This window comes from Gambusia affinis, linkage group LG16, assembly GCF_019740435.1.
Source record: "Gambusia affinis linkage group LG16, SWU_Gaff_1.0, whole genome shotgun sequence".
Classification (NCBI taxonomy): domain Eukaryota; kingdom Metazoa; phylum Chordata; class Actinopteri; order Cyprinodontiformes; family Poeciliidae; genus Gambusia; species Gambusia affinis.
Window position 1 is genome coordinate 21,734,373 of NC_057883.1, and position 142,469 is coordinate 21,876,841.

Here is a 142,469-nt window from a genome sequence, read left to right on the forward strand (position 1 = left end):
CACAGATGGAGCTCTCCGGCAATATGCAGAATAATGTCCCAGGCCATCTTTGGTCAAGCTTCCCCTGAAAGCGACGACGGCTCTCAAAGTAAGTGTTTTTCCTTGGAAAACCATAATGGAGGGAAATTCACTCAAGGCAAATTCAGTTGGATTTGGAAGGTCAGTGTCAATCCATGCTATTTCTTCAACGCTGTAGCTGATGCAACTTGTTCCTCTTCTTTTTTTTGCTTTTGCAGAGCAAATCCGCATATTTCCTTTGATGAAGGAAAGATGCAGAGAAATTAAGCAATCGACTCGCATGGGTAAGTTCTCGTGTTTGAACAGGCTGTGTTTCACATTTTTGAATTCAGAAATTAATATCTGCTTGCTTTGTGGTTACATAGCTCACAGATCCAGCGCAGGCCACAGTCATCAATTTAGGTGAAGTCAGTTGTAATATCTCATAAGGGAAAGTTGCATAAACGAAGCACAAACGAAGGACTAACGAAGGACTAACGAAGTAGCCCACTTTGGTTTGTTTGGGAAGGTGAACTCTGGATGACCTAAAAAATTATTTTTAATATTTCAGAAACCACTAACCACTCAGACTATTTACTGAATTTGTTGGCATGGGTGACAGGTGTCCTGGTCTTCTGCTTATTTTCTTCTTTCATTCCTTTCTCATTCATCTTTTCTTTGCAAGCTAGTTTACTCAGAAGAGTGAGAGTATCCTGTTGAAAGTGTTTTTTGTTCGTTTCTTGTTGTTCTATGAAGTTTATGGCCTCTTGGTTGCTTAAGGTTTGCGAAAGTCTGTATATTTTGGCTTCTCAGAAGTTGTTCATACTAGCTGGAGGAGTCCCGTTTTAAAAAGCCATTTTACTGGCTCCCCACCTGGCTTTTTTCTTTCACTCCGCCTGTTTTTCTCTCTTTTTAGGTCTCGACTATTGGTTTTTTACTTTTCTCCGTCTCGTCCGGCTGTATCTCTTGCAATGAATTACTATGCTTCTTTTTATTTTTGCTTTGTCTGGGTAACCGCTCTCAAGCGTCCTCACTCTGATCCAATGTTTAACGGTTGGCGCTTTCCGGAATTTCCCCCGCCGCTCATCGCTGGCAATTTAATCAACAATCACCAAATTAGCATCCGACACTTCGTTCAAACCAGAATCCTGCCGTCTCTTATTGTCCTGGCCAAACATCCTACTCAGAAACGACTTATTTTAACAGTTAAGTTGTTCTTTTCCTCGCAGTGAGGGGAGACCGTTAGCAGCCAACGGTTCCCAACCGCCAACGGCTCTGTGATCTCGGTTTTCTTAGCTTGATGGTCGATCATTTTATCTTTTTTCCTTTTTCTCCTAATGGATGATGTTGAATGTTTCTCCAGCAGCAACAGTCAGACGGTCTCTGATGAATTTTCTCTAACAGTGAACAGAAGAATCACTGCAAACGCTGTAATATTCAGCAGAAACCCGTCTCGCTTCTTCTTCTTCTTTTTTATGGCGGTTGGCAAATGACTTTTAGGTGCATTACCGCCACCTTCTAGACTGGAGTACGGATCAGATGTTAATTCACTAAAACCTTCACATAATACCTGTTCTCCTTAGAAAACTAAAAATACTATTAAAAACTACATCCTCAGGCGACCTTTGAAGCAAAATTCTAATATCTAATTTATTTTTATTCCTACTTAAATCTCTAATTAACTTCTCCCTTTCCTGAACATACTTACTACATTCTAAAAAAATATGTTGTATTGTTTCTAATTTCCCACAATAACTACAAAAATCTGAACTATGTTTATTAATTACTTTAAGAGTACTGTTTAAACCTGTATGTCCAAACCTTAATCTACTTACAGCATCCTCTTCTTTTTTATTCCTGCCACATTTCCTAAATTCTCCAACTTTTTTTTTTTTTTTTTTTTTTTTTTTTTTGATGGTATAATAAAATCTGGCATTGCTTCCTTTATCCCACTGTTCCTGCCATTTTTTCTTAATATACAAACCCGTCTTTCTGCCTTTCCTCCAAAACCGGAAGTCCGAGCGTCGGTTGAGTTTACCTGGAGAACGGGAGTTAACTCAGACCTTTTTTGGTCAAAAGCAGCACAACAAAACTTAATACGCCATTATTAAATGTGTTTTATTTTCGTAATTATTGTTACACTAAATGTTTATATGTGTGCGATAGGCGTTACTGTCGGACATACAGAAATACGGGACAAATTTCGTCCCTATGGAGTGATTCCGTATTTTAGACAAGGATCCTATTGTGCTCTTCTCCCATTAAAATGGTAGACACTATATCATGTACAAATAATGACACCGATTTTTTTTTTCATGTACAAATAATGACGTTGATTTTCTTTTTTTTTTAGGTTAAAAATATATTCTGAATTTATTCTAACACTGAAAAAGTAAGCACTAATATACAACATTCAAAATACAGAGGCATTTTTCATTCAAATCCTGATGGCACATATTTACTTCCATGATAATAACGTTTATAACATTTAATTTGCGCAGATTTTTGTTAAAGCCCCAATTCACCCTTTAATCCACAAGGTGGCGGTGATTCGCTTGATAGCTGTTTGCCAACCCCCATAGAGGAAGAAAATAAACGGAGAAGCTTTGAATCATGTCTAAGTTCAGCACAATAATTTGGCCTAAAGTCGTTTTATTTGGTGACTCCATCACACAGGTTGGTTTTATGCGGTGAAGATACGAAGCGTCATTCTGGTTGTTGTCTGCTCAACCTCAACTCCAAAATTCCTGTAACATTTCTGTTTGTGACCGTTTCAGTTTTCCTTTCAACCCAATGGATGGGGAGCAGAAACTGCAAATAAACTTGCAAGGTAAGGAGATGACAGATTCAGTGATTTCTTCATTTGTCTCCAGAATCAGTGATTTGTTCTGTATAAAAACAGTTTGTCACAACAGAATGCGAATAATGATAAACCAGGAAGCTTGATTCTGTTTAACTTGTCAACCAATTAACCTCTTTTAATTGTACCATACCTTTCCTTTATAAAATCTTCAGATGCATATTTTATACATGTAAATGTTTACACTTTGGTGAGAAGTTTGCTGTTTTTACTCACCATTTCTGTTCGTAAATTGCGCTTCTACACGGTATTTTACGGTGACATCTACAACCCTGTGGCGCGTTCAAGTACACCTCGTACATTACATTATCAATGTATACATTTGGCTGTCAGTCAAATTTAAAATGACTGATTTACGATAAAATATCCCCAAGGTTGTGTTGTACTTTTAAGGTATCCATATCCATATTCAGCTTCACTGTTTATTTTTTTGTTATAATAAATTGTGAAATATGTTTAAATAAAGGTACTCTTTAATTATATTTTACATATAATGAAGTCAATCATACTTTAAACATGTAAATGTTCAAATTTGGGTGATGAGTTCGCATTTTTCCCCCACCATTTCTGTTTCTTTGGACATTGCGCCTTTACACAGTGTTTTACAGCCACGGTGCATTCAGGTGCACCTCGTAAACTAGAAAACAGGTGTTAAAATACGTTTGACTTGATTTACCGTCAGATGTTATTTAGAACCTCTTAAATAAATCTCGTACATTTTTCAAGTAGCTTTGCTGTTTTCTTGTTTTAATAAATTGTGAAATATGTTTAAAGTGCATACTTAAAAAACTGTCACAAAATGTCAACATAATATTTCCAAATGTTTATATGTGCATTAGTTTTAATATTTGAACTGTTCTGCCTTTGCTTATTGAAATGATCTTTAATTAGGAACGAGGTCAAGTTAACCAATGAGCAGCTACCGAGATATAATAAATAACTTACACTTTCCCAAGTTATATCACTGTCAATAATAATAACAATAATAATAATAATATTGTCACTTGACATGATTGCATTATGTAGCTCAAATGGGCTTAAAACACTGTCATAAATCTCTTAATTTTTAAGAAATAAATTTTAACAAATCTTGTTCGTTATATATTTGATGGATCTGTGAATCAGAATCATTCTGTTTTTAGGAAATGTGATGTTGTGAACAGAGGATTGTCCGGCTATAACTCCAGATGGGCAAAGATCGTCCTTCCTCGCCTCATCAGCAGCCAGAATCCAGCAGAAAATAACATAGCAGCTGTTACCGTATTCTTTGGAGCGAACGATGCTTCGCTGGAAGGTACAGCCAACTCCCATTTTAGTTGAAGAAGTCCAGAGTTTTATCTACTTTCTTCAGGTTTACTACAGAAGTTTTCTGTGTCCTTTAGATAAGAACCTACAGCAGCACGTCCCCTTAAAGGAGTATTCAGAGAACCTGACGGAGATCAGCAGGTTTCTGACCTCAGCTGGTGTTCCAGCAGACAAAGTAATCTTCATCACTCCTCCTCCGATTCATGAGCCGGCCTGGGAGAAGGAGTGCCTCCTCAAAGGTAACCTCCGGGCCTCTGGTTTGTTCTCTTCCTGGCTTCCTGTGTTGACCCTGACTGCTTCCTGTTGTGTCTCCACCAGGATGTCCTCTCAATCGGCACAACTCGGTGGCAGGACAGTACGCTCAGGCGTGTGTTCAGGCGGCCGGTCAGTGTGGGTCGGACGTCCTGGACCTCTGGACGCTCATGCAGAAAGACGGACAAGTGAGTGCAATCTTGGACGTAATTGACATGCAGTACATATTTCCACATTCTCTCATGAGAGTCATAAACGATTAATGGTTTATTGGATTAAAATAAGCTGCAATTGATTATCTAATATCCTCAGCATAGACCTTCTTTTAGTGTTTTAGTTTGGCCGCCACCCAGCAGAGGGCAGCACTGGTCATCCCTAAGAGGAGCCAGTTGTTACAGAAACAAAGATGGCGGGGCCATACCACAATGGGAAAGAGAAACTGATTTGAAATGTAAACACTGGACTAACTCCTTAAGATTTATTACAACTTTTGTTTTTCTATTCAGCAACCTAAGAAATTATCCTGTCCTAAGTTTAATGAGAGAAAACCACAATTTTCTGTTTATTCAGTTATTTCTATTTTTTTAATTCAGCGTATTATGAAAAATTAGCCCTTTATGTTATGGAAAGATGGTTGGCCCTGTGGATACAAAATAAAACTAAAAGTTTTTAAGAAAATGGCAGATTTTCAATCAATCAATCAAGTTTAGATTAACTCATTAACCGACAAATTGCATCCCTAATCTTAACCATTCCATTGTAGGTCTGGCTGTACATTAACGGTTGTTATCATTTATTTTAGAGCACTAAAGTGGGTTGAATACAAGTACACGTCAGTCAAAGAAAATGCTGAAAATTATGTATTTTTCTTTAATTTTACTGCTATTTGAGACTCTCTTGGTCTATTGTATAAAATCCCAATAAAAAACTAAATGTGGAAAAATCTTTCAAGGTACCATCAAGACACTTAAAAATGTTAATTTATAAACTGCATACTCGGAATCAGACCTTCTGTGTTCATATAAAGTATTTTTCTGAAAACAAAACCTCTGTAAGACGACGTTTTAGTTAAACATGCAGGTATTTTTAACTGCAGTTTTCTGATACTTTAAAGGTTTATCCACACGTTCCACCGCTTCCTGGGAGTTTGTTCAACAGCTTAATGGATGAAAATGAAAGATTCAGTTTGATTGGCTGTCTTGAAATGACTAAATAAATGACTGAATTATTTAAATGTTGTCCAGGACTTCACCGCCTACCTGTCTGACGGGCTGCACCTGTCAGAGAAGGGAAACCAGTTTGTGGCGCAGCATCTCTGGAGCTTACTGGAGAGCCGTGTGGCCAGTCTGCCCTTCATTCTGCCTTACTGGGGAGACGTGGAGACCAGTAGCCCAGAGAGCAGCCTCCTCTGGAACTCATGAAGCAGAGAAATCTGGAAAAGCTTAAAAACAAGCAGCGGACTTTAGATTTATCAAAGTATTAGCTGATTTTTTTGGAGTTGCAGCAAGTGGAGTCAAAACTCGACTGTGAAGTATCAGCACCACTGTAGATAGAAGAGGGGGGGAGGACTCGGAAAGTTTTAGATTAATCTCAGAAATTTTATAGAAAAAAACAAAAACATTTTTGAGTTGCAAATTTGTTTAGGAAAAAAAAATCAGAAACTGAGAATCGCAAATTTTCTAGAAAATAGCTTTAAAATTTCAGAGTTTTTAAAAGTTTGAAAATGTGGTAGAAAATTTTTTTTTTAAACATATCAAGTTTTATAGAATTTTTTTAAATTGAGTTGCAAATTTACTAGAAAGTTCAGAAATTGAGGATCTCAAATTTTCTACAAAAAATATAGAAATTTTTGAGTTTGAACATTTTGTAGAAAAAAACCTGGACATGTAAGATGCCAATTTTTTTCTATCAACTGTATTTGACTTTTAAATTACAAATGTCCTTTTTTTGTTTTTCCTTAGAAAATGTAATACTTAATTAAATATAAATTAGTTTTTCTAAAATAAAATTACAAAACAAAAGTTCCTGAAAATTCCTGGGATTAATCTAAAAATGTCTGAATTCTTCTGGTGAAAAATTACTCTTATCTACTGTTGTAAAATTCAATGTTTAACATGTACAATAAAGAGTTTTTTCTTACTAAGATGCCATTCATACAAGCAAAATCACTCAAATGTAGAAGAGAGACTACACCCAATATTTAATGCAAAATGTTTTATTTATTTTTACATACGATAAAATGTTGTACAGCATTACGATGCGACGCAGCAGGTAACTGTAACGAGTCTGCACCAAACAGACAAATGTGCAGATCTCACATTGGCACCAGTTTATAAAACCAAACTGAGAAGATCTGAGCACAAGCAGCGCTCAGCAGGAAACTCGTGAAGGAATGAGAAAAAAAGGTTCTTTATTTTTACCAACTTAAAGCAAAAACGCTACGAGATCAGGGAAATACTTGCTGCTGATGATTTACACGTAAAAGGCTCAAATACACAACCTCAGAAAAACGACAGTGTGCAAAACTTAAATTCTCCAGTGTTTAAAAAGTGCTTTTATTAAAAAACAAACCTCAGTAAGACCAACAATCACGTCCCCCATTCACAGAGTGACTGATATGTAACATGATACACCGTAGGAGCGCACAAATACAAAGAAAAGTTTTTTGTTCTATTTTTGGAGATGTTTAATTGCATCTTTATGCATAAATATACGTTGGGAAGATTAGGTGAGGGTTTGCAACCAAACGTTAAAAGTATTACCTAAATTTAGTTTAATGCAAAAGAAAAAAAAATCCCATTTTGTAATGTTACAACTACAAACTTTAGTGTATTTTATTGGGATTTTATGGAATCGACAAGTTTTATAAATCTGAAAAGTGTGGCATGCATTTATATTCAGAAACACGCCCACCAGCATTTCCCATCGGGGAGGAGCACTTTCTGCCTGTTCTTTGGAAAGTAGCTAAAGATCAGTGACAGTCTATTATAAAGACTTTTTTTTTTACTAAACTGCTTTAGTAACTGCTATACTTTTTGTGAAGCACTTTCACTGCAAAAATAAAATCTTACCAAGTATTTTTAGTCTGGTGAAAACATCTTAGTACTCTTGAAATGTGACGTTTCCAGAACATCTAGCAGCTTGTTTTAGGTCGACTCTGTTTCACAGTTATCACATGTTCTACTTTCCTTGGTTAAAAGTGGCTGAACACAAATGGATACCACACTTTTTCTATTATTCAAATTATTTTTATAAATCTTCACAATGATGCATCCTTTAGTGTTGATTTGTCATATAAAAACCCAGTAAAACACATTAAAGCTTGTGGTTTGGATGGGATGAAATGTTAGAAACGTTTAGAGACAGGCTGTCCAAACTCTGGTCCTTAATCTACGGAAAAGGAAAAGGGCCACTGAAAAAACAAAAGGAGAATTCTGACTTTTCACCTCACAATTCCAACTTTTTACAGTAGAATTCTGATTTCTCATTATTCTGGCGTTTTTTTTACGTAATTCTGACTTTCAATCTCACATTAAAGTCAGAGTTCCTTTTATTTGTCCGTAATCCTCTTCCGTTTTAATCCCTCAAAGTACACCAGGTCTTAAAAAGGCACAGAAAAGGAACCACAGCATCAAAGAAGTGGTTCCGTTCAACAAATCTAACCTACATGATTACACGTGTTTTTTGAGGTTTTCTAAATCAAGATGGCGGCGTCGGCGTCATTCTCTCAGCACTCTGTCTCCTTAGTGTCGAGGCGCTCCTGCCTCTGGAGGCGCCGCCGCTCCTTCGCTGATGGGTTCTGCACGGTCAGATCCTCGTAGGAGGATTTCGTAGCCGACGAGGAGACTCCTGCGGTTGTGCAATCGGCCAGCCGCGCCTCCTCGGCCAGGTGAGAGTCGTTGCTGGTGTCCTCCGGGATGGTGGCCATCCGGAGCTCCACGGCGCTGTCCTGGCTGGCGCCGCAGCTCGGGCCGGGGTCCTGGGTACTGCTGGCCGCGGCCGGCGCCGGCGGCCGGACCTGGGTCGGCGGCTGTGGGGGCTGGAAGAAGGGCGCGGTCCGGCCGGCGGAGGAGGAGGGAGGCTGATGATGCTTGACGATGCGCACAGACGTTGACTCGAGGTTGTTCAGCATGTCTTGAGTCTGCAGAGCGAAAACAAAAAGGTGAGGATAAAAGTTCACCTGGAGTCTCTGCTGCAGACTGAGGTGGGGTTCATTCCTTGTTTACTCCATTCTGTTCAGATAACAAACTCCAAACTTTATGGCAAATGTGAGTTTATGATCATCATCCTTATGCTTTAACCTCATATTAAGGCTGGAATGAGTAAAGCAAACCTTTCAGCTTGCAGACATTTTGAGTTGACAAACATACAGTGATGTGGAAAGTATTTGCTCCATGCACACTATTTCTGTTTTAACCGTTTGTCACACTTAAAATTTTCAATCTATTTTCAATTAAAAATGTATTTCTCTCTCTTCTTAGGGTGTTTTCACCTATGGACTCGGTTCGATTTGGTACAAAAGTTGCAACATTTGTTACATTTTTAGCTGCTGCCCTTTCACACTGAACTGCATCAAATGATCTAAACCAGGGGGGCCCAAAGTCCGTCCTGGATGCCCAAAGTCGGTCCTGGATGCCCAAAGTCCGTCCTGGAGGCCCAGCATCCTGCATGTTTTAGTTCTCTCCCTGGTTTAACGCACCTGGACTAAATGATGGCTCGTTAGAAGCCTAAGAAGAACATTGACATGGTTGTTGGTGCCACCAGGAAGAGAACTAAAACGTGCAGGATGCCGGCCCTCCAGGACCGACTTTGGGGACCCCTGATCTAAACTAATTAGAAAGCTTTTCCCCTCCTCGCCTGTAGGGGTGCTACACAATGAACTATATAAAGAAACGACTCAAAAACCTTCGAAGACGGCACTTCCTTCTTGAGATGTAAACAAAAATGAAGTGTAGTCAGATTTTAGCTGTTGTAGGATTTCTCTTTTGTCTTAAAAAAAAAACAACACGTTACTCCCGCTACTGGCTGTATTTACCCAGAATGCTCTGTGTTGTAGTCCACTTCCTGCTTTTGGAGCGGTGCACTTTAAATGCATTTTAACAATGAGGAAAGTTTTGAAACCGCAAAAAAACCCAACATGAACTCAATGCCAAAAACAATCTGGGTGTTTTTAGAGTTTTTAGACCCAAATGGAAGATTAAAATCAAACAAAAAGTAAATTTTTCATAATAGGTCCCCATTAAAAGCTAATTGAGAGGCCATGGCGTTCCCTAAAACATCAAAGCATCCAACATGGTGGAATTAAAATCATCCTGCAAAGACGCTCAACCAGATTTTTAATTAGGTTCAGTTTGGGTTGTGTTGCATTTTTCAACATTAGTAAATATATATATATATAAAAAAAATCATTAAAAACTACATTTGTCTTATTTTCTTTGTTATTAAATCTAAAACATGTAAGTGTGACAGAAAAGTAAAATCAGAAGAAATCTACAAGGGAGCAAATACTTTGTGTTGCTGTGGGTTCTTTTGGGCATTTGGATCCAGAAAACACCAGAACCAAATAGAGTCACTATAAACATCATCAAGCTGTGCTTATTGTGAAGTGGTGGGTCAAAATGTCAACAAAAAGAAAGGCTACACAGGAATGTTGCCTCAGTCTTAACACTGATCTAATCAAGCCTAAAATCAGACAACAAATCCATAAAAATAAAGTTTCATAAAAAAAAAAAAACTGTATTTTTTTCTTGCAGCTTTAACAGAACCAGATGCAAACTTAAAATGGTGACACACTCCACCTGATACCACAAAAAGACGACATGTTTCAGACTTCTCTGCTCCCAGAATACTCCTAAAATCCAGTCTTGCTTCCTTGAAGTAATTCCTGATCAGATCAGCCTTTGTCTCCGTGTCGGTCGAGTGTGGTTCGATCCGTCGGATCAGTGATTACGTCAAAGAGAGCGTGAGTCCAGGAGTATCCCGAACCGGGGCCACTGACCATGCACTCAATGGCAACACATGGCAACACCAGGCAGTGGCACAGAGTCACTCACCTGCAGCAGGAGCTTTATTACAAACCTCCACCATCTGCTGCAGCGGCGGGGCAGAGAGCGATGGACAGGTCATTCATTCAGCCCGGCATTATCTGACCCAGGTTCAACTACCTCAGCCACTCTCTTTTTAGACACATTTCCAACGTTTTGACACTTTTAGTGAGCAATAACAAAATAAAAATCTATATTTTTTTAATTATCTAAGCTGTTTACCCGTTTCCTAGCCGGTTACTTTGGATTTCTAGTGACAAAAAGCAACATTATTAAGTATTTAGGCTGACTTTACACCAGATTAAAACCTTCTTCTTTTGATTTTATTTATTTTTCTGTCATTTTTAACATTTCCGTTAAGTCAAAGAAAAAACACATTTTTTAAATTCCCATCAATTTTAAGGTCACAAAGTTTAAACTAAAAGAAAAATATTATAAGTTAAACCATCCTTAAAAATCAAATCAGATTTTTTTTCACACCAGATTTATTTAATTTATTTTAATTGGAAATTAATTTTAACCCTGCGTTCTGTACAACACACATGAGAATTTCTATTTAATTACAACATCGGCAGAATAAAAACACAATTTTACCATAAAAATGTCTTGAAATTGTGAGAAAAATGTTTAATTATAATACCATCATAAAGTGTAAATGATGCAGTGAAACCAGTTATTTAGATAATTGCCCTAATCATTTTTATTTATTGTTTTTTATTTTGGGTTGTTGACTGGGTTTTTTTTGTTTTTTTGTTTTCATTTTCTCTTTTTGGTACCAGTACATAATTTTTTTCTTATACAGTAATCTGTTAGATAAACTTTATACTCTTGTGTATGATTTCTGTACGTTCTACTTTGTAAAAACTTAATAAACATAAATTTTTTCAAAACCTGCCCAGGAAGTAGAGATAAAATTAGCCTTTGTGGCTGAATCTGGCATATTTACATTGTTGTTTTAATGTATTCATGTTTATTAATATGCACTGTCCCTTTAAATATATTCAAATTCAGAATCCCAATCATAATAATAAACCACAATAATCTGCCTACATGCAAGAATTGTACAAAAACACTGTCAAAAAACTGTGAAGAGAATCGTAATTTAGTGTTAATCTGGTGTGAAAGGGGCCCAACTATTAAAAACTCACAAAATCCACTCTTATTTTTAAGCTTCTTCACTTTTGGACAGACAGTTTCGTCCAAAAAATGAAATAAATATAACAGATTTAATAAACGAATTAAAAGCAAAACTTTAAAGAACTGATTTGTCAACAGGCGCATGCACTCTTAGTAAAGAAGTCGGGGTTTGAAAAGGCATTTTTCACTTTGATTAGTTTGGTTAGTGTGGCAACAAGGCGAGTGCACAAGAATGCAAACAATCATTAAAAAGATAAGGAGCTTACGCTGGGAGCAAAGTAAATCTTTGCGTTTTCTTCATACTGCTGATCAAGCCGTTTGTCCTTCAGAGAGAAACAAACAACAAGGTGAGATAAACGGTGATTTCAGTGGCTGGAACAGAGGATTCACATTTAATTCAGATTAAAAGTTTCTTACCACACAGTGAACCAGGATGCTGAGAGGAATCCAGAAAACCAGGGAAAACACGATGACTGACCCCACGATGTTATCAGCCAAGAACTTCCCTGATCGTACGAATAAAAACAAAAAGATAGTTAAAATACTCAACGATGTAAAACCTAATTAACTCGCCAGTGGAAATACTGTCTTATGATCTTATGACCGGCTTACCAAATGTGTTGATGTCCAGCTTGTCAATGAAATCCCACAACCTCTCTATTACATCCTGCACCTGCTTCATGCATTTGCCCTGTTTTATCAAAGAATGAAATCAGTTAAATAAAGATAAAGCTAATCTGATATTAAAATCATTTTTTCTTTAGGACATGTTGGAAAAACTAAAATATAAATAAATAAATAAGATAAAGAGATTTTCAACAAAATCAGTAGGACTAAAACGATTAATCTGATTAATCGTGATTAATCGTGACAGCTGTATGGACATAATTAATCACAATTAATCAATTATAGAAATAATCGTCAACTAATTTAGTAATAATTTAATCATGCTTAATTGCAATTTATCATGATTAATCACAATTAAACTATTACTAAATTAGTTGATGAATATTTAAATAAGTGATTAACATAATCAATTATTTTGATTAATCAATAATTGTTTAATTATGCCTGATTATGCAAAAAGAGACTAATTAATTAATCAATTATTGAAATAATCATCAACTAATTTAGTAATAGTTTAATCACATTAAAGTGTGATTAGTCACAATTAATTGTGTGCGATTATGCAAAAACAATTAATTAAATAATTTTTTGCTTCGGGATATGTTAGAAAAATTAAACAAAAAGTTAATTGATTAATCAATTATTGAAGTAATCGTCAACTAATACAGTAATGGTTTAATCGTTAATTGGAGCGTACAGACTACAAAAAAGTATTAGCTGAAAGAACATCGCCAGAGCAGTTCTGCACAAAACATAAATACATTTTGCATTTGAGATTTTAAAAAACTTATTTATCTGTAAATATTTTGTATCCAGAATTCCTCAAGCAGCAGTTTCAGTTTCACCTGGTTCAAATTCTGTAAAAAAAAAATCTCCTTTTGCTATTCAATTTTTAAATGTTTAACTCAAAAAACAATCAATACATCAGCACTACACAGCTGTTAGGAGTATTTTATTTCTGCTGTAAATAAATCTTTGCTGAAAACTATCAAGAAATGCAACATTACTGCATATTGTGCAAAAAAATATATATTTTCTTATTTAGAAAGGAATTTCATTATTTGTTTATTTGCTTTTTTCTAATATTGTATAAAAATATTAGCACCTAACAATCTTTTTTTATCTGATTAATCGTCAGAATAATCAATATATTAATTTATTACTAAAATAACAGTTAGTTGCAGCCCTACAGGTGAGCGTAAGACGTGTCCATGCAGCTAACAAACGTGCAGATTTCCCCACTCACGTTTCCGTCACAGAAGCCCACTGTGCAGGGTTTGCCTTTGCGGAGGAAAAGGAAAGTCCCATTCTTCTGCGTGAACGGCGAGCAGATCCCGTCTTTCTTGCAGCACACCTTGCATGAATCACTCGTCTCTGCAAGAGAAAAAACATCCAAAAAAGAGAATTTAAACTTTCTCAGCACAACAGACACAACAAGGACGCTGCCAAAGACAATCACAGCGAAGAGTTTAGCCTCAGCAAAGCCTAAAAACTACAGAGGAGAGACAAATAATTTATATAAACAAGTAAATTAATAAATAACAAGCAAGGAGATGCAAAAATGTTAATCTAAATATAATCTATAAATGAGAGCAAAGAAAATTAGATTTAAGCTACTCAGATAATGACTATTATTAGTAATAATGGTACAGTAACATTTAACTCACATTTTTAGCCACCGTGTTTTCACTGAACTCTAATCAGACATTTACCGTTGCAGGCGCATGACTGTAGTTTCTGCTCGGCCTCACAAAACGGGTTGCACTCTCCGTTGCGACAGCGGCCTTTGTCCACACACACCGTGTTGTCAGGAGCATGTTCAGGCGGCGGACAATCGCTGCTGTTCCCTGTGAAAAGAAGGAAATGCTTAATAAACATAATTTTACACAAAATATTGTACCACAACTGGGATGCGAGTGCCGCAGTTCCACAGTGAGACCAGCAGGAGGCGATCACCTGTGCAGAAAGACATCCCTTTGCAGGTGGCACTGATGGGCTCCTGGCACTTTGTTCTTGCTGCCTCATACCGGCAGTTCCTGCAGCAGGGGCTGTTTCTGTCGCTGTGGAGACACAAAGTTTATCCCACTGCCACAGGCTCTTCTGAAGAAGTTCACTTTTCTGATAACTTACCTGCAAATAGCACCAGGTTGGAACTTGCAATCTGGAGTGCAACAGCTGTCATTGGCGAGATGTAGGAGCCCAGGATCACAGTCTTCACCTTCCTCCACTCTGGAGTTCCCACAGACTTTACTGTTCCTCTCCTTGAAGCATTTCGAAGCCTTCAGACTCAACGTCTTTGCCACCGAGTCTCTGCTGCATCTGGAGAAATGCTTAGGGGAAGGGAGAGACAACAAGTCAAATTTAAAGCTACGATTTAATGTTTTATTTGTGCGAATATAGTAAAGCGGTTATTAAACTGACAAAAACAATTTATGTTTAAACAATTTTCTGGCATTCCCCTGTAATTTTGCAACATTTCCTGTTGATGTTTATGCTCAGGGAAAACAGTAGGTCTAAACCTAAAGCTGCAGTATGTAACTTTTACAAAAATATGTTTTTTTCATATTTATTAAAATTGCCACCATGTTGTGACAGACTGGTATGAAGCAAATAATCTGTGAAAAAAATTACAAATAAATCAAGCTCCTCCACCTCTTCCTGGAGCTACTATTACAGTCTGAAAAAATGCACAGCTCCCGGTCAAAAACAACCAACCAGAGCCAGGAGGCGGGGCTTAGCGCTCTCAATCAACATCCTGTACATCTTTGTGAACTAATAATAAAATTTGTTAAATCACATTTATTTTTGTTGCTCTCTATTAGCATTTTTTTAAATTATTGTTGTTAATTAGTGAGTGGCTCAGATTGTCAAATGCCACAGACTCAACTTATAGAAGAATCCTTATCTCCACCCACGGCTCGAACTCTGCTTTGAGTTTGGTTCAAAAAGAGGCAGACCCCACAAAACAGGAAACACAGAAGCCGCTCTTAAACTAACAAAAATAGAGAAGGTTGCTCTCGTTCGTCATCATTTTTGCTTCTTTCACCAAAAATCAGCCCAGACGTTTAATTAAAACCTCTGAAAAATGTGCCACCCTGCTAAAACGTTTGATAATTTCTATTACTGTTTCCGTCCGTCCATTAACGTCTCTGCAACGGTTCAGGCACGTCCTGACTTGAAACTGATACATCAGAGTCTCCACAGGCTAATCCAGTCTTACGTCTTTCTTGAAATGTTCCAGAAAAAAAACCACGGAAGAATAACCCTCAGCTTGTGCAGGGTGATCAGAAAGCAGGCGAGCGTAAGGAAACGTGATTCTGCCTGCTAAGTGCTGAGGAGGCCAACAGTGGAGGAGGATGTTCTCATTTCTATGTGTCATGTTTCACAGGAACAAAAGCGACTCAGCAGTCTAGCTTTTTGAAACGTTTTGAAAGAAATTTAAACCAGTGAAATGGACTCGGACACACAGTGGCTAGCAGAAGTGTTTATACTCCTACAACTTCTTCACAACACAACAGGATTTAAAATAAAAGTGGAGCACAGTTATTTGGATGCAGATGCATTCAGTCTGGTGGGATTACAGAGCTGTGATGTACCTTGTTGTTGCCATGATCTCCGCTGACAGCGATGGGGTACATGACGAACTTGCCGCCTTTCTCGTCTCTGGGAGCGCAGTCGTTGTTGTCGGGGTCGTGTTCTGCTCCGAAGTTATGGCCCAGCTCATGAGTGGTCACCAGGTCCGCTTCCTGCAGAGTAACCAGGCCATCAGTGGAGGGAAACATGTGGCTAAAAATTAAATAAATGAAAATGCTGCTTATATTTAATCATTTGAAAATCTAAGCACATTATCTTGCTGTGTATTTTTGCTTGGTTTTTAGAGCAAACATCTTAATACACCTGAAATAAGACAAAACTAACTTACAAGTAACTTTTTAGTAAGAGCTGGGAGCTTGTTTTACTTCAACAGTTACTTAATACGGAGGAAATGAAAATATTTCTACTGGCAGATTTTCACCTGAAGTCAGGAATGTGACTGAAATGAAAATGCGGCTTCTTTTTGTTAATTAGAAAATTTACACTGAAAAAACACATCATCTTACCAAGTATTTTCTTTAGCTTTAGTGCCAATATATTAGTACACCTGAAATAAGAGAAAACTAACTTACAAGTAACTTTTTAGCAAGAGAAAAGAGTTTACTCTAAATAAATAATTCCTTAATTCGGATGAAAAAATAATAGTTTTCCTGGTAGATTATTTGACTTGTTACACTATATTTTTTCTATGTTATAAGTAAAAAAGTACTTTTTCTATCAATGTTAAAGAATTACTGACTGAAAACAAGCTCTTATATTTTGCTGAAGTTAGTTTTGCCTTATTTCAGGTGCACTAAGATATTTGAAACCCAAAAAAATTTTTAAATTCAAATTATAGAGGTGTAAAAGAATAAAAAAGTCAGCAGAAAAGCATGACAGACCTTTGTGAGAATAGTTTTTCCATAGTTCTTGGTGCTGGTCAGGCCTGTGTTGAGGTAACTGGGCTTCCTGGTGGCTTGAGATGGGTAGTAAGCTAAAAGCGTCATAAAAACCAAAGAAATGTCTCAATACCAACTTTGTCACTCAAGATGTAAAAGTGAAACAGAACCGACTTGCCTTCTGAGCAGACGCCCCCGAGGGGATGAGCCCTGGGCGGGGCGACGTAGGCCAGGCCCAGCGTCCCCTTGTCGAAGTCCTGGTAGGTGAACAGGTGAGCCAGACACACTTTGGAGGCGGCATCAGCGATATCTGAGCTGAATTGCTGTTGGATGCGAAGGCAGTGAATCATAAGATGATTATAAGTTTTATAATCATTTTTTGAAATGTCCCTCAATGGTCAATTGTTTTCTATCAATTATACCGATGGATAATCAATTAACTGGATCAATAAAAATTGCCACAGTCTGCAGACTTTTTATTTAGCTACAGCTTATTTCATACAATTTTAGAAATACACAAAAAATGCAAATAAATTATTGAATTTCTTTTTTTAAAATATTAAAAGGAGCATTTTGCTGCCTTGCATTCCTCTACTGTTTGCTTGATCATTTGCAGCAAAGGATACATCTGCAGCTAAAAGATACTTCCAACTGAAAATTTAAGCTCTTTCTGCTCGATTTATTGATACAGCAAATAGTTAATCTGCAGATAGTTGTTCTGATTTACAAAAACAATTTTAAAAAATGAGATTTTCTATCTCAAAATGAAATTTTTTGTACAGTTTTGGATTAATTTCTACTCCGACTTTGTTGTTATTTTAGCAAATAACCTTTTCTGAGTCTGTTTAGTTCAGTTAATGATTAATCAGTTACTAAATTAGTTGACGTTTATTTCAATAATCAATTAATCTGATTAATCATTTCAGGTCTACTCTCAGTAATTCTTTGGCTTTAATAATTGCACAGCAACATTTAAGCCACATTTAGCCTCTGTGTTTTTACTGAACTCGAATCATTCTGCAAGTCAAATATTTACCAAGATTAGTTGAAAATTATTTAAATAATTGATTAATCACGATTAATTTGATAAACAGTTTCAGTTGTAACCTGCTACTTCAATAATGTTTTATATTTCACATTTTAAATGCGATCAGGTTTGGTTCCCACCTCCAGAAGCTTCTTCACGTCCCAGACATCCTGGTCCTTCACAGGGCTGTTCTCCATGTTGTAATGGACCCATCCAGAACCGGCGTTGGGGGGCGGCCGCGTTGGAGATCGATTAATGATGATCTGGCAACACAAACCAAACAAGTAAGAACAGCTCAGAAAATGTAGCGCACAGTTATATTCAGTTAATCTTACTGAAATGTTGTTTCAGTCACAAACATTTTGTGTTTTTTTGTCTTTTATGCCTTTATTTCTGTTCATTTGGAAGATTTTCTTCTTTCAGCAGAGGAAAACAAACATTTACCATTAGAATATAACATCAGATGCCAAAATAAACACTGTTCTACATTTCTAAATTAATTAATTGATTAAATTAAATTAACTAATTGGCTTTAAGGTCTACTGTAATTGACCATTTTTAAATTTTAAATATAACTGGCTGACAAACATTATTTTTGTTGCATATTAAATTTCTTTTATCAGGCTTTCGATAGTTAAATTCTCGATTATATTTCTGTTTGTTTTGACTAAGTGTAATTAATTTTGATTGGTGCTAAATACCATCCTGGCTTCATTAAATGTGTAATGAAACTTTAATAAGGAGAAAATAATTTGTGAATCAGAGCGATCTTTAAAAGATTAGACTTTTAATGAGGACAGATGCAGTTAAAGCCACCAGACGCATAATTCAGGATTATTAAACAGAACTGAGGCCATAAATCCTTCTCTCTAAAATGTTTCTTCCATCACATCATCCAGTGGATTCCCAGAAATAACCTACCAGAGAACTATGGCAACACAGAAAACAGGATTAAAACGGACAAAGAATCCATTCACTCAGTGACATATTCTGGGTTAGACTGCGGTTCCGTCGGACAGAACGCAAATTCTTCACATCTACGCATCAGAATACAAAAAAGATAATTCTACTCTGAGAAAGCGCCAGACTTACAGTAACAAAACAGAGTTTCTATTCATTCCCAGAGCGAATTAATCTGCCCCTCAGGGGTGCATAAAAAGCTCAGAGCTCCTCCTGAAAACGCTGTTCACACACTAAACAGCCTTTTAATTCTGAGCCGGGTTTCCGGGAGTGACGCTACGTAAAACAGAGATATTATGGAGCTGAGACAACAAGCGTTTAAAGTAGAAGTGCCGCAAAACATGGCAGAGTGGAAAAAAAACAACAACTGAGCTGCATACCTGCTGGATCTGGACTCCGTAGCCTGTAAACTCCTTATTCCAGGTTGTGTTTCTATAAATGTCATCAACTCGGTCCATCAGCTCAATCTGGGACAGAAAACAAAACAAAACACACTGATCAGGACATAAATCATCCCCTCCAGGATGTTAAAACGTTTTTTTTGTTTTGGGGATTATTGCCACCTAAAATTATAGATTTTTTTTTTTTAAATCTTGCAAAAAAGTCACAATTGCTGCACATACTGTTCCCAAAAAAAGATATTTCAAGTAGAAATTAGTGTCATGAATTGATTAAAAAAAGTAAATCAGATTAATCACGATTAATGCCTCACTTTGTTAGCTTGAAATATAAAAAAGAACAAAGTTCTGCAGGATCTTGCCTTGAGAAACTCCGTCCTTCTGCTGCACTTCAACGAATTAAAATGCAAGGAATTATCAGATTTTTATTTTTTTTGTAGCAGAAAGCAGGTCATTGGAATAACTAAGGGAAAAATAATCCACTGTGCATGCTTACAAATAGAAGCAAATTTGTTCAGGATACAACTACAATAAAATCTATATTTTATTTTCTAGTTCTTGGCTGCCCCTCCCCCCTTTCTGATGTCACCCTGGGCAACTGCCCACCTCAAAATCCGCCACTATAAAATGCACGCCTTCAAAAAATGCTTTACTGTCTCAAACCAAACACGTTGGAAGATGATCAGTTTTCCAGGAAGCCATTTTGTTTTAAAACGTTAATTTAAGTTAATAGAAATAGAAATTACAAAAAAAGAAAAAAGAAAATTGAGATTGTAGCTTCCTGGAGGGACTGATAAGTACCAAATGTAATGTTTTCCTGCAGATTAGGGGAAATAAAAAGCAGAATAACTGAGGCTGTCCCACCAGGTAGTTGACGGTGGTGCTTTCTTGGCCGCGGCCCATGTGTTCGTAGAATCTGTAATCTGCGACCAGCAGCAGCGGGCAGGTGTTCTTCCTGTGGTCGAGAGCTTCTCGTTTCACTCTGTGCTGGTGCTCTGCAAGAAAAAGCAGGGAGGACAGATCAGGTCAGCTTCAGTCAGAAGCTTCCATCGGAGCCGCTGTGATACAGACTGCTACAGCAAAACTTTCCAGCCAAAAGCCATCAGCATGTACAACAAAGAAGAAGAAAAACTATGATGAACTGTGATAAATGAAGTATTTTTAATGCAAAACACAAAATATTACCAAATATTTTCCGTAAAGTTTCTAGTGCAGATATTTTAGTTCACTTGAAATAAGAGAAAAATACCTTAAAAGTAACTTTTGAGTAAATTTAAAGCCTTGTTTTAAGTAATTAATTCCTCAGTATTGATGAAAAAGTAGATAAATTCACTTATATTACATAAAAAATGTCTCGTTATAAATTAAATTGAACAAGTTCTAATTCAATTCAAATTAAAAAATAATTTATTGATCCCAAAGAAAAATTAAACAACAAGTAGGTCTTTATCAATATTAGGGAATTATTTACCTAAATCAAGCCTCTATATCCTGTTAAAAAGTTATTTGTAAGTTCATTTTATTTTATTTCAAGTGCACTAAGATATTTTTACTAGAAACTAGACCAAAATTACTTAGTAAGATATTGTGTTTTTGCAGTGTATGATGTGAATAAATAGGCTCACATAACAATAAAATAGTGTTACACAGAAAAAACAAACACTTCTTGTGTGTAAAGCTCATAAACACAAACCGTCACATTATCAACAACCAACAGATTTATTATAACCATCAGATAAAATAACAACTTTGTCACATTTAGCCAACCTTATTCTGCATTGAAGCTTTTGTTTTAAATATAAAAATGCTTTGAGGCGCAACGAAAGCTCCTTGAACAGCAGAGGAACAAAAGGACTCCATTCTGAGCGTTACATCACACACCTGCCTCCACATTATTCAGACGAGTGGGAGCGACCAGCTCCGGCCTCCGCAGCAAGCTGTGGGAGACCAGAGCTGACTCACTGCGCCGGGCTGCAGCGTCCTTATGAATCTTAATGCTTCCTCCACACGAACCCTCACCTCAGCTCAGCTCAGCTCAGCTCAGCTCCTCTGTGGGCGATTTTTCTACCAGATTACAGTGGATTGGTTTACATCCCCTCTGATACATAAACACACCGTCAAGTGATTCTTACATAACAAATACTCCTCTGAAGCAGAAGCTTACTGCTTCTTGCTGGAACCTATAAACAAAACGTGAATATTTTGTTGGACCGCCTTTAGCTTTGATTACAGCATTTCTTTTCAGTCAGCTTCTGCAATGTAACAAGATTTATTTCCATCGTCTGTTGCATTAATTTTTCACAAAGATCTTTAGGGATGATGGTGGCTCATATCAAGACATTATTCCATGTTATAAGTGGCACTTTTTATTTTTATTCAAGAATTATTGACTCAAAACAAGCTGCATACCAAGAAATGTTGCAAGACTATAAGCTACAGCAATAAATTATAATATTGTTGCTTTGCGACTATTTTTAAGTAATACATTGGTAATGAAATAATAATGCAAGAAAACATTCTCAAAGATCAATAAACTTTAAATTAGGGATGCACTGATTTACTTTTTCACTTCCAATACTGACACCGATATCTAAGATTTATTATCGGCCGATGCGATCCGATACAGAAAAACATTGCTGAATTGACTTAAAACACTTTTTTTGTAAACACAGACATAAATGTACTGAATTACAAATTTATCAGATAACTCTGCACCAGGACATCGCGCTTAAATCCACCAATAACTTCACAAGCTTGATCAAACATATAAAGTGCGATTAGGAGTAAAACAGCCAATGAAAAACAAATAATGAAGAAACTGAAACTGACAAGATGAAACATGTAAAATAAACTGAAACTTCTTTCAAATGGTTCAGAAAGTGTAATTATGAAATCTAAATATAACGTAAAATAAATAATGAAGGACTCAGAAAACAACGTATAGAACTAGACTGAGTAGATCTGCCTTTATGGATTAGTCACGTTGTCACTGATACCCGATCCAAAATTTTTATCAATATCAGGACCGACAGAGATATTAATATTTGATCTCTATGTTAAATTCTAATAAACATTTAACACAGGAACTGGAAGGAACGTAAATATAAAATATAGACAGAAACAACAAATAAAATTAATTATAAAATCTCTGCAAAAAAATTTGTTCTTATAAAGGATTGAATTGACACCAAAGCGCCAGAGAAAAGAGAGAAAACGATAAATCATGCAAATAGAAATTATTAATTTCATTTTATTTTATCATGTAATTAATTTATTTGTTGCATATTGTGACAGGCCTGATCTTGATGAAAAAATTACCTGTAAGTTACACTTGAAATAAGGCTAAACTAAGATATTTGCACAATAAACTAGTCAAAAATATTTGGTAAGATTTGGTGTTTTTGCAGTGAATTAATTCTTCAATTTGATTTTACTGAAACTCTAGATGATTCCTGAAGAAGATGGTTCCCCAGTTTCAATTAAAGTTTTCCATTACTGGTTGGACAATTCTTAAAAGTTAATTTTATTTATTTATTTGAAATGTTTTTATTCATAAAATGTCATCTTCCAGAAACAGAAGAACTTTTTAGAGAATTAGTAAATAGACAGTTTAATAAATTTAATTTTAATAATTAATCTCTGAATCCCTGATTGCTTAGTACTTCAGAATTCTGCTAAATGAATCTTAATCTGATAAATATACAGTAATCTACTTCCACTTAGAGCAGGAATTAAATCATTTCTTCCTTTAGAAAGATTTTAAACAGATTATTAGGCTGATTTATTTATGGATGTTCTCATAGTTTATCGCATTTCATCTCTTTTCACTGATGAGCAGCTTTAATCCATAATCTGAGCAAACTGGACAGCAGAACTCACCATTGTCCAGAACCACACGTTTGTGTTCTTCCTGTCTCCTGGCAGAAGGAGGTAAAAGGTCGTCAGCCTCTGCGTGCATGTAGCCACAAACTTCAGGAGAAGCAATCCGGCTCAGGTTCTTGATGTCCTGCGATCGGTAGACCAGTGATCTGCCATCATCTGGGGAATTTGTGAACCTCCAAAGAGGCTGCAAAGGAGAAAAAAGGAAAATAATTAGAGATGTTCCCACTGCTAAAAGAAAAAGTAAATATACCAAATTTCCATCTTGTATCTTCAAATAAACGTCAACAAATGACTGCAGACTTGAAATAATCAACATATTTATCTAAAAATGTCATTTATAGCTACTAAGACTATACTGCACAACATGTATCAAATGTAAAGATACTGTTCAGACTTATTGCCTTACAGATTTTAAATCATTTTACCTTTAAATAATCTCACCTAAAATATATATTAAAAAAATGCTTCTGAAGTTAATGTTTGTAACCAATTTTTAGAAATAGCACAAGCCTTTGTTTCTTCATTTCATTTCATAAGGTTGGACCAGACAGAGAAACATTCATGTTTCAAATGAACATTTTTGAATTAAGAAATATTTTAAATATTTGTTTTCATGGGTGTGACTTGCTATTTTGTACTACTATTAATCATTTCCTGTAAATTATATGTTGCTACTTGTTTTTCTTTATTCACCATCAACCTGGCTACAGATGAAAATCAAAAGTTGAAACATTTCATACCTCTACGTTGTATTCTGCTTCATCCGTCAGGATATGAGCAGAAAACTCATCTCCATCAATGTGTGCCTGCACACGTGAGTTTTCCTCTCCTGGAAAGCAAATCGGGAATCTGAAAAACTTCGTGGACTATTTTAGTTTTAAATTAACAGTCGGGAATTAATCTGGGTAATTCTGCACGCAGGGAAAGTACGTTTTAATTAAAAGCGTCTCCATCAACTCACCAACAACATGCCCAGTGAAATAGTTCTGAAGAGAGACGTCGTATTTCTGCTCCTCCCCGTTTTTATCAACGAACACGGCTTTGAAGTCATCAGTAAAGAGGTCAGTGTTTGTGGTCAAATAAAGTTTGAAATTTCTGAAGATAATAATAAAAAAGACAAATAAAACTGTAGTGAGTTTAACGTGTGTGAGATTAAAGATACAGTCTCAAAATACTGTCCTGAAAACTTAAAAACCTGAAGAGTTTTTCTTTTGTCATAATGAAAGAGAAATACAACAAAATAAATATAAAATGCCTCAAATGTTTATTCAAATGCACCATGACTTATGTGACATGTTATCTATTGTTAAGTTTCCCCTCAAATCTACATAACTTCCTTTAGAAACTGACAAAGTTTCTTCAGGTGGATGAAAGGACACAAAGAAAGTAATCGCAATTTAGTACGGTTTTATAAAAAAATATATACAGTATATATATTTTTCTTTGCTTTGCAGAACAAATTCAGCAGTTGCAAAAATCCCAGACAGTCAGAATCACAAAAGGAGTGCCACCCATCACTTCTATTAAAACTGTAACTTTGAAATTAAATATTTAAAAGAACATTTAATAATGAATATCTATTCATTATAGTTGATGAAACTATAATTATTTTTGTGCAACTCTGGTGGTACAGGCCATTTCCTAAAAGAACAACACATTCAGAGCAGTAGTTAAGCCAGAACTGTATAAAATATGAAAATATTTTGCATTTAAGATTTAAAAAAAAACATTTGTCTGTAAATATGTTCAACCCCAAACCCCTCAAGTTGCAGATTTACCTTCACATAGTTCAAAACTTGATAAAAAAAATCTCTTATTAAGCATCCATTAATCCAAAAAATAACCAACAGATTATAAAATAGTATTTGTTTTTGCTGCAGATGCATCCTTTGCTACAAATACTCAAGTGTTCACTGAAGTAATGTCATGTTATTGCATTTTAGGCAATATAACGTTTAGTAAGTGGTTAAATAAAAAAGCTACAGAATGTGCCAGTTTTTTTAGGTGTTTTTTTTAACTGACATCCAACTGATGTCAGAATAACTAATTACTAAAATAATCTTTAGCTGTAAATCTCAATCAAACTGAGGGACTTAAATCACCCAAAATTTACCACTTTTTAAACCATTTACTGGAGATGCATCCTTTGCTACAAATAATCAAGCGTTTTCAGAAATTAGTTTGGGTTTATTTGGAAATCCTTTTAATGCTTCTTCGTGTGGAATAGTTAAACCCTTAAAAACTAAAGGCACCGATTACAAATAAGACTGAAATATTTCTGATGATCTGAAAGAGGACAGGTGTTGGTGTGAGGGAGTCAATCCTGTACCTCTGCAGGGCTCTGAAGCTAACCAGGCGCTCCAGGTTGGACTGGGTGTGGACGTCCCTCTTTCTCACAGAGTGCAGCCGGAAGCCTGACACAGACAGTACCTCGTAGTCCGACAGCATGGAGTCCAGAGTTTCTGGAACGTGTGAACAGAAAACAGCTGTTATGAAATAAATAGGGTAGCAGCGACAGTATCACAGAGCTCCCGGGTCTGATCACAAAAAGATTGATTTAATATTTAAAACACATCTCAGAAGTCGGCATTAAAAATAGTAAAACTATGTTTTATCTGTGTTTGATAACTGACAAACAAAGATACCATTAAAACCGTGGTTTGAAATTAGCTAACGGTAGCTAAAGCCACTGCTATCTTTACCAAACTCCCGCTCATTTTCTTGATTATCCTCCGAGGTAATCCTTGATGTTATTACACCGTTCACCCAAAAACAAGCAAAAAAGACTACTAATACAACGTTCATCATATTGAAACAGCTATGTCACATTTACAAGTCGAAAATGGTGCTGTTTGAGTGTGAGGATAGCAGAGGAGCTATCCGGAAGTGCTCTCAGTGGAAAACATCCGCCCGAAAGAAATGGGTTCGCTCGTTCACGGTTCGCCGGACAGTGAGATCCCGCCGCTTCACTGTTTGTTCACGGAAATACGATTGACTATTGAGGTTGATGGGTGATGAAAACTAAAAAAGAGAGAGAGAATAAACTCTTGTACCATGTTATGTAATTCGGTTTTCTACTAATTTTTTTTTAAAACTGAGCTACTTTGAATAACGGTTAAACTATATCCGTATTTATGGAGATACACCTGACATGAACTCAAATTGTCTTTAAATAGTTCTAAAACCAAAATAATATAAAAACATTCAGACACTCGTGGATAACGGCTTTTGGATACCTTCTAATATTGAAACATCAACAGCCACTAAAGCAAGTTCAGATATTTTTCTTTTTTACAAAATACAGGAATATTGGCTCCTTCAACCGCCTCTTAAATATCAGTCTGACTGGATGGTTAGAAAGCTGCACAGAGACACCTGTGTCAGGGATTTGATCCATTCCCATTATAATTAATGGAAGAAATGGTTTGAATTTCCTCCCTTATTTCTACTCTGTGCTTCAGCTCTGCAGCCATGAAGCATATTTTTCCAACTCCTTGTTGCTATGGTGACACATCATGACAACCGTCCAAAAAACAAAGAAAGAGCAGAAATATCTTCAGCCGCACAGCATATAAAACCAAATGGGAATATTCGACCAAAAAACGCAATGAACAAAAGTCTACAAAAGCTTCATATATATACATCAAATCAAAATCAAATACAATTTTATTTGTATAGCACATTTCAGCAGCAAGGCATTTCAAAGTGCTTTACATCAAATCCAACACAGAAACACAATGCAACATAGAATCAATAATCAAAACACAACATTAAGTCAGGTTCTGTCAATAAATTTGCAATTGATTACATTTCAAATCCAACTCTAAACAAGTGGGTTTTTAGTTGAGGTTTAAAGAAAGTCAGTGTTTCAGCTGTTTTACAGTTTTCTGGAAGTTTGTTCCAGATTTGTGGTGCATAGATTCTAAATGCTGCTTCTCTTCGTTTGGTTCTGGTTCTGGGGATGCAGAGCAGAACCAGAACCGGAAGACCTGAGAGGTCTGGAAGGTTGATACAACAACAGCAGATTTATAAAGTATTGTGGTGCTCAACCATTCAATGATTTATAAACTAACAACAGTATTTTAAAGTTTATTCTTTGAGCTACAGGGAGCCAGTGTAGGGACTTTAAAACTGGTGTTATGTGCTCTATCTTCCTGGTTTTAGTGAGAACTCCAGCAGCAGCATTCTGGATTAGCTGCAGCTGTTTGATTGATTTGTTGGACAGACCTGTGAAGACGCTTTTGCAATAATCAATACGACTGAAGATTAACACATGGGTGAGTTTCTCTAGATCTAGCTGAGACATTAGTCCTTTAATCCTGGAAATGTTCTTCAGGTGATAGAAGGCCGTCTTTGTGACTGTCTTTATGTGGCTCTGAAGGTTCAGGTCAGAGTCCATCACTACTCCCAGCTTTCGGTCTGATCGCTGGTTTATAGTTGTAATAACTGAAGCTGTGCACTGACTCTAGATCTATAGCTCTAGATCGTTCCTCTTTAGGTCCAAAAATAATAACTTCAGTTTTGTTTCTGTTCCGCTGGAGGAAGTTTTGGCACATCCACACATTTATCTGTTCAGTGATTGGATGGGTTCTGAGTCACCTGGTGACATCGGAATGTAGAGCTGTGTGTCATCTGCATTGTGGGAGCATATAAATATTGAATAAAATATATATTTATATAAAGAGTTAAAGTTGCAATATGACTATTTTTGTAATTTTATTTCTTAAATGTTAGCGTAGCCCTAGTATTCTGTCATACTGTGCAGTTTATTTAGGACATAAAAACAAAACGACTTCCATCTTAAAAGTCCTTTAACGCTGCAATAAATTATGAAAAAGAATAAATTAAAACAAATAAAGCTCTGATGTTTTGTGCTTTTAAATAAAAGACAAATCCTAAATCCAAAAGTATAAATGAAGAATGAACATTGACGTGGCTTATAAAATGTTTTATTCATGTTAACATAGTGGATGCATCAGGATTCAACAGTTCCACGAGGCGTTTAAGGACTACCAACTGAATTCATTAGAAAACAAAAAAGTGGTCCAAATCTCAACAGAAAAAAACCAAAACAAAACATGGTACATCACCAAACAGACCAACAAATTTCCCTTCTGTAGAGTGGCTAAAAATAAATTTGTTCCCATTCCAGTGTAATATTTCAAGAGAAGTGCAGGAGCAGGAATGGCTTCTCTCCACTGACAAACTAATTGGCATCAGTAAGTTCACCCTAAACAGACGTCAGTGAATGCATCACTGGGATCAGAACTGGCAGGGAGTGAACGTTCAAACCACTGGGCAGTACTCGGCTGTGTTCAAACATCTTCAGCCAGCAAGTGAAAGTGCACCGGCTTTTCCCTGAAGAATAAAAAAATTACTTTTAGTTCAAATTAAACCCAGAGCAAAAGTAACAGTACCACGTGATCTGGTAGAAAAACTGCAAAACGATGCAATGAGATGATCAGGTTTTCAACTTTCCAGGGATCGGGGTCTCATAAATCAGATTCCTATTTACTTTTCTACAGCTGAACCTGCACAAGATGGGAAGGCCGAGAGAAAAACTACAGGAATGGAAGGAAGTCTCCAAATCTGATCTGTAGAAAGACTTTATTTTGGTTGTTTAAGATCATTTTTCAGCAATGGAATGTAGCAGTGGAGTGTTATGGAGCATATAATGAGGAAAGTTGATTTATTCGTAAAATTTTTTTTTAAAATCACTTCTGTCGTTTTCCCAACAGTTGGGGCATGCATGCTCTAGTTCTCCGTCTCGCCGGCTTCTCCTTCTCCAGCGTTGCCCTCCTCAGGAGCGTTATCCGATGTCCATAGCTGTGGAGACACAAAATATCTTAACTAAACAGGAGAACAGAAAGAGCTTCATTTTTTAATTTTCAAATGCAATCTTGTGTCTTCAGGATTTCAGGGGTTGTTGAACTGCAAAAACACAAAATCTTACCAGGTATATTAGGTCTAGTTGAGAACATTTACTTATTTGAAATAGGAAAACTAGCTTACAAGTAACTTTTCAGCTTCTTCAGAGCTTGTTTTCAGCTAATAGTTTCTTAATATTGATGTAAAGGTACAAATTCCAATCTGCCAGTGGATCTATTACTTTAAAAAAATCAATATTAAGGAAATATTGACTTAAAACAAGCTCGTATATTTTGCTAAAAAGTTATATGTTAGTAACAAAAGTTAGTTTTGTTGAAACAAGTCAAGTTTTGTTTTAGTATCTAGAGAAAATATAAGTCCAGTAGAAACTAGACCAAAAATAGTTTGTAAGATTTGGTGGTTTTGCAGTGTGTTGCTATAGAAACCCCACCAAAGGTTTTCCAGTGAACAGTTTTCCAGCCAGTGACGACTAGCAGATAACAGTGAATTAAAGCACGAGGAAATAAAAAGATGGAAGTGAAACCGGAAGGAAAACCTCACATGACTTTAATACAAAGCAGATACTGCTGTATGTTACTTATTTAACCAATAAGTACCAAATAACTCAAAATAAATTGGAATATCATTGAAAAGTTAATGTCAGTTCAAAAGGTAAAACTCCTAATTTAGATTCACTTATCTTTATTCATTTTTATAATGATGGACACAAAAAGGTAATTGTTATATATATTTCTGTATCCAATCCTATTGATGGAAGGTTTAGTGGAAGGAAAAAAAATCTAGCACACACAGACATATCCAGGATATAATGCACATCTATTTCTTGAGTTGAGTAATTCTTATTATTTTTAGAAATCAATGTCCCAAAGTTTGGGAAGGCTCATAACACAAGTCACTTCTGGTGCAGTGTGAAGTTTTCACAATCAGAAAAAAAAAGTCAGACATTTTTATTTATTTATTTTTTCTGTGGAATAATCCTCTTCCGTAGGTTTATCTTGAGATGTATCCAAATGAACACTTGGAACTTGGCTCTCTAAAATATTATTTTCCATTTTTACAGAGATGCCCCCGTTTAAAACACTTGTGTCGGCATATTAGGGTCACTGTGCATAGTTGAATTTGGCTTTTCAAAAACACTGAAATTTCTGTGATTTCTACAATTTATTTATTTTTTTTTTTAGATTAATCTCAAAATTACTAATTTTCCACAAGAAAATTTTCTATTTTTCAAACTCAGAAACTTTCTTGTCTTTTTCTAAAAATTCTTTACAATCGATCTCAAAATTTCTAAGTTTCAACTAGCAAATTTTAAACTTTTCAAACTGAGAAATTTCTGCATTTTTTCTAGAATATTTTTTAAAACTAATCTCAAAATGTTTTTGTTTCTACCAGCAAAAGTTCAACTTTCCAAACTCAGAAATTTCCATGATTTTTCCAGAAATGTTTTTGAGATTAATCTCAAAATTACTAAGTTTCCACAAGCAAATTTTCAACTTTTCAAACTCAGAATTTTTCTTGTTTTTTCTAGAAATTTCGTGGATTAATCTCTAAATTTCAGTATTTTTTGGCCGTTCTAGACACCTCATTGTGATTAAACGGCAGCAGAGCAGTTGCTTTGAAAGCAGAGCTTACTGTCAGGTTGTCTCTGAGCAGCTGCATAATGAGGGTGCTGTCCTTGTAGGACTCTTCATGAAGCTGGTCCAGCTCTGCAATAGCGTCATCAAACGCCTGGAAAAGAAAAGACGCACGTTCAAGAGTTTCCATCTGACGTAGCGGAGAGACGGAGGCGGCGTTCGGGAAGCGTGCCGACCTTCTTGGCCAGCTCGCAGGCCTTATCTGGGGAGTTCAGGATCTCGTAGAAGAAGACTGAGAAGTTGAGGGCCAGTCCCAGGCGGATGGGGTGTGTGGGCTCCATCTCAGTCTTGCTGATGTCAAACGCAGACTGGTACGCTTGCTGTGAGTTTTCAATAGTTTCTAAAACAAATCAAAACGATTAAAAACGTTACCTGTTATGTCACTTGGTAAATAACTTTTTTAGCAGCAGATTAAAATAAAAGGGATTATTGAAATTAAAGAAATGTTGTGGTCTTACTTGATTTGTTGTCTCCAGAGGCAACTTCTGCCAGGTATCTGTAGTAATCTCCCTTCATCTTTAGGTAGAAGACTTTGCTCTCTGGGTTTTTGGAGTTGGTGATTAAATAATTATCCAGCAGTTTCTGCAAGAAAGATAGAAAGATTTAGCTGTAATGCTGGGAGCAAACTAATTTTAATAAAATTATACAAAAGCTCTAGATTAGCATCACTTAATCATGATGTTTTTGCACATCATTACCAAAATAGATGACAAAAATGAAGTTATGATGTGGAAGATCAAACACAAAGCTTTGCAGTAAAGATTAAACCACTGGCTTGATCAGACTTATATGCTTTATATCCTTTAGAAGACAAAAGGAGGGAAAAAAGGCAAGAAAAATAAAAAATGTTTTACTAATTTAAACCTACAAAATGATAAAATTCAATAATATTTCAGACTGCGTAGGAATCCAGAGCAAGTTTTAGAAAACTGTCAAATTGAAAGTATTTGTGGGAATATTTTATTCAATTCTTACCGGCTCAACAATAAATTAAACACACAACATTTCAACAAAACAAGCAATAAGTAAATAATTATAGATGCAAAACATAAAAAATGGTCTTGCAGGTTTGAAAAAAAAAAAAAAAAAACTGAATAAAATGTCCTAAATGTTGATCATCTTTGCAAATGGCTTCATTTGCATTTTCAGCAACAAGACCAGGTTTTGGTTCATTTTTTATTTATTTAGTTTAACATACCGTTGAACCCAACTGTGTTTTTAAAATTAAAATTTGCATCATGTTACATGTTTTTGTGTGTGTGTGTCTAATCTGTCAAATCAAATTCATGTCAATTTGGTTTGTGAAACTGTTGAATTGTGAAACTCGAACTCTAAACTTGACAGGAAAATCCCATGATTGGGTACTACAGAAAAAATGCTGAATCTGCAAAAACAAAAACCGTACCGCAGCTTTAAGAGACGCCTCGACAGCAGCTAATGTAAATCTAAAGGCTTTAAATAGTAAAACATGCTGTTTTGGTACAAAATCACATGAGGACTAAATCACTTCCTGAAATGACATCATTTATGCAAGCGCTTCCTTGAACATGCAGGATCAGCTGATCAGTGAAACTGTATCCAACACAGAAGTTAAATAACTTCAACAAAAGAGAAAAATCAGTCGAGATACAAAATATGACAACACGGAGTAAATTTCATCATTTTATTTAGTTTTAGAAATGTGAAATTATTTAAAAAATGATTTTCAAGCATTTATGGGAACAAAGGGATGCAATTACTTTAAGTAGAATTTATATAAGACAAGAACATTTCAGTTGAACTATGCAGTTACTAAAACCTTTTTCAACACCAACTTAACAGTGCATTAGTTATTAGGACAGCTGGCATGAGCATGACATGCAACACCAGACATATAACTCATGCTAATGTCCTGGTATGTTTGGTATGCAGCTGTACATGTGAAGAAAGCGAGGCTGCATTGTGGAGCAGTTTGACGCTGTCGCTTCACATCAGGAAGGTCTTTGGTTCAAATCCCAGTCAGAGTGTTTCTGACAGTTTAGCTGTCACGATCAGTCAAGTGTAGGGAATCTCCAGGTTTCACAATAATCCAAATTCCCCTCAAACTCTGTGAATTGGCCACTGTGTTGTTTTCCAAACTATCTACATCTCTACACGGTTCCACCCTGAACGTTTGGTCCCTTTACTGGATGCCATGGTTCAATTTTAGAAAGGTTAGGGTCAAATAATACAAAAATAGAAACGCAACATGCTGGGTTTTTTTATAACATAGTTCTAACAGGTTAAAGTCTTTCCAGAAAAATGCAAGACAGCATTTAAGTGTGAACATAATTGCCAGTTGCTTGCTTTTGAAAGTACAAAACTAAATAGTGCTGCCAAGAAATGAATATAAAGGCCATGCATTTAAATTTTGATGAACTTAAGACTTTTTAAGGATGAGTGGAAACCCTGATTTATCACACAATCATAAATCTTAATTTTTGTAAGCATCTTTAACTGAATTAAGGATTTTAAACAGGAGATCTTTACATAAAAACAGAATTACTGACACTCGCCTTTATTTTTTCATTCTCCAAATATATCAAAATACTGAATAAATCAGTTAGAAAATACAACTGTAATAATCAATAGGCTGCATTATGTTGCGCATTTCTTCTGGATCCAGGTGACTTCACAATGACTAGGTTTGAATGTTTACGCTTTATAACATCACTGATTTATTCATCAAAACTTTTTATAGAAATTAAATTTGAAGCTGATGCAGATAATTCCATAATTAGAGATCAAGTTATAATTACCTAAAACTAATGAAAACCGAAACAGAGAAAACATTTTTGTTTACTAACTGGAACTATATTGTGAGTTTATAAAAGTAAAGAAAACAGAGAGAAAGTTGGGAGAAAATATCAGTCAGTTGGTTGGTTTTCGAAAACAGTATTATTAAATCGACACGTATAATCAAAATACTGTGACATTTTTGAATTATCCACCTAAAAATGAACCAAAAAAATCCTAAAAGTACTGCTATAACTAATAAAAACTAAACAATACTAAACAAATACATAAAAACCAGCAAACACACTGAAAACTAAATCTAACTGAATTAGTTACAAAAGAAATCAATAAAACTACATTGTAATGAAAAACAAAATGATCATAACCCTGCTAGAGACCAAAGCACCTCTGCAACATCTGGCTGCAGAAAATCAACACAGACGGGGAGAACCAGCAGTTTCTCCAACTGAGGGTGAAAAGCCTCTGAGAACCGACACACCCTCTTCTTCTCAACACACTCACGCGCGCGCACACACACACACACACACACACACACACACACACACACACGCACACGCACACGCACACGCACACACACAGGACGAGCTGAGTCACAGGCAGCTAAGACAACATTCTCAGGTGTTGCTGGACCAAACAGCTTTTCTGGGTTTTCCCAAAATCCAGATTATCCTCATCATACAGAAACGTTTCCACACAGATTTACTCAGACTGAGACTCAACAGCCAGAGGTGGGTAAAGTACGAACTCAAAACTTGTTCTCCAGAGCAGCACTACTGCAACATATTTTTACTCCGGTAAAAGTAAAAAGTAGCCATCCAAGAAATTACTCAAGGTAAAAAAAAGTATTTGGTAAAAAGTCTACTCATGTGCTGAGTAACTGACCAAATGATCAATCATTTCATATTTAAAAATTATATTATCAGACAGACCAAAATATAAACTCTTGGTATTTTAAGGATCAAGCATGCAAGTAAAACAATGTTTCCAAATCAGTTTTCAACGGAAAACTTAGAAAAATTTAACCAAAATTGCAGGTGTGTGTCTGTCTGTCTGGTGAATGTTTCTGGTTAAAACATGTTTATTTTTTATTCAGAGGGAAGAAAATCCAGAAATTTTAATCAAGTAAAATGTAGCCAATAGCCACTCAAAGGAAGAATATAAAAGTATTTGGTAAAATATCTAATCAAGCACTGAGTAACTGATCAAATTACCAATAATTTCCTATTTAAAAATAACCTAATCAGATTAACCAAAATATAACATTAAGTGGAAATTTTGGCATTTTAAGGACCAAAATGATAAATCATATCAGTAACAAATAAGAATAAAAAATTCTTTAAAAAATATTAATTTATGAAATGTAACAAAAACTTCATAATAAAATCACTCAAATGAAATTAAAAAGTACAGCGTAGTAAAAATACTCCTAAAAGTTTTTTTGTTTTTATTTTTCCCCTAAAAAGTTACTTACTAGAGTAACCCAACTCTGACAGCAGGAATAATATAAAGTCTGGGCTTTTTAAACGCATCATCTGGTGATCCTTTACAGCTAAATGAGGTTTCAGGAGGGCGTTGCGTTGGTGCGACGTATGAAACTGCACCGACTCATTTCGAGATGTGAATTCTTGCAATGGGGCAACCACAAGAGGCTTCTGTCTGCTAGATGGGGCCCTGAGTGTCTTACACTTCCTGTGTGTGTGTGTGTGTGTGTGTGTGTGTGTGTGTGTGTGCTCAATGCACTCTCAGTCTATACAGACACACCTTGCTGATTCAGTACCACAACCTATTGTCAGTTCACACCCAAAAAAAAAAAAGGTTCATTGTTCTAAATCCAGATTCCCAACAGGCAGGAACGGGAGAGGGGGGGGGGGGGACTCTGTAGTGCTTCCTTATCCTGTCCGGATTCACACACTTTATTTATACAACAGGGGAAAGGTCACAGGAAACAAACTCAATACTATTTAACTTTAAAAACAGGACTTCATTACTAGGATGGTAATTGTTTATGGTTTTCAGAAGGACACAAGAAATGAGCTACAGGTTAATTGATATAGGTTGTATGTTTAACCCAACAAAAATAAAGAAATTACAAGATTATGTTTTAAAGCAAATGCTTTTCTAGAACCGAGTGTCAGAACGTTGAACTTTCATTCAGATTTGTTTCTTTTTCAAAACTTTCTGGGGGAAAAACTGCTATTTTTTTTTATTATGCGTAACTATAGCAACACGGTGGTTTATAACAGAGAGCAGCTGATTAAGATTGGAGAATTGATTTAATTTTACTTTGGGATAAATAAAAGTATTTTTTGAATTTGAATCTCTAAATGGTTTTTAATAAACTAAAAAAAAAGTGGATTAGTTTTGGTTACTGCCTCTTTAAACTGAAAACTTTGGGAGTTTTTAGCAATTAGTCAAATTTCAGCCAATAATTTTACATCCTATGATACAAAGAAGAGTCATATTTTACTGTAAGAATAAGGGAAGTAGATAAACCAGCCTTTTCTGATTCATCTTCATCTGATGAACCTCTGTTTTAAATACGTATAATATTACATATCTGATGACTCTTACAGCTCTCACACGCTTAGTGTACTGATTAGGTTCAGCATTTGTTCAGTAAAGATTTACATTTATAAAAGTATATTCTTCTCCTCTTTACCATTTTATTCAATCATGTACCCAGGGGTATCTATAATAAACTGTATAGAGTACAAGCTGATCTCAGTTGATTTTAATATAATCAATAGGTTATTTAAAAAATTCAAAGAACGTTAAACTCTGATATACATATATATTTTGTGTTTCAAGCCTATGTATGCTGATTTAGTCTTATAAAAACCCAAAATACAATTTCTAAAAGTTTTGAATACTCTATAAATCTAGATTTATATAAGCTCCAGATGTCTGCTATCTTCTCCATGCTGGTGCAAACAATATCATTCAATTCAAATTCAAAAATGGTTTATTAATCTCAAAGGGAAATTGGGTGGTGAAAGTCATTTTATCCTATTTTTTTTTTTTTTTAAATGGTGATGCTGATAACTGTATTCAAGAAGGATCTCCTGTAGCAGTCAGTATTACAGTGAATCTGAAGAAGCCTCTGACTGAAGAAACTCTGTTATTGCCCAGAAAATAATATGGAGAATCACATTTCTTTTTCCATTAGTATTATTTAAAATTTCTGAGATACTTAAAGCTGCAGAATGTAACATTTATTCGTTTATTTATTTTAACATATTTATTAAAACTGTCACCATTTTGTGATAGTTTGAGACAGATAATCTGTGAAAAGATTTATTTCCTCCACCTCCTTCCTGCACTGTTATTGCCATCTGGAGAAATGCACCACTCCCAATCAAAAACAACCAATCACAGCCAGGAGGAGGGTCTTAGCGCTGTCAATCAACTTTAATGTACTAGCTGTTCAATATACTGTTTGAAGTTTTGAGCATTTCTCTATGTTTAATGAAAATCTTATCCGCTTTCATTGGTGGCCATGCTAACTATCCTAGCATTCACAGCAGGCTCTCCTTTCAGGAAGAAATGAGGAAGTGCACATGAGGTTGATTAACAGCACTAAGACCCGCCTCCTAGCTCTGACAGGTTTGTTTCTAGTGAGCACTTAGGAGCACTGGGAGAAGGCAGAGGAGCTCGATTTTTTCACAGATCATCTGTCACATACCAGACTGTCAAGACATAGTGACAGTTTCTATAAATATGCAAAAAAAACAACAACAACAACATATATATTTATTTAAAGTTATACTGTAGCTTTAATGTTAGGCTTCCATTAGCAGAAACTGTAAAATATAAAGGTTTTAGACATATCTGTGTGTTTAAAGAAAATACAGATTTTATTCCCCTTACTAAATGACTAATATAAATGTCCTTTTGAAATCTAGCAAGACCCTATATAAAGGACTTTCAAGACAGGTGGGTTTTCGGGTAAGCAGCACTCACCAAAACATTGTTGCAAATGTCTTCCAGCTCCTTCTCCACCTTTTCCCGGTACTCCTTCACCATCTGCTGCTTCTTCTCGCTGCCATCGGTCTTCAGGCCGATGCTGGACATCACCCTCCAGGCGGACCGCCGCGCCCCGACCACGTTTTTGTAAGCGACAGAGAGCAGGTTCCTTTCTTCGTTTGACAGCTCCCCTCCCATCTCCGTCACCTCCCTCATGCAGTCTGCCATGTCGTCATAGCGCTCAGCCTGCTCCGCCAGCTTGGCCTTCTGGATCAGATCCGTCCTGTCCATTATTGTGTGTTCAGGGGGTTTCTCTAAGATGAAGAAATCCCGGTGTCGCTGACAGTCAGTGGGGGTGGACGAGGAATTGTTCTACACAAGCTGTAAATGAAATTTAATCATCTTAAAGAGTGATCTTTTTTTTTTCTAAAAGAATGATGTTATGTAAAATTAAAACGCATATATATTATGTAAAGGGCAAAAATCAATGATAAATAAACAAATCCATTTGATTTAGCTTCAGTTTAATCATAATCACCACAATAAAATATTAAACTATTAATCTGTATATAAAGCGATGTGCTAGCTGACACTATCAGATCTATAAGCAGCAGCTAAATCTGTCTGCGGCGGCTAACGTTAGCTCCATCAGCCACTCCTTTCCTTTTTCAATTTCATGTCAGCTGCTCGTTAATTAAATCTCTGAACAGACCAACACTTTATTAACTCTACGGTAAGCTAATAAATGTGAATAAAACATATAAAACGCGTTGTTTCTCACCGAATCGACTCCAAATTCGCTCCCCGAACTGATCCGAGCTGAGGGATTGGTCAAACAAGCACAAAACCGTAGTAGCCGAAAAAAAACCCCCGAAGTGATTGTGCTAAAAAAGAAGGAGGCTCATCTGGAATCTAATCCTCCAATTAGAAAGCGGGGTTTGGTTTGATCGACAGAACCAGTTGTTGATTTGAGCCAATCGTGCTTTAGCGCGGGGGAAGTAGGCGGGTCTTGGTTTGTAGGCGGAATCATGAGCTGAGCATAGATATTGAAGACCAGACAGTGCTTTGGCTTCGTTGCCCCGTAGGAATTATGTGCCACCTGATTACTCTTATTGTAGGAACAAGCGAAGTATGCTGATTAAGTTCAGGACATGTTATTTCCCAGTAAAGATTGGGCTTTATGAAGCAAATTGTCCTCTATACCATTAGGCCCATCTATGAAGGTGAGGGACTGAGACAAATTGAAAAGATGCAAATAATAAGACTTCAAACATAAAACCGTGTGTTTAGAGTGAATTTAAATGACCTTTAATAACATTTAAACACTTAACTAAATTCAGTTACAGTTGGTAATTTGTCAAGGTAAATAAAATAAAATATAATAATAAAAATATCAGCGATTAGACTATGAGTTCTGATGGGCATTGCTTATTAGATCAAAATTACTTTTTGAAATCAACCTTTATAACTACAAGTTTTTTATTGCTCTAATGTAATATCCTAATTTTGCACGTATTTTATTAGCTGTGAGCACAAAAATCATAATTATTTGAAATACAGGCTTGAAAATATCAACATGTATAAAATCAATGTATAGAAAATGTTTAAGTAGTGAATTGCATTACTGTAATAGATCAACTTTCCAAGCAATGTTCTTTCTAATGTACTGAATATGGCTCCATACTGACGATCATGCGGCGTCCTTTACTGCGGCGTCTATTTTTCAAATGTCTATGAACCTCAATTCTGCAGAGAACGAGGACCGCGGGGTTTCCTCCAATCAGAGCGACGTATGGAGACGTCATGCCATGGTGAGTCTCTACTCTTCCCTGCTCAACCACGCTGCAAGAAATGGATATCAGAGAAAAAACGACACGTCAACGCCTCCTCCATATTAAGAGTGGAATGTTGAAAAACCTGTGCCAGAAATCAAGACATAAAAGAAACGCTGACGTTACGTACAAAACATTTCAAGCAGCTTAGATGTTTGTTTGTTTGTTTGTTTGTTTTTTTCCAACACACACAAAAACGTTTATAACGCAACTGTACTTAAAATGATTGCTGCAGATGTCTCTAGATCTTCCAGTGGTACTGGTAACTTTGGCTAAACATGATGAACAACCAACTGTTTTTAAAAATAGATATTACAAATATCTATTTTTACAAATAGTTTAGCTATTCCACAAAAAAATGGCATGACAAATACCAATAATACTTGTTTGTATCTATTTTTCTTGTAATTATGTTCAAAAATATTATTTTTCTACATCATTTCCCACTTATTGTAGTAAAACGCATCAAACCCCTTTTGAAATAGAAATATTATGGTGCTTCAGTTGAAAATAACACATTTCCTAATACTACAGTTGATATTTTAAATATATGATATACGTTGTCTTTTTCTTTTTATGTCAAATTGACTTTTATTTAGCTGAACTAAGAACAAAAATGACTCTTTTGATTATAAAGTTTGCAGACCCCTGAGTTAGAACTAGATAGAATAAAACAAAACAAAAATTTCATTGAAACACATAACTATAAAGAGTAAAATCAGAGAAAGTCTTAACCACTGAACATCCTCCTCCAGTATTGTATGCTTTGTTTTGTCAGCATATCTGCCAGCTCTGAGTGTCTTGTTGTCAGACATTAAATTTGTATAAATATGTGTACAATATGACCTGAATACATGACATAGTACAGCAGAAGTTTTCCCCTTTGTTATTTTGTTCTTTTTCTTCTCCTCTTATGCAATGCGATGTAACACTGTGATTTACAATTCTTTATTCTTTTGGTGGTTAAACTAATAAAACTGTGTTTTAAAAACATCTGAGAAACTGACATTTGGTTTTATATTGGTGTATATTAAAATATTGGAGTTTGTTGGTAACAAACCTAAAAGTTCTTGTGTTTACACTGGAACACAACACCTCTGAAGGTAACTGATTGAACTCTGTTTTGTCTTGGGGTTATCAGAGTAAATGGACTTAATTCAAAACCACACCACACTTTTCAGATCTTAATTTGTAAAACAAATTTGGAAAGCCAAGTGTTTGCGATGCCTCTCTGCCTCCCTCCTGCGGCGTTCCTGTGTAACGCGCCTATCCTACGTACTGAACGAGCCTCTCTGACGTCACTTCCCTCGCGCGGGATTATGCTAAAACTGCTGCTATCCAGCTGACAGGCGAGAACAATCCCGAACCCCAAAGCAGCTTTTCGGTGCCAGCAGGGAATTTGGAGCAGTTCGGGAGTTTCTGATCGATCTTCTCACAGATATAGCGGGTCTCCATTGCTCCTCGATGAAGGAGGCAGCTAGCTGTTGACATCTCAGCAGATCGGATGTTTGTTGTCAGCAGAGTCCGCGGCTAGACATTTACTACTTTTTGTTTATTTTATTTTATTTTTTTTGTTGTCTTTTATTTTTTTTGGCGGAAGTTTTCGTCTGGTATGCGCCTAACCCTCCATGCTCGGCCCGCCCTCTGCCTTCAGGAGCCATGAAGCTGCAGTGCGATGTGGAGGTGGTGAACCGGATGCTCCCGTCGTTCGGGATGAAAAGTAGGGGAAAGGGCGTGAGAGCGGTGGTCTCCATCGGGAAGCATTTGGACAAGTCAAGTCAGCGCAGTAACATCTACATGATGATCTGCACGGCCAAAGACAGAACTGGGTCAAAATATAAGGTCAGTGAGTTGGAGTTGTTCCTTTCGCAGGGTACAGATTGTTCTGACAGTCCTCTGATTCCAATTACTAAAACTTTCCAGCATTTTTGTATCGCTAGCATAATGGAAAATTTCAAATATTCTTCAGTTGAAATCAGGTTGTGTTTATCACAACCTGAAATGACAAAAGCTTTCCTGTTTTAAGTCAGTCAGTGAAAGACATATCTGTATGTACGTGTTTGTATATTTACCGTATCGTTTATTATCGATAAATTTCTTATAAAAATTGTGATTTATTATTGTCAGGATAAATTCCAAATGAGGTTCAAAATCCCCCAAAGCTGTTGCCCAGATTATTACATTTACTGTGTTCTCCACTGTTTGTTCAACGAGAGTATCAATAAATATAAATAAATGTGCAGTTACTGTTTTAAAAGTCACACTTCTTTTTGCCAAAGTCTGCCAGTTACTTCAACTTTAAAGCTTTTTGTATCCATTGGAAGGTTATTTTCTCTCCTAATTGAAAATGCTGCATATTCTGTGATTGAAATCAAATATTTGCATACCTTGCATTTAAAAAAAAGAGTTTATTCACCCCAATCTGAAGATAAATAAGACAAAACATTTCCTATTTTAAGTCAGGTAAGACTATCAGACCTATTTGTATATAGTTGTGGGCAGTTGTGGTTTATTACTGTTATCTATTTCGTTGGATACATTTTTACTGTTCTTGACATGTGCTTCGGGTGCAGATCAAAATAATTTCAAGATGATTGAAATGGGCGAAATATGTCTTAGTTTGTTTGTTGACGCAAGTTCAACACCTGCATGGTCACAAGGAGTGATTCACTGTTGATGTAATTATGATGCTTTGTGCTTCTGTCTGTCATACGGATGTTTTGCAATTTCTCTTTTAGCTGAGAGACAACATAGAGAAGTTCTTCACTTGGTTTGTGGAGGAGGGCAAAGCAACTGTGAGGCTAAAGGAGCCAGCTGTTGACGTTTGTCTGAGTAAGGTATGACACTAACAGTTTGAGGAAGAAAGTGTTTCTTGTGGCAATCTCTTTTTTTTTTTTTACCTTGGAATAAGGCTTTTCTATCTTTTATGCATCATAACGACTGTCCAAAAGTAAAAAAGAAAGGGCAAAACTTCTTCCTATGTGCACAGCATCCAAAACCAGAGAGAATAATTGTCCAAACATGCAACGCCTCAACCCCCAAAAAATTATGAACAAAAGTGTCCAGCATAAGAAATTTGTGTTTTTTCTCACAAAATATAAAGGTTACATTTCAAACTCAGAAATTTCCTTGCTTTTTCCTAGAAAATTTCTGAGATTAATCTAAAAATATCTGAGAATGTTTGGTGGAAATTTAGTCTTTTTTTTTCTATCTACAGTCACCATCATACTTTACTCAGTAAAAATGTTAAGAATAATCTTCTGCCATATGTTCCCAGCATCATGGAGCTAATACGGTTAATTTTAACAGAACTGTGTCAGGATATAACTGTCCAACAAAATCAGGCCACTTATTTTAAGGAATTCGGTCAAACACAACGACATCACAAGAATACATCTGTCTGCTTTATGTGTCATCTGGCCCGTATCCTGACACGCCTGTATCTCGTTCATATTTTATTTCAGGCTGATGCAAACAGTTTGAAGAACTTCCTGTCAGCAGCGCGTTTGGCTGACCGAGGGAGCAACACAAGCAGCCTTCCTCTGTCCACGCTTACTCCGGTTCGAGCCAGAGATGTGGAGCAGCCGAAGAAAAAGCTCTCAGTCATGTCCAAGAAGGATTACCCGCTCACCTCCAACTTCCCATATTCTCTGGAGCAGCTGCAGGTGTCCTACTGCAAACTGTCCCGGGTGGACATGCGCATGCTGTCCCTCAAAGGTGCATCTGTCATTTGTTACCTGAAGCTCATTTTTGTTTTAAATCATTTTCATTGCAGGCCACACCAAGATCACGAACACCCACTAACTTACTGGTTGTGGACGAATTTCTAACTAACTATTAAACCTTTAGTACTATTTCTCTGTATTCAGTGAATATGTCTTAAAATTAAAAAATATTCAGCATCTTGTCATGTAGATGTTCAATATTATACAAATACCTAAATTCGGAAAGCATTAATTATAGTTGAAACCAGATATTAAAAGATACTAAAAAGACACATAAATAATTTTTTTCTCACTATCTGAAGTTAAATCAGATCAAACTTTTGGCTTTAGGTCAGTTAGAATCACTGAAATTAATACTATTTATTAAATGACAGAAAACTTTGCAAGAACATTTTTTGTTTAATTTTTTTAATATCTATTAAACCAAATGGCAAAATAACTTATTGATCTGTGTATTGAAATGAAGGTAAACTTACTTTGAATTTTAATGAAATAATTATTTTTTGTTAAATTAGTGTTTTGTTCTCACATTAGTCATCTGCATAGGGTGTGTTAGAGACTTTTCAACACATAAAATTTAGTTATATTTTAGTTTTTCTTGCTGTTGAATGTAGAATACTACCACAAGATGTTACCAATAACACTAGAAAATGATGCTGTATAAGAGTGAATTAAAATTGTAATTTTTTAGTATCATCCTAATATCATATCATCCTCCGGTTTGTGAGTACAAAACACAAAATTGAACTGCTAAAAGATGTAAAAAAAACTAATGGGAACAAATGTGTTTGTGAATGAACACCTCACAAAGAAGAATGCAGAGATTGCTTACCAAGCTAGGATATTGAAGAAGGAGAAAAAAATACAGGCAACATGGACTAGGAATTGTAAGACACTGATAAAACTTAATGGTTCTCCTGAGCAAGCTAAGGTTCTAACTATTAAAAATGTTGTGGAGCTGGAGAAATATAGGTGAACAGAACAGTATTGACTTGGTACTGCTGGGGCTACAGTTTTCTATGTTTTTTTTGCTTTTCTGGTTTTGAACAGATTGATTGAAGTGAAGAATATATTATTTAGTCATGAGTCAAAGAATGGAATTTAAGTGTTTTGATCCTACAGAACATAAATTTTATGATATAGAAACTGATATAGACCCAGAATCCAACTTCAGTTATAATACTAAACAGCATTGTGAATATTACTCTGAAGACGGTATAAATGTGGGGCTAGGGGGCTTTTCAATAATTCATTTTAACAGTAGGAGTATGTATAGCAATTTCTCTCAGATAAAAAGCTACCTTGAAAAATTTGATGATAAATTTAGTGTGGTAGCAATCTCAGAAACCTGGATTACTGAGGAAAAAAGTCTGCTGGATGGTTTAGATGGATATCAAATGTTTAGTCAGAATAGGTTAAACAAGAGGGGAGGTGGTGTTGCACTGTTTGTAAGGTCTGGATTGACATGTACGGTTATTGCTAAAATGACATTTTCAGTTGATAACTTGATGGAATGTTTATCTGTCAAAATTGAGGGTAATAGACCTGGCCATATGTTAATTAGTTGTGTTTATCGAACTCCTGGCTCATCTATAGATGAGTTTAGTAAGAAAATATTAGAGACGTATGAAAGGCTCAATGAAAAATTTACTTTTATTTGTGGAGATTTTAACATTGATTTGTTGAAATATAATGAGCATACTAATACGACAGAATTTATAAATACAATGTTTGGTTTAGGTTTCTATCCGTTGATCCTAAGACCTACACGAATAACTAAAGATAGTTCGTCATTGATTGATAACATTTTTATAAATAAGTTCAATGTGAAAACAAAAAGTGGATTGTTAGTCACTGACATAACTGATCATTTGCCTGTGTTCACTATGCTTGATATTAGTAATCAGTTCAATTTAAATATGACAAAGCAAATTAATTTAGTTAGAGTAAAATCACCTGAAGCTGTGGAAGAAATGAAAGTAGAATTTTTAAATTATAACTGGCAAAATGTTTATGTTGATGATGTTAATGAGTCATATAATATGTTTTTGGAAATATTTATGAAAATTTACAATCATTATTGTCCCCTTAAAGAATATAAACAAACATCCAAAAATAGATTGACTCCTTGGATGACAAAGAGTTTGGAGAAGGCATGGAAAAAGAAAAACAAGTTATATAAGGATTTCATTAAGTGCCCAACTCATGAAAAAGAAGGAAAATATAAAGTATATAAAAATAAGTTAACATCAGTGCTGAGAAAGCAAAAGCAGGATTATTATGATAGGTTGCTGCAAAAATACTGCAATGATATTAAGGGTACATGGAATACAATTAATAGTATTATTAAAAACAATAAAGATAGAGATTTCTCAATAAGTATTAAACACAACAACACAATAGTGGAAAAAAAGGAGGATATTGTTGAAGTCTTTAATAAGTTCTTTGTTAATATCGGTCCTAATTTAGTAAACAAATTGCCAAAGGGTAGAGATGAAAAACATAACTATAAATTTAACAATATTAATACAATGTTCCTGGGAGAAGTGAGTGAAAGTGAGGTAATAGATGTAGTTAAAAAAATTAAAAATAAGAAATCCAAAGATTGTAATGATATTGACATGGCTATTGTGAAAGAGGTAATTTATAGTATTATTAAACCTCTCACCTACATTTGTAATAAATCATTCTTAACTGGAACCTTTCCTGACAAAATGAAGATAGCAAAGGTTTTTCCAGTTCATAAAAGTGGAGACAAGCAAATATTAACAAATTACAGGCCGATATCATTGCTACCACAATTTTCAAAAATTTTGGAAAAATTATTTATGAAAAGACTAGATTCCTTTCTCAATAAAAATAATATATTGAACGAGCACCAGTACGGCTTCAGGAACAACTGCTCCACAACTTTAGCTGTGATGGAGTTTGTGGAGCACATTGCAGCAGCAGTTGATCAGAAGCTTAATACCGTAGGTGTGTTTATTGACCTATGCAAGGCTTTTGATACTATTGACCACGCAAGACTATTGGGTAAATGTGAACTGTATGGCTTACGGGGAGTTGCATATCAGTGGTTAAAGAGTTACTTGGGTAATAGATTACAATATGTACAAATTAACAACACTAAGTCACAGACAGACATGGTAAAATGTGGTCTTCCTCAAGGCTCAGTCCTAGGACCTAAATTATTTATACTTTATTTAAACGATATTTTTGCAGTATCCAGTCTGTTAAAGTTTATAATGTTTGCAGACGATACAAATTTCTTTTTTTCAGGAAAAAATATGGATGAAATAATAAAAACAGTAGAAAAAGAGTTAGCTGAGTTGAAAACATGGTTTGATTACAATAAGTTATCGTTAAATGAAGGAAAGACTAAATTCATGGTTTTCTCTGGTAATCGGAACTATAATAATGTAAAGTTATGCATAAATGGAGTTGAAATTGAAAGAGTTTATGAGACAAAATTTTTAGGGATTATCATAGATAATAAACTTAGTTGGAAGCCTCACATAGGATATATTAGAAATAAAGTTGCAAAAACTATTGGAATACTGTTTAAAATAAAAGATTTAATAAATGTTAAAGGCTTGCATGTTATATATTCCTCTTTGGTTATGCCTTATTTGTCTTATTGCTCAGAAATCTGGGGAAATGCAAGTAAAACAACTATTGATATACTAGTTAAGTTGCAAAAAAAAGCTATAAGGGTTATAAATAAGGTGGGATACCGTGAACCAACTGATAAACTCTTTATTCAAAGTAAAATATTAAAATTTAAAGATATTGTTTATACAAAAATACTGGAAATAATGTATAAAGCATTGAATAAAAGTCTTCCTTCCGGTATTCAGAAATTATTTAAGTTAAGAGAAAATAAATATAATTTGCGAGGTTTGTTTATATTTGAATGTGCAAAAGAGAAAAGTCAGATAAAGTCTAGATGTGTTTCAGTTATTGGTGTGAAACTGTGGAATGAATTGAATGATGAATTTAAGTTATGTCCTTTCTTGGTGAACTTCAAAAGAGCTTTAAAATGTAAAATTATAAAATCTTACGCTGTTATGTAGATCTATATATGTACTATGTACTTGAATCTGAATTTGAAGAAATCCTGGTAGGTTGTAAAGTAAAAAAAATAGGATAGGCAAGAATAAGCTTTGCTTCGGCCTATTCCTTTTTTGGTAAACTGTGGGTTTGTTTATTGTTTTCTTTTTTCTTTTGTTTCATGTGTTTAATGTGGACAATTTACCAAAATAAAGTGATTGATTGATTGATTGATTGATTAGTACTTTTGAATAGTTTTTTTTAAATCTTCAAGCAGTGGTGTTAGAAAAATTACTGTGAAAATACTTGAAAAGAGCATCAACTTTACTGTATGGTCTTAATGAAAAGCATATTGAATACCTGCTTAAATGTTGTTTTTGAAAAGTACTTTTAATCTGACAAACAGGCTTCATCTGAGCCCATATTCTAATTTACTGAATATGACTTTAGCTCTCCGCAGGCTGGATCTGAGCAACAACCACATCAAGAAGCTCCCCGCCACCATCGGCGACCTCGGCTGCCTCTCTGAACTCATCCTCCACAACAACCACCTGGAGGCCTTTAGCGAAGCCCTGTGCTTGTCCACGCTGCAGCAGACCCTCCAGGTGCTGGACCTCAGCCAGAACCGGCTGCAGTCCCTCCCCTCCCGGTTCTGTCAGCTCAGAGAACTGATGAACCTCAAGCTGGACGACAATAAACTCGCGGGTTTGCCGCTCCAAATCGGCCGGCTCTCGAAGCTGAAGTTCCTGTCCGCTGCTCACAACCAGCTGACGGTTCTGCCTGCAGACTTCTTTAAGCTGAGTCTGGAGAACTTGGATCTATTTGGGAATCCGTTTGTCCAGCCCAACCCTTTGGACCACACCATGCAACTCGCCTTCCCCCTTCCACTACAGGAGATCGCATCCAGAGCTGTAGTTGATCTCAGGTTAGGTTATAACTCTGTTACTTTGTTAGATCTTCCATCTCTGTTGTTCCTAAGTTGTTGGACCTAAGTGGAGCATTTAACACAGTTGACCATGATATACCATGGTGTTCACGCATCCTTAAAAAATCTTTAATTCATGTATCTAAACTTAATGGGGATCCATTATACAAAATTCACATTTTTATACTTACGCTTGGGTCGCATCTGCTTCTAAAAACAGCCCAAAAAAAGACATCCAGCTGTTATTTTGGCAATAACTTTGTTTTTTAGTATCTAGTAAATTAGCCATTTAAAAAAAAAGGAAATTAATGTCACAAATGAGCAGTCACTGCCCATCACCCAGCAACCCTGGCAGAGCCCGGCTCGTTACCTAGCAACCCAAACCGAACTCCAACACGTTTGGTCTTTTGATTTTACCGCCGTTTGCGCTCATTGCAGCAGCTACTTCTCAGCGCAATGCTGGTAAAAATGTTGTGAGAGGGTTACTAGAGGAGCCAAGTTGTGATGGCTTCATGAAGTTGGAGTTTTAGAAAGAGCAGGAGTTTTTAAAGAGACAGAGTTCCAATTTAAAGACATTAAATTTCTTTTAAGTCAAATTTTACATTTATAGCATTTTTAAACTAACTGAAGGCAATGTAGTTACTTTATATCACTTTAAAATGATACTATGTGGCTGGAAATCACATAATACCATCCCTTAAAATCATGGCTTAAATTATTGCTCATCATTATTGTATTATATTTTTATGGTGTAAAGCACTTTAAACTGCCTTGTTGCTCAGATTTGCTAACTGACTCGACTCACTCTTTGATTCCTCTCCCAGAATCCCGTACGGTCCTCACCTCATCCCGGCCCACTTGTGTGGAGAACTCGAAGCGGCCAAGATGTGCGAGTGCGGGCGCATCTGCGTCAGCTTCCACATCAGGACGGCAGTGAGCATGAACCTCCACCAAGTGTCTCACACGGTCGTGTTGGTGGACGACATGGGAGGCACGGACGCGCCGGTGCAGCAGCACTTCTGCTCCCTCTCCTGCTACTCCGAGTTTTTAGACGGCTGTCTTCAGCGAGGCCTGAGATGAGAAATGACACCTTAAGCGGTCAAAAACATTCTAAAATGCTGCAAAAGACCTTGTTACATTGTTTTAGAGAATATATGGAGGCAGCTGGGGAAGTTAGAACCTAGAATCTTCCTGACGATGGCTTTAGATGACTCTTTTTTTGTTTAACAGCGCTTTATTCAGCTGGTTTTACACCCACATGCTCGGTTTTATTAGAATAGTGTTGACTATTAAAAACAATGCATTTCTACTGCACTGCAGCGAAAATCTCAAACATTTTCCTTTTCTCCTCCTCATATATCAGACTTCAGGTTCATCTACTGACCTACATCTATGAGATGGGGGAATAAAGAAATAAGCACAGTACAACAAGGAGGCTCTTATTAAAGCTGCACTCATCAGGCTTTTCCTGATTGATTTTTTAAATTTTTTTTAGGTCAATTACAAATAAAGGAGGAAAATAAATGGTCAGCAGTTTTTTTTTTATATATGGTGTGTTGACCTTTTACTGGTTTTTACCAAACCCAAAAAGTGCCTCAAAGTTCATGCTGTTGGTTTATGTTATTATTTCTTAGCTTTGATCCATTTAATAATTAGATGAAGGTTTCATATTTTTCCATATTTGACCTGCCCAACAAGGAGAAATTGGTTACTTCCAGTATTTGGATGATTTGTTGGTGCATCTCTAGTGATTAAGCTTGTAAAGTCCATACATTTTTATAAGTGCATAAATAATAAAAGTATTCATTGTTATATGTGTGTGCCTTATTCTTCTACATGTTAATTATGTGGAAATCAAAATGTAAAGTTTTATGATATAGATAAACCATTTAATCACTCAGTGGTTTCTAAAGTTTGTCCCATAAAGTGGCATTATATAAATTATTTTCAGCTTTTTATGCTTTTCTCCTTTACTTTTTGTCTAATAGTAGAAGATGAATACATTTTCTAAAAAAGTATTTACCCTCTTGGATTATTTTCTATTTTATTCATTTTATAAATCATCCATGATCAACAAAATCTGGATTTTAGGTTTCTTTATGCAAAAATGAAGAAATATCCAAACATTTAAGAAGTAGACACTTAAATATACATTTATAACAAGAGAACTTTTTTTTTTTCCGTATCGTCTCCGACAGAAATGTTTGAGTGTCAAGGTGAGGTCCAAAAGCATTACAGCTTTTCCCACTTGATACATATGAAACTTTATTTGAAATTGCTTTTGGTTCATTTCAAATGTAATAAACAGATGGAAAAAGAAGAATAAATGTGATGGAAAAAATGGAAAGAAGCATAGAGAGAATACAAATCCACACCCTGGAAGACTGCCTCTACACCTACAGAAAGAGAAAAATCCCAAGAAACCAAAACTAACAATCTACATGTATAACAATTAAGACATCACTAAAAAGTTGCATTTAGTGGTAACTGCATCCCAACTTAGAGTGTATCTGAAAAACATCTGCATCTAAACGTTAGTGTGTTTATCTGGTTCTGTTCTTGGGGCGACTCTGGAACGTCTGGAGATTATTGTGTGACAAACGAATCCTCATAAAATCAGGGACATTGCAGAGAACCCTGCGCATCCTCTTCGTGAGACTGTAACAACAAAGTCAGAAGCCCCTTCAGAACCGCTGAAATGCTGACCTCTACAGGAGATCCTGTGTAAAAAAAAAATTGCTTGACATAATTTACATTTAAGTTGCCTCTCTCATTTAAAAAGTATTTTATTTAAATTAAATATTTAATTTTGATCAAGGATCCTTTCAAGTCTAATTTGGTCAGGATCAGGTGACTCCACTTATTAGGACCAATACAAACAGGAATATGATGTGATGTAAAGTTTTTAAATAATCACACAAGTACACCCAATGTCACTTTATCTGCATGATAGCAGTGATTTTTTCCAAGCTTAAGCTTCATTGGTGAATAAGAAATAATTTTTGTACAGATAAAATGTGCAAGTTAGGATTTTTGATACAATATTTTCCAGTTGTTTTTATGATTATGTAATTATTATTCAGAGAATAATAACATTTAGAATTGACATATTCAGACACAGTTTTCTTATGAATATTTATTATTATATCATTGGTATTAGTTTATTAACTTTGGGAGAAAACTATTAAAATCTCACAGAACAATTGCATATCCTTGAAAACATCTACAGTACAATAGGAAAAAAAAAAACGTTAAACATCATCATTCTTTTTAAAAACACAGATTATCAGTCCAGCTCGTAAATAAGTTTGTTGTGGAAATTGAAACCTACAGATGTTGAGTGATCAGTGATCAGCGTCTCTTTTCCATCAGCACCGATCTCCCTCAGTGGCCAGGCTGCTGCGGCTGCTGCGTCTCCTGCAGCTGCTGCGACTGCTGTGTCTGCTGCGTCTGATGCGTCTGCTGTGACTGCTGCGACTGCTGCGTCTGCTGCGGCTGCTGCGTCTGATGCGTCTGATGCGTCTTCTGCGGCTGCTGCGTCTGATGCGACTGCCGCGTCTGATGCGTCTGCTGCGTCTTCTGCGTCTGCTGTGACTGCTGCGACTGCTGCGTCTGCTGGGTCTGCTGTGACTGCTGCGGCTGCTGCGTCTGATGCGTCTGCTGCGTCTGCTCCTGGCTTCTTGTTTTGCTCCAATGTTTGGAGAACTTGATGTGCTGGCAGGTCATCTTCATCTGTTTCTCTTTCTTTCTCTGCTGCGTCTGTGGCAAACACCTGGCGGGACTCCATTTTCTCCCCTGAAATAATGACTCTGCTCTGGTTTTGAACAGTCTCAGTTGCTGCGAAAGACATTTCAGGAGAAATCTGGGGTTCCTGAATGGGTGGAAGTTGCAGGAGAAAAGTCTCTTCTTCAGTCTGATGCATAAAAAAGAAGAGGAGAAACAAAGTTGACGTTACTTTTTGTTGCACCTACTTGACTTTACATAATTGGAGTCCATTATAATTTTGTAAATATATCTTTTTTTGAGTTCTTGTGAGTGTGTAAACTTTATAGACTCTCTTGCAAATTAATTGCCCCAAAGTATTTACATTTTATTCAAATAATGCCAGGTTGTAGTGGACAGCTTTTCTCCCTTAATAAAGGAAATCATTATTTGAAAACTAATTGACATTGAACTAAATGATATTTGATTATCAAAAACAATCTGCAAGAGTGCAAATAGATTTTTCCCAGTACTACATATGTTTAGTGGCCTGACGTTAGCTAATAATGTATTTTTCTGAATTTGTAAAAGTGATTAGATAGTGATAGCTGCCTGACATAGGCTACATGAACTGTTTTTGTTGCAGTAGTTTTCCTACGCAAAGTGGCCATATTGGTTTTTAAAGACAGAATTGGTGACACTTCTTCATGTTTTCCAACTTAATTTTAAATTAACTTTTCCAATTTAAACTTTATGCTCAATCCAAAAATGCAGCATCTACTACAAACCAACTGAAAACTTTCTGACAGTGTTTTAAAATGTCAGTGTGGCACAACTTTTGACAATTGTTAACCAAAAATGGTTCCTACCTGCATATTTTCTTGTGCATTTTTTGCCTCCTGAAGTTCTGAAGTTGTTGTTTTAGATGTAGACTCCAGACTTGAGGTCACTTTGGCTTCTTTTTTCTTTTCAGAGGTGCTAATCTGTTCATCAGACATTAAAGCATCTTGGTTTTCTGTTACAGGAGAGGCAGCTGAAGTTTCCTGTGAATAAACGTCTGGATCGTCTCCTTTCTGATAGTAATATTTATCCAGAGATCCTTCCTCAGAATCTTGGTTCTGGTTTTCGCTCATCGTCTTTAGTCCACCTTCCTCATCATTCTCTTCCTTGCTCACTTGTAATCTCTGTTGCTGTTTGTTCAAATCCCAGTTTGGGAGCTCTGTTTCTAGCTTTTCTTCCTCTTTTTCATGCTTTCCGTTTATTTCTTGACACTTTTCCTCCTCTCCTCCACTCTTCTGTTCTTCAACACCATTTTCGACCTGATTTCTTTCTTTCTGTTCATCTCTTTGAACCTCTTGCTTGGTCTTTTCACAAATCCCTTTCTCTCCTTGCTCTTCTTCAGCCTCATCTTCTCCTTGAAGATCGCTCACCAAAGGACAAGGTCCAACAGATTGATGAAGAGATTCATCAGGTGGACGGACCGGCAGGGTGATGGTGAGCTGTCCTGTGTATTTGTTGAACTTGGCCTCTCCTTGGTCTTCATCCACAGGGTAGGCTAATGGCAGATGTAGCCTGTATGCAGGTTGTTTGGACTCTAGCAGCAGAGTTTTCTCCATTACTTCAAGGTTTGTGTCTCTAGCTGACTTCAGAAGAGGCAGGTCAATAGTAATTACAATTTCCTTAGGCCTGGGGCTCTGGACGGAGTCTCTAGAACATCTGAAGTCCTGTAAGTCAACCTTAGATCGATATTTTACTGTGTATTTTGGCTTTTCTGGCTCCTGGTTGTTCTGTGATTGGATTTGTTGCTGAACATCTCTGCTGTTTGTTAATGTAGGTGACTCTTCAGACTTCATCCGTGGCTCAGGAACCTCTAACAATGGCAAGGGAGAGTTGAGATTCTCGGCATTGAATCCAGGTATGGGTCTTCGGATAATACATGTTTGAGGAGTACCTTTGTATTTCGTCTTCATTTCTCTCACGTTGTTTTTGTCCAGCTTGACTTTATATGCTTTTTGAACTCCATCAATTGCTGTGTTATTCACCATATCCATGAATGGTTTGTTTTTAGAGGCCATGTGCAGCGTGTCAGGGTGGAAAATAACATCATAGGTCATGAATATGTTGCCTTTAGGGTCTTTCTCTGTCCTCCCAGGATAAAGACTGTAAGGCAGAGTCCAATACTGCCCCCTGCGGCCATCATCGGATACTCCAATCTTTACTTCTGGTTTTTGGATTTTATCATTGCCACATATGTTGATGAAGCATTTCTGTTTTCCGGCTCCGGTCGTTCTGATCACTCTGAACGGTGTCGGCTGGATGAAATCCACATTGTTTCCTCGCTCTTGCTCCAACTGTCGGATTTCCTCTTCGTACTTTTTCCTGTTTTCAGGTTCAGATAGTTCTTGGACGTATTCGCAGAACATCTCCCTAAATTTACAGTCTTTAAAGGCTTTGGTAAATCTGCCCATCTCTTCCGACGACAAGTTTAGCTCTTTGAGTTTATCGCTGATGTCCATTTTGAATATTTTGAGAAACAGACTAGTTGGAATAAACTTTAAATGTTCTGAAAAATTACCTCAGTTTAAATACATCAACTGACGCAATCTATGAAAGCGAGTTGCTGTCGTTTCGGGCCCAGTAGAAGTATTTAGAAAACGGGCGTTAGTGTTGTTGATGTCACCATGGTAACACGGAGGCGAAGGGAGGGCAAAGAACGTCCGGGTTGTACGTCAACGTCGCCGCCATATTGTACGAGGCATTTTTAGTTGAAGCAGGTCTTAAAAGCTACACTAACCAGTTCTTTATGTCCGTTTATTTAGCTCAAATAAACAGTTAATCAAAAGTTTAAGCCTTTGAAAAAAATTAAATAGATGTGTCAGTTAATTATGGAAGAGGGTTAGGGCCACTGAAGGGGAAACAAGTGTTTTTTTTCTGTCGTTTAATCAAATTAACAACAGTAAATACCAAATTTACTCTAATGATTGATTTTTTTATCTTCATTTTTTTTAAATTAATTTTCATCAATCACGTTTACCCTCACATTTTTTCGGTTGTAGCTACAGTGATGATTTGCTCAGAGCAGCAGGTGTCGCTGTGGATCACACTTTTTGTGGCGTTCGGCCAGTAAGTAAGTCGGTCAGTGAGGCAGATGGGCGGGGTTCCAGGGTAGAGCGCTGATTGGTCGCGCCCCCAGCAGTCCATATTTCCCAGGGTGTGATTGGAGGAAGATGCCGTTAATGGTTGTGGTTCGACTGCTGATAAATGTGCGTTAGAAACACGGAAACAAAGGAAGATTTGACGTTTATCTGGAGCTATCCTAGTTTTGTTGTATCTTATCCCTACTGGGACCCTGGGAACGTTTGTTTGGTCTGTTTTTAACTTTCTTTTTGCATAATTTTAGCTGTGTTTAAAAGAATCAAATTTGACCAGCTTGTGTATCTAGTTGAAATTAATTTATCATTTTTTCCCAACTCTTACATTTGCCTTTTAAAATGAATTGAGTAGTCTGTGTTCCTTACTTTTTGTTTTTTTTTCATTAAGCACCACTTAAAATAACCTTTTATGATCAGAATTAATGCTGAATGCCTAAAGATCCAGAAAAATAAAAAAGTTATTTTCCTCGAAACAACAAACTGGTGTTACGGGGTTAAAAAGTCACACATTACATGATTGTAGGTTGCTTATAAAAGCATTCATGAAAAATGTGAAAAAATATGTCAATACTTAATATTTTTTCCATCACAATTATAATTATAAAGTCTCATGAAAGGATATTGTTTAACTTATACTAGTTTGTGTGGCTAATGTAAAAAAAAATCTCAATTTAATAAACCTTGAGTCTTTTAAATTCAAATAGCAGCTTCATCTCCTTCTTTCCTCCAGACTGAACCAAAAAGTCCCTAAAGATTTGTTAATAAAAAGCAAACTTCTCGTCAGTCTGTTCTGACTCAACCATTCTGGCCCGGAGATAATCAGGAGAACACAATGTTCCCGACAGAACTGCTTGCAGAGCTTTTATAACACACTCGCACAGCAATCAGTTTAGGCCAACAGGAAGCTACCCACGGGGTAGTAAGCTCATTTGGAAGAATATGAGTGAGGCTCAGCTGACCAAAAAAAGGCTGTGGTAAAGAAGTAGGTAGTGTGACACACAGAGGATGTGGGCTGACACCACTCAGTCTGTTTCTGAATCATTGAGCTGGAAAACACTGCTGACTACGCCTCGTTTCTACTCAGAAATAACACAAAAATAAAGTTCATTTAAGTGTTTTTTAATTACAAACATGATATTAAATAATATGAAAAATTAGGTGGGCAGATATATTTGACGTAGAGTCAAAGTACTCATGATTAGCTTTCAAATGTACACTTTTTGTCATGTTTTACCCCTCAAATAAGACAAAAAAATGCATTTTATACTCAATACATTGACACCGTCATCAGTATAATGACAAAGATAATGTCTTGTAGGAGAGGTGGACAAAATGAAACGTCAACAACTGAGTCAATACAAAAGCTTTGGCAAGGATGCATACAAATTATCAATAATAAAAAAAGTAAACTAAGTATCTTTTAGAGAAAATCCATGTACAAAATGAGCAGTAGAGAAGGAAGAGTCCAGTGCATGTTCAGTCTTTTATAGGTAAAACGCAAGTAGCCATGTTTGCTGCTCACTTTGACCCTCTGGAGTCTCAGGAGTGAGAAAGGTCCATGCATAATGTTTTAAGTAAATCGATTTTCTTATCAGGAACCAGCAATAATTTTACAAAGTATTTTAAAATATATTCAATTGAAATAAAGCCATTTTCCTGATTCTGTAGTCAAAAACTATCTGAAAGAAACATTTTTCTCCTATTCTGACAAGATTCACCCTGTGACATCACTGCCCATATATGGTAAGGGTTGAGTGTTTTAGAGTATGTGCCTCATCCTGTGATATCAATGGCCATATTTGGTATGGGTCAGCCTGTTGAAGTAGATGATTTACACATATATCAGCATCCTGTTTCTCTGGATTGGCCATTTTGGTGAGATGTGGAACTAAATATCTGTGGGGAGAAATAATGCTAACTTGTAACAAATTTGAGCACAAAAAAAACTTAACTCTATGTAGATTACTTTTGCGATTTGGCCTCAAACCACTTCCTATCCCAGTAATGCCAGTTGATGTATATTTCACACATACTGAGGATCGTAGTAGAAGCACTTTTCTGCCACCTAGTGGTCAGAGCTATGCCTAATTAGGCCAGTACCTTCAGGACTAGGACATGAAAATGGGTCAAGTGACTTTTTTGAAATCTTAGACATGAAAGTATATCAAACTAATTTGTCAACTTGCCTGTTTTTGACCTCAAAAAAGCAGAATGGCTCATGATTCAATTTAATACTTTAAAATCAAAATATTACTTGGTTTTCATTACTTGTTTCCAATGATGGCATCCACATAGCAAAGTATGCACAGACTGAGAAAGATGGCTTTTGTTCAGTGTCTACTTGGAGCTGGCAGGTACTAGCATGCTTAGTGTGCCAATGGCAGCTTTAGAGGGAGTTTTGTCTGCAGCCATTTTGCTCAGATTGCGAACATCTGCCTGCCAAGAGGGCATCTTCTTTGTGGTCATGTGACGGCGAGCATGTTTGGTCAGGTGGTCGCTGCGCATGAATCGCCGATCACACACCGGACAGACAAATTTCTTCTCGCCGGTGTGCGTGCGCCGATGTCGGGACAGCTCATCGGAGCGGGCGAACCTCTTATCACAGCCGTCCCAGCTGCAGCTGAATGGTTTCTCACCTTCGGGAAACAGAAGGACAGACGGGAAAAACAAATGAGTCACAATGTTGTCATCAAAACTCAACACGTTGATTCTAATATAGAGCAATGATCTCAACCGTGGTTCTCTATGAAATACCCAGACACGCAAGCTATTTTTCCATGAACAATAAAGTTGTGTAAATTGGAATTATAAAAATAAACTTGCTTAATGGAAACAAGGCAATTAAAAAAATAATAATGTTTTTAAATAAAAAAAGTCAGTTTTAGCATTAGAGTTAGGTGGTGTTTTGGCTGTATCAAAAACAAAAGGAAACACTTTTTCCATATGGCAGATGTTACTACTGGCAGAAAAGATGAAAAAGACAACAGGAAGTGGTAGGAGGATGATAGCCTGGTATATTTTTAAACAACTTATAGGGGGAGCAAACTTATTCACGTATTACATCAATTGCGTTTCTTATTTAATGGAAAAAAACCCATAATTGAGAAATTGTGGATTTTTTTGTCTTTACTGGAATATCAACAAAGTTTTGCGCACATTTGTAATAGAAACACAGCTTTTGCCAGCCACCAATCAAGAAAGGGGCTCACCTGTGTGTGTCCGTAAATGAGCCTTGAGGTGTGAGCTCTTGAAGTACGTTTTTCTGCAACCTGTAAAGCTGCAGATATAGTTTCTCCTGCGAGAAAAGTCTATTTTTGTGGGTGCTGTGTTGCTGCAGGGCCCAGCCGGCATGTACACGGGGGCTGGGGCTAGAGGTAGCAGTTTGGTGTTGCCCAGGGTCATGACAGTCTGTTGGCCCTGAGGGGCCTGGGGGACAGAGGAATGAGGGAGGACCAACATTACTGTGGCCTGTGGCACTGCTGAGCCCACAATAAGGGGCTGCTGGAGGGAGGGGCTGTTGGCCGACGAGGGGAGGGGGAGGATGGGTGTTGTGGCAGTCCGAATTCCAGTACCGGAGGTCTGACCTGGACTGGGGATGAACGCTGAGATTATTCCCGATTGGCTGCAGATGGGGAACATCTGGCAGATGATTTGTGGACTGGTCACTGAAGTAGGAGAGAAGGTGGGTGGGTTTTGTGGTTGGGTGTTGACTGTGGAGGTGGAGACAATGTCCAAGGAAGGTTTAGAGGGACTGAGGGGGTGCTGTGTTGCTGCTGCAGGAGGAGACTGAGGTGTGTTTGTGATGCATTCCTGTTGCTGCTGCATGCACACTATTGTTCCTGTTGCAGTCACTGTGCTCGCAGTTTTCTGTGAAATGGAGGTGACTGGAATGTGGCGCTGCTGGCACAGGTCTCTGTCCGCAGTGTGTCTGATGACGCTGGTCGCCATGGCTCTGCAGGGGTGCGGCGGAGCAGGCAGGGACAGGGTCCTTTCAGGAGTGTGGGCCAGGTTGGGTTGATGGAGCTCAGGTCCAGAGAATGCCGTGGACACGGTGGGTGTCGGGGAAGACTGGACCGTGCTGCTTGAAGAGGTCTCAACAAAGCTGGGGCTGTGGGGGGGTGTCATACACTGGAAAGAAATAAGGAAGGATTAATGCTATAAAAACACTTTACAGAAACATAATCCAATTGGTTTTGCTGGACTATCAGACAAAGATAACCAAACTAAAGATGTTAAGAGTTTGAAGACCCTATTTAAGCTGTTGCTACACCAATTAAAGGAGACTATTTTGATTTTTATTCTTTTTAACCACTCAGATGTGGACTTGCTGGGTCATTTTGTTGGTGCTTAACCCAAGTTTGGATGAGAATTTATAGTTTCACAGTCATGAAGCATCAAAACAGCCCAAGACATCATACTACCAATACCATGTGGTATATCCAGAGTATGCATGAGGATTTTCTAAACAACAGATCTAGTTTTCACTTTCCACCTGGCATTGCACAGAATATTTTCCCAAAAAAGAAATTTTCTCCAAAAACATAAGAGAGCCTTTGTGTTCTTAGAACTCTCCTATGGGTTTAATTTTGTTATTAAATCATGAGTACTACCCTGGATGAGTCGTAATTTTGGTAGGCCGACTATTCCTGGGAGGGTTCACCACTGCACGGTATTTTTTTCCATCACCATCATTAACTGGAGTCCCAAAATGTGGAAAGAACTGAGATTTTGTAGCCAATTTACTGTTGTCAGGCAGGTCCAATGTAAGTGTTTCTAGAGTTTTTACTCCATGAAAATTTTCCCTGGAAGGCTTGAAAATAGGACTGTGCATTTATTGTATTGTTTATCATTTGTATCATGATCAGAATTTTGACCTATGGTTTTTGCAATAAATTCCAATTAATGATGTTTAAAAAAAAACTAAACTATTTTGTCAGTTTCTCTACTGTGTTTTAAATGAAAGTATCAAATAATACCAATACATTTGAAAAGGACAAATCATACTTTTTTGTCCTAAAGAACAGTATTACAAATGGGAATGTTTTTCAACAGCAGTATTTGTGTTTGTGGGTCTTTGTTTGCCATACAATTACCTCAAAAAGAAGTTATAAATCGTTTTTATTGTCAATTTTATCAATATCAGAATAGTACCACAAAATATTGCAATAAAACTTTAAGTCCATGTTGCCCACCCCAAGTTTTTTTCTTGCGCTTCATAAATAAAATATGTTTTTGTAAACTGTTTCTTGTACTTTTTCAAGTTGCTTAGGCATGAGAAAAAACAAAAATCAAGGAACTTTGTACATTTTTGCAACACTGTAAGTATCACATAAAATATCCAGGTGCATAACTGATGCAGCTGAAGTACAAACTGTGATTTTATGGGTTTGTTTGTTTGACAAGCTCTTACCAGAGAGGAGAGGGACACAAAGTCCCTTGGGGACTCCTGGAGCTCCAGCGGCAGGAGGGAGTCGCAGGAATCAGAAGCCGGAGTGAGGGGCCGGGGCTTGCAGGTGTTGAGCTTGTTGCCGCCGCCGCCGCCACCACCGAGGAACACAGGTTGACCCCAGGAGCTCATACACACCAGAGCTTCAGCCGCCTCCAGATCGGTGTACTCCAAAGCAGAAGAACAGCTGCTGGTTCCACTGGAGACAGATTGCTCACTGTCGTGCCTTCTTCTCTTCAGGCACGGCCCACACTGATCCATATGTACAGCCTAGGAAGAACAACGAAACAAAGCTGTGTTTTTAACCCACTAATATGCCGTGGTGGTTGAGTTTAATCAGTTATGACTGACTAAAGGAAGCTGAGTCTTGTACTGTAAAATACAGCAGCTGTATCTGCTCAGTGTGGCTGAATTTCCCGGGCCAAACTGGATGATGCTACCACTGTGGGAGAGAGGGGTTGTTGGTGACTACACCCTAACCCTGCATGCACTCCCTCTGGATTGAAGCCAGGACGCCTCCCCTTCCCAAATATAGACCCAACAGTGACGTGCTGCCAGATCAGCCATGTGAAATCCCCATAAAGCGGTTCGCATCAGGAAGTAGTCTTGGCAATGAAACAACTTTGTCTTATCATTTATCATAAAACACTAATTATTTTACTGAGTCACCAACCACTTTGATCAAACTGCCTTCTGGTTGTTTTTTTATTTTAATTTTAAAATTTATACAATAATAAATTTTATATTAAATACTGAAAAAAGTTCCTTAAATAAATACATATTTCAGCTATCATCAGTATAAAATATATAATTAAAAACTTTGACAATGTGTGTAAATTAGCTCCTGACAATGGTTTAATAGCAGGGAGTAAGCAAGAGAACATTATGTGACTGTTTGGAAACCAAAATAAACAAAGATTTTTAAAATTATCTCACCTCCTGTAAGTCCATGTCATTAATATTTCCTTACGCCTCTGAAGCAAACAGAGAAAAAATGTCCCGTTAATTTTGTTGAAGCCAGTGTGGAACAAAGAGAGCTTCAGCCTGGTCCAGGATGGACTTCAGATCGTCTCTCTTTTTTCCTCTCAGCTGAGCTGCGTGTGTAAAACATGGGTAGGGACAGAAAAACAAAACTCACAACACGTTCTCACGGGTGGCAACACTCAGCCAATCGCCGTATAGCGAGTGCGGCGCGCTGACCAATGGGAGAGCAGAGAGCGCGTGAACAGTGCGTGCTCGCTGGACGGTTGGAGGAAATAGGGTGCGTGGCCGTTGGTGGGCGTGGCCACAGAGTCAGCAGTGTCAGGGTGAACCCAGTGAACTGGCAGTCGCTGAAGTGGGCGAAAGGTCGGGCCGGTCTATGCTGCGTTTGAGGACAGTTGGAATAAATCTGGAAATGAATTAGTTTAATTCTCAGGCCAAGTTTATTAATTTAGTTGAACAATTTTCAGAGCTGTGAACAAGCATTTGCACCCTTGATTATTTATCACTCTGTAAAGGTGAAAAACAACTTTTGCTATCAGTGAAACATTACCTCACTAACTTAAGGTATAGGTTTTGAATTAAAGATTTTATTTCAAAAGGTAGATAAGGACAAGGAATAAGGAAAATAAATGATCCAAACCAACCTAACCTGTATTTGGCCGCTAGCTGCCAATATGTCCTTAGCAATTTTGTCACAATTGACAACAGATAAATAAAAAACTAAATAACAAAATAAATGATTACATAAATAAATAAGAAAATAAAAAAATAAAAATACATGCAATTTGTTTAAAGAAATATTTCAAACACATATAACTTGAACATGACTTTTTCTTGTTACCAAAAGATCTATTGAAAGTGTTATGAAAGAGATTCTTGAGCGTTCAAATTGCCCTTGAACGCAGCACTGACAGCAAGCAAAGCGCGGGTTTCTGTCACGTTTTGATGTTTGTGCAGGTCGGTAACAGCGAAAAGCTGAAAATCAGCTGGTTTGCAGTTAATTGCACCACCACATAGGAGATATTGTTGAAGCAGGTACGTTACAAACTGTACAAGTCTTAATATTTGACATTGTTTTTAATTTCTGTTAGAATAAAAATGGGATAAAGGGTTTGACAAGACAGGGCACACGCACATCTTTTATGTTTTGTGCATAATATTGCAGAAAACATAAAAACATAATTAACGTTTCTTTCTCGTTCTTGTCATCATTTTAATAATTTCTTGTCATAATTTTTCTTTCTTTTAATCATTTCTTTAGTGTAATGCCTTTGTCTTGTTATGTGTAACTATAGCAGTATTCAATGTCACACTTTATTATGGGTATATATACAAATATGGCATTGCATACTTTTATTCATATATATATTTTTCTCTATTGATTATTTCAATCTACCCTTTCTGTCTCATGATTTTGCATGATCACATTTCATATTTCATTATTTTATCTGTAATTTACATGCTTTTAAGTATGTGAAATAATACCAAAATATTAAAGCTTTTATGTAGATGTTACCATGGATTTCAAGGTTTTTATGGATTAATGCCAGATCATTTTTATTGTAGGCCCTATTCTGGGTTATAAAGATTTTGTCCTTGGAGAGTTTATGGTTATTTGAAACATAAATCACATGGCTGACCTACGTAAGCACCAATAACTACATGTGGATAAACATAGCGTGTCACATGTTATGCCAGACTTCACCAGTAGCCCAGGACCTCAATTTCCCTAATTTGTGGGGCCCCAAAGACATTTTTAATGGACATGGTTGGCATTGTATGCTATATAAACTCCATCCATACATCCATTTTCTAACACCCTTGCACCTAGTGCGGTCAGGAGGGGTGCTGGCGCCCATCTCCAGCTAACGTTCCAGGTGAGAGGCAGGGTACACCCTGGACAGGTCACCAGTTTGTCACAGGCTATATAAACTCATTGGCCCATATCAAATGAATTAGAGACATATATGCAAAATATATTAATACTGAAGTTGGTATCGGGTAATATTAGTAATATTTTGAAACATGTAGGTATCAGTCCAACAAAGAAATAGCAGATAAATATTTAAAATATAATATAGACGATATTTTTAAATATCATTTATCGGCCATAACAGCATTGGATATCAATATCAACCTCAATTTTTCCAAATACAAACAATACTAAAGTATTTGAAAAATATGAAGATATTGTAATTTTTTTGGGATGCTCAGGGAACTTATTAAACCTGCCTTGTACCAGTTCATTGAGAACTACTTATTTATGTATTGTAATTTGTAACAGTAGAGTCATTTTTCTGCAGTGGAAAGGGCACCAACATTGGCTCCTGGAGCCAAAAGCTTGTAAATCTGGCCCTGGTCATATGTTCCTTAAAACACCAAACTGGTGGAAAATGAATCATTATACATCCAAAATGAACTCTTCATGTGTAACTAAAGAAAATAACATCTGCATCTGAACGTAACAAAGAGCTCAACAAGCCTTGTGTGGACTTTATGACTTGTGCTGTTTTTGTTATTTTTCAGAGAGAAACCCGATTGCGTCTTGTGTCTGTCTTGTTGTTGACATGTTGTTTGGTTAGCAGCTTGCCTACAACTAAAAAGGGGAGTTCAGTAGGTGTGTTTTCCCGGCTCTGGCAGCGCCTGGTTGGGAAGGAAGGCCATACCCAGGTATGACTCACATAAGCATGACCTCAGTTAGCATTGAGGACGGTTCCAGTGCCAGCTGTTAGTGAGCAGTTGAGGGAGGAGCTACGGGGAAAACCAGTTAGCTCAGAGGAATGACAAGAAGTTGGGACTGAATACAGCAGTCTGTTTGTCATATAAGTGGGGCAGGCCATTTAGACGAGCCGGGGAATCTGGAGGAAAGGTTACACCGGCCCTAATGTGGGCCTCTGCCTGGACACCTCCCCCATCTGGTCCACACCCCCAGTTCAGGAACTCCAGGGCCTAGAAAAGGCACAGTGGGACGTGAGTGGTTAAATATATCAGAGTCCAGACAGACAAACAGTGACCATAAAGGCACAAATGTCCAGCATCACATTTCACTTGTTCCAATACATGGACATTATCTGAAACCTTTCTCACTGATTATCAGGCACATTTTAAGATAAAATGTAATGGGTTTAAAATGAAGAGTCATCGTGGTCAATTTTGCACAGTCATTGTTGTCTATCATATTGTTCTTTTTATTTTGTTCTTACTACCTGACCTTATTCTATATCAATGTTTTGTCCACAGATATTAAACAAAAAGTGTTGAAAGTATATAAAATGATTGAGAAAGCAGCCTCCATTACAATTAAGGTCAAAGGTCATGAAAAGCTTGGGTACATACTTCTTTTGATTTGGGTTACAGTTCTGGTCAGAAGTTTCCACCCACTTATCATGGTCAGAGTTGTAATAATTTTAGCTTTTAAATGGTACATCTAAACTATTCTGCTTCTAGGATTTAATTACAACATGAAACTTTATGGACTTTGGAAAGTGAACAAGTTTGGATTTATTTTAGTTTTTTTTAAATTAACAGGCTCTATATAGAGCATACACCCAGACTAGTATTTGGTTCAATCTTTTTCAGCAAGCTGCACCATGACCGCACTGTTTTTGTAGCCATCAACAACCTCCTGCCATCTTTCTGTCTGGATATTTCTCCACTCTTTGTCACAGAATCATTAAAATTGGTTGATTGGTCTTTCACAAATTTTATGCACAATCCTTCAAATTTTAACTGCATTTGATGTCTGGACTTTCCAAAGACTTTATATTCCCTTTTATTAATTTATTTATTCCAAAACTAATTTAGATGTGCCTTTTAGGAACAACCATACAGCTATTAAATTTAGGTTCTTCTTCTCTGTATTTGTGTAGTAGTCCCACTGACAAGAAAGCATCCCAACACTCTGAACCTCCCACCACCGTGCTTGATAATTGGTTCCCTGGTTCACTTTGACTCCTCTTAACATGCTTCTTGTCACTATGAACTAGCATGTCAATCTTTGTCTTGTCTCACCATCAAACCTTTCTTTTACACATTTGAACTAGTGTATAATGGACAAAGCAGGCTGACATTAAACTTTCGGTCTACTGTAACAAAAGTAACATCTATGCCAGTAAACAAACCAATAAAAGGAACTCTGCCATCCATCCATCCATCCATCCATCCATCCATCCATCCATCCATCCATCCATCCATCCATCCATCCATCCATCCATCCATCCATCCATCCATTTTCTCCTGCTTTATCTGTGGTCGGGTCATGGGGGTAGCAGCTTCAGAAGGGAGGCCCAGACTTCCCTCTCCCCAGCCACTTCCACCAGCTCCTCCGGGGGAATCCCAAGGCGTTCCCAGGCCTGCCGAGAGACATCGTCCCTCCAGCGTGTCCTGGGTCTTCCCCGGGGTCTCCTCCCGGTGGGACCTGAACACCTCACCAGGGAGGGGTCCAGGAGGCACCCTGACCAGATGCCCGAGCCTCAACTGGCTCCTCTCGAAGTGAAGGAGCAGCGGCTCTACTCTGAGTCCCTCCCGGATGACTGAGCTTCTCACCCTATCTCTAAGGGAGAGCCCAGCCACCCTACAGAGAAAACCCATTTCGGCCCCTTGTATCCGTGATCTCGTTCTTTTGGTCATGACCCAAAGCTCATAACCATAGATGAGGGTGGGAACGTAGATCGACCGGTAAATCGAGAGCTTCGCCTTTTGGCTCAGCTCTCTCTTCACCACGACGGACCGGTACAGCGCCCGCATGACGGCAGACGCTGCACCAATCCGCCTGTCGATCTCCAGCTCCCTTCTTCCCCCATTCGTGAACAAGATCCCGAGATACTTGAACTCCGCCACTTGGGGCAACTCTACCAGTGGTCAAATATTCTGCTAGATTAATGCTAATTCCCTTGTAAAGGCTACAAAATGAATGGTTCCCAAACTTTTCCATACCATGGATAGCATTAGCTTCTGGAGTGGAATACCCTTTCCAAACTCACAATATTTAAATAACCTTTTTGTTTTTATCTGCAGCAGGAAAGTTTTTTTTTGGTCAGAAACTTGTCAAATTGCGCTTCCTACACTAGCTTGATAAATTTGCTAATCAGCCAATCAGAAAAATGAGCAAAAAACATTTCAGTAAGTTGATGAAATGATAATTTTTTTTATTTTTGCATTTTTTTCTCATCTTCCCTTAACTTGCTGAGGCCCCCCATAGTGACACTCCACTTTAAAAAACACAGTACTATGAGGGAAGTGTGAATGTATATGAGACTTTATGTATAATTAATTGATTGAATCAGAGAAAAACACACAATAACTCCAAACGTATGCATCAAATTCTTGCTTTTAAGACTCATTGACCTTGTTTGTTGTATCATTGTAATTTTGCTAAACATCAGTTTAAAAATAATTCTGAAAAGTGTTTGAAATTCAAGACAATGTGACAGCTTAACTGGCAACAGTTCAGTAAAATTACTGATAAAAAGAAAACACAAAAGATTCGGTTAACTTAAGCTTGGTCTAATAATAAGTGTGCTTAACTAGCATGAGCTTTAACAAATTTTTAAAGCTGTCTATGAATTTATTACTGAAATATAAGGAAATGACTGAAAACTGCCTTGTTTTCCAAGAGTAAAACTAAATCCGTATTTGGAAAAGGATGCTGCGTCCAGAATGCTAACAGAGACTGAGAGCGTCCAGCTGGTTATCAGTGCACAGTTGCGTGACAGGATGCAGGATGTTTACACGGCTTTAATAACTTAATCTCCCAAGCCACCATTGATTCTTAATGATTTATACAGTTTTTGGGGGCAACATATGGTGACATCCAGATACGTTTTTATTTGTACAGAGAGAGCCTTGAATATTTGTCCAAATGCAGTTGAACCAGATATTTACATACTCTGTTTAAGAATCCTTTATTCTCCCTTTCACATTATATCGCTCATTTATTTCAGTTTGCTGAATTTCAGAATAATGAGAAACATCATTTTTAGTTTTTCTTCTTTAGACTAGTTTACAAACTGATTTGCCTTTAAGCTGAATGACTTTGGACAAACAGTTCAGGTTTTGTTAGAAAGCTCACAACAGTTTGCTGGAAGTTTGGTTCATTTCTCCTGACAGTACTGGAATAACTGGGTCGGATTCTTTAGGTCGTCCTGCTTGTGTGCACACATTTGAGCTCTGCCCCGAAACTTTCTACTGTACTCTGTCCAAGGCTTAGTGCACAGGTTACTAAGTTGGTGGTATGTTTAGGGCTTTTGTCCATTAGAGCTTTAATTTCCTGTTTGACTTATTTCTTATCTTGCTTCATTATTTCCTTATGATGCCATTTATTTTGTGAAGTGCACCAGTCCCTCCTGAAGCAAAACACCAAGATAACAGGATGCTGCCGCCACTGCACTTTACAGGAATAATGACGTTATCGGGCTACCAAGCTTCCCCCATTTTCTCCAAGTACAACCAGTTTCATTGTGGTTGAAAACTTAAATGTTACACTTGAACTTAAGTTTCCCTACTGCATTTGCAAACTGTATAGTTCTTGTGTTGCTTAAGAATTAAAATAATAATCTTGCTTTATTTTCTTACAATTGCAAAGAGAAATCCAGTTATGATTTTGGAGGGGAAATGTGCATTAAATGTTTCTATCAGTGCCAATTAACAACATTTCTGGAAAAATAAACCTCTTAACATCAGTATTAGTCGAGCTTGACAGCAACCAACATGATGTTCTGCATATACAGCAGCGTGCTTGAGCTATTTTTCCACTGAAAAGCTATTTTAATTCATAATTCTATAATTTCACATCATGTGCAAGCCTTTTCATAAGTCCAGCACTTTGCTGAAGGATGCTTTGTGCACCACACGTGATTCCACCCCCTCTCCTCCTACACAACCAAATGGAGAGACAACAGGGATTTCTCTTCAAGTATGCAGCTTCTGATTGGTCGGAGAGTGAAACCAATCTGTTGCCATGAGAGCGTGGACTGTGAATCTGTTGTCAACAGGAGATGCAGGAGGCAGGTTTTGAGCGCGCCCTGCATGAGCTTCCCAGGATGCGGTCTGATGGTGGTTCATAAAATCTACTTTGAGTCGCATCTTGTCGACCCGTCTGGTAACCTAAATCTGTTTAGAAATGGAAATGGATCGTCAATATGTAGTGAACTAATAAACCTCGTTAACTGTTAATGATTGGCTTTTTAATTATAACAAAAATTACATCAGTCCAATCAGGGATGGATTTACAAGGATGGAAACTGTCCACTAAAGAACAAAAATATTTCATTAATGCAAATGACAGTACATTAATAGGTAGTTCTTCACATAAAGAACTAATGGTGGTAGGTTTTATACATCCATTGGTCAATAATTCCTTATTTCCCCAAAAATCATTATAATGTCAGAATTTTCAAATCCTTGATTGTTGCTTATATTCACAAAAATCCCAAAATCTTACTGCAACTCACCTGATGTGGGTCTATGACTAATTACAGTACAATATATGTAAACATGCATTCATAAAAATGATAAAAATCTTTGGGGGAACCTCCCAAAATTTATACAAAAATTATTATTTTAATCGCCTGAAATCTTAGCAAATTTTTTTCTTATAATCATTATACTAACACTTCAAATGTAAATTGAATAACTGCAATGTACCTAATCACTAAAAAGAATCTATAGCATTCGTACTGGTTATCAAATTAAAATATATAATGATTCATTAAGTTAAAAAATAGTTCAAACATACACGAAAACACACTATTTCATGTAACTGAACTCGATCGGTTAGATCCTCTTTAACTGATCAAAACTTTCACTTCATCAAATTGTTTTTCTACCTCTGGAAAGCAAACTCTGGGACTTTTTGGAACATAATTTAGATTCTCTACGTGCTTGACTAATCTTTAAAGAAAGATTGCTTAATAAACTCAGAGGAATTGGTCTGGCACATCCTGGTCCCTGAAAACGTGGAACAGGAAGGCTTCTCTCCAGTTGGGTCCGGTCCAGACTTTCAGCCTGGGCTCACACAGCGGCTGTCTGTGTGGGGAGGTGACTCTGAGGTTCAAAGGTCGATGGACGTTTGGCGCAATCTGGATGTCCACATGTTTGACCTCTCTGGATTCAGAACCAACTTGCTAGCCGTTTGAAAGACTTTGGAGAATAGATAAAAAAAAAACAGTGTCTTTCTCTGTGAATTGAGCAAGTCTCATAATGTTTACATCATATTCTGTGTTGATGTACAGCAATTCAACCTGGAGGTTGATTGGACTTTAAACGTTAATCATTTTAAATAAAAAATATTAGCTTTAGTGTTTAACATTTTGTGTGTGAAACTACTTTAACTACATGTTTGTACTCAGGAACTGGTTAAAATATGACCTTCGTGTCAGAAATGATGTGTTTTTGTGTTATTTTTGTCATTTTGTTTAAAGATAAAAAATTTTTAGAACACTTTTGACATTTGAAACAGTAAGATTTTATCATGTTAAACAGTTTCAAGTTTTTAAAGTATCTTTAATATGTAAAGCAACTCATACAAGTTAGAAAGAAAAACATTTTATTTGTGACCTTTCAGATGCCACAGAGAAACCTTTTAATCAGTGCATTTGTTATGCTAAGCCAATTGACCTTCAAGTGTTAATTTTTGAATTTTACGCTCAGTTTAGACCTGTGTTTAAGCCTTCATGTTCGACTGCAGACATCTAAGACCTCTGGACTTCACTTAGATGAAAAAAGAGTTTGTTTTGGCCCAACCTGTGGTTCTACAAGGTTATTTTGAGTTAAAAGATAACAGCCGGTCTTGTAGGTGAAAGGTTGACTGTGATGTGATTGAGAGCAAGAAATACATCTGAGGAATCAAAAATACTCTGATAAAAAGGAAACAAAACAATAAAATAAAGCAGATGCCACACTGAAGCACGGCTGCATGGCATCGATGACGGAGTTAGTTAAATTGTAACCGAAAGAGATTCTCTCCTGATCAATAAACAGTGATTGTTTAGTATTACGGCTGTGCAGAGATAACAGCATGTTTGACATTCAAATCACATAAAAAATGTTTATTGCAACTGAAACCTTCCATTGATTAATATGCAGAATACCTAAAAATTATACTCAAGTAAGAGTAGTACTACTTCAATGTACTTTTACCCAAGTAAAAGTATAAAGTAGCCATCCAAGAGTAAAAAGCTATTGGGTAAAAAGTCTGCTAAAGTACTGAGTGACTGACCAAATTATCAATCATTTAATATTAGAAATTGCATCATCAAATAGAGGAAAATATAGAATTAAGTGGAAATTTTGGTACTTTTTAAGGACCAAAATGACAATAATTTATATAAGGAACAAAAAAATAATAAAATCAAGCAAAAGAAAATTTTCCCAAATCAGTTTCTTTCAATATAAAACTTATGAAACTTTACCAAAAACTAGAGGCGTGTGTCTGTGTCAGGTGAGGTTTTGGTTAAAACATGTTTGTTCTCCATTCAGTGGGTAGAAAATACATGTAGAGTTGGGTAGTGTGGCAGCTCGCATTGTTGGCTCCCGGTTAGAAGATGTGTGTGTTTTCTGTCCATGTCCAAAACCTGCAGATATTAAAATCTATTCAGTCTAATTCTATGATTTGTGCTCTCAGCAATGTCATGCTTTATTATTTATTTTAGATTATATTTGGAATTCATAATTTCACTTTCTGGACCATTTGAAAGAAGTTCCAGTTTAGTTTTTACATGTTTGACTAAGGTAGTCAACCGATTGTCAGTTTCAGTTTATTTATTTTACATTGGCTGTTAAGCTCCTAATTGTACTGACTGAACAAATTAAAGTTGTGTTTTTATAAGCCTGACCAAGCTTGTGAAGCTTTTGGTGTATTCAAGTGTGCTTCACTTGTGCAGAGTTATCAAAGATATTGTAATTCAGTACATTTATGTCTGTGTTGTTTTTTTTAAAGAACATTTTTAAGTCTTTTCAGCAAAGTTTTTCTATATCAAAAACTTCAGATATCGGTATCAGAAGTGAGAAAAGTGGATTGATGTAAAGCCCGTGGTTCCTTCCAATAAAGTTTGCATAATTTTAGAATGTGGATCATTTTATAATCATGAAACTGTAAGTGATGCATTTTTTGGCTTTGGAAAATCAGCTTTATTTCCAAGTTTGTGCACATGCACCAGGAATTTGACCTAATTTCTGCTTTGCTCTTAATAAAAACATTTAAAATCTGAATATATAAAAAATAAAAGTGTTTTGTTTTTGTAACAGATATCGAATATGTGCAAATATTTATTAGTAAGACAGTCTGTGGCTTCTATTTGGAAATTGTACTTTCTAGGACGGACCTGAAAGTAAAAGTTTAAACGTTTCATCAGATAATTTCTACAGATGAAGAATCAGACAGTTTAATGATGTTTAGTTTTTATTAGGCACATTGTGACACCCTTGGCATGATGCATTGCTGCATGAAGTAGTCACAATGGAGAAGTCATACAAAAAGTTCATGAATAATTATAGGAATGACAGAGAACTGGTTATATATGAAGAACCCACATCCATATTCTTAATAAATATATACACAATAAGTACTAAGATATAAAAAAGTGATTATACAGATCCTTTTCCAAATACTATGTACAATGTTTCCATAAAAAACACAACAAAGATCAGTATGTATCTTATGGCAATAGAGGATAATTTTCTGAATTTGCCTGAGCCTGATTATTATTGCACTGCCAGGACAGCCTGAAGAGGCTGCTAGAAAGATACTAGATATGAACTGATCTACAGACATTCAGCATTTTTATCAACACAAACTATGTAATACTCAACAAAACCTCTTATTTAAACTAATTTAAAAGGGAAAGAAAATCTGATTACTACTCTAAAAAAAAAAAAAAAATATTTACAGTATTCTACGAATTGATGACATTCGAAATACTGCCATACTGTTTAGTAAATAATACAAATTTATGAGTGCGAATTTTCCAACTTTGCAGGTTCTAGTCATCAGTGCTATGACTTTATGGAGAGGAAAAAGGGAAGTTAATTTTTTCAATATATAATTACATTCAAAACCTCTGAATAAAAAAGCTCTGCTGCTTGTATAGCTTGAGGTATAGCAGCTACCAAACTGTTCCACAACCACGAACAGTTTGCATAAAGCTACGCACCAACATATAGGCTCCAGCTCATCGAACACAAACACACATATATTCTTAATTGCTGTTCTTTTTATGCACAGAAAAAGCTTTGCAGTAAATGCAAACTTAGGTTTTTTAAAACAATCACTGTTCTCTCTTAAAGGCTCCGGCTACGATGTACCAATTTGAGGGCTTTTTATTTTCTTTTTTACCTTATTGGAGTTTTATATCAAGTCCATAATCTCTGCAAAGCGAGGAGTGTAAACCTGACGGCTACAATCATCTTCCACCTCTGTGTGAATCAGATTTCTGTGAGAGTTAACTTGTACACGCCGCCCTGCTCCTCCATGGTGATCTGGAAGGTGTCTTCATTGGAGTAGTGCTTGATGATGTTGTCGTCCATGTGGACCAGAATACTAGCAAGAAAACGGGTCACAAAATATGTTAATCACTTCCAATTTGTGCGAATATGTAGCTAGATAATCAATTGTGATATTTATAATGCAAAAAGTATTATCATCCATTTAAACATTAATAATTTTGTTAGTTACAACCACAAATTTTAATCTATTTTATTGGGATTTTATGTGATGGACCAAACAGGAAGCCAAGGTTTTCAGGATTTGTTTCCTCTCTTTTTTTTGTTTTTTTTTTAACCTGATGTGAAATCGGATTATGGAAGAAATAACGAGTCAGACTTATTTTTAGAAATTTAATTTATAACACTGAATATTCATCCTGTGCAATTACATATGTGATTATTTTATTTAAATTTACCAGCAAAAAAAAAAAAAAAAATCATCCTCAAAAACTCATTAAAAAAATTTCAACTGCAGAAATTTGCTCGCAACTTTCTAGTGACCTAAGCCAAAGTGATCAGGAAGAGTTCAACTGAAATTTAGAAGGTACATTTTTGGGAGAATTTAAAGTAAAAAAAAAAATCTGTGTTAAAAATTCAATTTAAATAAAGTAACTAAAATACATGTAGGAATTTGTTACAAGATTAGAATGCTAATTTTATTAACTTACACAATTTATTTTTGCTTTTTCACCAATGTACTGTTATGTGTCTTGTGTGACGTATCATAAATAAATAAAATAAGCAAATTTCCACAAATGATGTCCATCCAATATCATTGAGCTTCAGTTTTTATGTAAAGAAAACAGGAAAAATTGAGTCTGTAGATGCACAAAAGTGGTAGACACTTCAAAAAAGAGAAATCCCAACTGTCTTTTCAGAATTTTGTTTGTAAAAATGTTGAAAATATTTGTTTCCACTTCATATTTATGCACTAACTACCCTTTAATGATGTAATGAATTGCTAACCATTCATGGTGCAGAAAGACTGATCTGTCAGATAAAATCCCAATAAATAATATGCAAGTTTGTTGTTGTAATGTGATAAAATGTTGAATTAACATTTTTCTGTCCATCAGGCAAATTCATTATCATTTTCTGGATTTTTTTTATTTTTTTTGGTGTAGTTTTGGGATTCACTCACCCTTTCTTGCACTTCTTGTAGACTTTTCCAATCTTATCCAGAGCAAGATCGTACTTCTCTGAAATCTGGTTCAGAAGAAAACGTGTTAGATCGTCATTCTGTACACACATCCTTTTTTAACAACATTATGTGCTGATCTTGCTTTGACCTTTTTAACCCAATTCTGGCCCTTAAACTCTCAAACTCTCTGCAAGGCTGTTGGGCCTCAAATGTACAGACCTCGAGAATGCAGAAAAACCAGAACAAAAGCAAACTCAAGAACAAGACGTTCCTGTGCTAAACCTGTTGAAAGGGCTTTCAAGCTCAAAAGCTTTACATGACCTCTTTAGCACTGATAACATCTAAACTGACATGTTTGTTCCGACGTACATATCTTTTTCCAGTCCTTTCTCTCAACCAGCACGTATGTGAGAGCTGAGCCTCTGGCTGCTCTGAGTAAACTCTACACCAGCAACATGACACAGGAACATGTAGTACAGTGCAAGCCGGACAAAGTGAAGCACTCACAGCTTCCACCAGGCCCTGCAGCGTGGGATTCTTCAGCATGAGGGCGTCAAACACCTCGTCTGACTCCTTGCGCACGTACAGCAGGACTGCGAGATCGAAAAAAAAACGAAGAGAAACTTTAAAAATAAGGCTGCAGAATGTTTACTGAATGCATTTGTTTGAAATTTTATTGATTATTTTAGAAAATAAACAGTTTTAAGCTCAGGGCTGAAATGATTAATCGTTTATTTATGTAATGTTCAACTAATGTAGTAATCGATTAATCGTTAATTTGAGCATGGAGTCTAAAGAAAGGCCATTTGCTTAAAGAACAACTTATTCAGAGTCATTAAATTGTACAAAAATATATACATTTGCATGCAAGATGAAAAATAAAAATAGTGCAGAATGTTTTAAAAAGAACTCATCAAGTCTCGTAGTTTTAACTTCTAATTATTATTTGGTAAAGGAAAATTTACTCAATGACTACATAAATAATCAAGCACTAACGGAATGTTATGATATTGTCTTTTCTCCAATAAAAATGTTTATTTTTTTCTTTAAAATGGAATTAATTATTTGTTTATTTGCATCTTTTCATGTATTTATTATTGCATATAAAAAGGCTTCAGTGGTTAAACACAAAATATCCTATCAAGCAACTTTTGCTATGTAATTATTAATCAGTACTGCCAAATTTAATCCATCATAATGAAGCACGAAGGAATGCGATGCTTGTTTATTTTCCCATTTAAAAGCAGAATTACTTGCTTATTTGGATCTTTTAAGGCATTTGTCATATACAAAAAGGCATAAATCTGCATAAAGTGCCAATTATTTTATCAGAGTAATCAATAGATTAATCAGCTACTAATAAAATATTTATTTGCAGCCCCATTAGTGTCATTGCATAAAGAGAACAGATGCAGTAACAACGCTTCATAATTACAACATGACAGGAAAAAAAGATTAATTAACTAATACAGAAGAAAATGAAGAATGATGTATTTCTGTGTATGAAGAAGGTGTATGAATGTGATACTAAAACAGCATCCATCCATCGGAACCGTCAGACCCAAAAGAACGAGGGCTGGCCCAGAGCATCATGTTCCTCTCAAGAACAGCCTGTTCTTTTGGGGATTCAAAGGCCACTAGTTTTATTTTGTCTGTTTAAAATATTACTTTGTGCAATTGTACAAATGTATTATTTTTTAACTTGATTTTTTTCAGATTTCTGTTTGAAATTAAGCAACAATAGGAGACCTGAGGACTTGTACGAGTCTCCCTGACTGTCAGTCTGTTATGGTTTCCTGATGTGAACCTTTTTGTTTGGCCTCCAAACCCTGGTGACTAGTGGCAAGGCAAGAAAACAAAAATCATATTCACCAAATGCAGAAAAGTGTAAGAATAATGCTGGATATTCAACTTAGTGTATGAGAAAAGTTATTTCTAGTCATAGTTAGTGTAAAAACCAGAGATCCCCAAATTGAAACCTCTCAGTCACACTTTAATTCTGACCATTTTTGTGATGTTTTTCTGTGCAAAATGGGGCTAAAATTCAGAAAATAGAATAAACCTTCAATTTCCTGCGAGGATTCACCAGACTGAGATAATTTCATCCAGCCACACTGCAAAAAAGCAACATCTTACCAAGTATTTTTGGTCTAGTTTTCAGTCCAAACATCTCAGCACATTTAAAATGAGACCAAACTAACTTTAAGTAACTTTTAATCAAGATATATGAGCTTGTTGTGAGTCAATTATTTTTAAATAGAACTGTACTTTTTATCAATACTCAAGAACTATTTACATAAAACAAGCTCGTATATCTTGGTGGAAAGTTACTTGTAAGTTAGTTTTGTATTATTTAAAATGTACTGAGATATTTTCACTGGAAACTAGAAAAAAATAACTTGGTAACTATGTTTTTGCAGGGCAGCATATCTCCTTTTGGAGGTATTCCAGACAAATTTTAATGAGAGGTCTAAACAAAGTAATTTCATTTTTTAAGATCGGTACTTTATGGTTACTTTCATACATAGAACAATTTGTCCAAAAACAAAAAAAAACAAAAAAAAGCCACATTTTTTCTTCGCAAAGATCTAAACCTGCATATCCTATTTTGAAAGATTATCTTCATACCTAACCAGTTCAATTACTCTCTCCAATTTGTCCAATTTAAAACTAATCTCTTGATAACTTGAATTTACAAAACTAATTTTTTTAGTTTAATAAAAATGTATTTCTGCATTCTTATTACGAGCTGCTGAATGCAGAGCAGTATGTAGGGTAAAGGTCGCCAGCTTGTTTCCTGGTGCGTGTTCACCGGGTGACGGCGATATTTGTTGGGTCACTGAAGGTCTCAGACCTGTGTGTGTGTGTGTGTGTGTGTGTATGTGGGTGTGTGTGTTTTGAAAGTCTGGAACAAACAAATGGCCCACAGTGTACATGTGCATAGGAGAGGGTTGAAGGGAAGGAACATCAGAGGCTGACCGCAGCAAACACACACAAGACTTTTAGCATGTGCTAACAGTTTCATAATTTAGCCCCAGAGAAAAACATCACAACAAAACCCTAATCTGGTACCTTTCTTGGGCTCGTCCGCTCTCGCCATCTTGTTTGGCGGTGACCCGAACTCATCATCGCTGAAGGGTAATCTCCTCATACCTGAACTGCTTTGGGAACAGACCCATATAGCAAACTGTATTTAGTGGGTAAAAGGTCAAAAAGGGGCACACAGTTCAACATGAAATCAAGTGTGAAATCAGGAAACGTACCCATCTTCTCCCTCCTCTGTGGGGAAAGGCTGCAGGAAACAAAAAGATATTTACTCAAATATGTCCATTCATAATGGTTGTTTTATATGTGCTTTTAACTGTGCAAACACTTGTTGTAACTCTTCATGGACGGAACTAAATCAGTCACTTTGGTCAAAGGGAAAAGTAAACACCGGAATCATGTGTTGACCCATTTACTCCCTACTGCCATCAGAAGCAAACGGCCGACATGCAGATAGAAAAACTGCTAGTTTTTACATAAATCAGCTTGTTCTAAGTCAGTAGTTCTTGAATATTGGTACAAAAAGTACTACTTCTACGTGAAACAGGGAAAATGTCTCGTTATACAGCTCTGAAAAAAAATTAAGAGCCCTCTTTAAATGATCAGTTTCTCAGATTTGACTTTTTATAGGTTTATGTTTGAGTAAAATCAACATTGTTCTTTTATTCTACGAACTTCTGACAACATGTTTTTGAAATTCCAAGCAAAAATTTTGTATTTATTTGCAAAAAAATGAGAAATGGACAAAATAACGAAAAAGATGCAGTTCTTTCAGATCTCAAATAATGCAAAGAAAACAAGTTCATATTCATTTAGAAACGACTATACTAATGTTTTAACCCAGGAAGATTTCAGAAATCAATATTTGGTAGAACAACAAGGAGGGTTTCAATGCAGTGGACTCTTATTTTAAGTTAGTTTTATATTCTTTCTATTGTACTAAGATATTTTCACTAGAAACTAGACAAAAACAATTGGTAAGATTTTGAGTTTTTGCAGTGCAAGACATGCAAAACTATGAAAAATGGTGGTGATGCTTTTTTCAGAGAGTTGATTCTAAGATGGATGAAACTACATGCAGGACAATCATTGAAGAAAACCTTCTAGGTTAGAGCTATGGTAGAATCATAACATTTTAATATGTTAGAATGGCCTAGTCAAAGTTTCACAGATGCTCTACATCCAATGTGATGAGCAGTTTTGCAACAAAAAGAATAGACAAAACGTTTTCATCAAGGGATTTGCAAAGCTAAAATAAGAACTGGAACTTAATGGCAACTTAATACAAATGCATGCCGCACTAATCAAATTTTTTCAGGTGAAAAATGATAAAAACCTTTAGTCATTTCCTTTCTATTTCACAATTACCAAGTACTTTGTGGTGCATCACATGAAATACCAATCAAAAGCATTGAAGTTTGTGGTTGTTACATGACAAAATGTAAATACTTCTTCTTACTAAAGGTTTGAAAATAGCAATAATTAGTAAAGCTTTATCTTTTTTTTCTTGGAAAACTGCTGGGTTGGATAATGTGACTGTGTGTGTGTGTGGGTGTGTGTGTGTGTGTGTTAGCATCGATCGTCAGCACTGCTGATAGAAAACTTTCTATTCTGGGAGCAAAGACGTGAACTCAGCTTATCGGACGCAAATGTTTGGACACCGTCTGTCAAGTTTACTCTCATCAGCGCCGCAAAAATACCTGCAACTCTTCCCTCCATTAAAGCAAAGTAAACAGAAAATACGTATTTGAACTTTGATCGACTTTCTTAATAAAAAACAACCAGCAGGGTGCAATCATGGTAAAAACATTTATTGTTTCTAACGCTGGGTTGTGAGCAGAAGTGGGTAAAATATGCAAAACAGTATTCAAATAAGAGTAAGAAGTAGTCCTCCAAGAAATTAAAATGAACTCAGTAATTTCCAGTCTAATTATTAATATTTTTTGAACAGTAATTTTATTAACGGAGACATTGTAAACAATTATACTTATTGTTTGGGTTGTGTGTGATTCTTATTTCCATTTTTATTTATTTACTTCAATTATTTACACATTTTATAAATCTCACATTCTCGTCCTTAAATGTACAAATATTTATACATCTTTAATATCAGCAGCCTGTTTGGTCTTTGAGACACCCTCCCTTTATTTCCATCATTATTAATTTATTTACTTAAAACAAGCTCCTATATTTTGCTGAAAAGTTACTTAAAAATTTGTTTTATGTTATTTATTTGTACTAAAGTATTTACAATATAAACTAGACAGAAATTACTTGGTAAAATTTTGTGGTTTTGCAGTGTATCACTGTGCAGCATGTACTTAAAGCAAAAAGTAAAATTTGTTAGTAATTAATAAAAGAGAAACCTATTTGTTAGAAATCTGCAGGCTCTTTATACACCCCAAAATAACTCCAAGAGTGCAGCTCAGGTGTGCATCCTCTCCCACAGACCCATGTCGCGCATCGTGCTGTACGTGCTGCACCAAGGGTTCACTCTGGCTGCTGGAAGCAAAGCTCAGAGTCCATGCACGTGGAAAAGACGTGCTGAAAGCTGATAAGCCCCTCATCCATGCCCACAGCCTCTCACGGCTGAACATCCTGGATAACCTGTTTGCAAATCAATAAGAAAGCTGCACTGCTCCCCTTCCCTTTAAGAGGGTTTATTCTCTACCATCGCACATTGGCTTTTTTTAAAGACGGTTGTACGGGAACTTTGTTTTTCACTTGTGGTTTGTTTTGAGTCACTGGTGAATGATTCATCTTATGAATAAGCAGTCTGAAACTCTGCCATCATCGTGCAGGCCTCCTATCAAAGCTGCAAAGCAGAACTCTGCGTTCCTGCCAACATGCCGCAGGCGGGTCACCTCGACCCAGCTGGCAGATGGGGCGGGCGGAGGCGGACAAACAAACTGTTTATGGACCACCAGAATCGTGCTTATGTTTGGGAACACCATAAAAAAAAAAAAAAAAAAGAGACGGGTTTATTTCGCTGTTGATTAAAACAGAAGTATAGATGAGGCACTCACGTGGCGCTGGAAGGTGGAGAAGTGGATGTCAGGAATGAACAGGACGGGTTGGGTCTCAAGGTCGCCCAACGTCTTGAAGATGGTCACATCGTTTCTCTTCTGAAGGAGGGAAACTTTAACATCTGGAACTGATGGGGAACGACAGAAAAATGTGCTTTGGTACAAAAAATAAGATCAAAGTTTGTAAGTTTCTGTCTTTTGTGACCAATAGTTGGAAACATAAGTAATAAAAACCACTTTAGATGTCCATAAAATGTCTTGTTCACACATTTCTATATAATGTTATTGTAATCTGCATAGTGTATTTTTGATATCCAATATCATATTTTGCATATTTTGCATTCTGCGTTTGTAAGCTGAATTTATTTTTAAAGGCGCAACAGAAATAAATAACTAGACTTTTGTGCTTGGTTAGAGCGCCCCCTGCTGGCCATTTTGGTGTATCTGCATGATATTCTATGGATGCATTTCAAAGGAAGCATATTATTCACACTCTGATATATTAAAGTTAAAAAAAGACTAAATTTTTATAGAATTTTTTTGTTTTTTATGAAGAGCTGTCATGTAATCATCAGAAAAATGACTGAAAATGACTGATAGGCTTCAAATGCAAGTACAATAAAAGGTAATTGCTAAAGACCTTATTCTTCTCAGTGGGATCAAGCCACTTTTCACCTAATCAAGCTTAATAATACCTGCTGTAAAATGAAATCAGCAGATCCATAAAGCTTGTCAGCAGAAAGAAACATGAAGTACTTCAAAATGTCCGACTAATTAAAACTAAACTGTAAAAACACAAAATCTTACCAACAATTTTTGGTCTAATTTCTAGTGCAAATATCTTAGAACACTTGAAATAAGACAAAACTAACAAATACTGAACTTTACAGCAGGAGCTTGTTTTAAGTAATTAATTCTTTAATATTAATAAAAAAGTGCTCGTTCCAGTTGCAGATTGTTTCACTTAATATATGGAAAAAATATCTTGTTATAGATGAAATAATCTGCCAGAAGAACTAGGACTTTTTCATTAATATTAAGAAATTATTAACTTTCAACAAAAATAGATAAATCACATTTGGGTCCAGTGATTTTTCTCCTTTGTCCTGTTAAGATGCTCCTGATGTGTCGGGTTCAGAATAAAAAAAACAACAAAAAACACTAACTTTGATTGAGTTGTTTCAAAATGACAGCAAAGTTTATTCTAATTTGCACAATTTTATGGTAATTGGAAACACAGCTAATGATTTCTGGAGACTCTTAAGAGTCTCATGTAATAGACTAGATTAAACTAGTCTATTTAATGACGAATTACTGAAACTTTCAGGGATATTCTTGGTATTTTACAGTGCTTTTGGAAAAGAGTCTTGTCTCATTTCATCTCCAGGTTTCTCTGTGAATTTGTTGGTGGAAATTAACTTTAAAGCAAAACTCACAGGCCAGGTTCTGGCTGAGATCCGGGACCTTCCCTTTCCGGCGGGACTGCTTCCTCTCCTCATCGCGGATCTTCCTCTCCGCTCCCTTGTCGCAGAACACTTTGATCTGGCAGAAGGCGCGGTGGATGGGCTTGTTGCTGCGGTTGTTGTAGCTGTACGTGTCGATCTGCAGGTTCAGAGGAAGACCCTTCACCCCCTTCTGAGAGGAGAAGTCGGTGCTCAGACAGTTGACGGAGATGAAGATCTGCGGGGAGAAAACATCTGAGATCAGAAAACAGGAAACAGAGAGAAGCTTTAGGAGTAGAGATGCAACTAGTTATTCTGGTTAAATTGGATTTTTTTAAAAAAAGTCATGGTTAAGTCTTTTTTATACAAGATAAGAAACATTAAATTCTTCAATTGCTTTTTGCATTTTACTTTAAGGTCTAAAATGTAATGATTTTTTTTGTGTGTATGTTTGATAATTTGCAGCTAAAAAAAACTCTTCAAACATCAACATATAAAAACTAATTTCTGCATGACTTACCAATACTGTGAAGGCCTAATCTGTTAATTACCCTTTAGATGAACTATTTACAAACTGGATGGAAAAGGAACCTAATGTGATCATTTTTAAAGCATTTGAACCAGGTGAAGCTAAAACTGCCACTTGACATTTTTACAGATAAAGAAGGTTTTTCATCTTGAATGCAAAATGTTTGTTTGTACAGTTTTGGATTAATTAAGATTCTAAATCTGTTGTTCTTTTCAGCAAATTGCCTTTTTTGAGTCTATATACTTCAATGAATAATTAAAACTACATTAGTTGGCAGTTATTCATTACAATTAATTTGATTAATTTTACCAACCCTACAATTACTATTATTATTACTACTACTACTTAATTTTTATTTATGTTATTATTATTATGACTTATGCAGGATGAAACTATTGGTTATTGGTTTAGATTAATAGTTACTGGAAATGTTAAATATTTTGCTGAAAATAAAAACTTTTTTTAAATTGAGGTTTCTTTTATATCAGAAATAAAGATTAAAATCTGTTCCTCTGTGCTGCCCTCTGCTGGTCAATTTAAAAACAACATATAAAACAACATTCACTTCTTTGTCCGGATGCTTTTACTAAAAACAGGTTCTCATTGTGTAAACAGAACCTGTAATCACAGCAGAGGGTCCGAAAGCACCTAATGACCAGGATTGGTGAGTTTACCAGAGCTCAGAGCGCTCACCTTTCAGAAAATTTAAGACAAATACATTCTGTATGTTGTCTGCAAGAACAAAAATTTAACATAAATTTATGCCAATTCTTATTGGCATTATAGATTTTGTTTTTAAATTTTCCTACAAACAGTATTTTGAAACATTTTCTGGTTTTACTGTGCATTTTGAAAGCTCCATCATCATTCTTTGGGACTTTTGTTTAGGAACAATAATGTACATCAGAGGGGAGGAGAAATTAAACCCCGTGAAGACAAAACAGTCAGACAAAAAGCATTCGAGGGGCTGCCCTTCGCAAATACACCATAAATACCCGTATCATGCTTTATTATCACCCTGAGGGCAAGACTCACAAACACACACCTGCACGTCTCAACTTACTTCAGCGCAACTTTATCAACTTGACGCCTAAACCCTGAATTTTACCGTCAACCTTCCATCATCGGAAAGTGAGCAGAAAGCAAAACCCTCTCCCCACTCACGTCTGAAAGTGAGACATAAGGCAGCGTCAAACACACGTTTAGGACGTCCATTTAGACGCGTCCTTGTCTGTAATCTAACCTCCAACTGAAGCTTGTTTAAAACAACACGACAGCGCGGAGGTTAAACACACCACAAGGTGACAAAAACAAACAAGGATGAACATCCTTTAAACCGACTTCAAGTCAACATCCTGGACTCTGCAGAAAGCGAAGCCTTCATGTGACTTTGTGCTTGTAACTCAGTAGGTAAAGATGATGAGCTGCAGGTTTGTTGTCCGTTTACTCCTGCTTTATGCCACCCAGGGCTGTTTCTAGCTTTTTGGGGGCCCTGACTCAGATAGTCTTTGGGGGGCCCAATAAAATCTGAATAAATGGGTCTGGAGTCAGTCAGCACAGACTGTCACATGTAGAGAAAACCTTTATGCAGCAACACTAAAGCTGAGTTCATGATGAAGAAATTCTAGATAGATTAATAATTATCTGAAGCTACAATGCAAAAACAAACAAAAAATTTACAAAGTATTTCGATTATGACTTTTCCCCCCATGTCATAAGTGACATGATCTGCCAGCGAAACTACTACTTATTCAAAGTTCAAATAAAAACTTGTCAACCAAGATTGCTGCAATGGACAAGGAAGGCATTGATAAAAATATAAATCCAGATTTTCCAAAAATTCAAGCAAAAACCAAAAATTCGATTAATCAAAGAATATATTTTTATCACCCAGGCCTAATTTCAGGTGATTGTTATTTTAACCCATTTAGTCAATTTAAAGTGCCAGCTCTGCATTATTTGGCAAATAATGACACTTTTACGCAAAGTTGTCACTTTCAGGGCAACTTTTAAAGCAACTGCATTAAAAATACCATTATTTACCAAATGACACTTCATGAGAACAGTCATAAACACTCATAAAGACTCCTTCATGTTCACGGCAGGCGTTATGTCAAGCTTATGATGGTGTCATGTCAGTCTTATGCACACCTCTTCAGATAAAGTGTTACCACAAATTATAGATAGCTAAATAATTATCCAAGGCAAAAACACAAAAAGTTTTACAAAGTGACTTTTCCCCTCCATATTATAAGCGAAATAATCTGCCAATGAAAGTCAAAGTCAAACAAGATGGCCACCATGGGCAAGGAGGGCAATATAACCTCTGAAGTTTATCACCCAGCTCTAATTACAGGGACTGTTGTTTTAATCTTGGTGCTTAAGTGTCTCACTGTCTTACTTTGGCTTCCTCGTTCGTGTCCCACGTGAAGGAAATGGCGTTGTAGGAAATCTCCTCGATGTTGCCGATGGTGTTGAAGCTCTCTTTGTAGTCGGCTGAAAAATCAGACATCAGTTTATTGATTACTCAAAAGGTAAATGGTAGGAATTAAATTGAATCCAGTTTGGTGATGCTTCATTTAAAATAATCCCATAGACACGTTTGTCAATTGGTCCCAGACTTTTCACGACTGAAATTTCAGAGTTTGCTCATTTTAAAACATAAAATACACTGAGGTTAAATTCACGTTTTATGGTAGATTTTTCTTTGCAATATCTACCATGGAACAAATATGAATAAACTAAATAAAAATAGAGACGTTATAAATGCACAAGAAAGAAAAAACAAAAGGTCACGTTGAAAGACGGATAGAAGTCGGTTAGTAAGGACATAAAATGACCAAAACTGCAAAAATATAAAACGGCAGAATTGGAAAAATAAAGTAAAAAAGTCTTTACAGCCAACTTCACAAGTTTATCAGGTTATAATCAATTCTGAAAGAACGTCTTGCTTTTGAGTTGCTTTATTTGCATTTTTTGCTATGCATAAAAAAGAAATGACTGGAAAGTTCCATAAACTTTAACTGTTTGATTCCAGATTCTTCAACTTCAGTTTACCAGAACACAAGCTTGTCGTTTAAACGTTTTGTCAAGACGAGCGTGAACCATTGATGTTTTGCTTCCTTATTGCTCAACAAAGTTGCAGCTGGGACTCTTACCGATGTCGAGACACCGCTGTTTGGCCGTGTGCTGCCTGGAGTGCCAGTACTTCCAGTGTTTCAGCTGATCATCCCTGCACTTCTCCTCTCCGAACACGACCATCACCACACTCTGACAAAGAAACATTAATGGGTTTGAACATTTATTTCAGTAATAACACAGACAGTTGTTGCAGTTTTTTTTCTATCAGGTATATTTTTTAATCGTTCCTACCCTGACTTTTGTGATGGGTTGCTGAATGCCCTTGTTGTCGACCTCCCTGAGTGTGATGGGGTAAAACTGTCCCTTGTTGAGGTACGTCATCGTCCCGTCACCAGTCTTCTGACGCAGAGATTTGGATGCCTCAAGAGAGTACTCGAAGTTACTCCTAGAGGACGAAAGGACAGGATGCATTCATGATATAAAAATGATTAAAGGTATCAATAAACAGGAAGACTTATGCTTTACTTGTGAACCATTTTCACATTGATCTGATGTTTTATGATAAATACCAGTTCATCAAGATCCCTGAAGTGTGTGTGCTTTCAGAACATGCAACTGTATTTGTCTTTGTAGAAACAAAGTGCTGTGGCCTATTGATGCTTTGCATCCCATTACTATTACTTCACACTTCCAAACTCCTGTCTTACACTTTCAACTCACAGCTGTTGAAGGGTTGTTTGTGTAGATCATGGTTTGGAAGGAGGATCGCAAAGGGCTGATGTTGGCCTTCTTTAGCATAAATATGGTATTTGAAATGACGAACAGAGAGCCAGAGTTTTGTTAGGCGACTATAAGGCTGACCAGAATACAGCAAAGTTGACCTTTGGCCTTCCAAATTAAAGACGTCCGTCTTTAATTTCTGATGATTTTTGTTATTTTAGAAATCTCAGAGCAATGGGAAGTGTTTACATTCTTCTCAGAATAAAACCAAATCCAAGTCATACAACCAGTGCTATTCACTGTGATGCTAAATCTAACTTAAATGTAAATTTAGAAGATTTTAAAGTACAACCCTGTAAGGGTTGAAACAAGTAATCAGATTAATCATGATGGATTGACAGTATACAGTCACCTGGTTCAAATTCTGTAAAAGAAAATCAATTTGAGCACCTTTTGCTGTGCTTTTGGGGTTAAGCAGTTAAAATAATCACAAGATGTAATTCTAATATTGTATTAAAAAGTCTTATGTGGTTCAGTGAAAAATCGCCAGAATGTGCTAATTTTTAAAAAATCCAATTAATTAATTGTCAGAATAATTGATACCTAACATTATTGTTTGCTTTAGACCTAAACCCTGTTGAATGGTGGCTGCTTTCAGACACACACAGTGTGACATCACCTCTTAATAAATAAATTCTCACAGAATGTAGCCTAAAAAATATCTTATAGCTAACTTATATGAAACTTTTCATCAAGATATAGGAACTTATTTTAATTCTTTAATATTGATGAAAAAGTACAAGTTTCACTGGCAGATTATTTCACCTATAACATATTTTTCCCAAGTTAAAAAAATATTTTAGTGGAATTAGTATTTAAAAAAAATAAATATTCAAGAGTTATTTACTTAAAACAAGCTCCTACATCTTGGTGAAAGGTTACTTGTAAGTTAATTTAGTTTTATTTCAAGTGTACTGAGATATGTACACTCGACAGAAACAGTGAGTAAGATTTTGTTCCTGCAGTGTGGAACTGGCTAAAAATCAGCACATGAAACTGATATCTGAAACTGGCCTCAAAATTTTGATCGGTGGATCCGTCATGGAAAGCAGAGCGCCTTACCCTGGTGCCGTTTCAAACTGAGTGTAGTCCTCGGGGGTCATGGTGGCCATGCGTAACTGGAGATCTCCTGGGAACGTAAACATCTGCAACACACCAAGAGGAAAGAAGTAAAGCAAAGGAAACTCACAACTTGCTCTACTATTTATTATACAGAAAATAATCATCATTTTGTTTGTGCTGTTATTTTTTTTAATCTATATATAGTGTTTTTTTATTGTTTTATAACCTCCTGTTGGTACAGAAATGTACAGGGGTTTGTTGGGATCCTCTTTTCTGAGGTAATTCCCCTCCAGGAAAAAATAGAGAAAGAGGAGGTTGAAAAGACTTTGGCTATTGTACGAGAAAAGTACAGCACTTTATTGTGTTGGTGAGACAATGACATAATAACACACTGGCCACTATTTTGGCATGTTCAAATAAAAACCAGGGAAGGTTGAGCCCACCGCTGGCTCCGTGGGATCAGGTGAATATCCCTTTGTTCGATGGGAGAGATCTGACAGAAGAGAGGGAAGTGGAGGAAAGTAATGAAGAGGTGGAGGGAAGGAGGGAGGTGGCTAGCAAGGAAACCATTAGGAGCAAATGGAAGGAGGGGAGAATCGAAACACTCGCCTCCTGGGAACCATCCTTGAAGCTCTCGGAGAAGGTAGAGTCGGGAGGAGTGCGGGACGGGGCGCTGGAGTTGCACTGCACCACGGTCTGGGCCAGATGGCGCTCGAAGACGCCCACGTGACCGTCCGTTTCGCTGCAGTTGTTCGGCACCGTGACAGAGAAGCCGTGGGCTGGCACCTCCGTCTTTACAGGCGTGTAGTTCGGCACAGTGGCGATGGAGACGGTGACGGTGGTGTCTGGAGGAACAGAGCGCAGTCAGCGGGAACGTTTTTTTTTTTTTAACATGGCATTTTCATGCTTAATGGTTAAATTTAGGAGCAAATTGCAACATTTAGCATTTTCATCTGGTGCGGTTTGCTGTCACACTGCACTAAGTCAAACGATCCAGAATATTAAAAGCCTGTTCCCCTCCTCGCCTGTGGCGGCGCTGCTCCAAGAACTACTGAAGGAAATGATACAAAAACCTCTGAAGAAGACCTGAGAGCTACTTCTGTCTTCACAAAATGTAAACTAAAATGGGGTAGCGTGAGATTTTAGTGGCTGGAGAATTTCTCTCTCGTCTTTTATAAAAAATCCCCTAAAAAAACAAAACAAAACAAACATCATCCATTTCTCCCGCTAGCCCTTTACTTGATGGTTTGTTTTGGTTGAATTTACCCAGAATGCCATGCGCTATAGTCCACTTCTTGCTTTTGGATCAGTCTCTGGTTTGCTTGCATCCACATATGCATTTGAACCGCAACAAAGTTCACGTTATTCGAACAGAGACAGAGGTTTTTAGGTGAAGAGTTTGCTTTTTAGGTCCACATCGGAGTTTGATTACACATTCACACCTCCTCAAATGAACCAGACTTTCTAGAAAAATGAACTGGAGTTTGATTTAAGCAGACTAAACGGAGCTGATGTGAATGCAAACTTAAGATGACTCATTATGCTTCCTGGAACAGGTTAGGACAGGTGGTCAGTTCTGCCTGTGTTGAGCTCCTTTCAGAATGATCTGTTTTAGATCATTCTGTTACTTTAAATCTAAATAAGCTACCCTGGCCAAGACATCCATACTCAACGTTTACACAAAATAACTGCACACAGGCGCAATTAAACAATCCTAAATCATTGAAAAGCAGAAGTAGAGCCTCATTAACAAACAAGAAAGCATCAAGTTGTTTCTGAAGGTTCTTTTCCAGCAGCCATTGTACAGTACACACATCGGTAAAACCAGCTGACCAAATGGGTTGCTAGGTAACAGGGCTGGGCTTCTGGGGTTGCTAGGTAACAGTGCAGTTCCATGAGGATTGTGACTCAACAATAAGGAGTAATATATATATATATATATATATATATATATATATATTTTTTTTTTTTTGAAAAGGTCTCATTTTCCAGACACCAAAAAACAGAAGCTTATTGCCAAAACCTGTCTGGGTGTTTTTTGTTTTTTCTTTTAAGTGCTCGGACTGTTTGGACTGCAGCTGAGAATCAGGTAGAGGAACAAAAACCGTTCCAGATGTGAATCTGGGATCACAGTTCCCCTCTAATAAGTGTGAGCAGACCTGGTGAAGGAAAATGAGTCCTGGTCTTGTCCTGGGCCAGCTGAAGAATGTTGACGGGTGTTTTAAGGACCTGGATCCTGTTCTCCATACCAGCGTCCGGCAGAGGAACTATTGGATGTCTGGCCTGGATCTGGTGCCTGCAACAAAAGGAAGGGAGATTTCTACTGTATCTGTGGGACTTTGTCCTGATAACGCTGACTGAAATGTAGTATCTTACAACATACAGCAATAGATTTTTTAACACCTCTATCTTTTTAAAAGTGTAACTTACCCCCTTGTGAAAACATAACCCCGCCCCTGACAAATTTAGAAAAAAATTCAGCAAAGTGGGCGGAGCCAAAAGTCACTGAGGCATGGCAAAATAAAGCAGAACTAAACAAATTTACACAAAAATCACAAATATAAAGTCCTAAATAACCTATTTAGACAATTTACCCGCAAAATAAAGTTGATATGGGGTTAGCTACACTTTAAAGGGGATGTTTTATATTTTTACAGTGCTTTTGATCGATGCAATCCTTCCAATTACCACTAATTAAAGTTTAAAATAGTGTTGTTTTCTTTCATTAAACTTCACTCTAACTTGAGAAAATTAATTTAAAAAAACTGTTTTTATGAAAGGAAAAAATTTCTAAACCAACTAAGAGCGGTATGAAAAAATATTCCCCCTGTTGTTATATCATAAATTAATTAAATTTCACAAATCTCACTCAGCCTTCAAATAAAAAAAACCTGCATAATTAAGAAATCATTAGAAAAAAGAACCTGTCTGACAACATGAAGCAACAGGTCATTTCCTAATCTAAAGAAATTCAAGAACAAACAGACATACATCAGTCTGGAAATGGAACCAAAGCAGATTATAATTCTTATCTACAGATTCAGAAAATATGGAATAATGCTGAATATTCCCAGAAGTTACCAGCCTCCCAAAATCTGAGAAAATACTCTATTGGACTGATGAGACAAAAGTGGAACTTTTGGAAGATGTAAATCCTCTTACAACTGGAAAAAGAACATTACACTAATAGCCAAGCATGGTGATGGTAGTGTGATGATCTGGGCCAGCTGTTCTGGACAACTGGCAGTAATTTATGAAGCAATGTAACAGAAAATTATATTTTCAGGCCATCAGTTCATCATCTGAGGCGCACCAGTTCTTGATTACATGGCAAAAAGCAAATAATCAATTAATCGCATGATAAATATTAATGAACTCAACAATTTCCATTCTTATGATTAATCAGTTTGAAGGCTAATTTTGTTAACAGACATCATAATCCATTTTATATATGGTTTTGGTTGCATTTGGTGCTTGTTTCTGTTTTATTTATCCCTTTTGGGTGTTGTGTTTATTTTGAATATTTAAAATGTCTCCCAGTTCCAGTACAACATGTTTTCTTTTACAAAATTACAGTTCATTGGTTTCTGAGAGGGAAAAATATAATTGCTTATTGCAATAATTTCTGGGACAAGTTACCTAATTGTTGCCGCCATCAACCTGCTAGAACGCCATGTGGCTGTAAGTGTACAACATTGGATCCAAATGTTATCTTTTCTCAAAATACTCAGAGAGTGGGATGTGTGCTTTATGCTGCTGTTGTGCTTTTATTCTTACAGGCTGGTATTAGGAGAGGTCCGCCGCTCACCTTTTGTTTGGATCCACATCAGAGACCAGCGACTCTGTCTTGGGTATTGTTCTCTTCTCCCTGGGCACCTGCATACGAAGGTAAACACAGCCGCTCAGCGTCTGACCACATCACATCCAACAACGCTGCCTATATGAGCAGCTAGATCAGTTACAAACTCAAGCTCTGCCTGGCAGATGTTCCACAATGGTCAGGAGTCAGTAAAAACGGTAACAGACTGTAAAAAGTTCAGTTTAGTTTTACCTCATAGTAGTCGTAGAGGAAGCCGAGAGCTTGAGCGCTGTCCTCGTCTCCGTTTATGCTCATCATGGCCTTGGTGGCGACTGTCAGCGGGTTCTCCAGAAAAGACTTCCAGGCTTCGTCCTCTGTGGTGAAGGGACGGCGCTGGGCTCCATACCCCTGCTTGTTCTGGAGAACCAAGACCGCACGCTTACTGCAAAAGAGAGGCGACATTTAGTTAAAGGTGACCAGTTGTGTTTCCCTGAGGATGTCCATGACACTGTTAGATCTGGTCAGTTCTGCCTATTTTCAGCTGCAGACCTGACTCCAGGTTTACATGCACACTCAAAACTGGCTGTAAACTGATGCATTGAAAAGCAGAAGTAGAGCCTCCTGCACAACAAACAAGAATGCAGCAAGTTGTTTCTGAATGGTAATTCTAATAAAAAATTACTTTACTGATCCCAAAAGGAAAGTAAATAAATAATAAGTCGACAACAAAACACTTGTCTTTTCCAGCAGCCATTGTACAGCACATACAGCGGTAAAACCAGCTGACCCAATGCGTCCGACCTTTGCTTGGGTTGCTAGGTAATGGGCTGGACTTTGCTGGGGTTACTACATGAGGGGCAGTGCTTGCTGATTTGTGACATTACATTTGGAAGGTTTTTAAAATGGTTAATTTTCCAGACAGGAAAAAGTTAGCTTATTACTAAAAAACAGCTGAGCATTTTTGTTAATGCTTGGGCTGTTCCCATTTAATCTGCACAGATCAGTAATTAGAGGGTTGATGTTTCTTTTGAAAACTTTCCGTGCAGCTAATTAGAGTTACTTTTAACACAGTGCTTCTAACAGGTACTTAAAAAAAAAACAATCAAAGCTTCGGTAAAAACCGACAAACTGGTTGTAAGTGTGACAAATCGGCAGTAGGGAGGCTGTTTATGTGAAGGACTTGTTGTTCAGGCTTTGCAACGGTTGTGCAACAAATCTCAGCCATCGCACCACAGATTTGGCTCAGAGAAAAAAGAAAAAAGACGCGATACAGGCTCGTCCAGTGGGACGACTCTGCTGCTGGGATCGTCATTGGCGGACGAGCTGATCGAAGGTGACGCAGCTGACCCTGCTGCATTCCTGCACTTCAACAACACTTTGCTTCTGTTGTTTTACTGTGACAGAACCTGTTTCTGAAAAAATAATGATGAGTTCTGGTGAAACAGTTGGCGCCAATAACTTTTTTCCACTTCTACCGAGACCTTCCAACGTCACGACTTTAAGAACGGGAACCAGGAGTTTTACCATTTCTTTATATCCTAATGTTACATTTTACTATTATTTTTCATTTATTTTTCTGTAAATCACATTGAATTGCCCTCTGTACAAATGTCACAACACAAATAAACTTTCTTTGCTTCCTGTTTTGTGTCTTCTTCATGGAATAATCCTCAGATTGCACTGAAGATTAAGGTTTTGGGAGAGTTTCAAGACTTATTCAAATGAAGAGTGAAACTGTTTCAGCTGGACCTTGTCCCCATTTTATGTTGGTTTTAACATTTACACAACAAAAGTAAAAGTATCATGTTTGGTACAAGTATTTTGGACCAAGTTATTGCTTTAAAATCCTGCTGCATCAAGTACCATTAATCATTTGTCATACCTAGGAGTGCTTTGTGTTTTTGAAATACATGAAGATATTAAAAGATAATCAGTTATGATACAATAAATAAATCAATTAATTATGTTGGAAAATGTTTAATTTGTTTTGTTAAAAGCACACAAGACTTTTGTACCACGTTTTAAAGAGATATAATTCAATCTTTTAGCCTTTTACAGCTTCATCTCCTTCAAAAAAGGGATGTTAATTTGAAGAAATTAATAAAAATCAAATAAATATGAATTTCATTATATAAAACAAACATTTTTCTGTTTATAATAAATGTCCTCTGAGCACTAAAACCTGGATAAACTTTTAAAGAAGACTCAGCAGCTACGAAAACGAAACAGCTCAAGGTCCCGAGTTTGGCTGTTTACTGTAAATCTGAATGTTTATGCTTCTCCTTATTTTACTCAAATCCCAGAAAACACATCATGCAATAAACCTCCTGATTGTCCTTCACAACCAATTAATTATGAAAAGGATCTGGAAAATATTCAGCTTTCACCACATCTCCAATATAGTCAGAGTAATCCAATAGCTGATTGTTTTATTCTGTAAAACAGACCACTAAGATCAATTTGGATTTAAGTTGAGAAAACTGGTCAGATGTATTTTTTTAAGAGTTGCATATAAAAACAAAAACCAGGTTTTTAATTTAAAGGTAGCAGGGCGTTTATTTCTTGTGTTAAAATCCTTTGGAATGACACAACATTTGTTTTCTGTAGTAAAACCCACCTGAGCTTGTGACAGTGCGCTGCTTGCTTACATTGTTTGTGTGGGGCCAACGCCTAACAGGTGTACAGTTTCACTCCTCTTTAAAAAAGTCTCTTTTTTGCAGCCCTCAAAATTCATACAGCGAGTTGTTTAACAAAATTCATACAGCGAGTTGTTTAACCAAATCAAACATAAAAAAAAAATAAAAATACAACTTTTTTTTTGTTTTTCCTTTTTGCTCCATAAACCTCCTGCCACTTTCTGCTACCGATCGCATATTCTTGAGTAAATACCACCGAGACAGTTAAATCAAACTAAACCGCCCATCCAGCTAAACGCTTTCCAACAGGCGCCTTTTGCTCTCACGACAGGTGGAGATACACCTGTACAGGCTTGAACATGACAGGTGAAATACGCGTCACACCATGGGAAACTATGAGCTCTCGTTGTCTCAGCGCCTGGCAAGCCAAACGATTGGGAAAACTTACCCATGGAAAAAAGAGAAATTGATTTTTGGTCATTCCTAATAAAAGGATGCTTAGCAGTGCCATAAATAAACAGGCAGGAGCTCCAGGATAGAAATTAATCCTTAAAAATCCACAAAACCTGAACGAATCTGCAAAAATACTGTGAACATCCCTCAAAATATTAAGAGCTGGTATTTAGAAGAAAATACTGTCAACATGGTCGTTGAGCATGCTCGGAGTGGAGAGTCAGGACAACTTACTTGTCATGCTCCTGTGACATCTTGGTCGGTCGAACTGGACTTTCGAGTTGGTACTGAAAATCCGACCCGTCTTCTTTAGGCTGGAAAACTCCTCGGCTGCCGCTGGATGGGGGCCGCAGCAACAAACAAAGTATCCCCTACTGAGAGAACGGGTTTTGTCGGCTTTTCTCGCTTTTTCTGAGGAGCTGAGGCCGGTTTTACCTGTGACAAGGCCGCGGATTGGATTACAGGTGCAGAGGTGGGCGGGGCCTTGCTGTCAAATACCCCGATAGCGGCGCTGATTGGCTCTTGTTTTGGCCTATACCTGGTTTACCTGAGAGACTTCAGGTAAACCAGTTGAACAAAAGTCTTAAAAAACTGTGATTTATGTTGTTGAGTCGTGTTGATATGGGAAGTTATTGTTAAAACGCCAGTTTTAAACTGACTGTTAATGTTTTTATTTATTTAATTTGTTCTGAAATTATTTGTTCCTATTAGTGTTTGTGAATGTATGCAGCAGGTCTATATCACAGTGAATTTCCCACTAAGAGATACTCTGCTTTATTTTATATGTTTTATATATTTCTGTGCTGTTTTCTAGCATGTCTCTGTCAGAATTGAGACAGTTTCTCAGTAATATTTACACATTTCTTGTGCACCGTTTTGGAAAGACATGAAAAAAGTTGGGATAAAACGAAAACTCTTTTTGCTTTTTGTCACAGTTAACTTTTCAGATTGTCGACCTATCAATACTGACCTGTGAAAAACTGTGACTAAACATATTTTTGTTTCTAAATCTGAAAGTTACACCCAGATCTGATTATGTCCAATCAAAAACTCACCTAAACAGAACCAGTGTGGCAACATGAAGTGGGCTAAAAGATAAAAACAAAGCATCTCATTGCGGCCAGATTCCAGATGAGAAACAAAGTCGTTGTCATTTACAAATCAATTATGAAACACTTTGTTTTCATTTGGGCAATGTCTGTAAACACTGAAGTAAAAACAAAAATCTTATCAAGTATTTTGTACTAAATATATTAGTACACTTGAACAAAACAAACTTACCGGAAATGGAAAATTATTTAACTTATAAAATGTTTAGTGAAACTAGAACTTTTTCATCAACATTAAGTAATTATTGACTTAATACAAGCTCCAATATCTTGCTGAAAAATTACTTTAAGTTAGTTTTGTATTATTTCAAGTGTACTAAGATATTTGCACTAGAAACTAAATCCAAAACGCTTACTAAGATTTTGTGGTTTTGCAGCTTGTTGTAATTTGAGTCACCAAAACTCAACTTAAATTCAGCCATCGAAATAATACAACATGTTGAACACACTCAGAAATGACTGAAGAAACAGTCATTTCTGAGTATAGGGGGGCTTACAGGCTCTCTTCAGTCACTCCATCTGCAGGAAAATTAGTCCTGAAATATTTAGAAATTGTAAATTAGCATGTAAACAGATCAGGGGGTCGACAGTCTGTAACAAGCTGCAGCTCCTGGTAGAAAAGTGGAAGCCTGTAAGTTTAAGCTGATTATCTGTCAGCTCGTATCTTTCTGCTTTGACTTTAGCGAATCAAAATCCAAGACGATGGTGTGATCTGCCTGTAAAACTAACTGATGAGATGAAGTGAAACACTGAATGAAAACAAACAGCTTTAGTTGGAGGCTTAAGAGATGCTATCAGCTTTATTCAAAGTTTCTCCTCTCACTCAGGCAGAAACTGACGGAGCGCGCCCACCCTCCCCCCGAACAAACCAACCTGCAGACACAACCTGCTCCTCCTGGATCCTGCTTTCTGTTGATCTATCCCGGTACAGGGACACCTGCTTCTATTGGATCTTGTTTGTGTTTGCACTGAGGACATGGGATAAAGAGGATATGTGTGTGTGTGTGTGTGTGTGTGTGTGTGTGTGTGTGTGTGTGAGGAGAAGAAATGGGAGTTTGGGAATATGTGGCAGGGTTGCTGATGCTGATTCAGCAGCACATGGACGGGAAACCAAACAAAAGAAGAAGCCGTTCACGGATCAAACATCGGGATGAAGCATGAGGCTAATCTGTCAGCTCCTCAAATAAAGTGGATTAAAAAAAATCTGTTGAGATGGAAAAAAAACAAACCAATATGTGTAGTTTCTGAACTTTTTTGACCTGTAATGTGACCTAAAAGCTGTAAACTCAGTTAAAAACAAACAGACAATATTTAGGTGGATAAAATAAGCCAAATGCTTGGATACAATCCTTGAAACGTTTTTGAAAAACAGTTTGATTTGGCACTTTACAAAAAAAAAAAAAAAAAAACCATTTCAGTTTAACGTTGAACATCCTGAATTGTCCATATTTGTCCACTTTTAATTAAAAAAGTGATCCAAATCTGTCAGATTGTGAACTTTTTCTTAATCAGATTTGTGTCTGAATTTAACTTGAATTTACACTGAAAGATGAAACTTATCTTTGGTTTGTAAGATTAACTGGTATGTGAAACTGTTCCCAACTCTCTCCACATTAAATACAAATAAACCAAAGCATGATAGTGCCACCACCATGCTTCACTGTGTGTATGGTGTTTCTTTGGTGATCTGTTGAAAGTCTGAAGTTAGTGCAAAAAAAGTCCCACCTTAGTTCAATTAATTAATAAAATAGTATTGATTTAAAGATTGTTTTAAAACATTGTACTTTATTTAATATATTAAATCATGTCACTGTCTGTAATTTAAGTATCAGCTTTAATTATATTTGGTTAACATTCTTCAGCAGAAAGGTTCAAAAAGCATTAATAGTAAAAACAATCAGAAAACAGCTCGTTCCTGAAAATGAGATGCTGTGTAAGTCAAAGTGAAATAACACCAAATAAACCTTAATATTCATTATTATGCACAGTGGAAACCGTTTGGCTTCCAGAGCAGCTAACATCTACAGTCTTCCTCATCAGCCAATCAGATATAAGGAAAATTAATTCTCCTCTTTGATTGGTTGATTTGTAAACGACACCAAAAAGCAAACCAAGAAGCTTTGTGTCTAGACATTTCAGATTCCCAAGCAGCATTTTCTCTGGAATATTTTAGATATGGTTGAATCTGTGAATTTTCCATAAATGATTTGAATGTTTTACAGAAAAATCCATGAATAGCAGAAGGACATGAGTGACCTTATTTTACTAAATTGAAAAATTCAGGGTTTAGGTTTAGGTATCAGAGACGGATCTCTTCAGTTTGTGAATTTCTTTAATTCAGGGCACGATGTGTTGCTGTTTCTGACATCTGTTTGCCTACTTCAGGTTGTCAGGCAGGTTCTGTTGAAGTATTTTATTCTGCAGTTATTCTGGGTTTATCAGACATGGGTGTGGTTACTGAAACTGAACTTAAAATTCAACTAAAATGCAGGTAATTGCAGTTTATTTATAATAAGTTGGTGTTTAGGTCGGTTTAAATTGTCATTAAAACTGCTTTTTGTATTTTTTTCAAGTTTTACAATTTGATTTTAGGAGTTGAAAAATTTAGCTGTGACTAAAAAACCAAAACAAGAAGAAATCTGCATTTTAAATTTTTTATTTGTTGTATATTTCTTGCAGAAATGTCAGAATTGAGAAAATTCAGTGACTTGCATCACACAATTCGTAATATTTTGTTTCTCCTTTCTTTCTTGTACGACAGAATATTAGGGCCAGACAAAATGAGCAAATTTCCACCAGAAAAAACTCGTACATTTTTAGATTAATCTTCAAAATTTTCTAAATAGAAAAAAGTTGGAAATTTTCTGGTTCAAAAGTAAAAAAAAAATCAGACCTTATAAACTCAGAAATTTCCATGTTTTTGTAGCAAATTTTCAATTTTTCAAATTTGCTTTTCCAGAAATCACAACTCACAAACAAGAACAAACAAGAACTTAAATAAAACCAAAGAAAAAAGGAGGTAAAAAAGGTATTTTCTCTCTAGCCTGGGGCAAATACTTTGTCTTATAAGTCAACTGTACAGAAGAAAATCAGTTCAGAGGTAAAAGAAGGACCTTTGAGAAGTTTTCAGTTATCTACAGGAGGCTTTCCGTCTCTTTTTCCTTCCCGCTGCTCTCCTCCCCTTTCACCTCCAACATCGTGGAAGACAGTTAATGCATTCTCGCCTCACTCCAGGCATGAAACCAGGATGGAAATGAGATGCAAATCCTCCCCCGCCTGCCCAGCATGTGTGCACTTGTTGGAGCTCAGTCATTGTAACTGTTTGAGGTCGAAGCAACGCTGGACCATCAGCCTGCTTCCAGGATCTCATGTTGAAGCTTGCTTTGTTGGGTAAACAAGCCTACATGAACAATAAAACAGTGTTGTGAAGTGTCGCACAGATCACTATCGTGTTGCTGGTCTGTCTGAATGCTAACTGACATCAGATATGCGCACATGGGATGTTTTAAGAGAAGATTCGAGCTTGAAATTCCACCTTGTTGCAGTTATTTCTTCTTTTTTTGTTGGGGTTACCAGTTTCTCCCTGAGGGGGGATCCAGAATCTGTCATAAATAGCAGCGTGATCATAATGTTTGGCAGCGTTTTGCTGAGGTCGAGGTTAGATGCTATCCCTCTGTTTCCCACTGATTACAGTAAAAACACGTCTAAACACCGAGGGCAGAGCCGACCCGCATGGAGCTCCACAGTTCTTACAACACACACTGACACACACTCAGAGGGGAACGGGTCATTGCTTTTTCCCAGTGTGATTCTGGGACTGTTTTGCTTCACAACATTATTGATGTTTTACCCCTAAACTGTGAAAAATAAACAAAAGAAGCTATTTATTTTTGTTTTATTGGAACTAAACTAAATTTTCCTGATGCACTGGTTGACTAACAGACATCATGTCTAGATCTAAATAAGTTTTTTAGTTTTCAACAACAACCTATTCTTTTTCACAACGGTGTCCCAGGGCAGCAAAGAAACATTTCCACCTATATGTTGCAATTGAGGAAATAAACTTGGAAATTTCTGAGTTTGAAAACTCAAAAAAATTGCTGGAAAAACAGAAATTTTGAGATTTCTGGAATAGAAATATTCTGGAATATTTCTAGAATGATTCAAGAAATATTTCTGGAATACTTCTTGAAATGTATCTAGAAATATTTTTAGAAATAATTCTAGAAAAGTCCAAATTTACTAGAAAAAGAGACATTTTTAGATTTATGGAATAATTTTGGAAATATTCCAGAATATTTCTAGAATATTTTCTAGAATTAATTGGAAATTTCTTAGTTTCTTAGTTGGAGTTCAGACATGTCATTTATTTTTTAGTAACATTTCTGAAAATTTTTTCAACTTTTCAATCTTCAAACTTTTCACTTTTTTCCAAAAATGTTCCCCAAAATAATTTCTAGGAATATTTCCACTTTTTATCATATCTGCCTTTTTCGGTAATTCTAGAAAAAAAGTGATAATTTCTGATCTTGAAAAGTTTAAAATTTGCAAAAAAAACCTCAGAAATTTTCTAGAGAAAAAAAATTACAAAATTTCTCTTCTCCAACTAAGAAATATCCAAGTTTGGTGAAAAAAAGTCAAAATTTTATTTGTTTTCTATGTGAGCCAGTATTCACCTCCCATCTTTATTGAACTGAAAGATCAGTTGCCATGGTGATATTGAGATATTTTCCAATCAAAGCGATATTTCCATGAACAAATCTACAGTCTCTGTCATATGTTTTCAGCATTTTCTGTTTTTAATCCACTTTTTGTCACATGTGCAACCAGTTTGATAATAACATGTTTTATCTGCTAAGTAACTGTGTTTGTAAATCACTACCTGTTTTACAAGCAGCCAGAAGTCGGAGGCCTTCGTAAGCTGCTGTGTTCATGGTGAGTTGTTTGGTTGAGGAATGCCGGTGAACCGAATGAACAACATTCCAGCAATCATGGACATTTCAAAATGCTATTTAAAGACTCGCATCCATGGGAGATTTGACCAGTTGTACTTAATATATACACAGACACTGAACGAATGGTGCAATAGTCATACTACCTGTTGGAATATGGTCTATTTTTAAGGTGTTTCATCCCAGATAAGATGCAACAGAAAATGTTTTTTGTGTTTACTGTATCTGCAGTAAATCAGCTCTATGTGTGACTGGTTTAGTAAAATAATTTCTGCTGCTGTGAGATCACAATCGGACGAGACATCAGGCAAAATGCCACCTCATCTCAACAAGTTTTGGAAAAAACCCAAATGTCTACATGTTTGCTATATTTCCAGACAACCGTCTCATTCTCAACATTCAATCACAAACAAAATCCTGTTTTTGCTTTTTTTTCCTACTTCAGGAGGTGATAATTGTGCAACCCAAGCCATTATTACTGTCCTGTGACTTACAGGTACTTTCAGCAATATAAAGAAAACAGTGTGTGGGTTCACATACATCACATGGAGACTAATAAAAGGAGAATAAATGAGGTGGAAGACGTTAACAGACTGTTGAGTTGCTTTCAGTGAAGGCGTTTATTGTTGAAGAAGGCGTGAGAGACAAACAAGCTCTACCACTTGTCACCAGGTTGAGCCTCCCATTCTGCCCAGTCCAGTTTTTGTTTCACCTGCAAAAGCAGAAATCACAGTTTATCACTTCTGGAGAAAATATTCCCAATATTACTGATCAAACATCCAACAGCTCCGGATTAACCTGCATAGTTTTACCTGCATTTGAACTTAAATGTTTTAAAATCTACTAATATTTTCAAGATTTTGCATGATGAATTTCATAAAACCTAAAGATGAGATTTTCTGTATCACAGTTGCACATCTTGAATGAAAACCATACATATTATTGTGCGGAAAAAGGAGAAACTTAATTACTTTTTTGCTGTTATATGAAAATATTCATGCACACTAGTTCACAGTATATGGATATAAATATGGGGAAGTTAAGAAGCTTATTTTAACTTACTTGAATCTATGTTTAAGAATACATTTTAAACTTAATATTCCCTTTCTGTCACATAGAGAAATATAATCTAAGCAGCATGACAAGCTGGAAAAAGTGCGCACTGTGTTTTTCCCTTTTAAGCGTTTGAGAATGCGACTCTGAGACTCAGCAGGGAGGAATCCATCCTGGGTGGATCTCTGTTGTCAAACCTGAATGGTTTCTTCACAAGGAAGCAAAAGTATTTTTCTTGAGAACATCGACTCTGTCTCCTTCAGTTAGCTCAACATATTCACTAAGCAACAATATGTAACCTTTGGCAGATCCGGAGTTTTATCCACTTTCAAAACTGTTAACATGACTTGTCTCATGAATGAACTCTTGGTAAAATTATATCTGAGTAAAAATAAGTTTGAGTGCAGAGAGGTGCAACTGCCTGAGATGTTGCAATACTGGTGAAAGTGTCATCAGACATTATATTGCATTTCATTATGCAGCTACAACAATTGGTTTTTTTGGTTTTCGCCAATTCAATTTCACATAATTGGTATCTTTGAATCTCCAGACTCGTTTAAATAGAAACTTATTTTGTCAGCAAAGATTAGAAAGGTTTAAAAAGTCCCATGATTATTTCATGATTTGCTCAAACTTTAAATAGTGTGTTATACTTTCAGTGTGAACATTTTTTTGTTCAACAGAATATTTGTTTAATTTAGTATTTAATCTGCAATAATACCTTACAATTTGGTTATATATAATCTTGCTATATTTTTGTTATTGGCTGCATTTCCATTGCAAATCTTCACAAAACTTTGTCAATATTCTGCTAAAGTTGAAAAAACATAATTTATTTTTTAATGGAAACACCACTTTTTATTAATTTTTTTATTTTTTTTGCAATTGTGGTGTTTTCATTAAAACAGAAATGCAATTAAAATCACATGATCCCCAAGCAAACTGACAAAACCTTTCAGCAGGAAGAAATGCAACATCCAGATGTGCAATCTGACTGAAATCAATCAATCAATCAATCAATCAATCAATCAATCAATCAATCAATCAATCAATCAATCAATCAATCAATCAATCAATCAATCAATCAATCAATCAATCAATCAATCAATCAATCAATCAATCAATCAATCAATCAATCAATCAATCAATCAATCAATCAATCAGGTTTATTTGTATAGCATATTTCAGCAAAAAGGCATTTCAAAGTGCTTTACATTATGAAAATGTAAAAACATTTTGGCTGTGACTGCAGCCAAACTAAATCACTTGAAGGGTGTGAATATTTATGCAGTCACTTATTCTGTTACATATTTTTACTTTATTGCCACTATTTTTAGTCAGGAATGCCACATTTTGTTTATCATGATTGATTTATGAAAGTAATAATCAAAATACTTTTTGTTAGACATTGTTGTTTTAAAACTTTACAAACTAAAACTTTGTATAACTCAGTTATTAACCTCCTAAATCTGAATTAAAACATAATTCTTTGACCGGCGTCAATGCATCCTGCTGAACTTAAAGCAAAATATTAATTCCTGTTGGTTTGAAGAGGATGTGAAAACTTTATTCAAAGTTAAACCATTTCTTATTTCTGTGATTTAAGGAGGCCAAGATGAAAATTATGCATTAGAAAAGTGCATAATGCATTTAAGCACTGAAACACACAGTTGTATCTGTGCAGGGACACAGGCAGGCGTGTTTGTACCTGCTGCAGTTTCTGTTGTTTGTAGGCCAACCGTTAACTTGCCTCTTACTGTGATTTTTTTTCTTCTCCGTCTTGTTACCTTACTTTTCTCCAAGTCATCACAGCTGAAAATGTCTCTGAAATGTAATTTATTGAGAAGCAAATTCATGGTGGTTTATTTTAGAGCTTTGTTGTGCGGTGCAAACGCCACAATGTGGGAGAATTTGGCCTAGAAAAGTCAACGTCATGCCCAGACAGAGAGCAGGAGAGTTTCACTTGAACAAAGGCCAAGACAGCCTGAGGGACTTAACAACAACGATGATGATGAGATCCTGGGACACATGACAGAGAGCTGCAAAGTAAAAACCTATGGTCACTTTAACTGTGGCTGAATAATATAAATTCAGAAGACAAAGTTATCTGATGTAACACTAACAAAAACGGATTAAAATATTTCTGAAATCTTCTCCAAGCTTTGAAACGTAATGCAGTAGCTAATAATTTTTTTTTGTGCGAGCGAAGAGTCTGCACTGATGTTAACTGACTCACAGACCAGTTAAACCAGCAACACCTCCGTCCTCAATCCATCCCACGGGTGGAGCAGAAAAATCACAGCATTTCACTGCCTGGATTAGTTTTAACCGTCACCTGCAGTGTTTGTTTGTCTCTGTCGTTGTGTAGTTTCCGCTTGTGTTCGTGATTAGATAAACACCCAACCTGCATGTAAACCCACATGGAAAAGCACTGGAACTGTAATGCTGCAAAAGTTTATGACTTATTCACTTAACTGAGCTTTTTTCCTTCACAAAAGGAGCTTGGAAAAAAGCAACTGAAAGCTTAAAAGTTAACATTAGAGAAAAGAAACTTAGCGGAGCCCAAAATGCAAACAAGTTTATCCATCTGGGTTTAGACTTTTTTTTTTTTTTTTTAACCATTTCTTGTCTGTGTCTTTGTAAACTTTAAGAGTCGCCACAAAGGACTGATGAGTCAATAAGCAACAGTTTGATGTCGAGACAAAATATCAGAAATACGGGTAGATATTTTTTATCGCATTGTTTATCATTTACCATGATGAATTTCTTACACAATAAGAATTTAGATTTATTGTTTACATGATAAATTCCAATTAATGATGTTTAAAGTCCTCAAAATTGTCCAGATGATTTGTTTTCTCCAATGACTTGAGTGTATCAAAAAATATTAAACTATGCTTAAATGCAGTTATTGTGCACGTTTTATTTTATTTTATTTTATTTTATTTCTTCTTTGTGTGACTTGGGTCCTAAAAAGTATGTAAAGAAAATTTTCAAGAGAAATATTTGTGTTTGTGGGGTTATCATTGCTGTCATTCAGTCACAGTCATAATTAAAGTTACCTAAAAATTAATAAATTGTCCTTCAAGTTGGTTTTTACAACTTTAACGTCTAATGAGGAAACGCCTCATTTAAATATCTATTTTTGTATTTATGCTTGTAATTTGAATCCCGTTTTGTCATAAAATTACTATTTACTCTTACAGCAAAAATAAAAATAAACAAGGTAAATTGTGTAGCATAAACCCAATAAATACAGAATAAAAAAACCTACTATTCTCCACAACCCACTGGGCTTTGATTTATAGTGTTGAAACAATATTTGATAAAGTTAGTGCAACTTTATCAGAGTTTGATTTACTTTCACTTCATAGTGATGTCAGCGAATGACTTTCCTGTCCTTTAACCGTTACACTAAATCAAAAGAAAAATTGAGGTTTTTATTATTTCTGAAGAAGTAGCTTGACAGCTGGATGGCACAGCTTCAGATTTAATCTAAAACACAACAAGCTTTGTTTTTCTAGGGCCATCAAACTTTCAAGTCTAACAGAAACATGCTGTCAATGAGCCAACAACAACAAAAATAACCGACTGAATGGGAGCCCTTATCAATTAAGTTCAAGACACATCAGATCTAGACAACCACACAACATTTCCATGCATGAGTGAAAGACTGCAGGAAAGGTTTAAGAAAGAAAAGGCATGACCAAAATTAAATTAACTATGAGTTAAATATAACTCACTATGAGTTAAGTATAGTCAGCTGAAATATGTGGAACTTAGAAATGGCAATGGCATGATGGCTGACTTGGTTTCATCATGACCACACCTTCCAGGGAAAGCAAATGAGACCAACTTGTCTGTTTTGTGACACAATGTCATGTTGATTTGGTCAAGAGGGTCAGAGATGAACCAATCCAAGAAACAAAAAGTGACTTCCTGTTCTCAGGGAGTGAGGCTTTAATGTTAGCAGATTCCAACATGGATTGTTAAATACCTTTTTGAAAGTTGCAACACTTAGAAAATTTCAGAAAGGAGACAAACTTTGAGGCCTGGCCCCATTCTTTCAGCATGTACAAAATTCAAGATTTTGATAACTTTTAATCCTCCATGCCGATAGGGGATACTGACCAAATATGAAGCCAGTAGCTCAAAACCCCAACTGGAGGTGATTGTTGAAGTTTGAAACCTTGACCCAAAATTGCAGACTGACATTAGGGGGCGCTGCAGTACAGTTGGCCACGCCCAGTTTGAATTCCATTGAAACACTACAATTTCATGCAGTAGACAATTCTGAGTAAAGCTTGGTGAGTTTTTAAAATATTTTTAGGCCTTCAAAAAGCCACATAAAGTGGTGGAAGAATAAGAAATCTTTCACAGTACTTTTGCCGAACCACATATTGCAGGAATAATTTTTTGTTTATGTTCAAAAAATGCTGGTTAAAGCTACACATTTGGCTTTAGGAGATTATAGGTGCAGACACAAATGGTGCAACAAATACCAGAGTATTTTGCAGCAATGTCTATAAGTGTGGAAATAGACAAAAAAGACATTTTGCCAAAATGCAAACTACTTACTTCAAAAATACCCTTCGCCATACATTATTAACAATCAAACCACCATAAAAACAAACTGCTTGGTGTAACTTCCACTTTATCACCAGCAGTTGCATCCCCAATCAATCCTATAGTACAGGAATAAGGTGGATAATAATAAACATGAACACTAATTCTATACCTGATTCACAACAAGACTTACCATCAGAGTAAGTCTGAGGCCTAAGGGCGACACTCTTTTGAAGCATTGTGGTGAATCACTGAAGTTGAATCGGAAAAAATGATAAGGAATATCTAATTAGCTGTTTAATGTGAGACATCTCACACATTGACTCAGATCTGTTTCCTAATAGCAGATCAGTCCTCGTTGTGTCTCCTTCCCAGGAGGTCTATCATAAAACCTTAAAAAGCCAATAAAATACCCCAAAGTTTGAAGAACTATCAGTCTGATATATCTTTCACCAAAAACACATGCTAACCCCAATGTTCACTGGCAAAAATCTGATGTTTGGTTAAAGTCACAGATTATTTTTTCCAACAAGGAAAAGGTTTTGAAAAGTTCCTTTGACTCGGAGCAAAAGCCAAAGAGAGGACCTGCTACTCTTCACTGATGATACAGTTCTGTCTTCAGAGATTTCTTGTGCATTGTATTGCCTTTTAAACCACATTAAAGCTTAATAGTAAAACAAGAACAGGTTTTATTTGCTACCAGAAATCAAACAGCGTGTAGGAATGCATACTTGTCTGTACTTGTGTACTAATGCAGCATTGTTGAAGCATCTGTTCCAGTTCAAAATAGGGATAAATGCAAGAAAACTTAGACGAGTGACCAGTTTACCACAAAGATAAACAAAAATAGGCATGCATTAATACATGTACAACAGCTGAGGACAATTTGAAGTCTTCGGTTAGCCTGATGGGAGATCATCAGAGTTATAAGAGAAAACAAATGCTTCAAACCCACTTCAGTGAAATTTTTGTTGGCCTCCAATATGGTATCCGTTAGTCGATTGTTTCCACTCCTTCTCAATCCCTCATGTTTCTTACTATCATTCCAGTTCAGTTTTGTGGTGATATGTAGGTTTGAAAGCTCAATTAAACTAAAGGACCAAACTAAAGTACACAGCAAGGTATTAATATACAAGCTGGTGTTAAATAACCACAACTGAGTAGAAAGTAGCAACACATGTAGGTTTTATTCTGAGCTTAAAAAACACATTGCATTTGTTGGGTTATGGGGAGGTCATGTTTTCTTTTCATAGATCCTTGTTGCAACAACTTTACCCAGGATGCATTTCTGTTGAGACAAAAGTTATTTTAAAACTAGTCTGGCACAAGTGTAACGTGTTCGATAACATAAGGTTCACTAAATATAGCAGAGATTTTTGTACCTTAGAACACATTTTCTCACTAGATCAGTTTAATTTGAAGTTGGAATATATTTCAATCTGGAGAGACGCAGGCGGAGAAAAGAAAGATAATTAGAAAAGTTTATTAACATGCATGAATTAAGAACTTGGACTAATGAGGAATAAAAAACTGAAATGTAAATATGGTGGCTTATTAATGTGGATCTTGCCATAATTTAATGACAGAATTACCCATCTTTACCTTAAAACTGTCTGGTGTCTTTTCATCAAACTCTTCATTCAGTTTGAACTTGATCTCGTGCATTTTGAAAGTGCTTTCAGCCTTCACTGAAATAATCTCATCATCCTGGGTGACAATCAGATTAGGCTTGGCAAAGCTGGCCGCTACCTGAAAACTACCTTTCATACCTATAAACAACCAAGTATGAGTGTAAATTTTCCTGCAAATATGCAACCACAACCCAACAGACTGACTTAAAAAATATTCTTACCAACTTCCTGCATGAATTCTTTGAGCTTTTCACCATCAACAAATTTCTACTTTCCAAAAAACTGTTCGACCATGAAATCACCAACACGAAACACTCACCAGTCTTAAACACACAAACAATGTGACCAGCTTTATTATTTAAAACCAAAATTAGTGTGAGGTTAACTCCCAACCACCAATCATCAGCTTGTGTTCCTGTTGAATTGGAAAAACTCTTACTAAGGGTTTACTTTAATATGCTTTACAAAAACTTTCCAATTAGTTTGGGTTTTATGTCTGGCTTTACAGACTGTTTAAAGCGATCAGACAATAATATAAAATGATGCCTGACAGCAGAAAGGGAATGATGTCTGCCTGCTTTCTCCTCTTTCCTTCACAGATATTGTTTAAAAATATATTTGTACATTTAGTTTTTTTTTTATCTATGTAAATATATTCTTGTCCTCATTGAACATTATTTAAGGTTTTAATAATTTAATTCTTATTACTGTTTTTTATTTTGTCTGGTTTCTTATTTTTGAAACTAAGTTCTGCTGTTTAAGAATATCATTTTGAAAAGATGCGTTCTAATGCAAACTTATTTACCTGTATGTTTCTGTAAAAAATGCTTAAAAATGTTATGCATTATTCTTCATATGCATTTTAAATTAAAGGTTTTGCAAAGATAAATGTTTAGAAACTGTTGAACATTTGAATCTCTTACGTAAGAGTAGAGCTGTCAAGCAGACGGTAATTGTAAAACAATTATTTGCACGTTAATAGAAGTTTTGTAGAAATGTCTGAATGACCATGAACAAGTCTCCTCACATGCATTTTGAGATATTTATAGATTCTGAAAGTGTAGAGTCTAACCTTTCCAGTGATGTCAAACACATGGAAATCTAAAAAAGAAATAAAGTTGACATTACCGTTTGAAAGTTGTCACCTTGGAAACAAGACTTTAGAGAAAACAGCTCTGAAACTTTCAAAAGAATTCACCCCAAACTTGTTGTACAACCTGCAGGTGGTAACAAGGGACAAGAGAGTTACATTAGAAAAATGTAAATGGCCCACAGCACAAATTTTTATGCAATGGGATTTGGAATAAAACCAACAAGAATCAAGGAAATGATGACAGACAAACAAAAATTATTCTTTAGCATTTTAAAGACCTAAAAAAAAAAAATTATAATAATTCCAATGATACAAAATAACAATTAAGGAAGAAGAAACGCTTCTCAATATAAAACTTATTAAACTAATAAAGTAAGTATAGCAAAGGTATGTTATAGTAGACAATGTTTACTGTGTGTATCGCTTCTGGTCATGAGCAGCATTTTACTGTTGGATAAAGGTAAATATTTACACAAACTAAGCTCCTCAGTGGACTTTATGCGTTCACAAGACGCCACACTGGACAAATGAGTTAGGAGTAATTTCACAAGCTAATCCCCAGGATGAAATAAAATAAACGACTTGCTGTTCCCCCGTTATGGAGGAGGAACAAATTAAGATGGCTGAAATATTTATTTCCCCTCATTAAACTTTGGCACGTAAAGAGCAAATCTTTCCAAATCCACAGGACTTGCTATTCTTTATAAGAGGTGAAAGAGTAAATGACTTGCTGGGAAATTAATTTGTTCCCATATTATGGATAGGGGACGGAATATTTAAGACGGCTGAATTATTTGGATGCCCACTTTACTTTGGTAGATCAAGACCAAATAGTCTCCAAATTCTCAAAGGTAGTTATGCATGATGTGAGGGTTGTACAACCTAATCTGTAATCTACTGGCCAAATGTGGTAATGCTTGTTGATGACGTAACCGGCCGGCGTCCAAACAGAGCAAGCTGGAAGCAACACAAAGGAAAAGCTTGTTAAAACAGCAGGAGCAAAAACTTTAATTATCTGGACCTGGTTTGGGCTTTACCTCTTAGTCTTAAAGGCAATGTTCAAGAAAAATGCGGCAGATGTCACGGTCGGACATCTGGGTGGGCTGTCAGAGGAGCAGCGACCCCCAGCGGGGGCTGGGGGACGAAGGACGCACAAGGGGTCGGTGTAATCCTGCTGGACTGCGCACAGACTAAATAACTTGTGACTCGTGAGGTTATCTCTTAGGACTGCAGAAGGTTTAAATATTCAGCAGAAAAATATAATTTGCAAGGTGTGTGGGGTGACAGTTTCTGCAAAGGGAGAAATGCAAGTATTTTGTTCTTCCACCTTAAAACAAAGAACGTGCTTTAACACCAGTAATGCAGCTCTCTGCAAGTTCCAGTCACAACACTGGGAAGAAAAACCAGGATTCATGCAGACATCAAGTACATTAAACCTATTGTGTTTCTAAACAGAAATATATTTTTCATTAGATATAATTACACAATCGCATATAATTGGTAATTGCCTTTCTTATCTTTATGATGGGTAAGATTCTTCGGCCTGCAGCAACTGCGCACACCAGGAGTATTTTTAAATAGATTTACTGAGAAATGATTGAAGAGATGCATTATTGCCATCTCTTGGTTTCTACTTATCATTTCCTTTCTTCTAATTGTCTTAATGAATCAAGTATTTCTCAAAAAACAAAATATCTTTCTTTTTCCTCCATCACTATTTAACTACGCAAACACATTTTCAACTACAGTTTCCTATTACAACCAATTTCTTTTCAGTCGCTGGCTCCCCCTTGTGGTTAAAACAAAGAATGTGCCACAACAGAAAGTTTAATTTCCTAAAAGTACAACTGTTACAAGAACTTAATTCGGTTAACACATCCCAAGAGCCTATAAAACCTGAAAAGTAAATAGTTGTAGACATATAAAAACAAATCCTTCTGTCCATACATCAACGTCACACGCAACATCAAATTCCTTTCGTCTCTTGTGGTATAGTTACAGTTACAGTTGTGGTACAGTGCAGCGACCTCATTGGACCAGCAGAGGATCGTCAATCCAATCAGGTGCTGATGAGGCCCACCTGCACCACATAAAAGGCTCCTGAAATTATTCCTCCAGTGGGGTAGTTAGCAGGAAGAGGCTTTGTAAAGCGGTTCCCCCACCTTTGGTGTTTGTTACGGCTTTTGAACTATTTTGCTTCTGCTTGTTCAGTTGAGCAGTTTGCGTCTGCTCTAGATTGTTTTGACAAACTAGAAGCTCGTGTTTAGGAGGTTTGGTGCTTTCTTTGCTTCCTTTTCCGCCCTTTCCCTTTTGGACTGTTTTTGAGTTTACTTTAGACTGACTTGTTTGAACATTTTGTAATTTAATTTGCACTTAATATTTCTTGGATTTGTTGGTCCTTTTCTTTTGTTTTAATTGGGTTAAGTTGTATTGTGTTTTTGGTTTTGTGACACCATCTTTTTGTAATAAATAATTTTATATTCCACTTTCTTTCTTTGGACACATTTTTATGTAACTGCCCTTGAATCCCTAGACCTTGGGGATGTAACAGATGAAATTCTTATATCCCTTATTTAAAAGGATTAAGTGAAATTGAAAAATCAAATTACATTCAAGAGCTGTTTTGGGATTTAATGTAACAGTTTATTAAAATTTAAAAGTCACGGAGAAGACCACGATTAAACATGAGCAGCATCCACTTATTTCTTCCAGTCAACCATAATTCCTGCAACTTTTTCTGTGCTACCTGGTAGCATTCTTACACGTGTCCAAATGTTATACATTGCATAACATACAAGTCTTTATGTTTCAGTTTTCCAAAGGCAAAAAGCAACCTCACCTCAGGAAATGCATCCATCAAGTAGATGAAATCCCATAGGTCTTATGTTCTCGACAATGACATTTAATCCCTTATGTTTGTCATTTCAATTTTATTTTTAAACGATGGAGGGACATTGAGTTGAAATGATGTTAAAATGTTGGAAGAATAGAAAAAAGCCATTGAGTCCTGGAGTCATCTGACTTACTGCCACCCTCCCTGTTACTTCATATAGAAAAGAAGACCAATGATTTTTAAGAAAAGTAACTCCCTTACCGCCTGCTCTATCTCCTCTGAGTCATCTTTGTCATAAAGAGAAATGTCTTCCTGAATGACGCATCTTCTTCAAACGTGTACTCTCCTTCCACACTGGAGATGATTAGATTTAGTGCCTCTTGTGAAACATTGCTGCCATAAACTTAGTCACTGAAGTTACAGCTCAGATGTAGGACTGCAGCCACTCCTATGCAGTTTTAGTCCTGCACTGTTTTGAAATCCCTCCGCGACTTGTCATATTCCAGTAAGTTACTGTAAGTCTCTTAGTTTTCTGCAGACTTTCAGTTTTGCTAAAACTAAAAGTTTTATCAACTTTAGCTTCCCTAAAAGTGTGTTTGTGTTGCTTGTTTTTTGTGTTACCTCACAAACACTCACTGTTCAAAACAGTTGTAAAAATCAGCAGAAAGAGACAAGAAAGATAAGTTGAAGAAGTCAAGCGAAAATTTGTATAAGAAGCTTCGGTCAGTGTCAAATCAATTGTCAAAATGTGAAACTGCAGGCAATGAAGACAAAAAGAAGTAGAAAATGAAGCCAAAAATTGCATTTGAAGTTTAGGTCAGTGTTATTACAGTTGTTGAAATGTAAAATGAAATGACAAAAACTTTAAAACAAGAAATACCAACAGATACGCTGAAGCAGATGTAGCAAACGCAATGTTTTTACTACATCTGCTTCTTCTTTGCAGATAAACACTCTTTGAAATGTAAAAAATTGGTAGAAACTTTGTAATTTTAGCTTAACAATAGTAGATATTAAGAAACAAAGGCTTGTGACTCATTTAAACCTTGAATGGAGTCCAGCTTAAAGTAGGTAGCTTTCAAAAAGTGAAGAAAATGTAAACGTTTTCAAAACTTTCAATTCACTTTAATGGGCCAGTGAGCAGAGCATTACAATTGAATCACGACAACTTATTTTTTGTCAAGCATCTTTTTTCTTTTTTTTTTGCATGGAAAATCTTTTTGAAAGAAAGGGGTGATTTTTTGGTGCCAATTATTTTAGGAAAGTGACAATATTGTAAAAGGCTAAAACAAAAGGTTAAAAATAGCAAAGAAGGCAAAAGTAGGTCAGCCATCGTTAAAAAAGGTACAGTAGCAGCTATAATACCAACATTTAATGCTAATAAATAACTATAAAAAAATCAAGAATAAAAAGGATTTTAAAATAATAAAACAAATACATGAATAAAGAGAAATGGGAACACAACTGACACATTTTTTTTGGCATTTTGTTTTTATTTGAAGAATGTCACTACAAATTGAAACTTCTGCCGTTTTATTTTGTATTTCAAAAGTAAATATCAAACAATCATTTGTTTCTGACGAGCAGATATGCTTTTACGCATGATATTCTGACGGTGCTTCTGTTTTCTTTTCCTCAGCGGAAGAATAAGTCCGTGTCTCCGTGCAGGGGGAAATAAAAACCAAATTAAGATTTCCAGCCTTGCAACAACCTGGGCGTCTAAATAGTTTTCGGAGGACTCGAGATCAATTGCTTCATGTGGGGATTTCCTGCTTCGCAGAAAGTCTCGAGAGCGCCTTTACGCACACTGACATACACACCCCAGACGCAGCTGAAGGAGCCGCTCCGGGCTAAAGCGACTCATATCCGCGGAAAGGCGTCGGTGTTATCCAGAGAGAAGAAGCTGAACGGTTAGTAATGCCATCGTTTTTCTTTGTACCAGTATAAAAACAGTAGTCTGTGGATCAACAAAATCCACATTGACCCAGATAAACAGAGATATCAAAGTAGACGCAATAAAGTCGAGCTCTCCTGACTCAGAGTAAGTAATTATTTGTAATGCTTGCTTATTCATGCAGAAGTTGATGTTAATTTCTCAAGAATTACCTCAAATGTCTTGAAACTGAAGCAACGAAGTTTGTTGTAACTTTTTCTTTGGGGGTATTGCGCCTAGAATAACTGATTGCTTCACTGTTTTATCCCACAAATCAACCAAGTTATTGGTTTCAGCTCAGAACAGAAGCAATTGTTGGTCAAATTTATTATCTAAAAATAAAGTAAACATTGCTGTTTGTTCAAGCTAATTATGGATTTATTTGAGCATAAAACCAGACACAGGGTGTTTCATATCATTTTAAAAATGGAAAGGATCAACTCAGGCATAAGGTTATGACCATTGGCATGCAAAGACAGAATAAAACATGAATTAAATTACTCACAGGTTCTGACAGGTTCATTGGCAAAAGTCTGAAATGTGATTTTTTTTTTTTTTTGCAAAATTTGCCACTAAATTATCCCTGCAGTGTCTTCATAGGACCACACATTTGACCTCAGGTTTGAGATATGACTCAACTATTGACTGGTTATGCTTACATCTCACTGCATGTCAGGTTAGTCAAAAGAAAAGTCCAGGAAGAGGAGAAAACAGATCACTACCGTTTGCAAAAATAAGGAAAGAGATGCATAAAGTTAACAAAGGCTCAGGTGACTCCACCACACCTGCAGGACTTAGTGGCTGAAGTTTCAGCTTTAACTTTGAGGCACATGCTAAATGCTAAAGCATTAAACAAATCTTAAAGCAACGCCGTGCCTGTAGTGAAGCATGGTGGTGGCTTTGTGATGCTCTGGAGCTGCTTTGCTTCTTCTGACACTGGAATGTTACAGCATGTGGAGGACAAGATGGATTCAAGCATCACAGTGGGAAAATATCCTGCTCTCTCTGAGGAAGCTGAATTACTGGACCTTCAAACAGGACAGTGATTTCAGTGACTGCTCTTAGTACTGAAGAAGCTAAATCATTTTTTAAACTCCAGTAGCTGTTAAAAGGGACAGTTTACATTTAATTTGTAGGAACTACTGTTAAATACTATAAATAGTCAGCAAAGGAACATTTTGTCTTCAAAGTTAATAGAACAGGAAGATGTGGTTGTATTTAGGTCTCTGGTCTCTATGATACTGCCTCTGACTTACATTTATGCTAATGAATGTATAAATTTAGCTAATGCATTTTTTGGCCAAGAGCTCATGGCCAAAACAATTCAAGACTCTTACTCATGTAAGACTCATGTCAGAGTCTTGAACCTCTTTATCCACTTACTGAAAATTGTCTACTTTACTTTACCTCTGCATTGTCTGTGACCACATTTTAACACAGTCCAATTTTAAAGATGCATTCAATAACTATACATATGGTTTCTGTAAGGTTTCAAAAAGTAACCTTAAATATTCCCCGATTTTACACACTGTTGGTTTTAGCTAGGACAGAAATAAACATTTGCCTTAATAGCACAGAAGAGTCAGATCAATGTAACAGACTTCCATCTCAGGACACAGAAACATGCCGCTAAGCCTTCTGGGAAATAGTTCCCACTCCTGTCTTATTCTTTTTCTTTCAGCTTTTTAAGTGCTGACATAAAAACTCTAGTTTATTCAACTAAACTTAATAAAAAGCTAACAGAATTTGATGCTAAAGAAGATTTCATGTCTTTCAGTCCCAACATTTACCCAGTAAGTTTTAAAAAGGGAGTCACTGTGAGGTCAAACCTTTTGTTACGGTTTAAACCACAGGAGTCAAAGTCCAGTCCTCAAGGGCCGGTGTCCTACTGTTTTTAGATGTGCTACAGGTGCAAAACTTTGGAATGAAATGGCTTAATTACCTGCTCCTTGTGTAGAGCAGTTCTCCACAGCCTTGCTAATGACCTAATTATTCTATTCAGGTGTGGTCCAACAGTGGCACATCTAAAAGTTGCAGGACACTGGCCCTCCAGGATTGGAGTTTGACACCCCTGGTTTAAACAGCGAGTATGAAGTGAGTAAACAGTGACTAACTTATGAAACTATGATGAAGACCAGGCAGAGATGAACTTATCCAACCTGGTGGTTTCCGATTCTCTCTAACAAAACAGTTGATGAAAGGGTAAAAAATGGAAAAAGCATATAAATACAATGTTACGGTTGAATGTTTCTGGTTGTTCAGAGTGAGCTGTACTCACAAGGAAGAACATAACTACTGTATTCATACATCATTGATATTGAAGCAGAAATTTGATGTCATTTCATGATTAGCAAACAAAAGACCTATTAAAATTATGCATGTGTTGTACAATGGCTCCACAAAAGTATGTGCCAAAGTAATCAGTTGTTTAGAAATGTTTAACACATTTTTTTTTATAAAAGGGAAAACAAACTGTAGATTTTTTTTTCCCGATTGGAAAAAGTTTATTTTTGCTAACATTTTGTCTCAGTCAGTGTTTCAGACCCGATAGCTACACTGATAAAAACAACCAACTTGATCAACTCAATTTAATTGATGGCAGATTTTCCATCCAATAAACTGATGCAACTTGAACCAACAACACAAACATCTAGACAACGTAACTTAACTGAGTCAGTTAAACATATTCTTAAAAAAAATCATTTAAAAGGAAAAAAAAAATGTAATTATAGTGCAAGTCTATATAACATAATTCAGTTATTCAGTTTTTTAATCAACATCCATGTGACATGGTGAAAATAACTTTAAAATGCTTAGAAAACAATCCACTTTCTAACATTTAAAACTAACCTCAGTTGTAAAAAGTGAAAACTGAAAATAAGTCTTTATACTGAAATCTATTTTTTGATGTTGTCCATGTTGTCTGTGGGATGCATAAGTCTGACAGAGAGGACTAAATACCTTTATTACACAATCCAAGTAAACTTACAGGTTAGGCATGCCCAAAATTTAAAGATTTAGTGAGTCAAAAATTAGAGTCTGTGCATATTTTATATCTGTAAGTTGCATTTTTAAAAAAATCTGATTGGAATAGTCAGTGTATACTTATGTTCATAGCAAAATATGATTGCTAAAATGCGATTAAAGGATATAATCTTTGCTTTGCAGCAGTGATAATCAGTTATAATCAACACAGTTCACAACAACAGTATGACATGCAGTGTGAATAATCTACATCCTCTGGTAGTTTCCGAGGTGGAAAAACACAAACTGCAACTGTTACATGAAATTGCGAAATAGTAGTAGTCACAGAACGCTATCAAAGAAAATGTGTCATCTGACGGAAATAATTCTAGCATGTAATTTAACACGGTTCACTTCGTTCTTCTCTGAATGCCTGTTTGCAAGAATCTCCTGAAATCTTTGATAATTTCCTAATGTTTTTACTGAAACAGGTTCCAACGCAAAATAACAACAAACCGTGATAGAATAAAAATGTTTTGTTTTATAGTTTGCATTCTTTGGAAAATGTTCTGCACGGGTAAATAAATTTACAAGTCCAACTGCACATTAGCAAAACCCGGAATCTGAACTTAGCAGAAACAAAATAATTATTATTGGAGCTCAGATAACCGGATGGTAAACTAATACATCGTGCCATCCTGCTTCCTTCTCAATTAAAGGAGGCTAACAGCCAAATTCACTTTTCCTTTTGCAGGAAATTAGATGAGTGGTAAAGAGCGCTTTTCAACAAATTTCCGTTTTTTCTGAACACCACAACCACTTGGAAGTTTTAATGCTTCCTCTTGTCATTCTGTTTTAGTGCTTCGTATTGTAATAATTTGATGGTTGGTTTTCTGGAGGTTTTATCCCTTAGAGGTTTTATCAAAAATATTGGATGATATCAGGGAAGCATGCTACAATGATGCTACATTTCTTTGACTACATCGACTTCCTCTTCTCTTTCCCAGGATTTCATTTTTCTTGTGGTGTGCTTCCAGAGCAAACAGACAAATAAAAATATGTGACTGGCATGTAGAATGTGAATGCAGGACAATTTAAATATGATGTCCAATCAAATATCTGTTGTAGAGCAAATCTCTTGCAACCACTATTGCAATTTGACGTATCGCTGCCTCATCTTGTTTTGGGGCATTGCTGACAGTTTGTGGTGTACCGTCGAGAAATAATAGAGAAGTTGTGTTAAAGGAAAAATGTTTTTGACGACAGTCATCTCTAAGATACTTTTTGAGGTTCAGTTCTAGTAACCTCATAGATTGAAAAGATTAAATGTAGCAAAGTGCACAGTTAGACAGGAAGGTATAAAGCAAAAATGTGTCTTCTTTCTGTGGTTAGCTGAATAAAAGAAGAAAGAAACAAAGTCTGCATCCTGTCAGTGATGATAAGTGACCAACATATTGTACGAAAAGCTTTTCTCTGGAATTTAAAGAGCAGATCAGTGTCATTATGTTTCATTTTATGAATACCACTGCATTCATACAGATTTGTTTTCATTTTGTAGCTGTGACAAACAAACCCAAAAATATTATTCTCTATAAAAGCAGCTACAGCTAACGTGATTTAAAAGAAATACCAAGACTCCAACTATTCACATTGAAATGAGATGATTAGTGGTGCAAATCACTATTAAATTCATGATTTTGTTAAGTTAAGTTTATTATGTTAATGTCAATAAATAACATAAATATATGTTTAGATGAAGACACAAAAACTAAAAAGAAATTAGCAACAGAAATGTTCAAAATGCTAATTATAAATCTAATAATCACAGAGACAATAACTAAAAAATAGGCTTAATCATAATAAAAATAATAAAAGGTTAGAAAGTCAATAGAAATATGTTTCTATTCAGTTGAAAATGTAAAATTATATATTTGTTTCAAGCAGAACCCATATTTTTAGTTGTGAGAGCAAAAAACATTCTAGGAAAAAATTGGTTTTAATATATTAGAGCACATCTGCTTAATTGAACAGCTACTGTTTGATCTCCAGATGATTAGAGTTGACCTCTGGCTCCTTCTGTTTGCACGGCCCTGACCAGTAACCTGAAAGTCACTTTCCTCACTGTCCTCTCAACGTTTTTCGAACTTGCTGACTTACTTAACTTTCACATCCTGGAAAAAAGCCTCAGAATAACTCGACCCCAGTTGCTGTCTTACTCTCTTGTCGTTGAACTGCTTCATGTTATTCATGTGCTGTTTTCTCTCCCTCAGGTAGAAACGATGGGTACAGAGACCAGCTCGACCTTTCTGGACTCGGAGTTTCGCTACACGCTCTTCCCAGTTGTGTACAGCATCATCTTTGTTGTGGGCTTCTTCGCCAATCTTTATGTGCTGTTCGTTCTGCGGTGTCTCCGTGAAGCAAAGGCCATGGGAGAAATACGCATCTACATGACCAACCTGACCATGGCTGACCTCCTCTTTGTTTGTACGCTACCCTTCTGGATTGGGTACTACAGGCGTAAGGGGGATTGGGTCTTCCAGGATTTCATGTGCCAGCTGGCAGGATCGTTATATTTCATCAACACTTACGGCACCATCCTGTTCCTCGGAGCGATCAGCCTCAACCGGTACTGGGCGGTCTCTCGGCCTCTGGACGCAGCCTCGTCGGACCACAGGCGCCGTGGGATCATCGTATGCATCGTAATCTGGGTGTTTACCATTTCATTGTCAATCCCCTACTTCACATCACCAGGTACCAACGAGGATGGAAATGTAACTCGATGCTTCGAGGGGTACCACAATCAAACGGAGGATGAAAAGAGGAAAGTGGCAGCTACGCATTTCTCAATAATCGCAATGTTTTTTGTTGTGTTTTTTCTTGTTGTCGTGTGCAACTTCCTGATTGCCCGAAACTTGCTTTCTCAGAGTAACCCTCAGTCAGTGGCTTACTCTGACACAATCAAGTCCAACAGGACGCTTACGTCTACGTTTAGAAGGCCCAATAAGGCCAGAGGGGTGAAGAGGAGGGCTCTGCAGCTGCTCCTGGCGGTGGTGGGGGTGTTCGTGTTGTGCTTTATGCCCCACCACGTCGTCCAGGGCCCCTGGGTGCTGGCTGTGCTGGAGATAAAGGAGGGCTGGGGTCACGTAAACTGGAGCCAAGACACACGGCAGGCACTCAACGACGCCCATCAGATCACTTTGGTTCTGATAGGCCTCAACTGTATCCTGGATCCTGTGGTGTATTTTTTTGCCACAAGGAAGTTCAGGAGGTTCATTGTGGAGCACATCAAAAAGGTGTTTAGAGGGGAGTCTTGCTCCCACTCAGCGAACATCCAACTATCCATGGACAGCAGGAACCACAGCCAGAAACTTCAGAGTATCAACCCACAGCCGGGGGAGGAATTACTCAACGATAGACACAGGAACACATGAGAACAGGTGTCTTTATTGGGACGTGTCGCTTACTGAACTGGACTTCACTGATTTTGTTTACCTTTCTGTGCAGTTTTAATATTTGCAACTTGTTCTTTTTTTATAGTTCCTTTATTTGACCAAATACCACCTCTGTTTTTCTACTTATGTTTTGTAATTTTCTATATTATTTTTTTAAACATTTTCATATGTTTTTTTTTTTTGCCTCTGCCTTCTCATACTTTGGTGCAATATGCAAACTGTTACTGTTACTTCACTGCCAGGCACTGCATCTTGGCCCACATTTGGGTTCGCTAAATGTATGACTGCAGTAATTTAAAACAAGCCGTAAAGCAACAATCAGATAACAGAAAAATGCTCCTGAAATGTAAAAAGCTGCTGTTTATTAATTACTTTTATTTAGGCTTGTCTATCAGCACATCTCATCTCTCTTTAATTTTAATTTTATTTTAGTTTTTAATATTTTTATTTGTTGTTGTAGCAAGCTGCAGCTGCAGGGAGTAAACTTCCACTGAAATGTTCCAACCTTGAACCTTGAATGCAGGCTGTTGCCAAAGAACTGCACAATTAAGGTTTTCTGCTGATGGAAAAAGTTTAGTGTTTTTCTACTTCATTATTTAAGTTGATAGTGTTGTTCTGGTATTACTATGTCTTTTAAAAGCATTTAAACTCCTTGAATTTGTTGTATTATAACCACAAGATGTAATGTATTTTATTGGAATGCAGCTGGTACAGATTGTTTCTGATTTCAGTCCCCTGTGTGGCAGCAGCTTTCACTCCCAACTAAAACATTTGCTTCTTGTGAAACAGCCACAAGAATGAAATCCCCAGAAGACAGCTGAAGAGAAAGTTTGCATGAGTCTCAAAGCCTTTAACAATCTTTTTAAAATCCATTCCCAATTGATAGAGTGCTTCTTACCTGTTCTTGAATATTTTTAGCCTGGGGTAAGATGCGTTGCGTCATGCATCATTCAAATAAAACCAATCTCATCTACATTTTAACATTGATCCATTTTGGTTTAGATTTTTTTTTCTTGAAGGGGATGTTTTACGCAAAATTCACTTTTTGCACATTTTTGTAGTTTCATTTGGTTTCTACTGTTTGGAAAAAAACAAAAAAACAACCCCAGTCATTTTTTGGAAATAAGTTAAAGTTTTTAAAGAAACTGAACTGAAAGATGAACATCCTGATTATTAAATCACAATCAGTGTTTACTGCCTTGTTACTTAGCAACCCCACGTGGAGCTCCAGCTGGTTTCACTGCTCTATGCGCTGTACAGTGGCTGCTGGAAAAGACAAGTTTTGACTTACTATCCAGAAACCACTTTCTGCAATTTTGTTGGTTGTGCAGGAGGCTCCACTTCTGCTTCTCTAAGATGTATGGCTGTATAATTGTGCAACTGTTTGCAGACATTTTCACGTGCGAGTGTAAACAGTGAGTTGGGACTTATTTGGATTTAAAGTGACAGGAGGCCCTAAAGCAGTTTAATGTGAGAGGAGCTCAAAATGGGCAGAACTGAGCAGACTGAAATCTCATTATCTGAGAATGATTTTGTGCAAAACATGTAAAAATAAGTTTAGCATGTCTAGCTGTCTTAGGTTGTTCAAGGAGCTGACCTTTAATAAATAAAATCACCATTTGGAAACCGCTTACCGGAGAGGAAAATTATTTTACCTGACATCTTAAAATTACCCAAATTCTTACATGTAAGTGTGGAAAAAAAAGAAGCAAGAACAGAAAAAATCTGAAAGAAGCAACTTTTTGTTTTCAGAGTTGTACTGGTTGTAAATATTACACACTGTGGCACCACTTAGCCCTGAAATAGTCGTACTTAAAGGTTTGTGTAGTGATTTTTTGGCCCAAATCCCAAAAGATAGTGGAACTTAAAAAAACAAACAACTAACATCCAAACACATTAACCCAATTTTTTTATTTTTTATTATTTGAAATCTTTTTGTAATGTGCTACTTTGTAATATTTAGAGTTAAATTTCAGAAGTTTCTTAAAAAAGTCAAACAAAGAAAGTTAGTTTGAAGATAACTGTACAGCTTAAAAAGAAAAAAAATCACCAAAACATTTTTGACAACTTGGGCAGAGACCACAGAAAGTTCTCACCACATTGAGATTGCAAATAATTTTTGTTTTTTTGGCAATGTCAATTGCAAATGTCAAAAAAGTAGATTAAATCTAACTGAAACCATAAAAGTAGATTAAATCTAACTGAAACCATAAAACACGGAGGTTCAGACAGCATTGCAGAGATTATCATTACCAGCAACCAAACAATTATTTGATGGCACACCCACATTTGACGGCACACTCCACTCCGTCATCATTTATGACAGAGTGGAGTAAAAGTCTTTCCCTGTGAGGTTGGAGGGGTTGAGGTCAGTGTAGGGTTGAGTACTGCTTGTATAGTTCATGTAGATATCCCCATCAGCATCACTCGTCTGTGGAAAATTCCTGGAGGAAGAACATTTTTGATTAATTTTGTCATACTGCACATTTTAACCCGGACAGATTCAAGAACGAAACTCACTTTGGGATCACTTCAGGTGGCGGTGGGACATCTAATAGAAAACAAATACATTTTAAAGATTCACAAATGCTTTAAATGAGAATTTGACTAAACCAGATTTGTCTTTACTTTTCTTTGGAGCGTTCGAAGAGCTTGGTTTGTTGCCAGATCTTTCCCAACAGAACCAGCCCAGACCGGCAATGATCCCAATCAAGATCAAGATAGTAAAGGCAAAGGCTGCTTCTCCTAACTTCTCTCCTAGGGAAACAAGATGTGGAAACAGATTGTCAAAAACTTTAAGTTTTAATATGACAATGGACATGAAAACAGACAACATGGTTAAAGCATGGTCCAGTTTTGAAGATTTTTCAGTTTGGTTCAGTTGTTACAGTTTATTGTCTTAATGTAAGGAAGATTTGGTTGACTTTATAATGCAGAAGGTTTATTTTTATAACTTAAAATGATCAAAAGTTAATTTAGCTCGGTTATTCAGTTCATATAATGAAACTCAAACACAGTAACATGAAGATTTGACTGATTTGTGGCAGTAAATGGTGGATTAGATCAGTTTGACATAAGCTTTGGCCAATAACCCATCAACCGAAATAAAAATAATCGGGGCTAATTGATCCTCCCAAACTGCATTTTCTTTTGAATATTTCAGGTATGGAAATCTGTAAAAAAACATTTTTTTTTGTTAATTTCCAGAGATTTGATGAATCTATAAATAAAGTTCTGGCAATAGGTGAAGGTTCTCAAGAATTTACAAATTTAACCCAAGTGAGAAGATGTTTTTAGATGTATTGTAATCATGCAAAATCAGGTAATAATAGAGAAAAGATTATTTAAAAAGCAAAGAAACAAAAAAACCCACATCTGACCTGCTGTTGATATGGAGACGATGTACACAGCGTGATTTTGGCTCTTACACGTCACAGTCCCATTATTGCGGATTTCACACCTGTACGTCCCAGTTTGTTTGGGCTCGGTGAGGAGCAGTACCTTACCTGAACCCACATATTCCCAGCTCTCATTTTGAAGATGGGACCTGGACCAGGTTATGTTTTGTGATGGGATTGTTGTTTGACAGAGCAGCTCGACTGTTAGACCTGCTGCAACTGGGTAGTCTGGTGTGGCCACAAGATGCGGGCAATCCACTGGTACTGTTGTTTTTGGTTTTATGGTGGAAAGAAGCAAAAGAAGATAAGAACAATTTAATATTTTCATGAAAAAATTACAGCAAAGCAATGTTTTCTTTTGTTTAGTTTTACTACACAGTTTAGAGATTTGTGATCTGTCATAATCTTATTTTAGAATGAATATAATATTTCACATATATATGGTAACTGTGCAGCATCATTGTCCTATATAATCATTCCTATTTTCATTTATTGGTTTTGTAGATACAAAAACCAAAATCCAGGCTTGGTTTGAAACCTTGAGGGTTTCATATAATTCAGGCATTTAACTGCATGTTTTTTCGGAACCCCAACAAATTGTCATGTTGAAAGTTAACAATTAAGGACATTAATAAAAATGTGTGCCACTACAAAATACGCAATTTTCAGAAATTACATTTTCTCTCTTCAAACTTAAGCATTATTCTACGCCCAATTTTCTTTTCCCCAAAAACAAATTCCATATTTTTTCAGATCATGTGAAAAACCAGCATTTTTATGTATTTGTCCATAAAAGGTGAACAACCTAGGCCTATAAATCTCTGCTTGTTTAAACTTCAGCTTTACCTTTACAAATCTACCTCTGTCTTTTAAATGAACAACAACAACAAAAAAAAAAATCCAGGTGTGTCTTACCTTGTGTCGAATTTGTGATCCTCGGGTGGGATGTTGTTGTGGGTGAATTAGAAGTCAGGGATTTCACTGCAAAGACATTTTAAGAAAGAGATTTTAAAAGGCATCAAAAAACAGCTGCTCTCACTTTCTGCCTTGAGACATTTTACTTACCTGCGCTTGCACACAGGGAAAAAACAAGAAAGCAAAGAAACATGTTGTATGTGATGAATCTCCTCCTGTTACGTCTGTGTGTGATACACAACGCTGATTTATTGTTCAACTCCAAACTCAGGAGGAAGTATGAGACATGGAAACTGTAGGAAGAGAAGTCTCCACTTCCCTTTATAAAAAATTTACAAAACAATGAGATGATTGATCACACAAGCTTCTACAAAAGGAGAAAAAAAACAAACTGTAGCACGCTCTGTTTTCCACAGCAGGAGCACAGAAAGTCAGCAGAGGTTTTATAAAACATAATTTGGTCTGGAAAAGTTTCTAACATTTAAAATCTGCCACTCATTTATAACCTGCAGGAAGAATAGTGTTTTTTTTTCTAGCTAGCTTTTATTGGATTTAAAAAAAAAACCAAAGCTGGCAGGCAAGTCTATCAGAAACACAACACGTTTGGTCTCAGAGTTTCATATCTCCGACAGAAGTCCCCTTCAGGCTCAGCTTGAGATGGCAGCTCAGATTGTAGCAGGCAGGTAGGCAGATTAGATCGATGACCTCAGGGAGCTGCGCACTGGCTGCCAGGAGGAGCAACTGGATTTTAAACCGTTCTGCACAAAACAAAGAAACCTGGTTCAGAATATTCAGCAAGCTTGTCTGACAGTCGGCATTTTAGTTGAGTATCTTCTCAACATCTGTCAAATAAAGAGCTGTAAAAAGTTTTTGCCCCTTTTTTTTTTTTGCTGCCAAGTCACTTAAGTATTTCAGTTTTATTTTAAACAAAGATCTCAGCCCTGCCTGGTTCAGTGTGAAACATTAGTTGTAATTAGTTCTGTTTTTTAAAAATTGAGTTCAGCATCACAAACCACATCTTAGTCCCAGAAATCACTTAAAGGGGCAGTTTTACACATTTCCCAGGCACACACAGCTATTTTATAGCACAATAAATTAAAGATGTTACCTTCAGTTGTTGCTTAAAAGAAATTTGACTTCCTATTCTGATAATCTGCCTTCAACAACCGTTAACAGCATTGCACTGAGAAGTAGATCTATTAATGCACCCAGCAGACGCGTAGTTCCACCAGTTGTTTACCAATTGATGCTGCCACTAGTCTGGAGGAACTGAGTAGAGAAGACGCGGGGATGGGGTGCTCCGTGGGGCAGAAACTCAGCTGGGTCTATGGAGGAAGTTTGTTAGGCACTCCGAGTGGCTTCCACAGGTGATTTCCTCAACATGCATGAAAGAATCAAAGCAACATCATGATATAACACTCAAAAAAGTTTAGATTATGTACTAACCCAAACAGACTTGTCTGCCAACACGAAACGGAATAAAACATCTCAAAATCAACACTTTGAAATTTAATAGCTGATGAAAAAAAACTAATTTGCTGACGTCAATCAGTCTGGAAAGGGCTACAAAACAACTTTTTAAGGGCATTTTCACCTTTCAACCACTCAACCATGAGGTTACAAAAGCATTTCTCTATTGTCAAGTCTTACTCTAGCTGGTTAATGTCTGGTTCGGCTCTAGCCAAGTGGTTTCTGTCTCCATCGGCAGCGAGTTCCTCTCTACAGTGGGTGTGAAAATGGGCAGGAACGTGAATCATTTGTTGAGAAACAGCTTTCAGATTCAGGATGATGTTGTTGAAACCATGAATTCTGAAAATCCTGAAGGCAATACCACTTTATCTGTTCGGAAACTCAAGCTCAAGTATATATGGGGTCTTCAGCAGGACAAAATATACATTTTATAAAATCATGAAGATGTTTTATTCAAGATAACATGTATCTCAAATTATTCAACAACTGAAGTGAAACAGTAATGGTAAGATTTCTCTCTGAAAAAGTGAAGAATCAAGCAGAAATACTTAAATGTAATAACAAGCATAATTTGCAGAGGAACTGCGCTGTAGCTACTCAGGTGATTTTGCAGATACAGTTACTAATGTGACATTGTGATGTTCCTATAATAAAGGAAGTGGTTTCTCTTGCATCAGTAAAGTGTTGCTAAAACAAACTGACTAACACTGTCCTGAGAGAAAAGCGGATGGATACACTTTTCACAACACATTGTAGAAATAAATGTGAGTGACTTGGTATGAGAAGCCATAGCAGTAAATAACATTTAATGCAATCACTTTGCGTGAGACTTGGAGGTCTGTCACGAGTCTTTATGATTCATTTCTAAACATCGTAAGTAGGTTAAGTTATAACGAACAGGCAATTAGAAGCTGCACCATTGTGCTCTTTTAGCTACTACTGCAGTGCATGTGGGTGAATTTTGGTTTTGTTCAGTGGAAAACAACAGAAAAATAACCCTCAAACCACATGAGAAAGCTCCGTTGTAAATTGTTCTATATTCTCGGCTTCTTAGAGAAGTCAACATGCAAGAAATAAATCTGTCCTCAGAAGTGCTGTTACCTTCTGGTACTAATGGCTGTTAACTCTGCTGCAAAGCGGTTATCTTTTTGATTTTGTAATGATCTTCATAAAAACTTATCATGGCGTTTTTAAAGTACCTCCAAACTTGTTCTGTCCTGGGTTGTTTTGAGTTTTGTTTTTTCTGTGTACCTTTAGTCTCTTTCTTTGGTTAGATGAATCTTGTTTCTGTTTTACTCTAGTTCAGTCCTCCTTAATGTTTCTAGTAATGTTTATTTCCTGTTTCAAGTTATTCCTTGTTATTCTACTTTAATTATGCTCTTTAGGTCCAGTTATTCTTTAGTGTTAGATTCAGTTCCTAGTACCTTGTGTACTCTCCCTCGCCCCCTGTGCCATTTTCTCACTCTCTCCCTTCACATCTGCAATCATTAGCTCACCAGCCCAGGTCTTTTGTTCAGTATTTAAACCCCTCTCCTCCTGTTACTCCTTGCTAGTTCCTCCCGTTACTTCCTCGTCTCTTCCCTGCATTCCCACTGTTGTTTTATTTCTCTTGGATTGTTTTTTTTTTGTCCTGGTTTCATTTGGATTTTGTAAGCTTTGTCTGTAATTTTTTTTTATTAAACAATTCTTCATCTACTCGATGCCTCTGCCATTTTCCATTTTGGTCCTCATAACAACACATCATCATCAGTAAGACAAACTTAGTTGTCTCATTAGCCACATAAATACAATAGTTCATTACATGCAGGATGCAGTCTCAAGAGTACCATACTGGTACAAAACACCAGTGTGTTTTGGATTAGGCAGATATGGATTACTTTCTTTTGGTCTATCACAAAAGTCCAATTTAAATTACTTTAAAATCTGCAGTTATTTTTGTGATGCACTGTATTTTTAGGTGTGGTAGTGAGCTGCAACTTGTTTTAGGGAAGTCTTGAATGCAGATGTTGCTTCCTGTTAAAGAAAAAAAAAGTTTCCATTGCCTTTGTTGGTTAAAGTTTGAACATCTCTTGATGACTACACCCACAGTTCCCTTATTGCTGCAGAAGAGGACTAAGCTGTGATCGTGCACTCTGCCCTGCTGTCACTTCCTGTTGACCAAGGGAAAAAAAAGAGCTACAATGTTAATGTATAAACAAATACCTTAGATGTAAAATCTGCAGAAAGTAACTTTTATAAAGAACAAGTTGTTTTTTAGATATTTTTTAAAACAGTCGTAGGTTAAGATTGATCTTCTCCACTTCCTCCCTGAGTTACTATTGCTATCTGAAGAAACGCACAAAAACAACCAATCAGAAGCAGGAGGAGGGTCTTGGTGCTGTCAATCATATTCATGTACGCACCACTAAATGTGCTAAACAATTTATTATTAAAGGAAAACCGTTTATCTGCCTGAGCATTCACATCAGGCTATGCTATCTGGAGTGTACCAGAGAGCAGGGGGGGAGAAAATAGGTATGAGCAGCACCATACAATATTGTGACTGACAGCACTAAGACCCGCCTCCTGGCTCGGATTGGTTGTTTGTAGTTAGCACTGGGAGAAGGCAGAGGAGCTCAGGTTTTTCCACAGATTATCAATCTCATACCGTTGAGTCATGTCATAGTGATGAAAAATATATTTTCTATAAAAGTTTCTGCTGCTTTGATCATTAAACTAAAACGTAGTGAAGTTAGAGAAAGATCTACTTGTATTCTATCACTTGTGCTGGTTAACATGTGCAACACTGAACAGGTGAGCAGGGACATTATAATGTAACTGAAGCTGTGTGCACCACAGGTGAGAGTGAGAGAAAGATAAATGGTAATGCTGTATAATTATCCGCTCTCACCATGGTGCACATCAGAGTGTGTATCCCTGATCGTGTATTTTAATCCCGAGTCATTACTCTTCATTATTCCTCCATTATTCATCACTCATTCATTATTCTGGCTGTTCTGCAGGCTGCATAGATGTCTGTTGGTTATCGCCACAGAAACCGCTGCAGCCCTCCTTCCAGTAAAATATCGAGGTCAGGCTTTTCTCACTCACTCATTTTTAGATCTTGATCTCTGTTTCTCATACTTGATCAAATGAAAAAGAAAGAAAAAATGTTTTTGTCATGCCTGACTACCTGTATGAGAATTTTGTCGTTATTAATCTCCAGAGTGCAGCATTGGCCCAGTAGAAGCAAAACCAATGTCTGTGTAGCTTCTCCTCAGGGCAGGCAGAATTTAAAAAGGGGTAGTGATGAAGTTATCTCCTCTGCATTAAGCAGTTTGAGTCATTATTTCACTATTTTGCACTATTTTGCATAGAAATAGAAAAAGCCACCAACACAGAAGAGTACATTCTTATTGGTACACAACAAAAACGTGAAATATGAATAATAACAGCATTTTAGAGTTTTAAAAAGACTTGATTTAATAACTGGGCCAGGCTTGTCGGCTCACAAACAACTTTTCTGCCCAAACTCTGAGATCAGAGCTTTTTAAGATTTTGCCCTTTTGTCACTAATTTGGCAACACGTTTAGAGTAATTGTCCATTTGCAAAGCTTATTTGCACCCAAGATTTAACTTGGTCTTGAGTTCTTACTTTAATATTTCTAGATATCAGTGTTCTTTCTTAATGATTGTCATTTTCAACCTCTAATGTGTTATTTTTTTATGTTCTTTTTTGTCAGGTTCCATGTTTTTCTGTGTATTTATTTTGAGTTTCCTGTGCGTCTGAGTCTCCGTGTTGTCCTGTCTCCCTTTGATTGGTTCCCAGGTGTGTCTCGTCCCCTGATTACCTCATGTGTATTTAGTGTCACCTGTGTCTCTGTATCTTTGTTGGATCCTCATCACACTTGGCGTCCTGTTCCCTGTGTTCTGGTTTTTCATTAAATTCATTATTTTGCACTTCCAAGCTGGTTTTCTCAGTGTCTGCCTCACCTCCACCACCGCACAACGTGACAGTTTTTGAGTAATATTTTCCTCTCTAAGCTCCACCAGGATCTTCTTAAGGCCTTTTATTTTAGTTCAGGGGTTAATGTATGAAAAGAAGCAGAAGGACCCATCTGCTCCTCAAACATTATGATGGCTGCTCATTTACATGGTGTTTATATTTCCATATGATTGTTTAAAGGGGGGTTATTAAGTAAAATCTCCTGATTGTTGAGTCACAATCAATGGGCAAGGTTACCTAGAAATCCCAGCACAGCTCCAGCATGTTTGGTCAACTGGGTTTACCGCTGTCTGCTTTCTACAATGGCTACTGGAAAAGACAAGTGTTTTATTGTTGACTTTAACATCCAGAAACTACTTGCTGCGTTGTTGTTGGTTGTGCTGATTGTTGCTACTTATGATGTTCAAAGACATATAAGTGTAAATGTTGAGTTGGGGGGCATGGCCTGCAGCTGTTCATTTGGATTTAAATGAACAACTCATTCTGAAAGCCGCTCATAACTCATAACCCATAGATTTATACTAACCTGTTGATAGAAGCATCATAGGTCCTCTTTGAAGAGACAGAGGCCAATTTTGAGCAACCAAATTGTAAAGTCAAAGTTATTTTTGATATATAAATAATTTTTGCTTGATTGTGCTATAAAATGGTAGTATGTGCCTGTAAATACATAATACTGCCCCTTAAAATCAATCGACATGGCACACGGAGTCATCTGGAAATTTTCCACCATTCTCCTCCCGACATCTTGGCTGATTTCCTTTTATTTCTGTGTGAGGACAGAAAAGCAGGTTTTTTTTTTTTACTGCACTTGTTCAAGTCTGTATCTCAGTGAATATTTTTGATGGTACAAAATCAACCAGTGGATGGTGCTAAGTTTCCACATTTTGAGTGAATGCCTTTATGCTTGCAAAGCCCCATTTGTAGTCTTTTATTATGTGCTGTATGTATATTACACGAAATTATGAATTTTTTAGTTTGTTTTCTGGAAGAAGTTAAGAATAGAAATTCCTCATGGATAATAAACAGATGCCACTTTGCAGTCTCCTCTAAAGAGGCTATTTTAATCCACATGTATCAACACACGCATTAATGAATTTATGGATTTATTCTATATATTTCAGATTCATTGGGTTGGTTCCTTTAAATGAACTCCTCATGCAGCTGCTTTCAGTGTTTCTGTGAAAGCACTTGGCTGTGGGCTGTTTTTTTGTTCACACTTGAATTGCTGCTTCCCTCCTCTGGTGCCTTCAGTTTGTCTGCGTCTTCTGAACATTCGCCCTGTGGGGAGCAGCAGCAGTCACTTCATTACAAGGGAAAATGCATTATAATGTTGTTGAGCGGCGAGAGCACGACGTACAGTCAGAGATTTCCTTTCGGAGACAGTTGCTCTTGATGACTCAAATGAAATATGAAAGCAGCGAGTGTGTGTGTGATTGAGGGTGCAGTCATCCCTGCGTCGTGCGTTGATGGATAACTTTCCTCCCTCCTCTTGCCACTCGTTGGTTGTCATGCTGGTGATGAGTGGCTTCCTCCTGCCTTTCTGGCGGGTGGTGGGATGTCACAGTCTTACAGGCAGCTGCCAACATGCAGCCCCCCTTCAACCCGTTCACCCTTCCAGTTCAATGAGTTACTCCGTTATTGTCGCTGTCCGTTTAATCATTCCTCTCACAAAGCAGCATCTTACATCAAAATTATCGTTTCCCTTTTGCACCTTGCTGTAGAAATGGAGGAAAACCAGTAGCTACAAGAATTATTATAGCAGCATACGCGGAAACAACAGAGTACAGACGGCGCTGAGCTCCAGATGGGCGCTTCCTGTGCCAGGCAGGAAATGGGACCGAGCTCCCTCGCCATCATTTTTCATTTTAGCAGAGAACAGAGATGATCATCACTTCATCCCAGCCACATCCATTTCCCCTGAATGCATGAGCTGCGAATTCATTTCTTTTTGTTCTTCTTTCTCTGTGTGCGTCCCAACTGAGTTGACGAGAAACAGACAGATGATCTGATTTCAATTCAAGCGCCCGCTCGGCTCTCTGGTGGTGTTTCTGAAAAAGGAAAGAAGAGGATTAGATTGTGATTTGACCAAACAAAAAAGAGCTATCGTCGACTGAAGAACACACATACAATCACATTTAGAAGTTTACATACATTTATTCCTGTAAGGAGTTTTACAAAATACTTGAAAGTGGGATTGAAAGGCCTTTTTGTTGCTTCCTGAGGAAGACTGGGGGGTTGAAGTGAACCCACCACTGAAGCTTCTGACTAAAATAGTCTCAACTGGTTTCTGAAAGGGTAAACTACCGATGAGGCTCAAGTGTGAGGTGTCTAGCTGACTGAATTTAATGTAAAAAGACAGAAAGACCACTTTGGCATTTATTTCTTGACATAAATGTACACTGGACGTGTTGCGCTGAATTTTCCTCAGACAGAACCCATAAATGGGCTTCAGGTGCATATTTTATTCCCCAGTAGTATTTATTTCAAAATAAAATGTTTTATTTTCTTACACTTATGTGTAACACTTTATTTATGCTGAAAAGTTTGGTTACTTTTATAAAAAAATGGTGGACACTGCACACAAAAGCCTTGCAACACACATAGCCGGGACTATTGGGAATATTGTACACATGGTACGGGTTCAGAAAAGTTTTCATCCACATGAATAAACCACTCAGCATTGTTTTAAACATACCAAACCCATAGGGGGCAGTATGTTGCTCAGCTAAAACCTACGACAACCAATCAGGTTACTTTAAAACAGCTTCCTTCTATTTGTTCGGACCGATACATAGGTTGAACTACTTTTAAATTGCGTATTAGAATATAAAGTTAATTAAATATGAGGCAATGTTGTTTGGAAATTGTGTCAAAGCAATTATGTGGATATCTTGGCACATTATTTGCCATTTTCTTTCCGTTTTATTGTGAACTTAAAAGACGATCGAGGATGTAAATGTATGATCTGAACTGGTTTTCCTAATTACACAATGATTGTAGCCTGAAACTAAAATAATCTTTAAAAAATCTCATTTGATGCAATGCTTGAAACGTCCTCTTTTTTATTACCGTACATCATTGTAAGCCTTTTCAGAAACTTTAACAAAACTAAGGTCTAACTAAAATATCTTAAACATCCCCTCATCACTCCAAAGTATGCTTCAACAACTTCTTTAATTTCTCTATGAACATGGGTTATCATTGATTCTGCTTAATCAAATGTGAAAATTATTTCAGTTTAATTTAGTTTGACCTTTACTCACTCCAAATGGTATTCTGGTTTTATTCAAGTGTACAGAAATGGAACCAATCATGCAGAAAAGAACCAAAGTGGCCCTGAAATTAAAATCATTGTGTTTTTTTTTTTTTTTATCTGGTCCCCAGAACCCCAACCTAAATACAATTTGGACTTGTCTGTTGGAGTTGGTGAGGTTTCATAAAGTGGGTATCCTTCATAAAGCATATTGGTCATGTCAAAGAGAAATAACAACATAAAAAAGTTAACTAGTTTTCACAGATCTTGTGTTGGGTAAAAGCAAAGTGCTTTTTCAAACCTTAACCTTTTTGTAGCGAAACATATTAACAAAATTTGCTACAAATATATTTCCAAACTTTTGAATGTTCCAGTAAGCACCTGTGGTAAAGTCCTTTTATCATAAATCCACCATGACCGGATTCTCCTGATAAGATTTATTACAGAGGAGTAAAAAGTAACCAGGGTTGTCCAAGAACCAAGTACCACTCATTTATTCTTTGATTTATGTATTTATATAGCACTTTAAAACTCAAAGGGAACCAGAGCAATCAAAAATACACTTGGAGAGCTTCTGAAAGACCTGAAAAGAGCATATATGATTTATCTATGAAAACAAGAAGAAATTCCCCAACTCCCATGACCTCTAATAACACTCATTGCACAAGACTCCACTGCTGAAGAAAAGGTATGTTGAAGGCCCTTTAAAGTTAGCAGAAAATCCTTTTGACAAGGTTGTGAAATATCACAAGAATATAAAATGGTCAAATAACTGAAGTTGAATTTGTAATTGCACACAGCATGCTTAGGAAGAAATAAGAAGTATTGGAAAAATAAGGAAGATGCTAGGAAGGATAAATGAAGAAATTTACTCATATGATACGATATCTAATACATTTTTATAAGAATCTGAATATTAAATGGGGATTTTAACAGATTGCTAGGAAGTCTTCTCATCTTCATCAACGAAGACTTCTCTGCTAAATCCATCTTTTCTGTATCTGGGTGTACGTGAAGGCTTCTAGTGGTGTATAGCAACAGGATAAGGGTGTGTGTGTGTGCGCACACGTGTGTGTGTGTGTGTGTGTAGGTATTTTGCTGTCTAGTGCAGATGTCCTGTGTGGGCCCTGTGTTGAACAGATGTCACAAATGCTGATACTTTCCCCGTGCTGAGCGAGAACAAATTACAGCCCCACCCCACCATACACACACACACACACACCCACACACACACTGCAAACATAACCTTCAGATTACACATGGCCCCTATCAGAGGAAGCAGCCTGGATTTGCAAGATGTAAATACTGAGAGGGTAATCCAGCACAGGGCACAGAGGTGAGTGTGTGAGGGGAATGGTTTAACATGGGCACCAGATGGTGTGTGTGTGTTCTTTAGAGGGAATTTTAGGCACTGAAATTGGGATTATGGTGGTCTGTTTCTAAAGTGATGCAGATGGACCTGCAGATGTATTTATTTTTTCTTTCCACACAAGAATCACATAAAAACAAAAAAACAACAAAATGTAACTTCAAAGACTTTTAAAAGCATAAGGCATTTTACTACAACATTTTTATCAGATTTGCTTTTTAGCAAAATAAAACATTGTGAGGTGCATCATTTTCCGATTATGGCCCTATTCTGCTTTCTTGCAGACCCAATGACATAGGGATTGTTTTGTTGTTTCTTGTAATTAGCTACAAGCATTCGGCATGCTGATGTGAGTGAATTATCTGGTCATTATTGTGGTAATGTTTAAATCATAGATGGTCCAATTGTGTACCACACGCATGTTTTACATGATGTATGAAGCACTAAGTATGCAATAGAGTGAACTGAGGAAAAAAATCAATAGCAAATAAGTGAGCAGTTTAATTTTTAGCTTTTGGATTAGCAGTTAATATTTTGATTTCTTTAGATTTTCATGTGCAGTACAGACAGACATTGTTTAGTATAAGTGACCACCGCCCCCTCAAATACATTGCTAACTTTCCATGTTTATTTTTTTCAATTAATACAAGTCAGAATATAAACACTGCATTTATAAGTCTTCTTGAAATGCAGTTGTTAAGTCTTTGGAAAAGTAGAATTTCTCCTCTAGACTGAATTTGAGAGATTTTTGATAAGCTATGAGCCTGCCTGAGTTATGAACACAAACATCTCTTATAATAGCTCACATTCACTACAGAAATCGGTGAGTAAGAGAGAAAAAAGTTCTTAAATGACAAGTTTCTCTCACTTTTCAGCACTCAGAGGTCACAAAATGATAGAGCTGGCATGCTAGGGTGCATCTTCCCATTCCGGAGAACATTTTCTCCCTTTTCTCCCTCACGGTCCCCTCCTTCTTCCTCCATCACCATCCCTCCCACCCTTTTTGTCCTTGCCATAATTTCATCTCTTTGCACGTCATTAGCAAGCCGGCACCTAATGAATTTCTTATCTCGCTGAATTCAGTGGCTGTTGTGATAACGCTTATTGTTTTCGGTTTGACTATTCCCCATGTTGGAGGCAGTGGTGTGTACAAGTGCAAAAATAGTGGAGAGGGAAGGAAAAGAGACAGATGTTTAGAGGTAGAAGGAAGCTCTCACCAATGGTAGCATTTTGGTAGCAAATAACCAAAAAAATGTTAAATGTCTGCACATGTGAGTGCAATAAAATGTGTTTATAAGTGGTTAGAGCGGGTGGCAGCACTCTGGGAGGGATAGTACAAGGAGTGCCATCAAGAAGAACAGGTGGTGCAAATGACAGACAAGAGGCGAAAACAGGCAAATGAAAGCAACGTTGATTCAGCCATTTTTAAATAAATAGAGAAACAAAGGAAAGGCAAATGAAACCTTGAACTGAAACAAGGAGTGAGTAAAGAAGGAACTCAGAGATGATGAAACGGGAAGAGAAAGTGGGTTGGAGGCAGAACGAAGGACAGAGTCGAGGCAGATGGGAGTGTTCTGGTTCGCTACTAATGTTTCTCACAAGAATTCAAGTCCACGAAGAGGTTTGCAGACACACACACTAAATTGCACACATCCATGCACTGTGTCAGCTGATGGTAGTTGTTACCTAGGACCCTTGTAAACATCAGCAGCCCCCGACTGGCTTTCTCTCTGCAGTACTTAGTAACTTAGTGACCCGTGCACCCCCCAAACACATGGGCATCGGCCCCTGTGGCACCGCATGGCTGATCTGAAGTGTCACCCTGCTAAATACACACACATACACGCACACATTGCTTGTTGGAAGTGTTTAGCTCATTCCTCTGACACCTCTGCTGATAAGAGAACGCATGAAGGGTGCTATATACAGAGGAGATGGAGAAGGGAAAAGGGACACAGAGCTAAAACCAAGTGTGTCACATCAGCATGGTTGTTGTGTTGTTTTCAAACTGTTGTGCACTGAATTTTATAAGTAATGAGTAGGTGCTACTGTGACTTGAGAATTTGTGACACTGTCTGCAGTGCCCAGTATAACTAAATTGCATTCACACTAGCCCTGTTGGTCCGCATTAATCAAACTCTCGTTCATTTTCCAGAATGCTTGGTTTGTTTGGAGAGATGTGAAAGCGAAATCAAGCTCTGGTCTGCCTAAAAACCTTGGTCTCAATTCGGTTGAAGTGAACTCTGGAATGGTTAAAATGCATATGCAAATTGAGACGACTCCAAAAGCAGGAAGTATAGTAAACCACAGGGCATTCTGGGTAAATACAACCTAAACAAACACATGAGACTAGGGCTACTGTAAGAAATGGCTCATGACGTTTTACCACCGACAAAAGAGAGATCCTACAATTGCTAAAATCTGATGCCACTCATTTTTTGGTTACATTTCTGAAGAAAGAAGTTTCGGACACTGAAGGACATTGATACAATGTACAGCGCCACCACAGGCAAGGAGGGAAACAGGTTTTTCAGAGTGTGAAAGCAAACTGCACCAACTGAAAATGTAACAAATGCTGCAACTTTGGTCCCTAATAGAACAGATTCTAACGGGTTATCAGATGAGAAAACACCCTAAGATGTAATTTTAATTCAGTCTGAGAACCTAGGGGTTGAACTATGTTAAAGTCTGAGCATATTTACACACTGACCAGTCACCTTCTTTCCTGTTGCAGTGCTTGTTGTTCCAAACAGTGACTCAGTCAGTCATGTGGCAGCTACTTGATGCATTTAGGGACAAACTATTGTCAAGGTTTAGAGAAAGAGGACCAAAAACATAGTGAGAATTCAATGAGTAGCAGCTGTTTGCATAAAAATCTCTTTTTTACCTGTCGGAGGAAAGTGGGCAGTCTGGTCTGAGATGATAGCAAGGCAGCTTGTGACAGAGAGTGAAAACTCAAAAACTTCTGATCTAAATGATTCAGCATTTTCCATTCCCACTTCTGACAGAAACTGAACTGTTAAAATAGCCTTCTGTGACCCAACACTGCAGAAACTTGATATGAAATCCAGTTGCAAAATTCGGCCCACGCCGTGTTCCTGTTATTCTTCATTCAGCATAATCTCCATATAACTGCATAAATTAATCTGTGATGCACCAAACCTACTGTGACTGTTTGGGATAAAAACATTTTTGCAGGATTACACATTGGAGCACTTACAAATTCTCTGCAGTCCATTTTGCAAAAACAAATTAGAGCTACAATGAGGTAGAAATGGTTTTGTTTAGCTAAATGCAGAGACAATTTTTTCACCAATGGTACTAAGTTATGTCTCATTTTTTATGCGTGTCTTTTTAGCTGTCTCTTTCTGTCTTATTTATGTTCCCATTTGTGTTTTACACTCTTCTTTTCATCTTCTTCTCTCAATTATTGCTTGTCAAAAGGTTGCAATCACATGGAATCCAGAATATAATTCATCCTCTTCCTTGAATTTATGTTCAACTTCAAAACTCAATGTTTTATCATTTCATGGACTTGAAGACTGTGTATATTATGTTTTAACTACATCCACGACTACAATTTTTAATTCTGCTTGTTTTTATTTATAAAATTTTATTTGTTATGTGTTAAATCTAAAAATCTTTCACTAACATTCACATCATACAAACTGAGTCTGAATTTGTTCTCTTCACCCAACTGAGCCTTGAATACAGTACACAGTTTATACTGTATTCAAAGCAGCACATAAATGTGTGTATGAAAAACCAGATTTATTCTCACATTTACAAAATCGGCAATTTTATGCTGCAAAAACTAAAAAAATGTATTTGTTTGCCATCCGGTTCAGCACCAGCAGCTCAGACAGCCATTGTCCAAGAAGCAGCGAGTCGACACAAGGACCCAGAAGTTTCATTAGGCTCTCGGTCTCATTGCTGGACATGCAGCCAGAAAGCAGCCACCGTGTTGTTCGGCTGCCAATTGTCCACATGTCCTGCACAGGGATAAAGTGGGCGCGGCCTGCTGAGAGACTCTTAACTGCCTCAGCAGGAACATCAGGAGCGCAGCACGGCCTGCTGTCCCCACACATATGGCCTTGTTTTTCGGCTTTTGGATGCACATGCCAAACATTAGAGAGCGATGGGAGTGTATAGAGTGACACCATGACTGACGTTCTACAAAAGGATGGACTCACAGACAGAAGCCCAGGCAGATAGAGACAGAAAACAGAGTTATAAGAATTGAGTAATTGAAGGAGATAAAGAGAAAAGGGTTGAGAGGGTGTGAAATGGGTGAAGGGTGAGCTTGATTTGTTTTTCAGCAGTGTCATGCTGTCACAGAAATGTGTTTACCAGTCCCTACTTTGCCATTAGTGACACTTGGGCGCTCCTGTAGACGAAACCAAATAGGCTGATAACTGCCTCATGTATCCTCCAAATATCCCTATAGCTCTCCATCTGTTGGGCTGCATTTCACCGTATGTCTCCGCTCTCCATCCATCCCCTCTCTCTGCCTGCCTCCATGCTCTTCTGCTTTTTGCTTCTGTTTCTTCTTTTGTGCTAAATCTTCCTTCAAGTTTGAACAGCTGCCTGTTGCCACGGTAGAAAAGGAAAACTGGATGAAGATTGGGAAGATGAAAGATTTGCAGTTTAGTGAGAGCAGGACACAGAAATGTTGCAATATTTTCATGCTTGGAGCCATGCAACGAGGATGGGTAAAAGTTGAAGCTAAATGAGCAACTGATTTATTATTGCGGTTGATAAGGTGCATCAACATATGTTGATGCAAATAATTTAATCAGCATTATAATCCACCACATAATCGATCAAAATGTTCCCAGACAAACTTATTTCCTCCTGGTTCAGTGATCTTTAAATAGGAAAACATTTCTGAATAACAAATGAATGTGCAAAATATTATTTCTACTGAGTGAAAGTTTGACTTTTATTAATGCAACAGAGCATTCTGGCCTAACTGAGAAAAAAAAAAAATTTAAATATAAAGTTACCAGAAAAAAATCATAATATCATGAGAATAAACGCGTGGAAGACTGATGTCATATTATAATGAGAATAATGCGAGAATGAAGGCATAGTATTACAAGAATAAAGTCTTATTATAACTTCATAATAACATAAAGTCGTCTTGTATCATTTCAACTTTATTCTCGAAATACTACAACTTAATTCTCATAAATTTAATTGATTCATGTGATTATATTATATTTATTTTCTTAGTGTGGCCCTAAACCTCCGTCGGATATCAAAAGGTTGGTCTAAGGAGTTAAAAAAACTTGGGGTAATTTAGAATTTCACTACTTAATCCTAATTTGACTGGAAAGAGGATGAGTAATTCCAAAAAGTGTACACATTTACTCTTAAGTACAGTTTAGAGACAGCAGTTAATCTAAAAATAATGTAATTTGAATTGTGAAAACGCTTGCATGCACAAGGAAAACATTCAAACTCTATGGAGAAGTTTACGTTGCATTTTGTGCTAAAATGTCCATTTTGTGCTTATTTCTTATTCTTCACTTTGTCTTTAACCAGGAGACTTTCTCATCACTTTACTTCTCTCTCTCTCTCTCTCTCTCTCTCTCTCTGTGTTTTAATGACATTTATCTGGTGCAAAACCACAACACCCAGTGATTATTACCCAGCCAAATCCTTTACCTAATTTGAGACTATTTTTCCAATGTATAACATTTAAATTTTTCATTGATTTAAATTAGGACAATGTACATTTATCAACATGTCTGCAGTAGCGTCTTTAGATTGACTTTTACATCTGGAAAACATCATTTGAATGAATAAATTCTATTGACATGTTTTGTAATTTCCCTGTTTAAATGCAGGAGCTTTTCTGCTGTTTCTAACCTCCCAATCACTTCCATTTATCAAAGTACATCAGACTTTTATCCTTAAACAGGCTGCTTGTATCTCTCTTGCTTCCATCACAGTCTGTGCACAGATCTTACTTTAAAAAATCTCTTCCTCAGCTGCATTTTATGCCATTTAAGCGCATCCCAAGGCTGTTCTGCATCTGTGCCAGGATGGCGATTCATTTTCTGCCCAAATTTACCTCTAGGAGACTGAAGCTCAAATTAGAAGTTTATTTGCACTGAACTTTTTCTTCAATGAACCTTAATGGAGTCTTTCCACTGTTAAATTTTGAAGGGAGTCTAAAAATTAAAGTGCACATTACTGCATGTTGAAGGTGTATAGAACGCCACAGGCAGGTATGTGAAGTATGTAATAAGCATGTTTACTTCATGCAAGCTTGTTTAAGAGGTTGTGGCCTTGCTATATAGTCTGACAAAAAGTGCATGACTGATTTCTTCAAAACCAGCCTGACTGAAGGAGTGGCTGCTTCTGTGCTGCTTTAAAATGGTTTTAGTCTGATTCAGATGCCAGACCTGATGCAAATCAATCAATCAATCAAACTTGATTTGTATAGCACATTTCAGCATCAAGGCATTTCAAAGTGCTTTACATCAAATCAAACACAAAAACACAATGCAACATAGAATCAACAATAAAAACACAACATTAAGTCAGGTTCCGTCAATAAATTTGTAATTGATTACGTTTCAAATACAACTCTAAACAAGTGGGTTTTAGTTGAGATTTAAAGGAAGTCAGCGTTTCAGCTGTTTTACAGTTTTCTGGAAGTTTGTTCCAGATTTGTGGTGCATAGATGCTAAATGCTGCTTCTCCTCGTTTGGTTCTGGTTCTGGGGATGCAGAGCAGAACCAGAACCAGAAGACCTGAGAGGTCTGGAAGGTTGATACAACAGCAGCAAATCTTTAATGTATTGTGGTGCTGAACCATTCAGTGATTTATAAACTAGCAACAGTATTTTAAAGTCTATTCTTTGAGCTACAGGGAGACAGTGTAGGGACTTTAAAACTGGTGTTATGTGCTCTATCTTCCTGGTTTTAGTGAGAACTCCAGCAGCAGCATTCTGGATCAGCTGCAGCTGTTTGATTGATTTGTTGGACAGACCTGTGAAGACGCTGTTACAGTAATCAATACGACTGAAGATAAACGCATGGATGAGTTTCTCTAGATCTGGCTGAGACATTAGTCCTTTAATTTCTACCAAAGTGGTAGAAAGACTTAAATGCTAAACATTTCTGCAAGTTTCTTCACTTCCATGGTAACAATGAGGAACGCAGGCTAAATATGGTCAGCAGGAGATTAGGAATCGGAGTGGGGGAAATTAGAACCGATGCTATGCATTATATTTTCCACAAGTTTTGCAAACCTGCTTTATTTCTGCACCAGATTCATGACCCAGATTGCCTTAAGTACATGTAAACATGCCCATCAGGTCTCGCAGATGAAAACTAATTATAGCTATTTTTACATGCAGTTGCAGTTTTTCTCTTTTTAACCACAAATACAGCTGCTGCAGAAGAGACAGAAAAACATTTTTCTGAGCAGATAGATTCCATTACTGACAAGATACTCAATGCTGTAAAAACAGCCTCTGACTTTATAGGGACAAAGTAACATTCAGGTTTGCATTTCTAAATGAGTAAACTATGTGGATGTTTCTAATAGACTTCTGCAGATATTTAAAATGGTAAAAAGATTCAGCCTTGATTATAAAACTGTTTTATATATAAATTTTGCATAAAAACAACTACCTATTATTGTCACTTAGTGAACTCATCCTCCTTGTCTCCACTGGTACTATTGGGTCAGTTTTAATCTCAACTGGTAAGTGAGCAGAGACTCCACCTAATGCCAATGCAGTAAAGTCAGCACCATGTCAGGATTTTATCTATTTATAAAAATTACTCTCAGATTTCAGCACAGTGTATTTTTCCTGCATAATTTCTGCAATGCAACTAGCTCTGTTATTCTAGAACTATCAAAAACCAAGACTCTCAAAATCTTGCATTTGTAGATACTGAATGTATGCATATAGGTAAAACTATAAAAAAAAATTTTTTTTTCTGTTGCTGCTGTTGATGCACATAAATCAAGTACATGTTTGAGTTTGCATGGCATCTTGGGAGCCGTCAGGATGTTGGTGGGTTTAGTCAGGAGAAGTTTGAGCAGGAAGCTCTTGGAGGTAATCTTTTTGGCCTGCAGCTGATAACAGCTTTCCACCTGGAGGCTCTTTACAAACGCCTGGACCACCATCAATCAACCAAATGTCCTTCAGAGGAAAAGGGAGAGAGAGCAAAAAGAAAGTGTTTGAAGTTTAGAGAGGGAAAATGTGGCAATGTGAAGCTGATTAAGACCCACTTCTACGCCAGTATGTGCAATTTCAAAAAGCGTAAGAAGGGAAAATGTTTAATGTTTTCAGATTATCACACTTCTGCACCAGCTTTTCATCCTCGCAAGTGGTTGGAAATAACATGAGAAGCTACAGACATATCCAAACGGTTGGTCTGAGCTTTAGTTTAAACATGAAAAGATTGATAAATATATAATCCTTGGACACAGAAAAATGGTATCTTCTCAGACTGATCATTACAAACCTTCTCAGGTATACATGTATATTTTTTGCCATTAATAGATAAATAGAACCTGACTGATGTGATGAAGTTGGTCAAAAAAATTTTTTAAAAAGAAATTCGTAACACTTAAATGTTATAAACAAAGTCATAGACAAAGTCATTTTTGAAATATTTGCGACTCAAGTGGACGACAATTGTTCAAACGCAGAAAATATGCAATGGTGCTGAACTTGCCCCACGGTTTTGGGAATAATTAAGACTTCTTGAAAATATTTTGTGGACTTCTGAGAGTGAAATTAAACTTTCTGAATGTGTCCCATTGTGGTCAGAAAACTTTGAAAATTAACTTGCATCACAGCTTTTTTGGTAACAAAACATACATTTCACAAAACAGAATAAAAAGTGTATTACAAAATGAGCAGTAGATGACTCGGACCGCAGTTCAACGTTGGTTCTGAAAGTTTTTCCAGAAAATTATCATATTCACAGCCAGACACAGTCCAAAA

At 36.7% G+C, this 142,469-nt stretch overlaps 9 protein-coding genes and 1 long non-coding RNA gene across 15 annotated transcripts; 3 read left to right on the top strand and 7 right to left on the bottom strand.

Moving 5' to 3' along the window:
- Window positions 1-2,529: 2,529 nt before the first annotated feature.
- iah1 (isoamyl acetate hydrolyzing esterase 1 (putative)) lies at window positions 2,530-6,557 on the top strand. Its single transcript, XM_044143769.1, has 6 exons — window positions 2,530-2,673; window positions 2,775-2,827; window positions 4,000-4,151; window positions 4,240-4,401; window positions 4,481-4,602; window positions 5,659-6,557. Exons 1-6 carry the CDS (start codon window positions 2,611-2,613, stop codon window positions 5,833-5,835), a joined length of 729 nt encoding a protein of 242 aa, XP_043999704.1. The 5' UTR covers window positions 2,530-2,610; the 3' UTR covers window positions 5,836-6,557.
- Window positions 6,558-7,059: 502 nt separating this feature from the next.
- Window positions 7,060-25,925, bottom strand: adam17a (ADAM metallopeptidase domain 17a). 2 transcript variants are annotated; one of them, XM_044143768.1, is made up of 19 exons: window positions 25,795-25,925; window positions 25,291-25,423; window positions 23,923-24,056; window positions 23,702-23,790; window positions 22,959-23,145; window positions 19,944-20,074; window positions 19,062-19,148; window positions 17,862-17,984; window positions 16,873-17,017; window positions 16,698-16,789; window positions 15,819-15,968; window positions 14,353-14,552; window positions 14,179-14,282; window positions 13,935-14,069; window positions 13,469-13,596; window positions 12,208-12,286; window positions 12,013-12,101; window positions 11,862-11,918; window positions 7,060-8,555 (listed from the first exon to the last, which is right to left on the bottom strand). In XM_044143768.1, the coding sequence occupies exons 2-19, from the start codon at window positions 25,407-25,409 to the stop codon at window positions 8,142-8,144; spliced, it is 2,463 nt and encodes an 820-aa protein (XP_043999703.1). In that variant the 5' UTR covers window positions 25,410-25,423; window positions 25,795-25,925; the 3' UTR covers window positions 7,060-8,141. The 2 variants fall into 2 exon arrangements, with proteins under 2 accessions (XP_043999703.1, XP_043999702.1); XM_044143767.1 differs by having other exon boundaries at window positions 25,664-25,917.
- Window positions 25,926-27,894: 1,969 nt separating this feature from the next.
- Window positions 27,895-38,120, bottom strand: ywhaqb (tyrosine 3-monooxygenase/tryptophan 5-monooxygenase activation protein, theta polypeptide b). The gene is made up of 6 exons (XM_044143770.1): window positions 38,004-38,120; window positions 37,220-37,603; window positions 30,943-31,066; window positions 30,661-30,824; window positions 30,483-30,578; window positions 27,895-28,787 (listed from the first exon to the last, which is right to left on the bottom strand). Exons 2-6 carry the CDS (start codon window positions 37,511-37,513, stop codon window positions 28,716-28,718), a joined length of 750 nt encoding a protein of 249 aa, XP_043999705.1. The 5' UTR covers window positions 37,514-37,603; window positions 38,004-38,120; the 3' UTR covers window positions 27,895-28,715.
- Window positions 38,121-40,337: 2,217 nt separating this feature from the next.
- lrr1 (leucine rich repeat protein 1) lies at window positions 40,338-49,566 on the top strand. Its single transcript, XM_044143476.1, has 5 exons — window positions 40,338-40,896; window positions 41,793-41,891; window positions 42,519-42,771; window positions 47,280-47,754; window positions 48,579-49,566. Exons 1-5 carry the CDS (start codon window positions 40,714-40,716, stop codon window positions 48,832-48,834), a joined length of 1,266 nt encoding a protein of 421 aa, XP_043999411.1. The 5' UTR covers window positions 40,338-40,713; the 3' UTR covers window positions 48,835-49,566.
- Window positions 49,567-50,911: 1,345 nt separating this feature from the next.
- On the bottom strand, window positions 50,912-54,115 carry dnaaf2 (dynein axonemal assembly factor 2). The gene is made up of 3 exons (XM_044141871.1): window positions 52,326-54,115; window positions 51,420-51,667; window positions 50,912-51,158 (listed from the first exon to the last, which is right to left on the bottom strand). The coding sequence occupies exons 1-3, from the start codon at window positions 53,970-53,972 to the stop codon at window positions 51,041-51,043; spliced, it is 2,013 nt and encodes a 670-aa protein (XP_043997806.1). The 5' UTR covers window positions 53,973-54,115; the 3' UTR covers window positions 50,912-51,040.
- Window positions 54,116-55,706: 1,591 nt separating this feature from the next.
- LOC122845601 (Krueppel-like factor 11) lies at window positions 55,707-61,276 on the bottom strand. Its single transcript, XM_044141873.1, has 4 exons — window positions 60,991-61,276; window positions 60,019-60,324; window positions 57,818-58,736; window positions 55,707-57,244 (listed from the first exon to the last, which is right to left on the bottom strand). The coding sequence occupies exons 1-4, from the start codon at window positions 61,003-61,005 to the stop codon at window positions 56,946-56,948; spliced, it is 1,539 nt and encodes a 512-aa protein (XP_043997808.1). The 5' UTR covers window positions 61,006-61,276; the 3' UTR covers window positions 55,707-56,945.
- A 10,148-nt stretch (window positions 61,277-71,424) lies between these two features.
- On the bottom strand, window positions 71,425-93,950 carry grhl1 (grainyhead-like transcription factor 1). Of its 3 annotated transcripts, none has more exons than XM_044143391.1 (16): window positions 93,748-93,950; window positions 90,677-90,866; window positions 90,434-90,501; window positions 88,785-88,921; window positions 87,235-87,470; window positions 86,626-86,708; window positions 85,075-85,228; window positions 84,861-84,972; window positions 84,104-84,198; window positions 81,168-81,411; window positions 79,732-79,859; window positions 76,924-76,952; window positions 76,733-76,821; window positions 74,168-74,253; window positions 73,661-73,725; window positions 71,425-72,574 (listed from the first exon to the last, which is right to left on the bottom strand). In XM_044143391.1, exons 1-16 carry the CDS (start codon window positions 93,765-93,767, stop codon window positions 72,460-72,462), a joined length of 1,851 nt encoding a protein of 616 aa, XP_043999326.1. In that variant the 5' UTR covers window positions 93,768-93,950; the 3' UTR covers window positions 71,425-72,459. The 3 variants fall into 3 exon arrangements, with proteins under 3 accessions (XP_043999326.1, XP_043999328.1, XP_043999329.1); XM_044143393.1 differs by having other exon boundaries at window positions 76,733-76,818; window positions 93,748-93,949; XM_044143394.1 differs by lacking the exon at window positions 93,748-93,950 and adding an exon at window positions 93,509-93,715.
- A 12,442-nt stretch (window positions 93,951-106,392) lies between these two features.
- Window positions 106,393-107,126, bottom strand: LOC122846494. Its single transcript, XR_006373247.1, has 4 exons — window positions 107,046-107,126; window positions 106,796-106,962; window positions 106,576-106,632; window positions 106,393-106,481 (listed from the first exon to the last, which is right to left on the bottom strand). It is a non-coding gene; the product is annotated as an uncharacterized LOC122846494 (long non-coding RNA).
- A 5,191-nt stretch (window positions 107,127-112,317) lies between these two features.
- On the top strand, window positions 112,318-120,730 carry ptafr (platelet-activating factor receptor). Of its 2 annotated transcripts, none has more exons than XM_044143480.1 (2): window positions 112,318-112,660; window positions 117,918-120,730. In XM_044143480.1, exon 2 carries the CDS (start codon window positions 117,927-117,929, stop codon window positions 119,076-119,078), a length of 1,152 nt encoding a protein of 383 aa, XP_043999415.1. In that variant the 5' UTR covers window positions 112,318-112,660; window positions 117,918-117,926; the 3' UTR covers window positions 119,079-120,730. The 2 variants fall into 2 exon arrangements, with proteins under 2 accessions (XP_043999415.1, XP_043999416.1); XM_044143481.1 differs by lacking the exon at window positions 112,318-112,660 and adding an exon at window positions 114,750-114,777.
- Window positions 120,731-120,798: 68 nt separating this feature from the next.
- On the bottom strand, window positions 120,799-125,170 carry LOC122846477. Of its 2 annotated transcripts, XM_044143482.1 has the most exons (7): window positions 124,653-125,170; window positions 123,563-124,170; window positions 123,413-123,478; window positions 122,480-122,761; window positions 121,728-121,856; window positions 121,620-121,650; window positions 120,799-121,543 (listed from the first exon to the last, which is right to left on the bottom strand). In XM_044143482.1, exons 2-7 carry the CDS (start codon window positions 123,603-123,605, stop codon window positions 121,417-121,419), a joined length of 678 nt encoding a protein of 225 aa, XP_043999417.1. In that variant the 5' UTR covers window positions 123,606-124,170; window positions 124,653-125,170; the 3' UTR covers window positions 120,799-121,416. The 2 variants fall into 2 exon arrangements, with proteins under 2 accessions (XP_043999417.1, XP_043999418.1); XM_044143483.1 differs by lacking the exon at window positions 124,653-125,170 and having other exon boundaries at window positions 123,563-124,198.
- Between the last annotated feature and the right edge of the window lie 17,299 nt (window positions 125,171-142,469).

Bases quoted from the DNA above. Each gene is read 5' to 3' on its own strand.
- iah1 (XM_044143769.1), top strand. From the start codon at position 2,611: ATGTCTAAGTTCAGCACAATAATTTGGCCTAAAGTCGTTTTATTTGGT. The intron at 4,152-4,239 runs GTACAGCCAACT...TGTGTCCTTTAG, and splicing joins GAACGATGCTTCGCTGGAAG to ATAAGAACCTACAGCAGCAC. The intron at 4,402-4,480 runs GTAACCTCCGGG...TGTCTCCACCAG, and splicing joins GAAGGAGTGCCTCCTCAAAG to GATGTCCTCTCAATCGGCAC.
- adam17a (XM_044143767.1), bottom strand. From the start codon at position 25,769: ATGATGAACGTTGTATTAGTAGTCTTTTTTGCTTGTTTTTGGGTGAAC. The intron at 24,057-25,290 runs GTACAGGATTGA...TATTATCTTCAG, and splicing joins AGCTTCAGAGCCCTGCAGAG to AAATTTCAAACTTTATTTGA. The intron at 12,102-12,207 runs GTAAGCCGGTCA...TCGTACGATCAG, and splicing joins GCTGGACATCAACACATTTG to GGAAGTTCTTGGCTGATAAC.
- grhl1 (XM_044143391.1), bottom strand. From the start codon at position 93,767: ATGTCACAGGAGCATGACAA. The intron at 87,471-88,784 runs GTCTGCTCACAC...CTGTTCCTCCAG, and splicing joins GACTCATTTTCCTTCACCAG to ACACCACCGTCACCGTCTCC. The intron at 85,229-86,625 runs GTAAGGCGCTCT...TTCGTCCTCTAG, and splicing joins CAGTTTGAAACGGCACCAGG to GAGTAACTTCGAGTACTCTC.
- ywhaqb (XM_044143770.1), bottom strand. From the start codon at position 37,513: ATGGACAGGACGGATCTGATCCAGAAGGCCAAGCTGGCGGAGCAGGCT. The intron at 31,067-37,219 runs GTGAGTGCTGCT...TCTTTCTTGCAG, and splicing joins ACATTTGCAACAATGTTTTG to AAACTGCTGGATAATTATTT. The intron at 30,825-30,942 runs GTAAGACCACAA...GATTTGTTTTAG, and splicing joins CTCTGGAGACAACAAATCAA to AAACTATTGAAAACTCACAG.
- lrr1 (XM_044143476.1), top strand. From the start codon at position 40,714: ATGAAGCTGCAGTGCGATGTGGAGGTGGTGAACCGGATGCTCCCGTCG. The intron at 42,772-47,279 runs GTGCATCTGTCA...ATATGACTTTAG, and splicing joins GCGCATGCTGTCCCTCAAAG to CTCTCCGCAGGCTGGATCTG. The intron at 47,755-48,578 runs GTTAGGTTATAA...TTCCTCTCCCAG, and splicing joins AGAGCTGTAGTTGATCTCAG to AATCCCGTACGGTCCTCACC.
- LOC122845601 (XM_044141873.1), bottom strand. The intron at 58,737-60,018 runs GTAAGAGCTTGT...ATTTCTTTCCAG, and splicing joins TTGTGTCCCTCTCCTCTCTG to TGTATGACACCCCCCCACAG. The intron at 57,245-57,817 runs GTGAGCCCCTTT...TGTTTCCCGAAG, and splicing joins TCATTTACGGACACACACAG to GTGAGAAACCATTCAGCTGC.
- ptafr (XM_044143480.1), top strand. From the start codon at position 117,927: ATGGGTACAGAGACCAGCTCGACCTTTCTGGACTCGGAGTTTCGCTAC.
- dnaaf2 (XM_044141871.1), bottom strand. From the start codon at position 53,972: ATGGACATCAGCGATAAACTCAAAGAGCTAAACTTGTCGTCGGAAGAG. The intron at 51,668-52,325 runs GTAGGAACCATT...TTTATGCATCAG, and splicing joins ATGCACAAGAAAATATGCAG to ACTGAAGAAGAGACTTTTCT. The intron at 51,159-51,419 runs CGCAGCAGACGC...AGACGCAGCAGC, and splicing joins AACAAGAAGCCAGGAGCAGA to CGCAGCAGCCTGGCCACTGA.
- LOC122846477 (XM_044143482.1), bottom strand. From the start codon at position 123,605: ATGTTTCTTTGCTTTCTTGTTTTTTCCCTGTGTGCAAGCGCAG. The intron at 121,857-122,479 runs GTCAGATGTGGG...TTGTTTCCCTAG, and splicing joins CGTCTCCATATCAACAGCAG to GAGAGAAGTTAGGAGAAGCA. The intron at 121,544-121,619 runs GTGAGTTTCGTT...TTCTTCCTCCAG, and splicing joins CCACCTGAAGTGATCCCAAA to GAATTTTCCACAGACGAGTG.